The sequence below is a fragment of the Ursus arctos genome, unplaced genomic scaffold, assembly GCF_023065955.2.
Source record: "Ursus arctos isolate Adak ecotype North America unplaced genomic scaffold, UrsArc2.0 scaffold_10, whole genome shotgun sequence".
In the NCBI taxonomy this organism is placed as follows: domain Eukaryota; kingdom Metazoa; phylum Chordata; class Mammalia; order Carnivora; family Ursidae; genus Ursus; species Ursus arctos.
The window spans coordinates 8,557,176-8,685,071 of NW_026622764.1; the positions used below are offsets into that span (position 1 = coordinate 8,557,176).

Below are 127,896 nucleotides of genomic sequence, written 5' to 3' on the forward strand. Positions count from 1 at the left end.
TATTAGAGATGTCCATCAACAGGCATCAGTTCGTACTGGTCAGTGTAAACATCAACCAGGAACACAGCCAACAGAAGGACTACCAGAGACAAAAGTATCCTGCAATTCATCTTCCTCACTCATTTGAGGTCTGCTCCCTAGAGCTTCTGTTTCGAACGTCCTGCCTTTGAAGCTGTGACTGCCCAGGAAGCCACCTCCCACCAGAAGTTTCAGATACATCGTTTTCCCTCCTCTGGGCCCTGAAACATTCCGTGGCTACCCTGGCTCACATCACCCGTCAGTGGCAATGGGCACGGCCCTCTGAGCTTCACCCTCACATGACTGCCTCTGGGAGCGTGCCCTTGCCTCTGGCATCATGGAAGCACACACTGAACCATAGCAGCTTACGTCCTGCCACCTGTCCAGGCCTCCAGCCAGGGTTTGAGGCTTAGTCAGCGTTATCAACCTCCCAGAAATGAGGTGCCTGTCATCGGATGAACCTCGGGCCATTTCCACTGAGACAAGCACTTTGCCGTGGAGATGCTGGTAAACTTCCAGTCTCCCAGTCAGAGTGCCTTTGTCCTCTCTTTGGTTTCAAAAGGCCCCACTGCCTGAGTCAAGACTGCCCTCACCTTGAAAGATTGCTGAGAGGTGGTTTCTGGGAACTGGTGTGCTCGCATCACCCCAGGGCTTAGCTCTGTGCTGATGCAGTGAGCGTCACCACCTAGTAACAGGCCTGTAAACATCAGCATCACGGACAGACAGATCGGGTGATGTTTTAAAGTTCAGCCCCACCCCCTTGGCCTCTCCTGCTGAAAAGTCACCGGAGGGCATCCTACACTTCCTTCCCTTCATTCGGTCTGTGCCAGCTTTCAAGAAAAAGAACAGCTCTTGCTTCTCCCTCCAAGCCACCTTTTATACAAGAGGGTCTTTTCTGACCCCCAAACTGGCTGTTTGAAAATCACTACATACCTTCAGTTAATGTAATACTTGGTTCAATATTCCTTGAAAAGAAAAAATTAAGTATTTGCTGGATATATATATATATATATATATATATATATATATATATATACATACATTTATAAAATCATACTCTTCTTGATATATTGTGAAAGGGAGTTCATCTTGGTAGAGTTCCACTAAAGCTAATTTGTGCTCAGGAGGCAAAAAAAAGACAATATTCAGTACATTGGATTGCTCTGAATTAGCTAGAATAAAATTCAAATTTGGGATTTTCTTGCAGGGCTTGGAGTGGAAAGGGGGCACAAAGCAGTACCCTGAAAAGAGCACAAGTTTCGTGCTACAGGAACACAGGTATAACCTTGGAGAAGCTGCTAACCCCCACTGAGACTCAGTTTCTTCATATGTAAATTGGGCTAATAGCTCTAGGGTATTAAACGTATTCAGTAAGATGCCATATGTAAAATATCTAAAACAGAGCCAGAAACATAAATGGAGTTATCTCAGCAAGGGGCAAGAGAAGCTATGATTTTTCCAGTGAGTATTTCAAAGAGGCACTGTTGGCTGTCTCTAAGGCTTCCCATGTGATGCTCCTTCTGCCCAGAATGTGTCCCCTCTTCCTTCTCTCCATCTCCTTTGTCCAACTATTCAGTTTTCTTCTCCAGGAAGCCCTTGCTGACTCCCTGGTTGTGGATTAGGTCCTCTCCTGTCAGGATGGTCCGTTGCCCACTCCATGCACTGATTTCTCCGTCTGCCCATTCACACCTAACCTCAGGTCTCCAGGAGGAATGGCCCATCTACCTTATTTACCGTGTGTCTACAGCCCCTGCTTGGCATATTGTGGGCTTTCAATAAATACTGAATTGATGAGTGAATGAATGACAGCCATCAGATGCCTTCCTAGAGAAGAATAAAATCCAAAGAAAGTAAAAGTAGTTGCATTAGCTATTTTGCCTTCTTATAATTGCCTTTAACCTTCTTTCAAAAATACAGAATCTGTTCCCAACCCACAGTAGCAGTTTGTCCTCTCCTCCCCAAGAATGCTGTCCATTCTTATTATATGCATTATTATAATAATTGTATAATTAGGGGCACCTGGGTGGCTCAGTCGGTTAAGCATCTGACTCTTGGTTTTGGCTCAGGTCATGGTCTCATGGTTTGTGGGATAGAGCCCCTAGCTGGGCTCCACATTCAGTGAGAAGTCTTCTTGAGATTCTCTCCCTCTGCCCCTCCCCCGACTTGCATGTACTCTCTCTCTAAAACAAATAAATCTTTAAAAAATAATAATTGTATTATAAATAATTATAATCTTAATATAATTATTCCTCAATTCCTCTTTTTAATACATGATTATGAAATGTGTTTATCATGTTTGATATCCTTCTAATTCTTAAATCTTTTTAATACATGATTATGAAATGTGTTTATCATGTTTGATATCCTTCTAATTCTTAAATCTTTTTAATACATGATTATGAAATGTATTTATCATGTTTGATATCCTTCTAATTCTTAAATCGACTACCTTAAATTGACTACCACAGAGATCCTAAGGAAGGAGGAAATCCTTGGTTAGAAAAGTGTTAATAATTTACTAGATGCAAAGTGTACTTTTACCTCTGAACACCAGGTGGGTAGAAAACATTACTCATGTTTTTTAATCTAAGAATTTCTTACATTTTTATGGCCTGTTCTTTGGGCTTATTTATGATGGTTTGTGACAAAGAGACAACCTTTGCTATCATGATTTATACTCTTCCAACAAGGGAAACACAGAAAAAGATAAGAAACCCAAATTAAATCATGGCACTAGATAAGAAAACCCAAATGAAATCATGACACTAAAAAAAAAAAAAAAAAAAAAAAAAAATCCAGTGAAGGTAAGGGGCTCATAATTTAAAATTAAAACAAAGAAGAGTATATATTAACAGATTGTGGACAATGAAAATATGAAAATTCTCAAACCCTAAACTACAAAATGTAGCATTTACCAAATAAGTACTTTTCAGAAGCCTTGTGTCCTATATTTGTGGCATTACGAAATTACGTCTGGCTATTAAAACATTTTTTAAGGGACTGTTTTAATTTTATTTGGCTGTGCTTTTGTTTGGAAAACTGAACAATATTTTTTGGTATGGTAAAGTGTTAGTGCTTGACAGCAGATATCCCATGTTCTTCTATTTTTTTCTATTAGTGCCATTTATCACAAATCTGACCTGGACATCTGTTTTCAATTTAATGATGCTTTTAAATTCCTGGATGTTCGAGTGCCATTCTAAAACATGATTGGATTTCAGAGCAAGACAACTGCCTTAGAATCAAGGAAACTAGGAGAATTGAGAAGAAAAAAATCCTGCCTCTGAGCTGTGCCAATAAAAGCACTGTTCAAGACAGAGGCCAAAGGTTAGTTGGGGAGAATAGACAGCCAGTGGTGTACGCCCAGCAGTCTAAGTACTACAGCTATACACAATCTGAGTACACACCAGTGTCAGCCTGGGCACCCTTCAGAGAGGAATTAATAGGAACTAATTGATACTAACTAAGGCCACCGAGGACACAACTGCCCCACTAATATGGCCACATAAGAATACAGAACACCTTGTCTGATTTTGTGTGGGACTTGGAAGCAGAGCAGACATTGAAACTGGGCATGCAGGTAAATATACTAGACTGAATTTCACATCACAAACTCAAAAATACCAAAACCTGGATGTGGAAATCATTTGTGAACTATTTCCAGGCTTTATAAAGAAGCCCTAAAGATTTAGATACACATACTCACAAATGTCTATGGTTTTTACATTTACTTTGCCCCGATCCCCTACACTTTGTGAAATTCTTTATCTGTTCCAGGCCCAAATTTGTTTCTTATCGCCTTATATTTCAGTGGAGAAAGAAATACATATTTGGCAATTTTTTCCCTCTACATGCAGACTTCATTGAAAACTAAGTTAAAATGGAGTCGAAAGAGGAGGCAGGCACTGTATATTAATTTTCTTCCAAGCTTATCAACAAGTATCCTTAAGTAGATCAGATACTTTTATTTCCAGAACCCAAGGTTCCCAGTTTGCCTTCAAAATTAGTACATGTATATCTTTTCTTGTATGAAAATCCTACCCAGTGGACATGTTTTACTTCCAAGGGATATTCGGAAATGATTTATCTGCCTGTATACCAACGGCACTGTTTAAAACAAGGGGGAGGGTCGCCTGGGTGGCGCAGTCCTTAAGTGTCTGCCTTCGGCTCAGGGCATGATCCTGGCGTTATGGGATCGAGCCCCACATCAGGCTCCTCCGCTATGAGCCTGCTTCTTCCTCTCCCACTCCCCCTGCTAGTGTTCTCTCGCTGGCTGTCTCTCTCTGTCAAATAAATAAAATCTTTAAAAAAATAAATAAATAAATAAATAAAATAAAACAAGGGGGAGTTGGTCTCTGTCTCTAAAGACCCAGCATTTACAGAGAACACCATGCTCCTGGAACCCAAAGATTCAAAAAATAAAAGAATATTCTATTATGTTTCCTCTGTTTTTTTTTCCACAACAATGAATTTATATTATTGGTTCCAAATCTGTTAGGAAGTTACCCAATGTCACAATTCTTTACCCAAAAAAGAAACAGAATGTAAATATGGAATAAGAACCAATTTTTGAAAAATTCTGGTTGACAAAAATTGGCACAAATGAAATAGGATATATTAGTAAATTCTAAGATAGAAGATTTTAGTACAGTATTGAGTTTCCTAGAAGTGATTGATACAATCTGGGGCACAACAACTTGTGTGGTTACATGTGTGTAACATGGACATTTTAAGCTGCAGAGTATCACTAGCAAGTTGGTACATCTACTGTGAAACAAAAACTATTCTGTGATAACCTCTATTAAAACCTTGACAATAGGTGTATTGATTCTATTAGAAATCTGCAAAGTTACTGCAAGAATTGGACCATGTTCTCAGTAGCATAGTTTAACTTATCGAAAAAAGAACACACACACACACACACACCACACACACAACACACACACACACACACACACACACACACACACACACACACAGAAAGAGAAAAAAGTGGAGTAAAGGCAAAATTCACAGTAATCTCTCTTGGACTAAAGTTAGCAAATCAACTAGCCAGAAAACAAACTTTTAGGGTAGAAAAAGCCTGCTCAAATTACATCTTTTGAAATTAAATTATTATGAAATTGAATCTAGACAAGTGTGGAGAACCTACAGCAGAAAGATAAAAGTAGATGCGCACACAGTGTGTGGGGGTGGGTGTTAAAATCTGCAAGTGAACGCTATAAACAGAATAAAACAATGGCTGTAGAAACACTTGTGTTTGACAGATTGACACCTAGAGAAAGAGGAACCATATGGCTGGTTTGGTCCTAACACAGTCTTTGAAAAGAAGGACACTTTATCTATTCTACAATAGCTTAGTAGTGATATTCAAGCATCTAGCAGAGGAGCCATTGTATTCACTTGTTACCCCTACGACACTCCCAGAAGCCCCTGAGTCAGTGGTAAGGAAATTTAGAACTCTACTGACCAGTTCAAAAACCACTGTGTTAGTAAATTCAAATCTTTCAAAAGTCAACAGATTTTAATATAACTTGTGGGTGAGGGGCAGAACCTCAGAAAAAAAGTCTCAAACACACACCTCTGATCTTAATGTCGGCCAGCCTCTGGGCTCCATCTTTGTCCTAATTCTGCGTTCCTCTTGCTCCCCAAATGAGCTTTTACAAACCATCTCTAAACTGATGACTAACTTGACATCCAGGAGCTGGGATCAAACACTAATTCAGAGTCAGCCTTGACTCCTCAATATGGCGGGAAGGTCTGCTGGCTCTAGCTTCCAAATGTAGAAACGACCACTTCTCACCACCTCAGTGCTCATTCCCTGCTGCAGGCTCCTCCTCGCCCACCTGGACAGCTGCCACGACCTCCTAACTGGTCCCTTTGCCCCTTCATAGTATTTTCAAAACAGCAGCCAGAGTGGTCCTCACACAGAGTGATACTGTTTCACTAGACTCCAAATCCTATCCAGTGATTCTCCCCTTCACTAGAGAAAAAGCCAAAGTTCTTTCAATGGCCTTAGAGGCAGTGGTGCACACTGAGATGTGCTGCCCAGATCCCCTGGATCTTGGCTGCCGCAAGATGGCCCTCAGCTGAAGAGTCACCTCATGCAAGGTCACAGAGCCTTCCCCGGGCAGCCCACATCCAGGGACAGAGTGAAACGAGGTCATCAAGGCCCAGGAGGCTTAACCCAACACAGGAGCGCTCGGAAAGGCCACTCTCAGTTCAGGACCCCTTGTGGCTGGGCTTGCACTGCAGCTCGACCTCTGCCTCTGTCCCCCTCCTCCCAGAGTCTGCTTCCGAAGAAGCCAGATTGCAACGAAGATCGGACATGACCTGGCCCCCTTTGACCTCCCTGAGTTACCAGTGTCCCCTGCTCGCCCTGCTCCAAAGCACACTGGCCTTCAGTGTTTCTGCTAGACGACTGGCATGCTCCTGGAGCACGGCTGCGCCTTTTGCTTGGAACACAGTTCCCTAGATACACGTACTGCTTCTTCCCTCACCTCCTTCCTGCTTTGCTTAAATGTCACCTTCAAATGAGCCTGCCCTGACCACCCCATTAAGGCCAGAAACAAGAGGAAAAACATAAGAAAGGACAATTCTCACCTCTCCTAATGTATTTGCTTACCTTTCTGGGTACACCCCATTTTGAAGAGATGACTTCACTCGTTTACAAAAGAGCTTGAGAATTGCTGCTTTAAATGCATAAAAGTAGTGCAGTGGTAAGAACACAGGCCCCAGGCTCAGACAAGCCCTTTGCACTATGTGCCTGAGGCAAGTGACCACCCTCTCAGCCCCAACAACACTGGTTGCGAAACAGGGATAGTGATATTCCCTCAACTTCTTAGAAAGCTCATAGGATCACATGACTTTATGTAGTGATGGGCTATGAAAACTGGAAGAGACCCCGTAAATGCTGGAGTCACTGGGAGACAGCCCTACGGGCCGCTGTACAACCACAGACCCACTGGGAGTACATCTGCATCCTCCTCACACATCAGGACCCTAGAAAGTCATTTCGTCAGTTCTGCTGGACCCTGAGTGGCTGGGAACTTCCAGCAAAGCACAGGGCTGGGCTTAGGAGAATAGGCACCACCCCAGGGGCATTGTGACAGCCTAAGGAACATTGCAAGAGTAGACACCCACCAACAGAGCCCAAACTACTGGGACACAATCCTTATTTTTTACTCTCCTTGCACTGACTTTAATTACTTCAGTCTTTGTTCTAATCTCTAAGGTCCATGTGAGGGAAATCACATAGGATTTCAAATATCTAGGTCTAAATATATGCATCACAAAAGCTTTAAACTGTAAAACCAGTCCTACATCTGGTTATTTGAGATTAGAGGCCTAAATTTTTTCATGTGTATTTTCAACCCAAAGTTTTTATATTTATCTCTGTTTCTGTGATACAACATAACTGTACTTGGCTTAAAAATAAAACAATAACTCCTCCAAAATCTCAACTGTGTTTACGTTTGCTTCCATTCATTTTTCATTTACTAGAGTGAAACGTCCTTGCCCATAACCTCAAATCCACAAGCATGATTGATTTCAGAGGCTGCGCTCGAGGCCTACCCCACCAAGCAGAGACAACAGACCACCTATAAGCTACCGCTAATGAAAACCACAAAATATAATCTCACATTTACCATCACATTATGCATCTGCCTTTTCAGATTTACTTGCAGATCCCATTATAAGTTATTTACTTATTCCTAAAGAGAGAATCAGAGAAGCTTATGTTTAAAACAATAAGAATGCTCATTTTAGAGATATTATTAAAAAGTATCCTATAGTTATACATTAAAATAATAGTACCATTTATTAAAATGATAATAATAATAAATGGTGCTACAGAGGGATAAGGAAAGCAGACCTTGTCCTAACCAATGACCACACAGTATGACTGGGCCACCCTCCAGACCCAGGTGCTGTATCTGGGAAACTCCCTGTCTGCAGTGAGGCAAGTTCATGGGGGGGCGGGGGGTGGAGGCAGGGGGAGGGTTGAGAAACTTGGGAAAGTCAGTGCTACATCAGATCATCCTGGATCTTCTTTAAAGGAACACTTTACTAGAAACATCCTTTGCTTTCGAAGCCCTCCTTTGAGGGTATCACGCACTCCTCCGACTTTTCTTCATAGCTTTATACAACTTAATATTCAAGCTAGGGAAACTGGAAATCTCCTCCAGGTCAAACAACTCCTTAAATCTATCTACAAATTTATTTTCTTTCTCCAACCTGAATTTCATGACCCAGAGGATGATGGTAGTTTCTTTGCACAGATGGTCAAAGGTAATGAGGAGTTCTTCCAGGAAAGGGTGGGCGTAGACAACGTCAGCTGCCAGGATGTAGTCAAAATTGTTGGAAGACCTGGGGAAGTTCTCATCTAAAGCTATGCCCCAGGAGAGTTCTTTAACCTGAGGCAAATGCTTACATTTTGTTTTGGTATTTCGAGAAATATTATATTGCAGGTTTCCAAGTAATTCAGGTAAATCTGTGGCAGTCACGTGTGCACCTATGAAACAAAGAACAGTAGGAAAAGTAACCCTCGAGGGAGAAGGTAAAGCAATCAGGTTTCAAGCCAACATGCATTTGCAATTCTGCACAATTGCTAACCCCAAGGAAAGACTGGTCGGTACACACAGGAGGGAAATCCCTTCAAAACAGATGCTTAGGCAGCTTTAGGCCTCCTCTTAAAAAAAATTTAGATTCCCATGGCACTTTTTAACTCCCTTGCATTTTTCTGTTCTCCTGGGTTTTTTTGTTTGTTTTACTATTGTTGCTGTGGCTATTTGCTATTTATCTACTACATGCTAGGAGAAAAATAAGCTAGAGAAAGAGAAAAAGCAAAATATTTGGAACCTTCAGTGGAACAATCACAAGTCACTGTTGAAAGGCGCACCTGCTCTTCACTAAAAGAATTCTGAGCCCAAGTCATGTGAGGCCAAATGAGTGTATACCACGTCAGGCATCCCGTTGTTGAGCAGGAGGTGCCCGGGTGTGGAAAGAGGGCTTTTCAACAGAATTACATTGGAAGCGTCATGATATCCACATCTATGCCCATATCAGCTTGACCGCCTTACAAATATGAATCTTCCCATCAAAAAATGTTTAAAACCTAGCTACAACATGCACATAGTGTTCCTACAGACAAAGACCATAGATGCAGGACAGAATACTCAGATGAAGAAGATATGAACAATCTCGAGGTAAAAGTGAAGAGTAGAAGGAAGAAATTGGAAAAGGCAAAATTGTAGAAACCAATAATCAATAAAATTTGGTCCTTAAAGTAAACTGTGAGCTGTGGCAGAGCCTGAAAATAATGTGTAAATGAATCTAGGATTGGCCAATTCCATGTCATCGGACAAGAACAGACCGGGGTAAGAAACAGGAAAGCAGAACTGGGAGAGAAGTCTAGTGCAGCCCAGACAAAAACCCATTCCTTAGTCATGATGACAAGTTTCTCTTGCCATTGGGATTGTATTTTTTGGGGAATATTAAAGTGGGAGGGCAATATGCATATCATTGGCAGAATCACAGAAATATGTTGGCACATTCTAGTGTGGGTGGGTCTACCATTTTCAACAAATCCTCTTAAAATCCCAAGATAAGGAAGATCCCCCCTGTCCACAATGAATATAAACTATCTGACTATTAACATCTTTGTGTCTAGAGAGGTAAACACCACCAGTCTTAGAACACTAACTAAACAGAGCCTCCATCTTTCATTATTTGTGTCAAGTTATACAAGCAGTCTAAAAGGATCAATTTTTTTTAGTGAAACAAATGACTTCCCAAAGCACAAATGTGTTTCCGATCAGGAAGCCTTCAGGTATAAATCCAGTAGTGCCAATGACTACCCTTATTAAATGGAATGGTGATTTTAGAAAGCAATATCAGGAAGGAGCAATTTTTTAAAAAAATATTTGGGGAGGACATCAAGGGCCCTGTATTTCCTCAGTGTTTAGAAAGTTGTAAATTGCTAAATCTTCAATTCCTCTCAAGATTTTAGAGTGGCAGGTGTGCACTTCTACAGATCAAGGAAATCAAGACAGATGGGTAGCACACATCAGAGAAGGCAGCTAAACTAAGGCGATGAAACAGGTAACAACAACGGAGACCGAAAGGAAGCAGGCTCAGGCATGCGTAGAGACTGTCACACATGTCATGAGAAAAGGAAATGCTGGTGAGAAAAGAAAGGGGTCCCCAAAGAAGAATGGAGATGAGCTGAGAAATGGAGATGAGCTGGGATCAAGTCCTGTATCAGGCTCCCTGCTCAGCGGGCAGCCTGCTTCTCCTCTCCTTCTGCCTGTGCTCCCCCTGCTTGTGCTCTCTCTCTCTCTGTCAAACAAATATATGAAATATATAATATCTTTTTTAAAACAAATATATAAAATATATAAAATCTTTTTTAAAAAAATGAAATGAAATAAATTTTTTAAATAAAGAAAAGAAATAAAAGGGAAAATACCTAAAAGTAGAAGCAGACATGATTGATAATACTCCTTCTCTCTTCTAACAGGTGCTTTTTCATGAAAGCATAGGACTTCAAAACCTACAAGGAATGTACAGCTACCTGGGAATGTTGAAATATGGCTAATATCTAAATAAAGACCACCAGATTCAGCAGTGGATTCTGCCTGGGCCTCGTGTCCCACACGCCTCCTCCAGCAGCCAGGAGGCCTGAGCGCACCTCCCAATTAGAATACACTTGTGACGTGGTGCTCCATGAGCAAATTAATACAATTTGATGGAAAATTCTGAAACAAACCAGCAAGGTGACTTTAAAATTGGTAGTGTTTCTTGATGAAGCCCATTCAAACAATCAAGAGTTAAAAATAGGCCTAGGTCAGAGTAAACTGGATAGTAAAAGCAGCTAATGACATCTGATCATTAAATTCTCTGACCCTGTTCAATCAAAAATGCCTACTTATGGGCACCTGGGTGGCCCAGTCGTTAAGCATCTGCCTTCGGCTCAGGTCATGATCCCAGGATCCTGGGATCGAGCCCCGAGTCAGGCTCCCTGCTCAGCGGGAAGCCTGCTTCTTCCTCTCCCACTCCCCCTGCTTGTGTTCCCTCTCTCGCTGTGTCTCTGTCAAATAAATAAAACCTTTAAAAAAAAAAATGCCTACTTACCCAGTAAACTTGCCACGATGGAGACTAGCCCTGTTCCAGCTCCGATTTCAATCACATTTTTGTCAGCCATATTATAGTGCTTTACATTTGTTTCCAGAAAATAGCATAGAACAAGGGCCTATGAAAGTTTTAAAAAAAGAAAAAAGAAGTGGTTGGCAAGTAATAACAGAAAATAAAATTAAGGTCTATTAGATAAATATATATACTAATGCTATAACATGTGTACACATGTGAATATAGGTGTGACTATGTACACGTCACTACAGAAAGTTATCAACAGAAATACATCCTCCAACAGGTTCAACATTTAGACTAGAAAAAGTCCTTGGGGATTGTTGGGGAGATAAGAGAACTGAAATTATGGAACTCAGTTGCTTGGGTATGATGATCTTTAAAGAAAGCAACTTCTAATGATATAGTCATTTTAAAGAAGTATGTGGGATTGGGGGAGACAGTGGAGGGAAGGTGGGGGTCTGCACCCTTCATGGACAACTGATAAAGGATTGGTGACCTTGCAGAACATTCTGCATGTTGAGACTGATAGATTTCGTTATGATTACGTAACACAAATGGAGCCAGTTGAACAGGAAATAAAAATGTTTGCTATTCTAAACTTCCATAGTCACAAAACACTGAAGGTGTAAACAGCATTCTCTATTAACCCTACAAGTGAAAAATAGAATTAACTGGTGGGAAGCATTTTCCCAATTTTGTGATTTCTTAGTTTTAGTGTTGTTTGAAGTCACAAAATAGAACTATGGAACCTATTTTTTCCTTCCAAATAGTACACAATAAGGAACAAAACTGGCTGAAAAACCATTGAAATGCGGCAAATTTTGTGTGAAATTATACCGATGGCCAAACAACAGCACCATAACAATCCATGGCTTCAGTAATCCGAATTTCATGACCGACAAAATGAAATCCCTCCCAGGAGGTGGTGGTTATTAGACTTGGAACAAAACATCTTGCCATGATCTCTGCCACCACCTTGTCATCATCTCTCTTCCCTGAAACGAAAGGAAAAAGTCAACGGTTGTGGTTGTGCTAGTAAGAACCAGGAAAAAGAGGGGCGCCTGGGTGGCTCAGTGGTTAAGCATCTGCCTTCGGCTCAGGGCGTGATCCTGGCGTTATGGGATTGAGCCCCACATTGGGCTCCTCCGCTGAGAGCCTGCTTCTTCCTCTCCCACTCCCCCTGCTTGTGTTCCCTCTCTCACTGGCTGTCTCTATCTCTGTCAAATGAATAAATAAAATCTTAAAAAAAAAAAAAAAAAAAGAACCAGGAAAAAGAGCCTGATGGAAATGTAGTATTTCTACTTATTCTAAGTTACTTTTGAATATTTATTGACTTTAAGTTCAGTGTAAGAGTTAACTATTTTAAAATAACTCAGAAGCTAACATTTCATACATCCACAGCTTTATTCATTTATGCAAATCCACATGAAACAAATAATAACTGATATAATTTTTAAAAAGCAATATATTTCAAGGGCTACCAATCTATTCATCTAGAACAAGAGAAAGATTGGTGATGGAACATAAGATCTTGACTATTCGTATTGGCCATATAGTGTAATTCCAGCGATGTCAACAACGTATAGTAGTATATCCTTTATGACCTGCCTTTACCCAGGCAAAAGATATTTAATACCATCCAACAATATACCTTTGTATTATTTTATTATTACTTATTTATATATTACTACTTTGGGACAACTCAGGGCATCTTAACATCCGCGACATTGGATAAAGTTCATGAGCAACATTATCAATTACTGAGCACATAGTTAACACGTCAGACCATGTTAAATATATTGTAGATGATATTTCATGTAATTTTGTTTTATTTCATGTATTTTTTGCAACAATTTTGTGAGGTAGGCATTATTATTTGTGCTTTTGCAGGTAACAAAACTAAGATTCAGACAGCCTTATTAACGTGACCAAACTCGTGCAACTTGTAAATGAAGGAGCCAAAATATGAGTTCTTTTTTTTTGACTGTTCCAAAGCCCCCTCCCTCTCTACTCCTAAAAAGCTAGAATGTAATTTTAAAATACTAGTTGTCTCTAAGAATTTACAAATTAGTTATGCAGCAAGACACACATCTTTCTCTAAGTCTCTATTTCCTCCTTTGTAAAATGTGAAAGATAGAAGAACCTCTACCAAAGAGGGCTGAGAGATTGAAACATGATGCTGTATGTAAAGTGCTTAGCACCTTGGCTATTACACGGAACTCAATAAATCATTATCATTATTATAACTTATTATAACTTGGTCATGAAAATAATAATATAACAAGATCACCATATAAACAAAAATATTGAATTGTGAGGTACCAGATTGAAAATTCTATACTTACTCATAGAAGCAGAGAGTAGAATGGTGGTTGCCAGGGGCAGGGGTGGGGGAAATGGGGAGATATTGGTCAAAGGGTGCAAAGTTTCATTCATGCAAGATTAATAAGTTCTGGAGATCCAATGCATAGCATGGTGACTATAGTTAATAATAATGTATACTTGAAATTTGCTAAGAGAGTAGATCTTAAGTGTTCTCATCACAAAAACAAGAAAACAGTAACTATGTGAAGTGATGGTTACGTCAATTAGCTTGAATGCAGAGTTCACTTCTATATATCTATACATCTATTGATATATATCAAAACATAATTCACACATCTTAAATATACACAATTCTTACTAGTTGATTATGCCTCAATAATTCTCACTAGTCGCTTATGCCTCTAGAATAAAAGAAAATTCTAGAGTTAAATAAGGAAGGGGGAATGCATTGTGGTGAAGGTCACTAAGGAATGGCTTCAGGAAGGAAATATGGCTTAAGTTTAGCCTTTGATCTATGATTTGCATTAATAGAGAAGCTATGTATTTCTTAAACCAATCCTTAAAACCCACCGACTTTTCAAGTCTTGTTTCTGTTCTCTGAGTCTGGCTAGAATCCTGCTGGCCACTTCGCCCACCCCAGCACTAAATTCAGGCCTAGTTCTCTTCAGCATAGTTCTTAATGCTTTAAAGGGGAAGTAGGGAAGGAGAGGGAAGGGAAGGGAAAGGGAGGTGGGAGCGGCAAGGGGGGAGGGGAGAGGAGGAGAGGGGAGAGGGGGGAGGAAGGAAGGAACATATAGACAGATATACATACAACAGTGGAGTCTTGCCTGATGGGAGTGCATCATGACCTGATGGGGATGATTAACTCACACCTCAGTCCTGAGATCCCAAAATAAGCAAGTAAATAAACAAATAACAAATACAAGTATTTCCAAGAAATTTGGGAGCGATACAAAAAGTTCTCATTCTGGTCTTCATAGAAGATAAGCTCCTCCTAGAAAACCTATTTCCCAAATCTCAAAAATTAAAAATTTCCACAATTTCCAACATTGCAATTATTCACAGTTTTAAAACAGATGCACCACTCGAAAATAAAATGCCACGGAATCCTAGAATGTCAAGATGGACAACACTTGAGATAGCCTTCTAGTCTACCCTTCCATCTCATGCTCAGGTTGGATATAAACTACGTATCCAGCTTGTTCAGCCTCTTTGAATATTTCCAATGAGGGTAAATATGTTATTCCACAAGGTACATTTAGAAAATATGATTATTGAAAATTCTTCTCAATACTAAGCCAAAGTCTGATACCACTAATTTTTTTGTCTATTACTCCTAAAAGTAAGCTCCAAGGAGAGCAAACTTTTATTTTTCAAACATGTTCCAAAATTTTAGGGAAGAGGAAAATAGGCACACACACAAAAAAATGTGTTTGTGTGTGTGTGTGTGTATCTCCAGTGCCAGTCTTAAAAATTCTGGACTCGAGAGTATGTGAAAGCCTCAAGAGACTTTCAAACTTCTCCACTGCACTGAGGCAAGAATAAGTAGAAGTGACAGTCTTGAGTCCCGAAGTCCTAAGAGATGTTATTTCCAACTCTGTCCTAGGAGCTCCGATAACATCATTCTCCAATATTCAGGGAGCAGAATGGCTAGATGGAGGTAGATCAAGTTTGACATTGTTGAAAATTTCCCTCAGAGGCCACAGTCCCAGGGGGGGACTTCCTGTCGACATGATTTCCTGTCCTAAATTCTGTGATCCTTTGATAGAGTCCTTCTAAGGATCCACTCAGAACCAGGAACTCCTCAAAATAACTCTAACTTAACTTCATGCCACAGGAAGGGCCCAGTCTACACCCATTCCACCACCAGCACAAACATTGATCCCTGGCAGAGATACAGGAAAACAGAGATGAAAAATCAATATTCTTCAGCAAGAGCCACTTCTTCAAATCCATTTCACAGTACATCTTCAACTGTGGCGTGCATTCACATGCAAGAAGAGCTCTAAGAACCAAGTAATATTGGTAATATGTTCCACTGGAACTTGAACTTTCATTTCATTATATTCACAGGCCTTGCTAAGACGGGGTGGGGGAGGTGGGCAGCATTTGCTGTGGAAGTTCTTTAGGGAAAAGCAGAAAACAGTAATTGCTTCCTTGACCTTTCGCTGAATGTGCCCTCTTGGGCCTCCTTGCACACTCTTTGTAAGTGGAGCACTTTTTGACAAGTCACCCAAGGAATCAGGGATTAATAGATGTCAGAGTACACTAAATCCCAGGAGCATCTCCTAAAGCTCTAATCTTTGATATAAAAACTTTGCCAGTGAATATTTACTGCTACAATCTGACGTCTCTGCCTTTGCAGTTTCTTTTAAAGGTTAGTGGACCAGATTAGTGCTATGGTCCTAACAATAGTATAATAACAAATGATTCCTGGTTTTTTACTGTCTTTCTAAATAAATAAAACCGGCCATTTTTTTAAAATGGCCACATCTTTAACTTTATAAGGAAGTGAGATTTAAAAACATATATGTGAACATATTATTATAATAAAAAATTACTTATACCTCCCAAAATAAAGGATCTTCAAAGAGATTTAATGAAACAACAATAGCCAGTGTTAACTGCATATACACTTAAAGGAGCACAACTCTATCCATCCATTTGTGGTCACTCAAAATTAATTATACACCTAGGATGACTATGTATCACACAGAAAATACTGTCAGGTGGAATAAAATTGAACTGATAATGTTTTATATTAATATTCTCTTTTGCATTTAAATACTATATAAACACTACAGGCATTTCTTAAGAAGTCAGTCCCAAAAAAGTTAGTATAATTTATAACAGGAATCCAAAATTACCAAACTTGGCTGCTTAAAATAATTTGTCTGGATGTAATATGTAGGATTTTAAAAGCAAATACACACGTGTGGCTATTTCTACCTTAAAACTCTGACTGCTGTTTTTCAGCATTAACTTTGATTTAAAGATTTTGAGGTAACAACTTTAAAAGTAGTTATTTAACAATTTTAACAGTAGTCATTTATTTAAATCAAAAGACATGTTTAATGTTAAGTTTTAGCAATATCACCACCTTGATGACAAGAGCCTCTGTGAACTGAAATCTAGTGGAAAGAGGGGCACTATATATCCTTCCATGAGCCTTGTAATAAAAAGCAGAAATCTATCCCCCAAATAATATTCAAAGAATATGTTCCTTAAAATACATGCTTAGTTATTTATTGAATATGGGACTGAATCTTGAGAAGATTAATGAATGAGTAGATATTCTTTGGCCTTCAGTTAAGATTTGAAGAACAATTTCCTCCAAAAATTAATGGCATTAACATACAATGGAATTCTAATTTACATTTCTGAAGACTATTTTTTCCACACATATTCTCTCCTTGTTACCTAGCACTTAGGCCCTGAGTCAAGTAACTAAAACTGAGTAATGTTACGCAAAATGTTGAATCTTGAATTTCCTCTACAAAAAGCAGAAAGCTGATACCTGTATCTTTAGATAAAAGCTACCTACTACAATCTTAGAGTATTATTTTATTAACGAGTTTAAAATTAAAACACAAATATCAAAACAAACTGTAAATAAAACATAATCAAGACAATATTACAATGATGTTGCTATTTTCAGCTTATCTTATTTTAATGTTCTTTGATACAAAAAAGACTTAACACCATTTTCCTGCTATTAAGTCTTTGCTGATAGTGAATAAAATCTACCAGGTGCTCTTCTTCTCCCGAGAATTAACAATTTCAAGTATGAAGTGAAAATTAGCAGGATTCTGCTGCATTATGATGATGCTTTTCTTAGAAGAAAAACCTAACAGTGAATTCACTTCAGAGGCTAGATTGCAGCAAGCCTTCAAAAACAGAAGCACTGTCTATATTCTTCTCTTTTATACTTTTAAGGTCAATAACAACAATAATAAATGGAAGGGTCAGATCACAGAAATATACTAAAAAAACAATGTCTTTAATAGCTATGACAGGTGAATTTAAGCTTCTATTTGAGGGCTGTCATGAAAACCTGTCAGCAAAATTTAACGTAAAATCCCCTCTACTAAGTGAAAGAGACTTGTCATTCAACTGAATCTTCTATTCAAAGATGAATGTCATGTGCTTCTTAGAAATAGCTAGAGATTTAAAAAGAAAAATGTTAAAGATATTTTCCGATTAGTAAATGGTCACAGGCTAACCGGAAAGATAGAATTCTGAATGCCTCAGCAATGTCAAGGTCCTGGGCCTAATGTTAAAACAAATTCCTGAAAGAGTTCACAAATATTTTTTGTCTGGAGGTCTGCTTAGTTTCAAGAATATACAGAGGCTGTCTCTTTGATCAAGTGGATCAAACGATGCTACATTTACAGAAGAAAGACAATTCACCTTTTATCGGGCTGCTCAGGATGCAGGTGGGAAAGAAAAAAACAAAATTAGTTGTACTCAAAGTCTGCTGCTGGGATTGTTGTGGGGACAGACGCCTAAACAATAGTGAATGAAGTATGATAAGGGCGATAAAAGAAGTATTTCTAAAGTGCTTTGGGAAGCACCACTGGTTGGTGAATCGGGAGAAGCATTCTCAAGGAGGAGACATTTGAGCACGTGGAGGGAAGAGGAAGCCTGCCAGGCCGAGAAGGGAGACGAACCGCCTACCACTATGGGAGACAGGCCCAGGGAGTGGTCAAAAGACCCGTGGAGCCCGTGTACAAGGTACCTGTTGGGGTGTTGTAGAAAATAAGCTTAAGGAAGCAGGTTGGGATTGCACTTGTGGGAACAAATAGAACAAATGTGGACCTTTGTTCTCTAAGGTGGGGAGCTGGGGCAGGAACTGACATGAGCAGATTTGTCATTGAGGCACTCACCTCTGGCAGCAGCAGCTGAAGGCCACGTTAGAAGCTCTTGGAAGACTATTGCGATAATCCAGGCACAAGATGCCAGAGCTGAACTAAGGCAGCAGCACTGGGTCTAGGAGCTAAGCATGAATTCCTGAACCTCTGAAGTAGGGGTAGACCTTCCCTCCAGGGCAACAATTGACATGCAAACCTGACACTCAGACTTGTGTTCTGAAAACATGTGAGGCAGACTGATATATTTAAGAGTGATTTTCATTCAATACGTGGAAAATGTATTAGTGTTAGCAGATAGTTGTTCAGGTTACTTTTTAAACACGTACCATGTGTTGATGAATGATTGTCACATTAGTAATTATATGTGCTGTAGTCCTTCAACCACTACGTTAAAATTACTGCCTCAAACCATAGTTTGATACATCCCTTAAACAGAAATAGAATTACTCAGATAAACTGGCTTCTTCATAACCCAACTCTGTGAAGATTTATAAAGATGCTTGTGAAAGGTTTTCACCTGATATCCCTAAATAATACATTATACTCAGTTCTGAGAAGAGCCAACAACTGGAGACCAGAAACACAAGATCATTACCAATGAGCAAATTGCAAGTTCAGCCAGCAGGCCTCAGTTATAGCTAATTCATTCATTCAGTCATTTTATTCAGTACCTGAGCACTATGAATATAAAGATAGAGCAACATTTAAGTGTTAAAATTGAGAGTTAACTAGTTAACTCAAAACTTGAAAGAGAAAGCTCCACATCTTGGAGAGCTCAGAAAAGAATGACCTCAGTCCTGATGATGATGAGTCTGCGAGACAAATGAAAGGACAAGACGCAGCGTGCAAAGAAAACAGCACGTGCAAAAGCCCACCGGCAAAAAGATTCTTGACCAGTTTTCCAGTTTGGGGAACTCAGAACTAAAATGTAGGATGAGTGGGGGGGTTGTAGCATGAGATAAAATACTTAAGTCACGCTAAGAAGTTTTGATTTCATCCTATTGGAAATAATGAGGCACCAAAGAATTTTAGGAAGGAGGTGAATGTGACAGGATTTGAATTTTTGAAAAGATCATGCAGCTATAGAGAAAACTATAGAGAGAGACGTAGAGGGGATAAAGTGTGCTAGCCCACAGTAGGGGCAGCCAGGTAGGTAGAAGGTACTTACAACAGTCACAAGAAGAAATAATAAAGACCTGAATCAAGGTAAGTGGTGCTGCCAGAGGGCATGAGGAGTCAGGAAATGTGAGTTGGTAAAATTGGTGGGATGGAATGATGAATGGGATGAGGAAGAGGGACTAGGAGGCTTCTAGATTTCTGGGCAGCCAGGGAAATGAAGTTGCCATAAACTGAGACAGAAAATATAGGTTGGGCAGGGGTGTAAATCTGCAAAGGGAAATTATTTTCTTAACGTGCATTACTCTGTGGTATGACACACTGGCCACAGAGGTGTGGCGTTCAGATTAAGGGAGGGTGCCGCGGGGAGCACAGCTGCCCAACAGCTCCAGCTCTGTCCCTTTGGCTCCTCGGAGGCCATGCCTCCCCTGGAGCTGCCCGTTAGCGCCACTTCCTTCCTGTTCCACAGACAACACACATCTAGTGGGCGACTCGGTCCCTCTCCTCTCGCACGTGTCAGACCTGCACCGTGATCTGATGGCTCTACCCGCCCACTTCTGTCCCTTCTTTCTTTATAGTCCACAAACATTTCCCCCAGTAAATCTCCTGCACATTTAATCCCATTTGGGCATCTGCTTCTGGAGGGCTCTGAACGGACACAAAGTAGAAGGCCATCAAGCAAGCGGTTAGAGGGGCAGACTTGGGAGTCATGCACAGAAATCACTGAGCCTTGGGTTAGGATGAACCTGCCCCAAGGCCACAGACCCTGTGGAGCTATTCTGTAACACATCGCTGTGTGTGTTAACAGCTGGAGAGTAGCTGTCGGCAAGAGGTAGGCAACACAAGATATTGGGAATAGTTAATGTGGATAAGGTTTTAGATAGCTTAGACTCTTAATGCAGCATTAGAAACTATACACAGAGGACTATTTGGTATGTACCGTGGTCCTAACTTTAATCTGTATATAACTTAGTGACATCCTATAATTCTTGGACCCTCAGGCCTGCGCTGAAATAGAACTGGGCTAAAGGTTTGCTCCATCTTTTTCAAGCATGAGATACTAAGTATGAGAGTTAGCACAGGTAAAGTCAGTATCCTTCAGCACCAAAGAACTGAGTGTTCCTTGGGTTAGTGGAAGTCTTTCCAACAAAAAGCCACCTGACTCTGCCCCAACAGCACACACTTAATCTGCCTGTGAACATATTTTTAAAGCTTTAATTGGCTATCTAGATGATTATGGGGTGTGTTTTCTCATGTTATAAAATATTTTAATACTAGTTCTGTCTCAACCTTACCTTGAACTTCTCGCATTTCCTTTGTAACTTGCCAAATTATCGTATGCACAGTTGAAACCAAGCATTGTTACTAATGCTAATGATAATGATGAAATTTTATTCACAAACTGCACAGAAATTGCATCTTCATTCAAATCATCTAAACGGCTGGATTCTCTAAGTGATTACAACTTTAAATGTTTAGGTTTGCAAAAATCACTAGAGTAAAACCATTGTGTGGAAGCCATGTAAGCTGCCAACACTGGGCACACTCCCAGCTCTCTTGGCCTAAAGATATGCTCACCTAGGTAGAGGCCACCTGGTATGCCTAAAAAAGGAAAGAAAAAAAAAAAAGAAAGAAAGAAAAAAAAAACAGGACCACATTTCTTAGAAAACATCCATGTGTACATAAAGGAGAGAGAAGAAGGAAGCCAAGATAATTAAATTTGTACGACAAATGTTCTACAAAAACATAGTACTAGCTCTTCAGGTCTACATCAATAGTGTCTGTCTGCACTTTTTATTTCAAGACAATGGGGATAGTTACATTACATAATCCATGCAAAGTCACTCTTGATATTTAAAATGATGTAAAAATGGAAGGTCAGTTTCAAATAACTACAATTATAGCAGAATTCAAACTTAAATTCTCCTTATACTGAAAGGTCAAATCACATTATATATTTGTCTCCATTAATAGATCAGAGGAACCATAAACACAGGCTAAAAAATCTTTTTATACTCTAAAATCATCTTTCATGCAGGCATTCATAAAAACTTGTAGCCTTACACAAAACTATTTTTATCTTTCTTCCTATCCAAAAAGAAATATCTTAGAAATCACAATCATGTATGTAGTGTATAGCACTTGGGAAAAAAATTCATTCTTCTTTTTCATACCAAAAAAAAATTCTAACTACTTAGGAAGTCTATATATTTAATTTGTCTCTCAAAATTTTCTCTAACATATCATCAGGACCATAGGTATCGCAGTAGACATTATGCATTATTATAGATATTTTCAGGTTAGCAAACACGAGCCAAGATACAATATGCAATTGGTAAATCCTAGCTCTCTTTAAGACATTAGGGAACACTGAGAAGGTAAGCATTTAAATTCTATTAGTTGTTTGTCTAGAATGGGTCAAATTATATAAAGAAACATAAAACAATTTACCTTTTTCAGCTCCTGGATCAATTAAGCGATGAACTAATGGATGGCTATATATTGATGTTTTCTTGATCATTTCTTGAAAATTAGACAAATAATACATGATCAAATGGTAATAATTAATTCAAAAGTGTGTTAAGTGTTTTTATATTTACCTTATAAAGCTTAAGTAACATCAAACATAGCATAGAAAATTCTATTAAAATTTTGCATATTAATAAATCACGATTTAAGATAGACCCCCAAAACACAATCTATACAGTATAAATCAAAATTTGGACAAAGGCTTCAGAGTCAGAAGTTTTAAAAGCTACTGGAAGAAGAAAAGACATTACTTCACTAGAGACTACCTCAGCTATCACCAAGAAAGTCACCATCTTTATATTGACTGGTCAGATAGCAATCTTCACATTTAAGAGGTGATTAAAACATTGGGAGAAAATGAATTTCATTCAGTGTAGTGAAAACCACAGCATTAATCTAAAATAGCAATAGATGCAAAGTTCACTCGTTTCCATCAGCACATCATTATTAGTAAGTACCCAATGTCTAAAGCCCAACTACCAAATGGTTTTTTGATTAGCTTTCATTCTACAGAACCCATACCATCTTAGCAAATATATTTAAAATTGAAGAAATTAAAGTATTTTGTGCCTCTCAAATAGAGCATTTCATGTGAATAAGTTTAAATGAGCTGTTATTCCAACTTTGGGAAAAAAAGATTTGATGTTTTCCATCTCAGTTTTGGTTAATATTATAATTACCATACTACCGTGAATTTATATAGCACTCCTTTCTTCCAAGGATCCCAGAACACTATTCACAGCCATCATCACATTTTTCTTTGCAGTATATCTCAATAAGTTAGAAGACAAATCATTTTCCCCTGCAGCGTACGAATGAAGAACGCGTGAAGTTAAATAACGTCCCTGAGGTCACTGGCTAAACAACAGCAAACGTGGTCACGCATTTTGTTCCCAACTTAGTTCCTCTTCCATTTAAAAAAAAAAAAAGTAGTCTTTATTACACGTGTCTGCCTGAAAGTCAACATTTATTAAATGTTAAGTCCAAACATACCTAAACGGGCTAGCTGAGTTTCTAGAAGTTTAAAAAGTATCCACAACTTTTGTTTTGCTGGAGAGACCTCTGAGGGTGCTTGAAAGGCTAGCCCCGAAGCATGCCTGCAGTTTACTACTGTACACACTGGCAGTGAGTCCTCGCAGGAGGGATTAGGATCCTGACAGCTGTGGCTTCTGAGCCTCTGGGCATACAAGCAATGAAGCTGGAATGCCCATAAATAAGGGGGCTGAAGAAGAATAGGAATATTCCATGTGAGCATCTCATGAATAGAGGTGGAGCCAGTAAGTAAATATAAACCACTCCTACAAGCGAGTGAAGACTATTTGAGCAAAGTGACCCTTTTCGAACTCTGATGCCAAGAGTTATTTAGGACTCCACAGCTATGACGTCCAGTGAGGCAGAGGCCACGCACTTTTTATATCACCTATCTGGGTATAAACAGAATTTTTAGAATCAGACAGCCACACCAGAAAGTTAGAGAATGTGTGCAGTAGTGCTCTGGGCACAGGCATCATATTATAATTCCTTCCTACTAGGACTGAAGAGGAAGGCCGAGGGTGTCTGTTACCCGTGCACCTGCACGTGTACACGCAGGGCTGCATCTCAGAGCACGTATAAATCTCCCTGGTCACTGAGAATGTCCTTAATAAGAAGTTACTGTAGGTAACAAAATTGAGCGATACCGTAAAGTTGAATAAACTTAGAGGGGTATAGGTACAGCTTCTAAGAAATACTTCATACAAAGTTGACTCGAGGTCACGTTAATATATTGGATGGGACTAGCAGTCCAGGAGCCTAATTTTAAATTTGCTTGTGATTTTAGGCATTCACTTAATGTGTTTCTTGGCTTCCCCATCTATAAAACAGGGATATAAAAGGTACTCAATATATAATGTGGGAGGAGGAATATGGTAGGCAAAAAAAAAAATATTCTGCAAACTGCAAAATCCTAAACAATGAAAACTATTATTCATAGGCAGTTAATTCTGGGCAAAGGACATTCTCTCTTTTTTGGCTTTCTTTAAAACAAGAATAAAGACTCGTTTGGTGAATAAAAATTACCTGTCTTTTTCAAGGAGTTATTTTTTAAATATTTTTAATGTTTTTTTTAAATATTTTAAATATTTTTAAATGATCTTTTAGATCACGAAACCTCAGTGATAGATTTCTTAAGAGGCAGAATCCCTCGGGACGCCTGGGTGGCACAGCGGTTAATCGTCTGCCTTCAGCTCAGGGCGTGATCCCGGCGTTCCGGGATCGAGTCCCACATCAGGCTCTTCCGCTATGAGCCTGCTTCTTCCTCTCCCACTCCCCCTGCTTGTGTTCCCTCTCTCGCTGGCTGTCTCTCTCTGTCGAATAAATAAATAAAAATCTTTAAAAAAAAAAAAAAAAAAAAAAAGAGGCAGAATCCCTCAATCGATCATTTAAACTGACATGATGACAATGATTATATCAGTTACACTGAACTGTTTGAAAAGTAGAGACCTCTGCCTCCACCTGTAAGTAGCTTATAGCACACGTCTGCTTCTGAGAACTAGAAAAGCAGATTACACACACACACACACACACACACACACACACACACACACGAGGTCAGGAGAGAGCTGCCAAGGCAGCCAAGAATTCCATGTTTTTGCTGATTATTGATAATAGAGAGGCTGAAAAGCCAAAGGGAAGACAACAAGAAAGGATGCCAGCAGAACTTCAGGTGATCGCACAGAACTGGGAAGACAAAGAATAGTGTTTGGAGCTGGCAAGGCAGCCAGGAATTGGGAGGCCAAGATCCCAGAAAGCACAAAGAAATAAACCCCACACTCAGCACTGACTCTTCACTCAAGGCATTTACTCAATAAGAAGATGTTAGGGCAAAAGGCTACTTCTTCAAGCAAAGAGTAGCTGAAAGCAGAGCAAAGCTCACACTAAGAAACACCCTAGCTGTCAGCTGGTACCCCTGAAAAACCGCTTTTTTAGTAATGGGGAGAAACTGGAAGATGGAGTCTTACAAAGACTGCAAGCCAGCCTTGAATTCACTTGGTCCTAGATTATAGTCAGGTGATCTTCCCCTCTGCTGCCTGCCAGAATACCTTCTGGAATCCTCTGCAGAGGAAGAGCCCACAACATCTATAATTTTTTATACACAATGTCCAGCATTCACTCAAAGTTTACTAATCATACCAAGAAACAGACAATAGAAACAAACCCACAGGTAACCCAGATATTGGAATTGTTTAACACAGACTTTAAAGTAACTGTGATGAAGATATTCAAAGAATAGATGACAAGAATTACACCAAAGAACTAGAATCTATAAAAAAATTAGTTAAGAGAACAGAACTGAAAATACAATACATGAAATAAAGAACTCAACAGACGAGTTCAACAGCAAAGGTGGAGAAAGACAAAGATTAGTAAGCTGAAAGATAATTTTATAGAAAAGTATAAGATGGTCATCATCCTTCATACCCATATATACCAATTCACTTTGAATAGTGATAAATTTCCTTTGCTGCTGATGGTTTTAAACAGGCAAACTAGTTTATAGGTAAAACTGCACCCTGAATTTCACAAGAAGATTTGGGGGAAAGATTTGGGTTCAGGTCACATTTTCCTACTAGATGGGTGAATTTGGTAAAGTCGGTTAGTAACTCCAAGCTTGTTTCTTCACTTGTAAAAGGATATGCCTTGGTCAGAGGGTTAAGAAAAAGAAGGGTAAATATCAAAATGTTCTATAAATACCATATTCCAAGCATACGCTATCTACCCATTTTTCCTTTTCCTGGGTACATAGCCCAGGTAGAGATCACATTTCTGAGTATTTCTAGTATACTCTGGAGAATATGCTCAGTTCAGTTCAATAGGATAAGAGAAGTGATTTTTAACAAAGGACATTCTGCTTGCCAGGGCTTTGGTTCTTTCCTCTTCCAGCAGGTTGAAATGCAGATACAGCAGTGACCTAGACCATTCAAGCAAGACAGCAGCCCAGGAGATGGCTGAACCTGTGACCCTGAATGACCTCATGGTGGACAGCTGCCTAACCAGCTCAGCTTGGCCAGCCTGTTGAGTAGCAGATAAATAATGGGCCAGCTTATGTAACCCATTGGATATGAACCTCTCTTTGCTACAGCAGCTTAGCCTTTACCCCAACTAGTGCGGTGCAAAACAAATGTAAATTAGCTGTGAAACTAAATTTTAACAAAAGTACTACTTGCAAACAAATATGCAGAAAACTCCCAATTATAAGTAGCTTGAGAAATGAGAATAATATGAAAAAGTTCATGTCTCCATACACCATCCCCCCAAGAAAAGTGTTCTGCTTCAAATACCTCCAGAGAGAAGCAGCATTTAAAAAAGATCTGAGTTTATTTACATGGAAGTCATTGTCAACTCTAGAAGAAAGCTGCTAGAGAAGATTGGCAGAAACAGAGGAGATCTTTCACATTAGGAAAGAATACATAAAAAGCAAGGAAAAGCGCAGCTGTAGAGCAAGTATCTGAGAAGTTGGGCTGGAAGTGAATACAAGTGAAAGACTTAAAAAAACCATCCAGCAGTCAGTAAAAGGTTATTGAAAGGTATCCGTATTTAGTATTCATTGGGGTGAAGATTTTCAATTCAGAGGGAAGAAAATCAGTAAAGATGGAAATATCAAAGATGACAAAACAGACACAAACTTGGGTAGACCATACCTCTGAAGGCCAAAGAACACAAGCTCAAGTAATGGGCGATGCTCTCCTCCGACTGCTCGTAACTGTCAGCAATCAGAACTTTGGGAGCAGCTGTTGGGAGAGTGGCGGCCACTCAGGAGGAACATCTCTGTGAACAATAACCAACCTCTGGAAGCCGCTCCTGACAGTGGCCTGCCTACACCAGTTCAAACACAGTCCCGAGCCCCCACAGCCATTCACACAGAAGTCAGCTCGTGACAACCAGAGAATTTTAAAAGACAAACATTACGGTACAGAGGTTCTGTATTTAGTTAATGCTCACAGGGGAAATCACGCACCCCATCTAGGTTTCCTAATTATCTTGCTATAACCGCGGCAAACACACTCTTCAAAGTATGTTGCAGCAGCGAGGTTCCCTCCTGCTATCCTTTCAAGTGGACCCTGAGGAAAAACGGGAAGCAGCAGGGGGCGGGACTTCACGTAGTTCTGGGAAACGACCACAGTATGGAATAAGAAATAAGAATATACTTCTTCTCATCCGGATCAGAAAGTCAGAGGGAATGCTGATTGACAGTGACTATTGATCAACAGAAATCCTTCTTCCTTTTTGTTAATGCTGTCAGAAAGCATCAGACATTGTACGATAATGGAAACATGAGCAAAGACTTGTGAATACAAGGAAATAGTCAATGACGTGTAAAACACTAGAAAAATGTAACATATTGGAAAAATAAATGTCAAGTTTTGTGTCCATATTTTTAAAAACCACACAATACAAAAATTGTACAAATGCTTTTAATTGTATTATTTCCTCACAACAAATTCATTATGAAATGTTAAGTTGCACCCGATGATGGAGAACACAGGGGTTTAAATTAATTAGCTTTTTCTCTTTCTTCCTCTTGTACCTCTCCCCTTCCCCTTTCTCCTCCCAAACACAGATCTGGCGGTCACCAGCACTGGTGCGGGCCCCCCTCCGTCATCATCACTAGAGCTGCTGCTGGTGGCACCTTGGTCCCTGGCAGGAGCAGGGTTCGCTGCACTCTGCAAACCTGGGCGGCTGGCGGGTGACTCTGGGGCTGCTCTCTCCTGCTGCACGTTCACTGAAGACACACACTCAGCGTCCTCACCTGAAGAGGTCCCGGATGACGGCAAGAGGCAGGCCCCCCCCAAAAACCCGCCACATTTACTCTCTTGCTTAGAATCTGAAAGCCTCTTTCTTTTCAGGCTTGATGACTCTTCCCATTTATTTGCTATGCTCCTCTTCTGGGTTTTTCCTTTTGCCTTATCAGGGAACTCAAAATCGTTCTCCATGGCAACAGACACTGCTTCTATTTCGCTGGCTGCTGCTTCTCTCTCTTTTCTCAGCATACATGTCACAGCTCTGTTAAGTCTCTGGCTCCTAATACCCTTAGCATCTTGTCTCTCCTGTTGAGCTAATCTAAAGAAAGAATCAATTCGGAGCTGCGTCTAAAAAAATGAAATGAAATAATAAAAAAAAAAAAATCAGGCGAGTCAGTCAACTTTCTGAAGCAAATCAAAGAGCTCCACCTCGGTCACTAGCCTTGGATGACTCTTTCAGAGAATGTGAACTGCTTATCTCTCAAAGCCAAATCTGTCCCCCAGGATTTACTGAGAGTACATTTTATTTTCTAGATCACACCTGAAGCAGTATTGCACCCCCCGTCACCTAAGCCCTCCGTCCACATCTCCGAGAGAACCCCTTCCCAGGCACTCGAAGAGAGTGAGGTGTTTCTCAGTAGCCAACTACGCCATCTTCTTTTAGAGCGGCACAGTTTCGTGGGGTCTGTTTCTAAATTCCACTCTTCCCTTCTCTTAAAAACATGTCATCGTGCGGAACGTTGAGGAGGCCACCACACTGCACACTGGGAGGCGTGGGAAACCGTCATGCCCTTTGTTTAGCAAATCCACTTTTAACAAGACGTTATTAAAATAATAGTTCCATGTGGGGAAAGTTTTATGCCTAATGTTCATCACAGCATTATTTATGAAAACCTGAAAATCAAGTGTCCACTAAGTGAACTGAACCTATAAGTGAAATCTCTTTGACGCAATGTAATCTGGTCATTTGGAATTATGAAAACCAAGCAATATACAGAAAAAAAGTCTCATGTTAATAAGTACGAGGGGGAATTAGATCAAACTGCATTTATATATGATAATAAATATATGTGCAAAGGAGGGGGGAATGAAAGAAAATAAACCTAAATGTTAATATCTGTGTAACAGAAAATAAGTAATGGCTTATTTCAGCTCACTTTTTTCACTTTCTAATTTTGGGGAAATAAATTTATATTAGCTTCTATAATGTAAAGAAAGAAACATACTACAACAAAATTTATCTGAAATTAAGGAGTAATCAGTCATGAAGCCGATAAGCTTTCCTTGGCTGTTGGCATACAATGTCTGCATTATAGAAAGTCATCAAATAAGCAAAAGAGACTTTTTTTGGAAAGGCCGTCCACCTAATGACAATAGATTTAAACATATGTACTTTATAAGATACGGTCTCATTTCTACTAAGTGGTTTACCTGTACATATATTTTGGAGGTTGTTCCTAGGATAGGAACAGTTTTCTCTATGCATAGGAATATACTCACAGGTAAAGTGAGACACGATTACCTACACCCACCCCACAGGAGAACTGAGAGCCACAGAAAGGCATCATCATCTCTCCTCAAAAATCTCTCCTGCCAACGTGCCATAGTGATGATGATTCATTTATAGAATTAAGGAGCATTTGTACTTGAAGAGAATTTAATGATCAGGATTGCTTTGGACTGGACACTTCCCAGACTTTATTTAAATGAAAATAGCTCTGAAAAAGTAAAATATTCAACCATAAACATCTCAGTTTGCAATCCATTATTAGCCTGGTTTTTTCAAAGTCAGAATGAACACTAAGACACCAAAGTCCAGCTCTAAGAGTGAAATTGAGAAATGAAGACAAAGTGCAGTTTTCCCTTTTTCTGTTTTCCTCTGTTCTTTTATCTGAAGTGTAATAATTTTAAAATTATGTCATATGCTCTAAAATAAAAGAGTAACGGGTCTTTACTGGCTGCCACTGACAGCCTTTCTTCATTCACTCCTCACCCTGAACTTAGGAAAAGAGCTGCCATGATTACCTGCTGGGCGTTCAGTTGCTTTAATACGGGAAACAGAGACTCATCTGTCTTCGTCCTGTTCCACCCAAAATAACGCTGACAAAATATGCAGGCAGTTAAGGCTTCTACATGTTTTTAAAGATATTTAAACAAGTGATAAATAAAAAGGTGCAAAGAACTCACCCATAATTCCATTCCCCATATCTCTAAAAATTTTCATATTTATAAAGAATAAAGTGGTAAGAGAACAGGATGACAAAACAAATTACTGTAACATAATCATGTGGCACTGTCTCCTGTTCAATGTCCTCTAAGATAAAATACATCCAACTCTCATTTTAGAACATCAAAGACTCGTTACTATGAGAAAAGGGTAACCTAGAATAAAAACAAGTTTCAGATATCTACATATTTCTTTGAGAGATAAAAACTGTAGTTAGACTAATACTATTGGAAACATTTAAACATCTATCCAAATGATGGTTTAAATATGCAGAAAGGAACATATAAATAATAATAAAGAATAAAACTAACAAACTATGATTGCTTATCACTACCTATTTCAAATAAAGACCCTCTTTAAGTCTAAAGAGATTATTCATAACAGCTAAAACATGGAAACAACCCAAGTATCCACTAAGAGATGAACGGATAAGCAAAATGTGGCCTATCCACACAGTGGAATGTTATTCAGCCTTAAAAAGGAAGGACATTCTGAAACGTGCTACACAGCATGGAGGAACCTTGAGGACACTGTGCTCAGTGAAATAAGCCAGACACAAAAGCACCAATACTCAATGATTCTACTTGTGTGAGGTACTCGAGTCCTCAAAACCCTGAAGACAGAAAGCAAACTTGTGGTCACCAGGGGCTGAGGGGAGGAGACGGGGAGCTGCTGTTAATGGGTCTAGTTCAGATGAAAAGAATAGGGATGGATGTGGTGGCAGGTGTTTGTTGCCCAACAGTTATGAACGTATTTAATGCCCCTGAATGGTATGCTTAAAATGTTAAGATGATAAATTTTGTTATGTGTATTTTACCACCAAAAAAAAAACAAAAACAAAAACAAAACAAAACCTAAGGAGAAAAAGAAGCATCTTGAACAGAGTATTAAGAAAAAGCTGATCTAAGCGTTCTCTATGATTCAAACGAAAACACCTATTTGGCTCAGTACTCCTCTATGTTTTAAGGAGTAAAAGGATACTCTCTAATTTTGTCCAGATCCGGCTTCCCCCATAGAAACGACCCCCTGGAGTCATCCACCACAGGTTTGAGGTACGCATCGGCAACAGCTGGGTTGGGAAAGCCAGGCGTGAGCTGCAGCTTGCGCAATTTTTTTTTCACTTTGGTGTCATATGGGTTAGGTCTTATCTTCTTATTTTTTTGAGCTTCATGCCACCACTCTCTACGAGGCAAAGGAGACAGGATTTCATGACACTACAGTGGATGCACTGCAGATAAAGGGCTATGCTGAGAAGACATAAACTCAAGCCTCAGAACAAATCGCACGAGCCGAGGAGGAACCATGGCCAACGCTGACTGTAAGGTTACTCTGCGCCTGGCACCGTGCCAGCCGTTGCACGCTGATCATCACCCGAGCACATCCTACCACTGTCCTCACCCCACAGAGGAAGAAACTGACCGCAAGCACAAGTCACTACCTGCTCAAGATTTCACGGCTGGCACTTGTGCGGTCAGACCCTGAGAATCGCCCATCAGAGCCCACAATTTCTCTTGGGGCTCTTTCTCAGGAGGAAAATGAGGTCACATATCTGTATCATTTACCTCAAATCAACTACAATAATAGACCCAAGAATATTTAATGATACGTAAAAATGCCAAGAACATGTTACATCTTAAAAATGCAGAACACGACTCTATAGAAAGTAGAACCTCAATTTTAGAGAAAATGCATATATGCGAAGAAAAAAAACATAGACAAGGCAATTTAAAATAATAAAAGCAATGACAACTATTATTTCACTGTGTTAGGCAATGTTCTAAGCAAGGAAAGAGCTGTTCATTTTCTTCTTTATATTTTATCCCTTTTTCAGTTTTCCCATTGTGAGTAGAAATTACTATGGCAAGTCAAAGACAGCCGCACATTCTTTGCATCTGCTCCCATCCAGAAGGGGGGGCCCATGTCCCCTCCCTTGAGCCAGGTGGGCTCTGTGCCAGGTCTTCAGAGCCTGCCGTTTCCACATCTGGGCCCTTCGAATATCTGCCTCGGAAGCAGCTGATGTGCTGTGAGGAAGCTCCAGCTGGTGAGAAGGTCCAGATGGAGGGGTCCGAGGCCCCATCCACAGTTCTGGCTGGGCTCCTGGCTGACGTCAGCACCACTGACCAGACACATGGCTCCATCACCCATGGACCCTGTAGCCCAGCTGAGCTTCCCCCGACACACACATGCCCACGCAGCCTCACCAAACCGCAGATTCATGAGCAAAATCAGTGACTGAAGCCACTGAGGTTTGAAGTATTTTATAATGTGGCAAGAGATGACCAGAAAAATTTATATAAGTAGGAAGAATGAATGGCATAAAGTTAAAAACAAAGAAAACCCTCACCAATCTACGCATCCATTGAAACGTTAAAAAGAACAAAACCCTCTCTCGTGCGCTGTTTCACATACTTGCTGGTGTCAAACCGGACTCCGGTTTGCTCCAGGGCAGTGTCTCCCCTCACCAGTGCAGGAGTGCCACCTAGCACCACAAAAGACTAACTGCGGTCTTCACTGTAGCACCAAAGACAACACCAGCAATTCTCGCCTACTCTCTTCTGAATGATAGTCTTTGAGATAAGCAATCCGGGTTGTCAGCTAGGACGATCAGCACGACATGCGGACACTGAAAGAATCTCCCCCTCCTTAAAGCAGGAGGGCCGGGCACTGACATAAAGATGAAAGATGGCACCTGCCAATCCTCTGAGCTGTGGGGGACAGGACAGGGCATGGGAGCGACTGTGCTGAGACTGAAGATCTGTGCCCCGGCCAGGTTGGTGGGGTGACTGTGTTCCCTGTCCCTGCTTTCAGGGCATTTGGGCCCATTGTTTTCAGATCTCATATTCCCCCAAGAGAACCCAAAATGTTCTGTGAAATCTCCCCTAATTTAAATGTTGGTAGCCAATTCACAATGAAGGCTCCATAGAGGAGCACACTGTGTAGACCTAACCAAACGCAGGTGGGCTGAATTCAGTGGGCAGACCCAGAGTAGCTCCACCTTAAAGGGGGGGTGACAAGCCAGAGTCTGGTTAGGGGAAAGGAAAAGCAGAAAAGAAAGCAAGGCAACATTCTCAATTTCACTGCTCCTCCACCTCTCTTCCCGCTCTCTAACTCTGCATCTGTCTTCACAGTCTGAGCCAGGCACGGCTCCGGCTGCTCCTATCTGCCATCCACCAGCTGGACAACCAGAGCAGAAAAGGCTAAAATGTAAACCACTCAACTAACGACAAACGAGCAAAAACTGTTGAGAGAAAAGATATATGGCATAAACAGTCATTCACTCCATCAGAAATGCAAATTTTCAACAAATAAAAAAACCTAGGATATCACACCAACTGAAAATCTAAATACCATTTTTACTTATCCTAAAATAATAATCAGATAAGAACCCAAAGATATGTCTCTGAAGACACTCAAATCACGTTTGTTCAGACTTTAAAAAAATAGAAATAACAACAGGCATGTGATTAATCATGATACATCAACGACTACTATGGAGCCATTAAGAACTGTTACTCATCTATACACTGTTGGTAGTATGCCTTGCTCTATCACCAAATGAGTTACAGGTAACATAAAAAGCATATGGCATCATCCCATTCTTATAAAAAGAAACAATACACACTTGTATGAGTACACATGTATATATATGTTTATATATATATATAATGTATGAGTGTGCATAGAAAAGTCTAAAATTATATAAACCAAAATGTTAACTGTAACCATCTTTTTAATTCATATTTCATAATTTTTCTATTATTATTTATACAATAAAGTTATTTGTAGTTTTTTAAGTTATTTAAATACCATGACCGATGAGCTACCCAATAACTTAGTGCCAGTATATTATTTCCTCAATAATATGAAAATCATGAGGAGAGAGATAAAGAAAGCATAAAATAAACACATTGGTATGTGTGCCTGGAGAACAGCAAAACATTAAAACCACTTCTGCATTTAAGTTTTAATTTTAATCACTGATTCTTAGCCCAGAACATCTGAGAATTTTTCAGACACAGGAGATAAAACTGGAAAGAACTCCAAAGAATCATTAAATCAACTACTACCAAATAGTATTTCATGACAAGTTAGAAAATGCCATCACAACCTTGTGAATAAACGAAAAGCTGCTGAACTACAAAATGTATGATATGTGACTTACACTCCAATTTTTTTAAATGCCATCAAGGACCAACCTTAAGAAAGAACTCCTTTCACAGACATCCTCCTAAAAACCACTGTAGCAACCTCCATAATTGACGTGTACCCCAAGGGCGGCACAACGGTGGGTTCTGGGTGGAATGCATCACCGCCACCAAACACATCAGAGTACACACAGCAAGAAACTGGACAGCAGGGCCCGAGGTAAAATTCTCAACATTCTATTTCCATGTTCCCGCTGGCCCCTCTCTCAGAACACTCGACACATGGAAGTACAGGGACCTGTTTGCTTCTCTGTCTCCCCAAGAGCGTGGAGCTCCTTGAGAGCTCAGCCTACGGCTTAGTCAACTTTCCTACCCCAGCCTAGCAGGGTGTCTAACACACAGCAGCAACTCAGTCAATATTTGAATGAATGTAATGGGAATTTCTGTTTGCCTATAAAATCCCACAGAGCTGGCTATGTACCCCCTTGAACTGGGATAAGCCTGGTGCCTCAAAAAATTGTCTCTGATTTCACTGAAGTCTGGAAAAGGGAAAACAGATTTGGTAACCAATCAATTCTGGTGATTTGTGACAGTTCATGATGCAAATAATAGTTCTGTTTGTTAAATTGGGTTTTTTTTTTTTTTAAGATTTATTTGTTGATTTGAGAGAGACAGAGAGCAATAGAGAGCATGTGCATGCCCATGCAGGGGAGAGGAGCAGAGGGAGAGGAGAATCCCAAGGGGACTCCATGCTGAGCACTGAGTGCGAAGCCCAACGCAGACTTGATCCCACAACCCCAAGACCATGACCTGAGTCAAAACCAAGAGTCAGACGCTTAACTGACTGCGCCATCCAGGCACCCTAAATTGGGTATTTACATAAACATTTGAATTAGAGAAATTAAGAAAGAACTTACGAGAATTTTAGGAGAGGTTCCAGGCCATGTCCAGGGAATTCATTGAGAATTTCCATGGCTGTAACACAACCTACAGTTGGTATTCCTTCTGTATAATCACTTCCAAGCAAATAGGCTAAATTTATTAATTTGTTCCGGTCTAATCCTATAAAAGTAAAAACATTTTATATTTTTTAAATTTTTATTAGAACACATCAAGCAAGATTCTGCCTCCTGGGCTTTACACTCTCTAGGCCCTTTGTCTGACGTGCTCATCCCTGGTATGTACAACACTCACTACCTCTCTTCTTTAGGCCCTAGCCCAAAAGTGACCTACTAGTAAAGCCTTTCGTGACCACAGCTCCATATACAACTGCACATGCCCTTCCTGGGACTGCAGGTCATCCTCTCCTCTTTTAGAGCTTTATTTTTCTACATGGATTATGTTTATTGTCCATTCCTACTAGACTTGTATTCTCCACTGTTTCCCCATGGCCAAGAACAAGAATTGGCATACAGGAGTCACTGAATATGTACTTGTTAGGTGACTGGGAAAATGAAGAATCACTGCCAGAAACACCAACACGGGGCCACGGGGCTCCTGACTCCAGCAGGAGTGACTCCACCTGCCTCCCCTTCTCTACCACCTTTGATTTACTCCGGAAATCTCGGGTAACTGGTCAAAATCTAAGCAGGTCAGGTAATTAAAACTGCAGAAAATGCCTAAACATGACCAGGGTTTTAATGTCTTAATTCTAATTTAAAAATCCTGTTCCTCTCTAGAAGCAAAAGATCACGTACATGAAAACTTGTAGAGACCTACCATTTCCTAATTAATACATCAAATTAGTTCCCTGGAAAGGAAAAAATTCATAATACAAATTCTAAAGGTAAATCTCAAAAAGTACTCATACCCTGAAGTCTTACCAAGTTGGTTGTGAAAGTCCACATACTGGTAATATTCTACAAACTTGTTTTTATTGAAAAAGTTTTTATAGACGTGCCGTGCTCCAAACAGCCAAATATCACTATCATCAGTGATTGTTCCAGAAGTCTGATCGGTTAGATCCAGGATGGCGCACTGTGCCTCTGCTTCCATGGGAGCCTCGATGTAGGGAATGCCGAACAGGCGAAGAAGTTCCTGGAGTGTTAGAGACACGCCATGACCCCCAGGAAACGCGGGACCCGGTCTTGACCAGAAATGGGAGCAGTGGGCATACATTTCATTGAAGGCATCCCCTTGGGGAATCGGATTAAGTAAAACCAGCGGTAGGTATCGCTAAAAGAGGCCAGCTTTGCACACCTACCTGGCTTTCCAGGAACATCTGTCCTGTCACGGTAGCAGCAATCCGTTCTTGCTGCTGTTTTTGTGCTTTCAATGAATTCTGCTGCGCTAACAGGCTGTTCTCCAGAGTTTCCAGCTCCTCCTACAAAATAATTTCATCTGTAGATAATTATATTAATGATCCAATTAAACTTATTTGTTACAAAAAGCCTGCATTTAGTCTGACTAAATTACCAAATAAGTGTTCCTCCTCATGAAGTTTCCCACTTGGATTTCTGAGCAAGTGTGTAACATCTTTAGAGTTCCCTCACTGAATCACCCATGCTTGAGTTTAAACAAGTTGAATTTTAAAAAATACAGAGTGAGGGGCACCTGGGTGGCTCAGTCCGTTAAGCATCTGCCTTCGGCTCAGGTCATGATCCCAGAGTCCTGGGATCGAGCCCCATGTTGGGCTCCCCATTCAGTGGGGAGCCTGCTTCTCCCTCTGCCTGCCGCTCCCCCTGCTTGTGTTCTCTTTCTCTCTCTCAAATAAATAAAATCTTTAAAAAAACAAAGAAACAGAGTGAGATACCACTTCCCACCCACTAAGATGACTAGAATCAAAAGGACATATTGATAAGTATTGACGAGAATATGGAAAAATTGGAACCCTTATATACTGTTGGTGGGAATGGTGCAGCCACTTTGGAAAACAGTCTGACAGGGAATCAAAAGGTTAAACACAGCTACCTGTGACCCAGCAATTCTACTCCTAGGTGTACACCAAAGAGAAATGAAGATATATTTCCATCCCCACAAAAACTTGTACATAGATGTTAATAGCAGTGTTATTCATCATAGCCAAAAAGTGTAAACAGCCCAAATGTCCATCAAATGATGAATGAATAAAATGTGGTACATATCCATACAATGGAATACTATTTGGCAATAAAAAGAAATAAAGTACTAACACATGCTACAACATGGATGGACTTTGAAAAAATTCTGCTAAGTGAAAGGAGCCAGAAACAAAAGGCCACAGGTTGTATGATCCCATTTATATGAAATGTCCAGAAAAGAAAAATCCATAGAGGGGCGCCTGGGTGGCTCAGTCATTAAGCATCTGCCTTTGGCTCAGGGCATGATCCCGGTGTCCTGGGATCAAGCCCCGCATCGGGCTCCCTGCTGGAAGCCTGCTTCCTCCTCTCCCACAACCCCTGCTTGTGTTCCCTCTCTCACTGGCTGTCTCTCTCTGTCAAATAAATAAATAAAATCTTAAAAAAAAAAAAATCCATAGAGACAGAAAGTAGATGAGTGTTCCCAGAGGTGGAGAGGAAGGTATAGGGAGTGACTGCTAATGGGTACAGGGCTTCTTTTTGAGGTGATGGAAATGTTCTAAAATTGTGACAGTTGTATAACTCTGTGAATTACACTAAGAGCTATAAATTATAAAAAATGTCAATTACTATAGCCTTGAAAATATGAAAAACTTGGCGATAAATCTGACAAAGGATGTGTAAGATTTGCACACTGAAAACTGCAAAACACTGCTGAGAAAATTTTAATAGATCTGAATAAATCAAGATATATCCTGCGTTCACGGATCCGAAGATAGAGTGTTGCTAAGATTTAATTCTCCCCAAATCGATCTGTATATTCAATACAATCTCATCAAAACCTTAGGCATTTTTCATACAAATTGAGAAGCTAATTCTAAAATTCATACGGAAATACACAGGATTTATGAAAGTGAAACAACTTGAAAAAAACAAAGTTGGAAGACTCACACTCACATTGCCTCATTTCAAGTGACTGTAAAACTACAATTTGTGATGTGTTTTGAGTTGATTTTGGTATATCATACACGGTACCAAAGTTGTTTTTTTTTCCTAGCACCACTGCAAAGACTCTCCTTTCTCCATCCAACTGCCTTTGTAGCATTGTTGAAAATTTGTTCTCCATATATGCATGGATCCATTTCTGTACTTTCTATTATGTTCTATCGATCTATTTTTCTATCTTTATGCCAAGAGCAAACTGTGTTGATTACTGCTGTTTGCTTCTGTTGCAGGACTCCATTTTGTTCCAGTGATCTATGTGTCTACCCTTTAGCCAATATCACACTCTCCTGGTTACTGTAGCTTTATAGTAAATCTCGATATCAAGTAGTGTAAGTCCTCCAAATTTTTTCTTTTTCAAAATTGTTTTGACTACTCTAGCTTCCTTGCTTTTCCAAGTCAATTTTAGAATCACCTTGTTAATTACCCATCATTGGGTTTTTATTGGAATTCCATGAAGTCTATGGATCAGCTTGGGGAGAACTGAAGATATAATATTGGGGCTTTCCATCCAAAACCACATCTATTTAGGTCTTCCCTGATTTTGATCATCAGTGTTTTGTAGTTTTGAAATACGTATCTTTCACATACGTTGTAAGCTTTACACGTAAGTATTTTATGCTTTTAGGTGTTATTGTATCTGGTTCTTGCTGTGGGCTGAATTGTGTTCCCCCAAAGTTCACATGTTAAAGCCCTAACCCCAAATGTGATTGCAGCTGGAGATGTTGTCTTTAGGAGGTAATTAAGGTTAAATGAGGTCATAAGGGTGGGGCCCTAATCTGAAAGGACTGTAGCTTTATAAAAGAAAGATATCTCCTTCCCACCCTTTCTACCCTCTCCCTCTCTCCCCCTTCCCCAGCCTCCTACCCCACCCCTCCCCACCACGTGAGGACATGGCAAGAAGGCAGCCATCTACAAGCCAGAGAGCTCTCACCAGGAACCAAATTAGCCTGCACCTTGATCTTAGACTTCCCAATCCCCAGAACTATGAGAAAATAGTTATTTAAGGGGGAAAAAAAAAGCACATAAATAGCTAATAAATGTTCACCCAGTAACTCCTTAAAGCTCAAAAGCTATTTAACTTGGCTCTTTCTTGGCAGTTAAGTTAAAACTCGATGTGGTATTATTACCAAATTAATATCTTGCCATTCATTGAGTGAACTGTCTGCATCTTTTTCAGCTTCTTCATGTGGCTCAGTGTCCAAAGCCTCACTTCCAGAGTCGTGTGTTAGGAGGCCCTCAGAGTCACCAGTGGCTTCTTCCTTCCTAGTTCCTATCAGTTCTTCTTCATCTTGTCCGGAGGGAGATTCGGAAGCTTCATGTAATTCAGCTTGAAGTTCATCATTACTAATTATACTCTGTACTTCAATGAAACTTCCTGTACCAAAATAACAAGGTCACTTTATTTACAAGTGAAACACTAAAATTATCCCAAAATCATTGACAACATTCCAAAGTATCCTGAAAAAATGTTTTACCCTGCAAAGATTTGAATTTACTAGAAAACATGTAAGGGTAATATATTACTCTTAAATAAATTTAATACAAATGCCTATAACTTCAAAGTAAGTCTTTTCCATTAGATAAACTGGCACTATCTTTGAAATTATGAACCAAGCTTTCAAAGATTTGCATATAAGCTTTTTACAAATATGCTAAGTTAACTAATACTGTTTCAGAGTTCAAAAAGGAGAATTATCAGAGGGTGTAAACAGTCATGTAGGTTGTTATATGTTCACTATGAACATAGCAAAGAATAAAGCTGTGAATTAGTGGAAAGAATTCTGGATAAGTACTCAGGAGAAATAGCTCTTCTTTTCCACCTTCCTTCCCTCTTCTCCTGTGTCTTGTCTCGTCTTTAATAAAATAAAATAAAATAAAAATAAATTTATTTCCTTCTTTTCCTTCTGGTGGAGGGGGCTTTAAAAAATTTTGATTCTCTTCTTTGGCTTCGGGTGGAGGGGCATGGATTTCAGGATGCAATCAGGACAGAGTGGGCTGGAGATCTCAGAGTGGGGACTGGGGCCAAGGAGACCGCCAGGACCAAGGAGAACACCAATGGGACCAGGAGATGGTTATAAATTAAGAAAGAATAAGCAATAAGTCAATATATTAAGGACAATGGGAGTCAGGTTTCTCACTGTTAGAAAGGAAAAGTATAACAAAAGTAGAAGCTAAAATGAAATCTGTGATGTTGGATTGGAATGCAGGTATCAGTATGAACTCATAGATTTCCATATATGAAAAATTTTTATATATTTACACATAAATATGTATTCATAGAGAAGTAAGTACAGATGGGTGTGTGCACATGTTTGTGTATGTATACATAAATATACTTCCCAGTTCTGTTCCTGAGAGGGCCTGAAGCAATGATACCCCAGGACCAGTGAGCACACATTCAGGGTCCAGATCTTGATTTCTAAACATCACACTCTATTACAAGGAACTAGGGCTCTCTGTTGAACTGGCTGGATCCAGGGACAGGGCAGGGCCGGGAAAGTATAAGATAAATATGGAACATCTTGACCAGAAAGTAAAGAAATGCTCAAAATATAAGGGAGAATTGTCAAAAGTCACAGAAGCCAGCCTGAAGGGGGCCCCCACTGGCGAAAGCCAGGACCATTCCAACCATAAAGTATGATAAAATCATAAATCACTAAATAAAGTAGGAATTCTTGAGTCCACACTGATACCAAAAAAAACAGTAAATGGGGAAGAGGGGAAGATCTTCCTTATAAAAGGATGTAAACTGAAAAATGTATAAGGAACGATGGACCTAGAAAACTGCCATTTGGCAACCATCACAGTAATCATTTACTTAGGTAAAAATCACCAATGAATGCTAAAATGAGTGGGCAAACATCTGTTTAGGAACAACATGTTTACACAGCCTTTCCATAAGATACTAATTTCAAAGGAGAAACAGTAACTTTAGAATGGAGAAACTCAGCAGATACCGGGAAAGAAGTTAGCTTGTGTGTGTACAACCAATTCTTGTTATTCACAGCAGTATGTTCTATAAAGTCACTGTGAACACTGAATCCACAAATACGTCCTTGTCCTTAGAGTAAATATATTTATAATTGCAAATCCTAAAAACGACCCATCTTGGTAAATTCTAATTTATCTTAACAGAAAAGAAAACAAAGTTTAGGAGTGTTAAGAGACGTGCCTGAGGCTGCCCCACTAACAGGTGCCAGAATTGGGATTCAAACCCTATCCAGCTAACCAAGCCAGAGCTTCTTGGGTCTACACTGCTCTGCTCTCTCCCACATTCACCTTCTGGTCACCTTTGTGGAAGAGCTAAGACATGAAGGCAGAGTGACACCTTGTTCAACCTCAGCTGGGAGCGGTATGGCAATTCAAACTTCTAGCCCCTTTACTCAGGTCCATGAATGACCACAAAGATACTACTGCTGAGTACTGATTCTGGCATTACAAATAAATTTTAGTAAGTAAGCAATTTCACAAGTAAGAAATCTGTGAATAATGAGGATCGACCATGTGGAAGTCTGTATAGATATAAATATATAATAAACATGTATGTGTATATAAATATACATAAAGAGATATGATAAAGCAAATGTGGTAAAATGCTAGCCAGTGAGGTACTGGGTGAAGGAACCAGAATGTTCTGTAATATTCTTTCAACTTTATTAAGTTTGTAATTATTCCAAAACAAAAAGTTTAAAAAACATGAAAAGACTCATTTTTACCTTTTCCAACTAGGATACTCCCTCCTTTTAAAAACAACAACAAAAAAGAACCAGCTGTGTGTCCTTGGGAAAGTCATTTCACCTTCCTGGGCTCCTAGTTGGTCATCTGAACGAAGTGGGAACTAGACTACACTGCAGGCTCTCTCCGTTCCTGGAGATGGGAAACCCCACAGGAAGTTCTGTATCTCTGGAAGAGCACAAGCACCTACCATCAGATTCACTTTCTTCAGAGTCCATTTCCACTGGCTCCACGGACTTCAGAACTGAAATTAGGTCCTGGTCTGCAGATACCACTGTCTCATGTTCTTGGATGGTTTTCAGGAAATTCTTGTGCTCTTCAGAATGAAAGGATCCTGCATTTTCCAAGTTACTTATTGCCTCTGAAGGGACACTCTGTGTATTACTCGTTTCTTGCAAACTGATAGTGGCAACAATTTCAGAAACGGGATTTTTTTCACATTCTGTTTCATCATCACTTGAAAGAACAGAGGAATCGTATTTGCTGCCTGATGGACAAAGGTCTGGTTGTAGCCCAGGCTCTTTGGTGTGTGTTTCATTCCTTGGTACAGAACTCAAACTCATTGGAGGTCCTGGTGTTAGCTGCCTCCCACCCTGGGGCCCAGGAGCATCTCCACGCATCACCACTGTGCTCTCTGGAGGAACCAGGTCTTTCCCACCCTTAACTGAGGACTCATCGCTTGTCTGAAAGGCTTCGCTCACCACATGAGTAAGTGACATTTCTTCTGTTGGAACACTAGATTCTCTGCCTGGACAGAAGACGGGACGGGACAAAAGAGCTGAGTCTGCCAGTCTCCTGCTGCTGTCAGGGCTAGGCTCATGTGCACAGTCCACACGGGTTAGATGGGGTCCTGCTGGCAGCAGCATTCCTTCTCCATCTCCCTCTTCAAGGCCTTCAGGAGCTTCTTCACGGCAAGTGTTCTCGACCAGCGTTTCCACTCCTGACCCTCCTGTCTGCACATCATTTCCAGCATGTGTTTCCATGTCTTCATCATCGTCAAGAACCTTCTGAATAGCTAAGAGAGTACGCGGTGACACGGGTGCATTCTTCATGTCCAACTGCTTTTGATTCTCACTCTCCCTCTCCTCCTCTGAGCTGCTTCCCCGCATGGCAGCCTGCACGGCCAGGGACGTTCTTGGAGAAGGAGGGGTAGCAGCAGCCTCTTTCTCTGGCTTCAGGTTCTCACATGGAGAGGACTTCGTGTCAAAAGACCGGCTGTGCATGTCACCGGAAGAAGGAAGAGCCTCTGAACCTACCTCTGCAACTTTCTTAGCTTGAATACCTTAAGAAAAATTAAAACATTTCTCATTATGTAGTTTTACAGTGAGACAATATACATGAGAATCCTGGTTCTCATGAATGAAGTTATAAATTTTCATTTAAACAGCACTAAGAGTTAATTTGCTATTTAATTTTATTTTATTTTTTATTTTTTTAAAGATTTTTTATTTATTTATTCGGCAGAGATAGAGACAGCCAGCGAGAGAGGGAACACAAGCAGGGGGAGTGGGAGAGGAAGAAGCAGGCTCATAATGGAAGAGCCTGATGTGGGGCTCGATCCCATAACGCCGGGATCACGCCCTGAGCCAAAGGCAGACGCTTAACCGCTGTGCCACCCAGGCGCCCCGCTATTTAATTTTAAAGTGGGTTTGTACATGAGCACTGAATAATGTACAGAACTGTTGAATCATTATATTGTAAACCTGAAACTAATATATAACACTATACATTAATCATACTGGGAGTAAATAAATAAATGAATTTTAAGTAAATAATAAAAATAAAGATCAAGGTTGGTACAACAGTAGGTAATCCATTAACAGTTACATATATTTATTATTACATAAGTAGGGTGGTAGTTCCTAGAATTCAGAGACACAACGTATTTTTGGTTTTTAACCATCAGGTAAGTGATGGTACCGAATACCTCTTATTAAGATGTAATGTGAAGTGTCTTCAGAGACCACTCTTCTTGACTCTACCTCCTTCAAAAAGCCCCCTTCATCTTCATATTGTCTTTGGATTTGTCCTGACTGTTGCTGATTCATTTCCTTTCGGACGTTTTCTATGTGTTGGTTTAGGTAGTTTTTTTTAAGCAAGCCTTTGAGCTGATACTGTGAAAAGTCATTAGACTCCTAAAATAAAATAAATAAAATTATGTTTTTGTATTAAATACAGATAATATTCCAACATTTCCATCCTTTTCCCCACAGAGGGACAAAGAGCAATTGATTTTTTCCATTGGTGACATTTTCATATCATAACAGTAAAATCTGAATACTAGGAAAAAACTGTAACCACCTTATGAAAAAAGTCTTTAAAACAAAAAGATTTAGGCAAAAGAAAAGAAATCATGCATACTGTTTGTGACTTCATCATCCACTCAAAAAACATTTATTAAGCAGTAATGCATGCCAAGCACTGTGACATTTTGATTACGGCTTAATGAACAGACAACCTTCTGGAATGCAAGTAAATATGCAAGTAAAGTGGGGCAGCTGGTGGCTCAGTCACCTGAGTGTCCAACTCCTGGTTTCAGCTCAGGTCATGATCTCACAGGTTGTGAAATCTAGACAGGCTCCACACTCACGGGTGGGGGGGTGGGGGGGGGAGAGTCTGCTTGAGGATTCTCTGCCCCTTCCCTGACTCATGCTCTGTCGTGCGCAATCTCTAATAAGTAAATAAATCTTACAAAAAAATATGCAAGTGCCCAGCACAGTCCCTGACCCATAAAAGACACCTAATAATTCATAGCAGTCAGTTATTAATGATAATAGTCAACATTTATCAAGCATTTTCTATGAAGGAATTCATCTAGGAGCTTTTATGTGTATTATCCCATTTTATTTTCAACCACCCCATGAGACATACATCATTATCTCTAGTCTACAAATGAAGAAGCTGAGACAAACAGGTTAAGTAACCTCCCTAGAGCTGCAAGGCTAGTAAGTGGTAGATGTGGGATCAAAAACAGGCTGGGGCACCTGGGTGGCTCAGTCGTTAAGCGCTGCCTTCGGCTCAGGGCGTGATCCTGGCGTTCTGGGATCGAGCCCCATGTCAGGCTCTTCTACTGGGAGCCTGCTTCTTCCTCTCCCACTCCCCCTGCTTGTGTTCCCTCTCTCGCTGGCTGTCTCTCTGTCAAATAAATAAATAAAATCTTAAAAAAAAAAAAAAAAAAACAGGCTGCCAACCCTACACTGCTTTTATTGCTATTATGTTATTACTTACCATCATTACTATTCTCAATATTGCATCTGCCCAATGTACAGATGATACAAAGGTCCAACCTGGATGACTCAGACCCTCCCTTCCCTATCAGAATTACAGGTCCCATGGGCTGTAGCCCACGGGCTATAGCCACACTACCCTCTACCCTACCATCTACCGATCCCAGGCTCCATGGTGATGGGAAGAGAACAAAAGGGAGCAAATCATTAGGGACCATCTCCCTTCTTCCCATGCCTTCCCAATGTTGTTTACATAACCCAATTTCTACTTCCTCAAAGGCCAACCAGAGATCCTTTCACACTTAAGAAATAAAGTGCTTGATACATAGCCTAAGCCTGGATTTTTCCCCTGAAATGAAATGAAATGAAATAAAAATAAATTTACCTCTGTCCTTCCCATATCATTTCTGTGCACCTTAGCATTTTCCTATGTTCACACTGTTCGTGGAAAAAAAAGGTCTGATAAGGAAAGAAATACCTGCCTTTTTCATATTTTGGTACCAAATTAAGAAATGTTCAAAAGTTTGTACAAAAAAACCCACTACATCCATTCATTAGGAATAATGCTGCTGCAAAATGTATATTCTGTCCTACAGTGAGTTAGAGAATGATGTGAGAAATAACAGGTGGTAGCAGTAGAAAGGAAAACAAAGCTCATTCACCCACTAAAAGCAGTAGTAATTACTGCTGTAGCATGATCAGGAGACAAGCTTGACCCCAACTCTGCACATCACCTGCTCCAAGTTTCTGTGGCTGTGGAGCCACCAGCAGATGCTCCAAGTTGAAGAATTTACCACTGAATTCCCTATTACCACTGTCCAGAAAGAGGAAGAGTGAAAGTAAAGGTTCAACTGCATTTCTAGGCCTGCAGCCAAAGAAGAGACACCTGGAATTTCAAGTTAGATTAGATTCCATATTACTATTAGTATTCTACAATGTATATTATGAGTTAAAATAACTTTTATGAACTAACCTAAGAATTGAGCCACTAAGCATATGCTGAACACATACTATGTGAAAGATGCTGAAAATACAGAAGTGAGCAAAACAGGCACATTTGGATGCTAAGAACCATAAAGAGACATTACTCAGTGTTACGAGAACACACAGCAGGAGATAAGTCCTGGTGTTTATTTTATTTTTTTACAGACTTATTTATTTGAGAGAGAGAGAGCACACAAGTGAGGGGAGGGGGAGAGAAAGAATCTCAAGCAGACTCCGCGCTGAGCATGGAGCCTAATGCAGGGGCTCGATCCCACAATCCCAATATCATGACCCAAGCTGAAATCAAGAGTCAGAACCTTAACTGAATGAGCCACCCAGGTTTCGCAAGACCTGGTCTTAAGTGGAAAGTCAAAAGGCTTCTTTGAAGAAATATGTATAAGTTCAAACTTATAAATATATGATGCTTCATAGACTCTCTGAGACACAAATGCTGTTTACTGGAAACAGATATTCTATATGTAATACTTATCAATTTCCTCTTTTTTCTAATAAAAAATTTTGCTGAAGCTCTAAGCATTAGAGCATTCTAAGCATTAATGTGCTGTTGTATATTTCACCTCTGGCATTGCTTCAAATAAGGTTCTTCTTCGCTTGGTAAATTCTTTCATATCAGTCAAGATTTCATGCTTTACTTCAAGAGGCAGGCTGCTGAAGTCTTCAGACTCAATATCTATGGCGTGAGGATTATGAAAGAACTCTTCCTGTAAAGAGTAAAAACGTAACCATGAAATTTACATTTTGTACACTTAATTCTATTTATCCTGATATTTACTGCACTTACGATAAATAGTTCTACAAAATCTACAATAGACTAAACACAGTCGTACATAATCTGCAATAGGCATCAGCAAATAGGCAGATTAGGGAATACAGCCATTCACTCACTGATTCACTCAAAAGAAAAAATACTTACCAGACACCCCTAATGTGCCAGGCACTGTTCTAGGTGCTAGGGTGCTGTGAAGATCATGCCAGATAAGGTCCCTACTCTTAGGGTAGAGTAAGACATAGAATAACCAAACAAAGAAATACATGAACAAGAAAATAAAGCAGGTTAATCTGATAAGAGAGTTGATTAGGAAAACAGGAAGAGAGAAAACATTTACTTGATAGATAAAGAAGACCTCATTAAAAAATGACATGTGAGCAGGGACTTGAAAGATACCAACAAGACTGATCAGGACGTCCCAGGCTGTAGGAACAGCAAGTACAAAGACCCTAAGGCAGGGATGAGCCTTACGAATTTGAAAAATATCTGTAATGCCCCTAATTAGATTACTTCTGTTTTGCTCTTAACCTATAATCAAAAGTGAAGACAAGTGAGAAATTTGCGGGCATGAAAAAGCATAAAACTTCTCTAAATTTTAACTAATTACCAAAAACTCTTCATTAGTAAAGAAAATAAAATAATACAATTTGCTTTCCTGTAGGTAGGTATGTTGTACGTGTGTGTGCAAACCAGCCAGCACTTAGGACAGGCCAGTCACGCTCAGAACACCCCATGCTTTCCCCATACGAAGGGAAAACCTTAATGTTCCCATCAGCCCTCTGAGGAAGGCATAATTATTACTTTTGTTTTACAAAAAAAGGGGGGGGAGCCTTGGAGAAGTTAATTTGTCTAAGATCACATGGCGAGTGCACAGGAGAGCCTGGACTTAACACTGGTCTTTCTGACCACAGTGGTCGTGGTCTTCACCAAGACGGCTGTCATTTGCTGTATTGATGACGCAGAACCTCTACAAGTTGAAGGAACCTGAGGTTGTAGCTCAAAAGTCCTTCTCCAGATGCACCAAAATAACAGGAACATACAAAAACCAATTAACTTGGGAATCAAAGAATGTTATCCACTATTCAAGAAACTTGAAAAATCTCTAAAAGCTTGTATATTACAGTACAACCTCAAGTTGTAAAAATGTCATTCATTAAAATATGTGTGGTGGTGGTTTTATTTTTTTATTTATTTTTTATTTTTTTTAAAGGTTTTATTTATTTATTTGGCAGAGACAGCCAGCGAGGAAGGGAACACAAGCAGGGGGAGTGGGAAAGGAAGAAGCAGGCTTCCCAGCGGAGCAGGGAGCCTGATACAGGGCTCAATCCCAGGACACCGGGATCACGCCCTGAGCTGAAGGCAGACGCTTACCGACTGAGCCACCCAGGCGCCCCGTGGTGGTGGTATTAAAACATGACCACGGGTTCTCTGACACCTCTTTTCATCTAATCCCTTCCCCTAAAATAAGGGCTGGCCTCACTGACCGGCTTCTCACAGACCGAATGCGTAGGAAGGGAGGCTGCGCTCCGTCCAAAACTGACTAGAAAAGGCCACAGGGTCCCTCCCACCAGGCACCTGCTTTTGGGATGCCTGCCCTTGGAACACATGTGAGTAAGGAAGCCTCGGAGGGGACTCCAGCCCCAGCTATGGTCAGCCTGCATTTACACAGGAGCCGTGCAGACAGGACTGCCTCCCTGAGCTCAGCGAGAGCATGATAATAAACAACCATTTTCAAGCCACCAAGTTACACAGCAATGGATAACTGGAACAGAAGCACAGGCATACACTTACATATATGTACACACATGCACACCTGACATGCATACACATACCCAAATACACACACAGATATTCCACCATAAGGAGAGGGGCAGGAGAATGGGCTTATACCAAAATGTTACTTGAAGTTATTTGTGGGTGGTACGTTTTCTATATTTTTATGCAAGTATGTATTACTATTTATACTTATTATTTAGTTGGTTGGTTGTAAAAGAAAGATGGCTTATTTTGGATATCCAGACAGGCATAATGGTAAATGCCATACAAATGTGTATGGTGCCTACGTATTTGTACATTTATACATATGCACGCACGTAAACACACACACACAATAAAGAAGGTATGTGTCTATTTTTTATCAGGAACGTCCATAAATCCATACTACCTCATTATTCATTTTCATGTCATTCATTTCAAATAACAGAATATACTCTGAATTCAAAAATTACATAAGTACCTGTAATGCTTGTTTTTGACTCATTCTTTCTTGCCATTCTCTTTCATCTTCTTCTTCTGAACTGAAAGTCAAGCATACATTTACAGTATCTATGATTTAATGATTATAAAAATATCTCTGGAGGCAAGGGGCCACGAGTTCTAGGGGCTACAATGGTGAATCAGACAGCATGACACACGCTGTCACTGTTCCCGCAGTCGGGAGGGGACATGTTCCAGGGAGCAATTACAATATGATCTGAGGACATCCATCGCAAGGGAGGAGCAGGTTGCTAAAGATACAATAAGGGGAGTCACCTCTCTCCAATGGGGGGGCGTCCCTAAAGTTTCCTGGAATCTCTGGCAATTGCACTGCTTGGACTTAGCCACAAATAAGAGAGAGATCTAGTTGTAGGGTCTGGGGAAAGTTCATGGAGACAAGTGTTCCAGGCAGAAACACTATGTTCTATAAACATCTGGACACAAGGGAAAGCAAGCCTGCCTGGAGACAATACAAAGAGGGCCTGGTGAGGTTGGAGAAGCATGTGATTAAGGCGTTGAAGTTTTATCCCAAAGAAATGAGATGCTAGGAAGTGTTTCAAGCTCTGAAATGACATTATCAGGTTTGGGTTTTAACAGATTCTACACCACAAAGCAGACTGAACTTGGTGGGTAGGGGTTCCAGCGAAAGGCAAAGATCAAAGACAAAGACAAAGAAGTGTGGAAGCCTTTACGGTACTTCGAGCAAGGAGGATGGTGGCATTGATGAAGAGAAACAGAACTGGCCTGCTTCAAAAGCCACTTGGTGTCTCAGGAACCCCTGGGACACACTGCTGGGCCCTCCACCTGCACTTCAGCCACAGAAGCAGCTGACCATGAACAGCGAGCCAGAGAGAGGAGCCTGAGAAGGAGTGGCCGGAGAGGTTCCCAGACAGCAGGACGGCAGAGATGCCGAGTCACGTGCAGCTAAAAAGTACAGTAAGCTAACACCTGCAAAGTGTCAGTGGATTTAGCAAGGAGGACGCTGTGTGTGGACTGGCAGCATGGTGGTGAGAGACAGAAGACACAGGATGAGAAACAGAGACAGCACGTATAAGCAGAGGGTAGGAAATGTGAAAATCCACATCTTCAGGAATTACACACGAACAGTGCTAACACCAGATCTGCAGAATGAAGAGAGACACACCAGCACAAACCACCAAAACACAAGGACAAGTTAATCACTAAAAAATTTAGTCTTTGAAACATTCTAAAAGGTGTCAAGAATGCATTTGTAGATGCATTAATTCCCACGTGCCTTACATGTAGATAAAAACACAAAGGTTTGAAATCTGTCTGAATATACACACAATTACTATTTTTAAATAGTTAAACATTTACCTATTTTTTTCTTCCTTCTGTAAAGGTGGCAAAACATAGATGTCATCTTCTCTTTGAACTTGAGTAAGACTGGGGAGGGCTTCATCTCTGAAAAGCACACACAGACGTTAAGCAGAGGTAATGGGAAAGAGGACTGAGTCAGGAAGACTCCCCCACTGATTACACAAGCCCTGCTGAGGGGGGAGAAGTAGAAAAACACGGGGCTGTAACAGGCTTCTTTCTGCTGTCCCGCCTGCCCAGGCTGCTGCTGTGGGAAGCAAGCGTGGCCTCAAGAGAAAGGGGAAGCTCACTGTGGCTCCCAGCACCTCGGCCAGGGCCTCAACTACAGGCACAGAGACCCACCTTATAAAAGTACAAAGTGCAGGCAACACAATACTATGGCTTTTCTCTCTCCATATTCAAGCTGACTCTCACCGAACAGGGAATTTTCACAACTTCCAATTACTGGGTTAAATGGGCCCACTTATCCCTCTGACTTCATCATCTGTTATCTGCCAAGTTAAAATCAGGGAAAGGGAACCACAGGAATCCAAGGCGACAATTAAAAGCTTTTAATCCTTAATATTAATGTAATTTGCCTCTTGCCTTTTGCTTTTTAAGGCAGTTTTGATAGCTTGTCTTTTCAAAAATGTTTTCAAAAGCTTCTCTGTAGTTTTTCTGGAGTCAGTGGTTGCCAAATCCTTTCTGTGCCTTCTCTTAGCCTGTGAAAACAAAGGACACAGGATTCTGTTTCAGGGTATTAGTATATTAAAAACATTTCTGTGACTTTTTTCCACAGAATTTGGTTTACCTGAGTTTTCAGACTATGACTACTTTAGTATTTCCTCCAAACTGTCATATCAGTGGGTATGTTCACATTTCTGGTACATAAAGGACACTGAGTCTCCATCTACCTACTACTAAATGGACTGGCTAGGATACAGTATTTGGGAAACTATTAATTTACTTTCAGTTTCTTTTAGATAGCCTTCAATGTCCCCAAGAGGCCTACAACTTAATAATATCTAATTAAATAAATGTTTCTCAAAAGGGATTATTATATTAATGTACTCTTTTAAGATGTCACTGTTATGCCAAAACAAATTTCTGATATTGGTCTTTATAAAAAATACATTACTTGGAACACCTGGGTGGCTCAGTCAGTTAAGCGTCTGACTCTTGACTTTGACTCAGATCATTATTTCATGGGTCGTGGGATCAAGCCCTATGTCGGGCTCTATGCTCAGCAGGAAGTCTGCTTGAGATTCTCTTTCCCTCTGCTTTTGTCCCTCACCCTGCTCTTTCTCTTTTCTCTCTCTCTCTCTCAAAAAACATAAAAATAAAAATAAAAAAATAAGTTACTTACATGCCACTCTGTCCCTTAACATTCAAGACTATATCATAAGAAATCCTAAAATGTACAGACATATCTTATAAGAAATGTCCACGTAGGAAAAAATGGAATACTCTCCATGCTTATGGTGGAATATAAGGGGGAAATACCAAAACATTCTTTTCCTTTTTTTTTAATTTTTAATTTTAATTTTTATTTTTATTTTTTTTAAAGATTTTATTTATTTATTCAACAGAGATAGAGACAGCCAGCGAGAGAGGGAACACAAGCAGGGGGAGTGGGAGAGGAAGAAGCAGGCTCATAGCGGAGGAGCCTGATGTGGGGCTCGATCCCATCACGCCAGGATCACGCCCTGAGCCGAAGGCAGACGCTTAAACGCTGTGCCACCCAGGCGCCTCCTTTTTTTTTTTTAAATTAAGATATAACTGACCTATAACACTGTAGAAGTTTAAGGTGTACAATGTGTCGATTTGGTACATTTATATATTACAAAATGATTACTACAGTAGTGTTAGCTAACATCGTTATCATGGGGCTGGGAAACTGGGGAGATGTTGTTTACTAATAGATAAATAAATTCTGGAGTTCCTTTTTCCTGCCTAATCCTTCCAAGGAGTACCTGACAGAATGTGCCTTGGATAATTTAAAACTGCAACACACAAGTCTAGACCTTTTCCTGAGGGAACAAATGTCCCCAAGCATTTATCAATCCTAACATTTCTCCTACATTCTCACTTAATTAGACAATGTCTGTCTGGTGTGAGTATGAAGTGATGAGCTGGCATTTTCAACACGTGAAAGTCTTATTACAAATGGGTGCTACCATGGGGGAGGGGTACACAATTACTCCAAAGTTCACAACTTTGTTCCAACATTGTTTTAAACTACTTTCAGAATAAAGAAACTCAATGTCATTCTTTTATATCCTGGCCAATTTCCTTCCTCATCAATCCACTTTTGTCACACCTGGCACGACATAAAATCCAATTACTCTTTAAACACTGAGGACCCAGGATCTCAGATTCAGGGACGCATTTCCCCACAAGCTCTCTATCACACTCATGCTCGGGAGCATAGCTGAAACCCAAGCACACCTAAGGTAGGACACCTAAGAAGATACTCTAAAAGGAAAACTCTCGATTGTAAGAATTTAAGTAGTTCTATTAAAAGTTGAAATTCATCATTGCACCCAGGACGTAGTCTCACAAATAATCCTTTTTTAAAGGAAAAAGTGTTGACTGTTCAAGATAAACTTAAAGAAAGTTGAAATTAAGTTGGATATACGTCAAAATAAGTCTTGGCTTCCAAAATTCTAAAGAGAAGATTAAAATTCTACATGAACTTTTCTTTCCTTCTAATAATGCAGAAAGGAAAAAAACGAAAACAAAAAACAGATGACTCTTACCAAAGTCTGTTTCTTCAACAGTGGAGCATCCCCATCAAACACAAAAATAGGACGAATTCGAAAAAATAAGAGTTTGCAGAGCCGATGAAACAAAGTGAGAAGATGGGCGTTTTCTATTGAGTTCCCATGGCAATCCCGGACTCCTCTTAGCGCCTGGTTTAACCAAATGCTGATATCTGGTAGAATTGTTAAAGGAAAGTATTTTGGAATTTCTTCCCTCATCCCCAAGATTTTAACTTCCCAATAACTATCATCATCTAAACATTAAAACTAGGCCATCACAGTTCATGTGAAATTGAAAAAAATGTTTAGCCCTGATGGAATCTGCCTAAAATCCATTAACTTTATTTGAGCCCTTGTTACTACTGTTTGCAGGCTGAATTTTAAAACATTACATTGACAGATGTGTCCTTTAAAAAATCAAATTGCAAACACTTGCTTCTTTAAAAAAAACCTAATACTCTCTACAGAATTTTAGTAAATTAGCACAACCCTTTTGGAGAACAATTTGGTAATTAATAGCAAAAAATATAAAAACTGGCATTCTGTTTTAGTACTTCTATTTCCAGACATTTATTCTCAGAATATCATCATAGATTCACAGTAAGAGTTACTTCTAAGAATGTCTGCAGTGATGAAAATATGAAAAACAATGTAAAAGTTTTTCAACAGATCTTTACTTAAACTAAATTGTGATATACCAATTTGCTGGAATATCAAATAGCCCTCAAAAAAGGAAGCTACAGAAGCATCTATAGTGATAAGAAAGACAGTCACAAAATATTAAAGGACACAAAACAGGTTACAAAACTATGGAATGTATAACTTACATTTTATAACATAGGTGCTATGTTAAATATAGAAAACTAGAAGTTCAGATGCCAAAATATTAACAATACTTACGTCTTCTATAATTAGAAGTAATTTATGTTTTCTTGGGAGTTTTCTTATATTTAACTTTTGTAAAAACTGCTTCTTACCAAATTACTTCCTATTTGTCCATAAGACAAGGGATGTGGAGCTGCTGGTTTTCCTGCTGTCAGTCTCTCTGCTCGCTCCTCTAACTCACCACTCAAGCAGGACAACTTCAGCAGAGCTCTCCTGCGGGCCCCTCCCCTCCTCCCGCTGCATGGGCTACCTTAGCAACCCCCCACCACACCCTCTCCATGTGCTCAGGCTGCCCCAGGCCCTGTCCTCACTCCCAGACTAGATGGCCTAGTCAACATCTCTACCTGATGCCTTGCAGACATTCCCAACTTGACATGATCAAAACTGAACTCCACGTATTTTATTTTTTTCTTATTTAGATTCAATTTAGTTAAGATACAGTGCACTATTAGTTTCAGGGGTAGAATTAGTGATTCATCAGTTGCATATAACACCCAGTGCTCATTACATCAGGTGCCCTCCTTAATGCCCATCACCTACTTACCCCATCCCCCGCCCCCCAGCAACCCATAGCTTGTTCCCTGGAGTTAAGAGTCTCTTATGGTTTGCCCCCTCTCCATGTCTTTTCTACCAGGCTGCTTATGCCCCCATTGCAGTGAATGTCAACCCCCCTCACCGAAGCCAGAAAGCTGAACGTCATCCCCTACGCTCCCCTCATCCAAAAACAACCAGGTTTTATCAAATCCACCTTTTAATTTACCTTGAAGGTAGACCCTTCCTGCCTCCAGGGTCTTCTCACAGGCTCCTTCCTCTGCCTGAGTTTCTCCCTCTCTTAGCTTAGTTATCTCTGACTCATAAGTCTCAGTCTATGGGTCACTTCCTCAGCCCAGATAAGCATCTCCACTTATACACTCCTATTCAAAAATGTATTGCTTACTATGTGGCAGAAATTCCACTGGGGATACAGCCGTGAACAAAACAAAGGGTTTGCTCTTGCGGAGTTTACAATCTAACGGAGGCAAAAACCAAACCACGAGCTCCATGCCTTGTCTGGCCCACACTTCTGTGCACTACTCTCCCTTTCACAGGACATATAGGAGGCAACAAATACTTGCTATTAATGGGCTGAACAGTTAAGTATTTAAATGAATGTACATTACCTAATTTATAACCATAAAACAAATTAGGCCCATCAACACTTAACTCAGTAAACACTGTTACAAAATAACTAGTGGAAAGCAAGCTATTATTATATTCATTCCAATATTTGAGTGCTACTATATGCCAGCATATCCAAGATCCCAAGGTCTTGGGATAGTACAGCAAACAACATACCCCTGAACAAAACAGATAGGGTGTCCATCTCCAAGAAACTTGCACTCTAATGGGGAAGACTAACAATAAAAAAGAAAAAAATGAAGTAATAGATACATAATCTATGTATTATAGATATACTATAATACATATGGTTATATAATACAAAAAAGTAAATAGAGCAGAGTAAAAGGACAAGACTGGGGGGTCAGTGCAGAGCTAAGTCAACACCAAATCCTACTTCCAAGGTAGATCCTTTATCCTACCACTTCTCATTGTCTTACCTTTTACTAGGGCTATTATAACTAGTTTTAAAACTAGTTTCCTAAAGGACTTAGGTCTGCACTGTATTGGATAAATATTTCTGTTTGGCTTTTTTCTTGTTGCTACACTGTTGTACAGGATTAAGTTTCCACTTAAACCAGTACTTTAAATGTTATAATCAATGAGAAAATCAAATTTCAGATCAGGGGCTCTCAACTTCTGCTATCCTTTTGAACTGGATATAAAGCTTTTAAAACACAGATTGCTAACATACATATGCCTAAAATTCTAAATACTAGAGACTATAATGGGTCTTCTTTTATTATTATTATTAATCATAGGTAGTCTCAACCAGGGTTGAAAGTTCCAGCTTGAAATTATTTTTTAAAATATATGTAACACTAGCCATTCTGAAAATATTTGCATAATTTGACTTGTCTAATTTCAGTAAGTTTATTTTTTTAAAAAAAAGGAACATTAAATTTGTCCCAGGGCTGGAAAAAAGTTAAATCCACAGCAAAGCTAGATCATTTTATAGAAAAAACCCAAAGGATCAATAACATTTTGAAATGAAAGATAAATTACTTTAGTTCTATTGTTAGGTGCCTTACAATTTAATATTCGTTAGTTTACATAGCCTAAAGAAAGTGTAATATTTTGCTAATCAACTTAAATGCATTTCACAAATGTTAAGGTCCATAAGAGACAAAAGTTCAACTGTTAATTATTATTGGACACATTTAGATTGTATAAATAACAAAGGCACTCACCTACAGATGGTTTAAAAACTGTATTTTAGGGATTCAAGAGTAAATTATGAACCTAGTATGTCATAGATAATTTCTTAACAAGTAAGACAAAAAATGGAATATAGGTCAGATATTTGAATTCAAATTCCCATGAAAATGAAACAAAGCAAAATCAATTATAAAACAGTAATCAAATATTCTCTTTTTACATATATATATTTATACACATACATATGTATAAGATTATAACTGGAGATCTTTGACAGTCCTCTTTAAATGATTTGTTCTTTGAGAAAAACTTAATAACCTCATGAAAATTACTTCATGTCCCAAAAGAGCTCCTGAATCATCTAAAAATAGATCATCTAAATTCTAAATTAAATGCTTTAACTTCCTTACTTCGGACAACTTCCTAAAAAATTAGAATGCTGAGCTTCATGCGTCATCTTAATGATTTTACAAATTATTAATTCTTCATAGGGGCTACAACATAAAATGCCTAAGTCTTTGCTGCAATTTGAAGGGTTCCTGTCACTGAAAACTGTGCTTTCCTTCACATACAGGTCTATGAAGAAAATCTTTAGAAATCAGTGATTTGAGGAACCACTAGAGGGCAGCAATAGCACATGCGCTACACACACACACACACACACACACACACACACACACACACACACACACCACCCCCACCCCCACCCCCTCTTTCCCTTTCCCCTACGCAAGGTATCGCGCATAAAAACTTTAAAGCAAGCCCAAACCCATTACGGATGTATTTCAAGATTATTCACACTGCAGAAAATATCATCTTAACTTTATTTGAAAAATTACCAGTGTCCCATTACGTATAAGTTGTCTCCATACTAAATAATTGCTCCTCTCTCAGTGGCTCCTTCCGCAGAATTCCCCTCTATTCTTAAACTTCATTTACCACCGACAGCAATTATTTACATGACTCTCTCCTCACCTCGTTTATGAACTAGGCTCACAGGTTCCCACATAGGGAATTGGCCTAAGGTACCACCAGCTTGCAGAACAGAATAGCCACTCAAAAAAGGAGGAGGAGGAGGAAGAGGAGAATGCTTAACGTATAAAAAGACCAAAATTTCAGAAACAGTATTCACATGTTTTGATAAAAAAGAAAAACATTTAATTACAAAGACACCAAACCAGCCAGACATATACACAAACGACAGTCCTTTCAAAGTCCATCAAAGAGCCTGGGAGGAAAAAAAACAGAACAAAACAAAACCCTGTGTACATTTTTATATCTTTCCAGTGTTGTACCCCATCAATTTCCTATTCCAAAACTCATAATAAAAGTTACCTTTAAAAAAGAAAAAAGGTCAAACACCTGTCCATACGATCCTTCTTCTAACAAACCTAAGTGGAGCAGGACCCAGGACAGCAGGCAAACCACCGGCGGGAAGTCCACTTCATTTTCTCCACGCTGACCTCCCAGCAGGGATACTTTTAGGCTAGCTCCTTTTACTTATATAGCCCCTTTATTTCTCATACCAACCCTGTGTAGATACTATTATCACCTCCACTTTCCAGATGAGAGAACGAAAGCAAAGAGCGGCGTAAAGTACTGCCTGTAAGTGATGAAAACTGAAGACTCCAACCCCGCGTGGCGTGACTGCAAAGCAGGGACGAGCAGACATTCAGAGAAAGAAAACGTCGTGAAGGAGATGTTACTGCCACCCCGAGTAGGACTGTCATCCTACCAACACCATTCTGCGCTCAGGGGGGGAAGCCCAGAGTGAGCCAACACCTGACGCGAATCTCTGCACCCAAGAACACGTTAAGGATACCCACGGCGAGGATCTTCCCTTCCAGCGTCTCCGGGCTGACCTGCCGCCCGGAGCACTCCAGCAGCTTCCAGAGCCCGTGGACTCCCATGTGGCCCCCAGCGACAGTCGGGGGCGGGGTCGCGGGAGGCCTTCTATTCCAATTCTACCACAGCCTGCACCGCCGCCGGGGCCAGGCAAAGCTCCCCCTGCTCCCACCCACAGAAGATGGAAAATAATTCAGAGCATGCGGTTTCCCAGGGCGAACCGGCACAGGCGAGAACGGTACTTCCTGGCGGCTGACACTGCCTCACGGAAGAAAGGCAGGACCAGAGAATGGCCGGCGTCGGGAAGGAGCAGGTCCTCCTCTCGCCCAAGGTTTGGACCAAATGTAAGCACTCTTAACGGAAGAGCAGCGTGAGAGGACAGCGCAAGTGAGGTAAACAGCCAGAAGCTGGTCCCCCGACACAACCTGTCTTCTTGAGTTAGTGCGTAAACCCACGCGAAATGGGGCCTCTCGGCTTCCGTCTAATACGATGCTCAAGCCGGAAGCCCCGCCTCCCGGCACTACGTATATTTGCTGCGCCTTTTCATTCCTGAAGGGAGGGGGCGGTTCGGTCCCAGCGTTTGTGTTGTGTTATTCCCGAGCTTGCGTTCCCGAGCTTGTTATTCCACGTTGGCATTCTGTCGCAGCAAACGTTAAAACTATGCGCAGGGTATCTACTTGCTGAGATGACAGTTTTCTGCGTCTCCTCTGCGTATCAGTTTTTCCCCACCAGCCGCCAGTTCTGCAGACTCTAAATACCAAGTACTGTTTTACCCGAGAGGCGACAACAGAAAGGTGGTTGCTTTGCTGGAGTTGTTAAACTAATAAGTGTTTTGTCTGGTAACTTGTAGTAGCTAGATATAATAGGGTATCATTTTAAGTTAAGCACCTTTTAAAAGTCTTAACCCTTGAAATATAGTTTGGTTTTCTCTGGCGTTTAAATTTAGGATTTCACGGCTTGCAGGTCAGAAATGACGAGAAACTTAATTATCGGAGTAGCTCTTGGAAAGGCGGTGGCTCTGGAACCCTCAGGCCCAGAGTCAGATCCCGACCACACCACCACGTCTTAGTGTTCAGCATTGTTCAAGTAACGTTTGTTAAGAACTTGTTTCTTCCTTTGCAAACTGAGTATAAAACCAATCTTTGCAGGCTGTGTTACCTAGGATCAGAGGTGATGTATATAGACTACTTACCACTACTCTTCAATAAATGATAACCTTATCATACATACTGGTTCTAATTTGAAGTATTGAAACGAAATTCAAGCTCAATGGAAAGGTTGATTTAAATGAGGAGGTGATTTTGTTAAAAGGAACCCTTTATGACAGAGCTATCAAAAATTAATTTTTAGCAAAGCCATTGTATGAAGTGCCTTTTTGCATTTCCTTCATCTGTGGAGTAATTTCCAGAATTAGTTCCTAGTTGTATTTTACAGAGGTTAACATAATTGCCTATTCAATTTTTGCCCCCCCCCCCCCAACACACACACTCCAGACGCTTAGCAGGTGTTCCATAAATACTGCCTAAATGACCTCTTTCAGCCTCTAGTCTTAAAGCTGTCTGGTGTATCTTGCACCCTCCTGAAAGAATTTCCTCCCAAGTCAGGCAGCCTTTGGTCCAAATCCTCTCTGAGCCATATAATAACCCTGTGTTAGTGGGCTCGGTTGTGTTCACCTCCTAAATTTGTATGTTAAAGTCCTAAACCCCAGCACCTCAGGATGTGACTGTATTTGGAGATAGGGCCTTTTAAAGGTGACTAAGTTAAAATGAGGCTCTGAGGGTGAACCTACAGGGATGTGTGCACAGAGGAAAGACCCCATGAGGACATAGCTAGAAGGTGGCCACCTGGAAGCCAAGGAGAAAGGAAAAACCAAACCTGTCAACATCCTGATCTCAGACTTCCAGCCTCCAGAAGTATGAGAAAATAAATTTCTGTTGTTTAAGCCACCCCACCCCCCGGTCAGTGGTGTTTTGTTATGGTAGCACTAATAGACTAAGACACCCTATGATCCTAAGCAAGTTTCTTCACCAATGAGAGACTGTGAGAAGAAATGGAGACAGTATCTTCTTCTTGGGGTTATTCTGAGATCAGTGATTTAATATGAAACACCTACTGGGTAATGGTGCTCAAATTAGTTTGCTGAGTGAATGACCGAGGGAGAAAATGCTATGGGTAAAACTGTTATACAAACTGATGGATCCTAGAGCAACTTGCATGAGCCCCTTTAGTTTCTGGGAGAAGGCAAGTTTGGATGTGTTTTAGCTGCTGCACCAGGCTGGCCTAATGATAGGCCAACATAGTAGTGGGGAAAGGAGCAGCTTGAGGATTTGATCTAAATGAACTTTTGTTATGCCTACGAGCTGGATAAAAGCAAATAGCCAATGTAGGCATTTGAGTATTGTAAGTCGTCTTAAATCCAGAACAACATTTCTTGAATACAATATATTTTTTGAAGGAACAGTAACTAAGTGGTATATATTTGACTTACAGCCTCCTTTAGATGCTGCTTAAAGAGCTCTCAAGATTCTGAACAGTAATACACATCTTTTGGAGTAATAATGGCAAGCACTATCTGCAAAGCACTGTTCTAAACACTGTATATGCATTAACTTATTTATTCTTCAAAACAATTTATAAAGTATATGCTATTATCCCCACCTTATCAATGAGGAAATAAGCACAGAAACATTAATCTTAACTTGCCCAAGATGATACAGCTAGCAAGTACAGAACCAGTATTTTGAACCTTCAGTGCTTCTATGGAGACTCATAAGAAGAGTGACCAAGAAATATTGACAGGAGTGTTACTAATTTTGAAAGAGAAGTGTGCAGTAACTTGCGCATAGTTTTTGGAAAATTAGTCTCTATAAACTTCAATGTGCTCTTAATAACTGATGACCTTATATATCAAGTTATTCAGTGATCATATATATCAAGACTTTTATAAAAATTGTTTTCAGCCAATAGGCAATCTGTATAAACTCACCCTCCTTCTTAGGTGTCACTGTATTCTTTATGTTGCATTTGTCTCCTTTCCTCTTGGGTCTTTCTATCTACCTCTTCTCTGAAATGTTTCATTGAACTCTATGAAATTGCTGATATTCAACCATGTTGGACCTACAAAAATGACTTCTTTTGGTTCAAGCTAATATAATTTAATTTTCTATTTCCTATTTTAAAGTCTCATAGGAATCTAAAATTATAGTCATAATGTATATTGTTTCATTGATTATAAAAGTCTGATACAAGATAGTTTCTTGTCACATACTTCAGAATTCCAAGGGTACTCCCTACCTAAAACAAAGGTTCAAAACATTCACATTATTAAAAGTAGAAAACAAAACTTTATTTGATGAAAACTTCTTAAAAGTTCCAGTGTGAAGTAACAAAATCAATAACCTACAAATCTCTTTCAGTCCTTTGCATTTCACGCAAAATATTCTCTTCAGAAAAAATGACCATTTCATAATATATATCCCTGTCTGTAGGCTAGGCATGTCTGAGTGGATAAATGGATATAAAATTCAAAAACGAAAATGAAAATATTTTAAAAATAAATCTGAACCCTCTCCTTGAGGTGTATTGCAATATGGTTACCAACATATTCAGCACCTTGTAATAATCAAGTTACTGATTTGAGTCAAGGAACAGCCCCTGAAATGAAAGAACAAGTCACAGGTTGGCAGCAGAAGAAAAACTGATATCAACTAGAGAGGAGCTCAAACATATGAAATCCACTCTTTCTGAACTATTTAACACTCACATCAAACAGCTAATTGTACAGATTTTAAAAAGAAGCAGCTCAGAGTTGGGAATATAGATATTTGTCCTCTGAGTGACATAACATTCCTAATGCATCTTTTAATGCTGTTAACGACATAGGACTCCACGCTGAGGGACGAATTAAATATCAGAAGATTTCATTTCACAGATTACCTTGGATATAGAAACTTTGGACCCCACTCGTTCTTTTATTCTATTCCAAAACAAGTTTCATTAGATGGTAAGATACTAAGTCAAAAAAGTCAAGAATATCCTGAATCAATGCACCAATAGAAAAGATGAGTTTCTTGAGTCTTCTCTTTTGCCTCTTTATTGAGGATCCTGAGAAAGTTAGTCAGGAAACAAATGAGGCAGGCAAGATACTGCTTACAAGTAAAAGAATTCTGGATTCACTAAATAATTTTAAATGAGCTTTAACCATGAGAGGAAACTAGAAATCAACAGCCCCAATTTTGTTTAAAAGGGCAGATGGTGCCTTACATTTTGAGTTTAGGAATAAAACTATCTGCAACAAATGTCTGGTGATTAAGTCATAAGAAATAATTTCATGCTTAAGTATTGCAAATCATGATGCTATTAAGTGAATTTGTGTTTGATTTGTTTTTATGCGATTTATTGGATTTTGTGAAATTGTCCATAATGTTTTCAAACTCTTCACTTTAAAAGGATAGTAATCTGTGCTTATCTGCTTATATATCTGAAATCACCCATCATAATCATATACAAGCTTATTTACTGGAGAACTACAAGGTTACGTCTTGTACCACAAGGTCTGTTCCTATTTAGTGTCGACTTAATGAAATCTTCCACTGTCTTACTGCAGTCTTGTACAGACCAGTAGTGTGTGTAACACAAGATGTTCAGTACCCAGCATGGTCAATCATTCCCGTCATAATCACTGTAACCCTGGTAGCCACTGTTCCTTCTCTCATGGATACTGGACATCTTTTTCCATGCCGAGTCCTGATGGAAACTAGCACTGAAAGACCGGCCCAGACGCCCATGCTGCTTCTTGGAGATGTTATCTTCACTCTCTGATTTGGCAATTCCCTGGGCATGTGTTGGAGGTTGTGATTCTTGTCGAACAGTTCCAAATGGAAAGTTCCAAAGGCCAAATCTTTGCCAGTTAAGTCTCTGGAATGCTATGATGCAATGCAGATTTCCCCCAACCTGAGAAGAAAAAAAGTTGGGTTAAGAAAATAAAAGGAATTGTGTTAATAATGTGGGTTCCTATGAATTCCCTTATTTTTCTCCTTCACCTGCATCAAAACAGACATCATCAGATTGCCTTATCCTGCATCTTTCTTGACCAGCTGCCTTTACAAAAATATAACAATGCCCACAGGAGCCAAAACACCTTCCCCCCCATATGCCTCTCCACCAGTCACACACACTATAACCTCCCCAATTGCCTAATCCAAACTCCAAGATTTGGGGCACTTGGATGGCTCAATCAGTCAAGCAGCCAACTCTTGATTTCGACTCGGGTCATGATCTCAGGGTTGTGAGATCAAGCCCTGCATCTGGCACTGCACTCAGTGCAGCTTACTTGGGATTCTCTCTCTCTCTCTCTTCCTCTGCCCCTCCCCCCACACTCACTCGCTCACTCTCTCTCAGATAAATAAATAAATAAGATCTTCAAACACCAAGATCATTCCTCTTTTTATCTCCTACACATTCTTGATGTTAGTAGCATCATGTCAGTGGGATGTCAATCCACAGACTCTACCTATCCCTGAGAACGTCCCCCAGTCCCCTAGTGTACACATGGCTCTGCTTCATGGCCACAGTTCATTTGGCTCAGGAGTGAACACCTGACCCAAGCTGGGCCAAAACTATGGAACTGGGCCAGAGGCAGGTGGGTCTAGACTGCTTATCTCAAAGGGAGATATAAGTTGAAGTTCCTGATCTATAGGAACTAAATAATCAGATAAGAATAGCATACAACTCCCAAAAGAATGAGACAGATTAACTACTTGGCCCCTACTGACATTCTTTTAGCTGATACCAGTCCCTTATGAATCCAGGCTAGAGTTTTGCCTTTTCGTTCTAAAGATACCCCTGTGTCCTGAAAGTAATTTTCACTTTTCTATCTAAGAATCTGAAGTGGATTACTATTATTTACAACCTGAAGAGTGCTGAGTAGAATACTGCATTTTGGCTGGTCGGGAAATATCTTCAAATACTATTGTGTTCTTACCTTCTTTGTTTTTCGATACTGCAGCCCCCTCTCCAAGTGTCGGATATCTAGATATTCTGGATTTTGAGTGTTGAGATCAATAACAATATCTGCCCACCTATAGTGAAAAAGGAAAGATAAAGCACACCTTTCTCTAAGTACAAAATACCATTGTAACGGAATCTTTTTAAAAGATGTTATTTATTTACTTATTTATTTATTTGAGAAAGAGGGAGCACATGAGCAGGGGGAGGGACAAGCAGACTCTGCGCTGAGTACAGAGCCCAATGCAGGGCTCAGTCTCACAACCCCAAGATCACGGCCTGAGCTGAAATCAAGAGTTGGATGCTCAACCCGCTGAGCCACACAGGCGTCCTGTAATGGAACACTTCACATGAGCAACTTGCTACAATATTACCATGACGCTAATTCTCTTATATCAAGATTGTTCCACCTACCAAGCTTTAATTCTTTTTTTATGACTTTTCTGTTTAACCAACTATTGCCAAGATTCTCAGTTTTAAAATGGTTACTTTCACAAAGAAATACATATGTATCAAGCTGCTACATGACATCCTGCAGGCTAGAGTAGAAACAATCCATATTTGCTTTTTAATTAAGGTCAAGTTTTCAAAAGATTTAAAAGTTACATGAGCGTGCCTGGGTGGCTCAGTCAGTTGGGTGTTCGACTCTTAGTTTCAGCTCAGGTCATGATCTCCTGGTTGGGAGATGGAGTCCCGCCTCTAGGTTCACACTCAGCTCAGAGGGAAGTGGTCCACTTCCCACCTCCCTCTCCCTCCACCCCTCTCTCCCACCTCCACATGCTCCCGCCGCTTTCTCCTTCTCTCTCCCTCTCTGAAATAAATAAATCTTTAAAAAAAAAAAAAAAGTTGGCATGCATTTATTCACAGACAACATGACTGATTGTATAGAAAATCCAAAGCAATTACAAATTACTTTGGATTATAAAACTACTACTGAAATTAATGTGTTTGATAAAGATGCAGTATTCAAGGCCTATATATATAAATAAGTTGTATTTTTGTACACTACCAGAAAATAATTAGGAAGTGAAATTTTTTTAAGGGAAGTGCCAAAAGGTGCAAACTTCCAGTTATAAGATAGGTAAGTACTAGGTTTTATAATGTACAACATGGTGACTATAGCAAACCCTGCTCCATGATATATAGAGAAGTTGGTGAGAGAGTAGATCCTAAGCGCTGTCATCTCAAGGAGGATTTTTTTGTTAACTAAACCTGTTGTGGTCATCATTCCACAATATATGTAAATCAAACCATCATGCTGTACACCGTTAACTTATATAGTGATATGTACCAGTTATTTCTCAATAAAACTAGAAAATAGACAATTTTTTTAAGTAAAATTTATTTTTTTTAATGTTTTTTTATTATATTACGTTAGTCACCATACAGTACATCTCTGGTTTCTGATGTAAAGTTCGATGATTCATTAGTTGCGTATAACACCCAGTGCACCATGCAATACGTGCCCTCCTTACTACCCATCACCAGTTCATCCCGTTCCCCCACCTCCCTCTCCTCTGAAGCCCTCAGTTTGTTTCTCAGAGTCCATAGTCTCTGATGCTTCATTCCCCCTTCTGATTACCCCCGTTTCTTTATCCCAATTTTTTAAAAGCCAATTTAAAATACCATTAAAACACTGTATTGTATGCTTGCAATTTGCTAAAAGAGTAGATCTTAAGTGTTCTCACCACACACACAGAAAAGGTAACTATGTGAGCTGATGGATATGTTAATTAACACCTGATTGTGGCAATCATTTCACACAGTATATATCAAATCCGTACATTATACATTTTAAATATATATAGTTGTATTTGTGTATTATGCCTCAATAAAGCTAGGAAAATAAAAAATTTTAAGTAAAAAAAGGAATAACAGTATCAAATACTGGTGAAGATATGAAGAACAACTGGGCTCTCCATACAATGATGGTGTGAGTGTAAAATGGTACAACCCCACAAAAGAACATTCTCCCAGTTTCTTAAATACACATCTATCCTATAATCAGCAATTCCACTCCTAGGTATCTACCCAAGAGAAACAAAACATGTCCACATGTCCTCAAAAAACTTGCACAAGAAAATGTGGCATATCCATACAACAGAAAATTATTTGGCCATATCAAGGAATGTAGTTCAGGTCCATGCTACAACACAGATGAACGTTGAAAACATTATTCTAAGTGGAAAAAAAAAAACAGACACAAAAGGCCACACATTTTATGATTCCGTTTATATGAAATGTCCATATTAGGCAAATGCACAGAGACAGAAAATAGATCAGTGTTGCCAGGGCCTGGGGGGGAGGGGACTGGGGAGTGACTGCTAATGGGTATGGGGTTTCTTTTGAGGGTAACAAAAATGTCCTAGAATTAGGTCATGGTGACTGATGCTCAACTCTAAATACACTAAAATCCATTGAACTGTACATTTTTAAAGAGTGCACTTCATGGTATGTGAATTTTATTTCAATGAAGCTGTTACTTAAAAAATTTTTAAAGACATGTACATTAATGTTCCTAACAGTTTGACCCACAATAGACCACATTCAAAACAATCCAAATATGTCATCAACAGGAAAACAGATGGCAAATTGCGGTATACTTACAGTACCGAATACCACTCAGCAATGAAAAAGAAGCATGACATGCATGACAAAGTGGATGAATCTCACAAGCTTACTTAAATGATAGAGGCCAGAGAAGAAAGAATATTGTATGACTCCACTGACATGAATTTCAAGGACATGCAAAGTAATTCCACAGTGAAAGAAAAGAGGTTGTCTCTGGAGACCATCAGGAAAAGAGAATGAGGGTACTTTCAATGCAATGAAAATCCTTCATATCATGATTGGGGTGGTGATTACACAGGTGTATTCAGTTACCAAAATCCACCTAATTATACAATTAAGATCTGTGCATTTCACTACATGTAAATTTTACCTAAATTAAAGAGAAAAGGGGAAATTAACATACTTTTTACAGTGAATAGCGGGATGTTTTCTACTTGATTCTCCAATTAAGATCCAATATTCTACTTCTTGTGGTGAGAGGGGACCCCTGCTAAATATAAAATACATTCATAGTAAGCTTATTAAGGCCATTCACTCCTTTGAAAATATTGCTTCAACTATGTTAATAAAAGATATACTAAAGTTTATTCAAACATGACATTCATTAATGCTAGAATAGATACTGGAGTTTAGGCTTGAACAAATTTCTTAAGGCCATTAAAGAGAAAGCATAAATTAAACTTAGCTCTTGATCCCTATTATAAAATACAGGACTGAAAAAAAATGAAATATACCACCTCTCAGCATCAAAAAAGAAGAAAAACATCATGGGATGCTACCAGCATACTCCAGCTACTCCTCTCCTTTCACTGTGCATTTAAAAAGTTTCAAAAGGCATCCTAAAAATAAAACCCTAAAGTATACCGATGCCCTAATCCCACCTTTGGAAACTAATTCCAGTCAGTCTGGAGTAGAGCACAGGGAGGGATTTGCCCAGTTGCAGAGGCATCTCAGGTGATTGTTAGGTACAGGCAGAGGTGGAAAACTCTCCCCTAATGGGTACAAAGTAGGAGGACCTACAGTTTCACGTTTTATATTTGATAGATGTCTGCAGTAAGGTGAAGTTGCAGAATGAAACCGTAGAAGAAACAACATACCTCTCCTCCAAAGCCAAGAATAAGACATTTCAGGATTTGGAGAGATCAAGTAGTTTCCCCCTTGCTCCTCATTCACAAAAAAGACAATGTCCTGCTTCCTGGTTTCCCAGGTCTCAGGATCCTGTCCCAGGACCCCGACACCCCACAGTGCCTTCAGAGGGACTCAGCCTCAAAGAACCCATTCTACCCCCAGATGACCGAGCCATGTGCTCCCTGCCTGACCCTCAAGTTTCACTGAAAGAGCAGTGCTGGCCCTTCGTCCTCTCAAGTACCGATGCCCCCCCACCCGAGACAAAGGGGGAACACTGATAAATTCCACATTTTTCACCATGAGAAAAGAAGATGCTGCTTCATGTACTCAGGTGGGACAACTTTTTGATACAAGATTCCACAACTCATTTTCCATGTGGATGAAAACACCATGACGTAATATGGGACGTCCTATGCAACTGTTTCATAACAAACGTAAAAGTGATTTTTCAGACGTCCTTCTCTTCATGAGTCTGAACGACAGTATCTAAGTGAATAATGTAAAAGCACAACTAACCAAATGCAATTCTACAAAAGAATTAGCAAAAATATTGAAGAATAGTCTAACTTTAAAAAAAAAAAAGAATAGTCTAACTTGATGTAAAGAAAGCAAATTACCAAATCATCCAATTTCTAAGCGGCTAAATATCTCTTAAATGCTTTCTACCACACATTTTCTTGGTGAATTACCCACATAAAATATGTAAATGCTTACCTGAATGCTTTATTAGCTTTAACAGGGGTTGCTTCAAAGCCAATTGGACAAAAATAATGATTTTGGCAATGATAGATATAAGCCAGCGATTCATCTTTCAACCCATGAGTTAACTTCGACAAGGCCCCGGAAGCTACAGAAAACAAAAGCAGACAAACTGAGGGACCATAAAGCACTGTCCATCCTTTACACAAACAACTAGTTAAGGACCAAAAGACATTACTTGGAACACAATGACATTGATAAGGAAAAATGAGAAACTATTGACAGATACAAAAAATATTAACACATTCACTTTCAGTTTTACCCTTTCGACTGAAATTCAGATAAACTGAACAGATAAACTAAAGACCTAAGTGATACCCTTGCTTATCAAACCTTCTAATAGCACATACTTGTCTACAAAATGTAATTACCACATAAAACCCAATACCTAGCGTATATAACAATGGTCTCAACTTTTCTGGCTGTGCACATCTGTCACTGGAAATTTCTGAATAGACATGCCCATTAGAAGTATTTTTGTTTACAGACGATATGGACTACTGCACTAATATGACTTTATAAAAGATATACAAAAAGTAAGAATTTTTAAATTAAATTAAAATACTGGCATTCTAGTGTGTTCTTCCCATTCCACAGTGGTCGTCTCACACAAGCCTCAGTGGTATGAACACTGATGTTGATGGGTAAATGTAAACTCCAGATAAGACACAAACCCCCAACAGGCAAACTTTTCCCCACAACACACACTTTAGTCTTTCTACAAAAGCCACCCAGACTAGAGGAACAACTTTCATAAGCCAAGTGAGGAGATAAGAACATCTCTGACAGGCTGGTCATACCACAGAATCCTCTTATAACTGTTCCTCCTTTTATATTTCCCACAGCTCTATTAGTTGTGAAGTCATTTCAAAAGTATTACCATAAGCAATAAGTTTTTACCAGCATTCAATACTTCAAGCCATTAACTGAGGTTTCATTACCTTGCATCTCCTGGAAGAAACTAAAATATTCATGAACAAATAGCCCGTTAAAACTGGAAACCCTAAAAATAGGTGAAGTCAATGAAAGCCGGCAACTTATGGTTTCCCCCGATTGACTTTCTGGCCACTGACATAGCGAAGAGCACTAAGAACCGCAGGTCAATGGCTGCAGCAAAGCTAACGCAGCGGGACGCCACCGACCCCTGCAGACACACACAATCTGTGAGCTGCGTGGGGACAATAACATTTCTGGCTTCAATTCCTTCTCCAAGGCTTCATCTAGGTCTTTCCCATAGATTTTTTTACTTCATGGATGCCACCAGGGCAAATCTGCATGGCAAGGTAATCTTTTCTACTAAAATTTCTATCTCACGATGACACATGATAAATCTTTCTGCAGCTTTTGGTTGACTTCCCTTGGCAATTTAAAAACTAACATCCAAGGGCAGTTCTAAATGAATGCCCATCAGAACTAAAATTCAGAAGAGGGCCATTATGTCATTACCATAGCTGAACGTCATTATAGATCTAGGTTCCAGGATCGTGAGCAAATGTAAATGTAACCATTTGGACTCCTGACAAATTCAATCATTACAAAAGATGGTTATACACATAACTGGCTTAGAAAAAACTCTTAAAATCTTTTTTCAAATTGTGAAAATGTCATGTAGAAGGTTTTCCCAAAAAACTAAAACTTTTCCCCAATAACTAAAACCTTTAATAAATAACTAAAACTCATAATAAAAAGAATTTTTATTATAGCTTTTTAATGGACATCTTTAAGTATTTCACATTTTCCTTCTTTAAAGTCAAACGTAATATAAAACACCTGATTTCATTAGGGTGCCTGTGAAGAGTAATGACTCTAATGTCCTGGAATATATTCAAGATTTCAGGAGCAAATGAGATAGGTAAGAGCATTTGCTCTCATTAACCTTCATCTTTTTATCTGCTGCAAACACTCTTTGACCATGTCCTCATTTTCTGGAAGACATGAGGTGGAGGGGGCGGTTTCTATAGAATAATAATTATGGGCTTAGTGCTAGTCAGGGATATTCTTGCTCCTCACTTCAAGGTTCTGATAGATTTAGATTAGGGATTAGCAAACTTTTCCTTGAGGGGCCAGAGAGTAAATATTTGAGGTTTGTGGGTCACGAGCCCTCCTCCTTCTAGTCACCTCTGCTATTGTAGCATGGAAGCAGCCATAGGCAATGTGTAGGCAAATGGTTATGGCTGTGTTCCAATCAAACTTTGTTTACAAAAAGGACTATAATTTGATGACCTCTAATTTAATAATAATCTTCAAACTTTTTTGGACATGGAACCCTTCTGCAAGGAAAGTTGACATGGAAGGCTAGTGCATTAAAAGGCCAAAAGCAGAGTTGCCGTGGCCAAAAAGGAAGTAGGGAATCTGGATGCCCAGTCCTCTCCCCTCTCAGCACCAAGGCACTGCCATAGAATTCCCATGGCTCAACTGAGCACAATTTGAAAATCACTGAATTTTCTATCAATGGAAGACCCAGCTCTTGATAGAAAGAATATAGCAGTAGTTCTCAAGCTTGACACACAGGGCTTATTAAACAACTGATTGCTGGTACCCAACCCCAGAGTGCCTGACCCAGTAGGTCGAGAGGGGGAACCAAGAATTTGCATGTGTAACAAGTTAGCAGGTGATGCTCACATTGGTCCAAGGGTCACATTTTGAGACTTGGTCTAGAGCTAAAGGAAAATTCCATTTAACTCAATGCAATAAGCAATTTGTGAACACCTACTAACTATAACAGGAACTGCAGGAAAACAAGAGGCAAGTATTCACAGTACCTCGACCTGCCCTCCTAGGGAAGATAAACCAAGTAACTTTACTATAGAGTGGAATAAGACAGTGCCACAGAAAAGGGATATAATTCAAAGGAGGAAGAGCACATCAGGTTTGAAGAATCAAGAAGGGTGGCATTCAGGACAGAATTTAACGAAGTGGTAGGATTCCAACAATCCAGACAGAGGACAGGCCAGGAGGAGAAAACGAAATCATTGCAGGGGAGGGATGTAGTCAGGGAACAGCAAGTGGTCTAGTTTAGAATATAGGGTACGATAGCATAGCGAGTCCTACCGTAGGGCACCCCCAGAATTTCAGGACAAGGTCAGAAAAAGATCACCCTCTGAAATAAAAGACAGTAAATACAGTATTTAATACATTAAGATAGTCATCCAAGGAAGTACTTCTAGGCAGGAGAAGACACAAAAATGTGTTACTGATGGAAACGGAATTCAGAACAACGCTCAGCCTAGACCAGAGTATTTCTTAAAAATCCGAAACCCACGTGACAAAGCAACCACTTCCAACTGCAGGGCCTGATCTGTATGGTGCACAAGAAGGAGAAAAGAACTACTAGAATCAGCTGGGCTGCTATACAGTGAGGAGGAGCATACTTCCTGAGTGGCCAACAAGAGAATTCTGGTCCCTTTGGTTATATATTTCTCACTCTAAGTTAACACATAAACATTCTGGTGTTCTTTGACTCTGTTTAGTGCAGGTTGGTTCTATGGAGTCTGATCATCTATAGGAAAACTAGAGAGAATTCTGGAAGAATTTGTCACAATGTTATTTTACACCTTCAAAGACGAGAACCAGATTCTTTAATCCAGAAACATAGTATTATCCTGAAGGCTCTTCCTTCCTTGACATCTTTTAAATACAACTGGTCCGTGTAGGACAGCAGAAGGCCAATCTGCATTGGCTTTGAATGATACTAAGGATTTTATGATTTAAGAAAGCACTAGAGAGTTCCTGAAGTAGAAGATCTATTAGCACTGCACATTGAAAAGTGCTGTCGTGTCTAACAAGGGGATGAGGAAAACAGAATATTAATGCGTAGTCCACTTGAGACGTGCTAAGGCACTGTGGTAAGCTTGAAACAGTGGCCGCAGTGAGATTACATATGTGTCACAATGGAATAGGGTAACTATTCTCGGTTAAGCAAAACTAAGGAGTTATAATACATACTAGAATAAAAATGAAATACATGAACATTAGTATAATTGTTAAGCTAGCTGATTTTAAAGAAATGAATCTAGGGGCACCTGGGTCACTCAGTCAGTTAAGCATCTGCCTTCGGCTCAGGTCATGATCCCAGGGTCCTGGGACTAAGCCCCGTGTCTGGCTCCCTGGGGAGTCTGCTTGTCCCTCTCCCTTTGCCCCTCCCCCCACTCCCACTGGTGAACTCTCTCTCGCTCTCAAATAAATAAATAAAATCTTTTAAAATTTTTTTAAAAATTAATCTAGACTTCCTTGGCACAAATATTGGTGGCTGGGTGAACCAACAGTTTTAAGTTACCTGCATAATAATCATAGTAATATAAGTGAACCAACAGTTTGAACTAATTGTTGACCACTCATGGCACAAACTTTTATTTTGTGTAATTACATCTCTGAAAAAAAATACTTCTACTCATATTAACAGTTAATCTGTTAACTTCATCGAAACCCCTGTATTTTGTTTCTATTCCGTGAGTGAGCTTGATTTCCATTTACTGAGGGACCCCTGGAAATGAGCATGTCAGCAAGCACTGGGGAGTTACAAAGTCGAAGAAGCCTAGTACCCAGGAGAACAGGCCTAATGATTCTTTACAAATAATTGAAACAAAAAGAGAATATACATCTCGAAGTGTTTTTCAAATGAACAGCAGCAAGTGATCATGGTTTTCACTACCGAACATCCCAGAGACATGAGAAAAGCCTATTTCTCAACCCTTTCTTCCACAGAGGGAGAACAGAAAGGTCTTTTGGTTGACACAAGCACCGCCCGTCCCTCTGAATATGGTCAGAAGTTCGAGGACAACCCCAGCGAGGTCCTGGGTCGCCATATATGGACTCAGTGCTATTGAAAGCTACGGTTAAGGAGCTGGACGGGCACACTGAAAACATGAAGCATAAGGCTGCACAAGCCAAGTGCCAAAGGACAGATGCAAATAATCAGTCTTGCAGGAAGAGGAACGGGCACCTGAGTGACAGGGAGAGCTTCAGCCATAAAGCAGGGTTTGCACAGGACAACTGATTAGTGAGGAGGAAGACAAGAAAATTCCAAGATGGGAAGCAGATCGATTACCCTTCAGGAAATACACATAGAAAAAGACAAAGTCAGGAGTCAAGTATTGTAATAGGGAAAATGAAAACAGAAAGAAAACTGTGAAAATATATTATTAAAATGCATCTGAAGAAATGGCAGCAACTCTGCTCCCCCTACCAAGAAAAGGGGATTGGGGCAGGGGAAATAGGTGAATGGTAGTTTATTCCATTCCTCGGTGACGGATATGGGAGGAAATGTGAACATACGGGTAAAAAAAGTCCGTATGGCCCAGGGCCACACAGCCTAGATTATTAGGGGCACTGGTGAATCTACACATCAAATTATTCAGTTAACAAAGTCATGAAGGACTCAAGTGGATTTTTTATTCCAGAACAGTGGTTCCCAAATCAACTGTCTCCAGGGCCCCATTAGTATTCTCCTACATTCCATTAATAAGTAACTACATTTTTCTACTTTGGGAATTTGCTTAAATTTATATAACTGATGCTTCTGCTATACTCAGATTTTCTTTGATACCATATTCTTTCTGATATCATATTTTCTTTCATATTATAATTTCTGAGTCTTGGTGATTCCCCTGATTTCCTTGAATTTTACTGACCCTTCTCTGCATAGGTCCTGCCCCTCTGTCTAGATGCTGCTGATAGTAATTCAACAAAAATCCATGAACTTCTCTGATGAAATCCTCTTCTGATTGGTAGGCGATAAGAGAAGCAAGTAAAGGACTCATGAGTCCTAGGCTGGTGTCTCCTGAGGCCCTCCTCGTAATGCACCCTTGGGACAGCAGCCCAAGTACTGTATCACAGTACTTTTCCATTGTCTCAGACACATGTGTGACATCCTCCCCATCGATTAGGGCATTATTTATAGAAAAGGTCTGCCAATCGCTGCTCTAGGTTAATGATTCTCAGTGTGGACACAAGACTCCTTGGGGCACAGAAACGAAATATTAAAACATTTACTTTTCTTTATTGTCACACTAAAAAAAAATTAAGCTTTACTAATATTTATTCTATGGATTGAGCACGCATGTATGAGAGGTCACATGTCACACGCACAGTCGCCAGAGAAGGGTGGGAGTCCTGCAGGGGAGGTGCTGGCTTACATCATTGATTACTGTGCCGTGACACCTTGCTCATTCACTCGCTTCCAGCAAACTTCTGTGTTCAGTGTAAATTTTATAAGGCCTTTGATGAACAGAATCATTATTATACTTTGTAATAACTGGAGAATGTTTCTAAATCTTTGGGACCAGAATCTTGTGAAAATAAATGTGAAAATCTTATAATAAAATCAAGGTCTGGTGCCTGGGTGGCTCAGTCGGTTAGGCATCTGACTTCAGCTCTGGTCATGATCTCAGGGTCCTGAGATCAAGCCCCGCGTTGGGCTCGCCACTCAGTAGGGAGTCTGCTTGTCCCTCTCCCTCTCCCTCTGTCTCTCCCCCTGCTCATGCTGTCCCTTTGTCTCTCTCTCAAATAAGTAAAATCTTTTAAAAAAATAAAATAAAATAAAATTTAAAAAGGTCTTCTAAAAATTATCCATTTTCTTTCACAAAAAGTGCCCCAAACCCACTGACTGGATAATGACATTCCAGTAACACTGATGCCAACAACAGTCATCCTGGCAGATATTTTTTTTCACAAGAAAAATATGTGGGGCACCTGAGCGGCTCAGTCAGTTGAGCATCTGCCTTTGGCTCAGGTCATGATCTTGGGGTCCTGGGATCGAGCCCTGCAGGCTCAGCAGCGAGCCTGCTTCTCGCTTTCTCTCACTATCTCTGTTGTTATCTCTGTCTCTCTAATAAATAAATAAAATCTTTTAAAAAATCTGAAAATCAAACAAAACCCTTGTGCTAAGGAAAGATAGATCATTTTGGGGGGAAAATATTAAGTAACATTTCTATCAGTCTATAATTTTGTTGCTGAAAATAATGTATGTTAATTATAAAAAATATTAACCACATAATAGCTCTGAAATGCACTAGGATCATTAAAAGAAGCCAACACTGGGACTCACAGAACAACAAGTGGCTAGGTTTGAGATCTGAAATCAGGCAGACCAGGTCTGACTCCCAAATGTACGACTCACGAGCTGTGCAACCCCGTTGAGCTTACTGAACTTTCCATGTCTGTTTCCTCATCAGGGAAGGGGGAACGGTACATCTGTATAGGATCGCTACAGAATTAAAGCCAGGAAGTCAGCACAGTGCCTAGCACACACGAAACTCCCACTTAAAGATGGTTTTACTACCATAAAATTAATTCTTAAAAACTGAGAAGAAGGAATGTATAGTAAAACGTATCAAAATGCCCTTACATTTAAATAAAATCACCCGGGGCACCGGGGTGGCTCAGTCAGTTAAACCTCCAACTCTATTTCAGCTCAGGTCATGATCTCAGGGTCCCAAAATCATGCTCAGCAGGAGTCTGCTTGTCCCTCTTCCCCTGCTTCTCCCCCTGCTCGCAAGTTCACGCGCTCTCTCTTTCTCTCTCTCTCTCTCAAATAAATAAATAAGTAATCTTTAAAAAATGTAAAAATAAATGAAATTACCCTCAAAAGTTAATATCCTATAAGCAAGATGACAGTAGTCAATATGATATATAATACGGTCATGGTCATGAAGAGCGTCTGGGTTTACGGACTGATGTTATAAGCTACTATCACCATAAACGAAAATACAGACCTGGCCAGGATAAAAATCTACAACCAACATAATTAATATTATTTTCCTTTAATTTGAAGAAATAAAGCATAAGATGCCTCTTTCCTAGAACAAATATACATACACTCTTAGGAAATGTGTGATGGGGCTAACAGGCAGAAATTATTAAACATTAGTAGAAAGTACACTAAGGAATCACCAGGGTTACCAAAGATGCTCCTTACTTGTCAGTGTTAATTTAAAAAAAAAAAAAAGAAAGAAAGAAAAAAGATCAAAGACTTTAAAGCTCCAGAACTGTATAAAACATTCAGGATTAAAGCAGAAATAATATACCAAATGAAAGTCGAGCCACTAATCTGATACAGTACACAGAAAACTCTCTCTCTATACATATATTTCCATAACTGGTACTGATGTGGGAAACGGGAAAAAGAAATGTAACTTAAATGAAAATCTCCTTACAGCTTGCAGCCTACCGACATACGCTTGAAACATACAGAGCGTGACCTTCCTCAAGGAACCCGTGGCTGCCTTAGTGCCTTCAAGTTTAAAAGGAACCTTATCTTGGCAGCCGCTGGCCCCTCAAGGTCCTGAAAGCCTTGCTTCCCGATTCCCTGGAGACTGGCACTACCCCAATCCCCATTAAAAAGTATACAATCAGTCACTCCTCACAATCCCAGTATAGCTCTTTCTGCCCACAGGTCCTGTCCCATGAATAGGGAAGGGGTGAAGGTCTAGGCAGGAGAGATAGGAGCCCCTGACTAGGCTCCCGAACTATTCCCGGCAGGTGGAGACGCTGAGACAGAGGGGAATGAGAGATAAGGGAACAAACCAAGATTGCAGAAGAATCTCAAGGCCACAAGTTTCCCAGTCAGTTCTCAATAGATTGCCAGTAAAAGCCCACGGTGACAACCCATTCAGGGCCCCTCTCACTCTACAGAGTTGTTTTCTTTCCTTTCTGCTCTCATCTTCACTTACTAAACTTTCACTTGACTTCACCCTTTTATGTCCGTGAGATTCATTCTTCCACTGCGTGAGACAAGAACCCTGAAGCCCTGCAACAGGACCACTGCTAACTAAACTGTGCTTGCTGTAGTCCCTATATGCACAGCTACAAATAACCCTGGTTTACAGAAAGAGTCATCCACGGGGCGCCTGGGTGGCACAGCGGTTAAGCGACTGCCTTCGGCTCAGGGCGTGATCCCGGTGTTATGGGATCGAGCCCCACATCAGGCTCCTCCGCTGGGAGCCTGCTTCTTCCTCTCCCACTCCCCCTGCTTGTGTTCCCTCTCTCGCTGGCTGTCTCTATCTCTGTGGAATAAATAAATAAAATCTTAAAAAAAAAAAAAAAAAAAGAAAGAGTTGTCGATCATAACACACAAGTTAATCACGGAAATCAGGTAATATTCATGTTGTCTAAAGTGTAGGACTGTTTCATACAACAGAACACAGACATGAAAATAAACACAAATACATAAAACATAAAGTTTTTAAACTGATGCGTCCGTTTTTCTTCCTTGGGATACAGAGACCCTGAATAGCCCTGCCAACGACATAACAAAAGTACTGGATAAAATATTAAAAAGATCTGTTAAAATACGTAACTGAAGAATTTCCGGAGACTAAAAAAGAAATAAAAGTAGAGGTCCTACGAAGGCCTTTGTCCTGAGGGTTTCTGCTAAACCCCATAAAAGGTAAGGTTCTACTCAGATGGCTGCAGGAGGTATGCAGGAAACAAGGCTGGGGGTGCCCAGGATGGAGAGGGAAGAAAACCAAAATAGGCCTGTCACCCAAAATATGCCTCTTTGACACAAAAATTATTTTGAGCTGAAGGCAATTAAGAAGCCGCAAATGCAGGAAAAGCTCTCTCAACCCTCCCCTTCCCTACCTTAAGGCAGGACGTAAATTCTCCCTTTACTGGAGACAGACTCTCAGCCCAGGGATGCCACCAGACGAATCTGCAAACAAACCTTACTCCATTAGTTCCCTCCCTTATAAGTACCTTCCCTGGGACGCCCTGGGCTCCAAAAATAGCCTCCCTCTGTCCCGTCACTTCTCTACAAATGTATTGCTCTTTGTTGTAGATGCTAAGTAAGCCGTTCTTTTTTTTTTTTTAATAATTTTATATTATGTTATGTTAGTCACCATCCTTAGTTTTTGATGTAGTGTTCCATGATTCATTACTTGCGTATAACGCCCAGTGCACCATGCAATACGTGCTCTCCTTACTACCCATCACCAGCCTAGTCCAGTCCCCCACGCCCCTCCCCTCTGAAACCCTCAGTTTGTTTCCCAAAGTCCATAGTCTCTCATGCTTCATTCCCCCTTCTGATTACCCCCCTTCATTCTTCCCTTCCTTCTCCTACCGATCTTCCTGCTATTTCTTATGATCCATAAATGAGTGAAACCATATGATAATTGTCTTTCTTTGCTTGACTTATTTCACTTAGCATTATCTCCTCCAGTCCCGTCCATGTTGCTGCAAACGTTGGGTAATCGTTCTTTCTGATGGCTGAGTAGTATTCCGTTGTATATATGGACCGCATCAAGTAAGCCGTTCTAAGCCACTACGCTGACTTACTTTTCATTGAGGATTCTCCCACCTGAACTGTGCCGTACATGTTAATAAACTTGTCCATCTGTCTTTCTGTTACGGGTCCCAGCTGAAAACCTAAGATGGGCAGAGGTAAGGTTTTGCCTTCCCTTGCAAGAGGACAAGAGGAGAGAACCCATGCAAAGCTAAAAACATGAGGCAGTGTGAAGGGGAACCAGAAATAAACCGACCACACAGAACAGAGACCAAAGAAATGTGCCTGTGGAAATTTTGGATTGATAGTGCAGCCAAGATTTCCTCTAAGAATTCAAAGTCATAAACCAGTTCGAAATGATGCCACCTGTGTAGTCAAAACAAAAATCCTGAATTAGAGAATTTAAATAAAAATGGTCCCAGTTCTCCAGGAAATGGGCAAAACTAAATGCAAATCTTCTCTCCTGATTCTTAAATTCAAACCAGGCCCCAAAGCCCTGCCACAGAAGTAGGTCCAACTAAACAGATGACAACTTTGGAAAATTAAACACACAAGGAAACACAACATCTCAAGGGAAATCTAAAAGAAACGAGAAAGTAGAATCAGACCATTTTTTTTAAAGATTTTATTTATTTATTTATTTGAGAGAGAGCGAGCATGAGCAGGGGGAAGGGCAGAGGGAGAAGCAGGCCCCGGCTGAGCAGGGAGCCCGATGCAGGACTCGATTCCAGGACCCTGAGATCACGACCCAAGCCAAAGGCAGACTCAACCCACTGAGCCACCCGGGCGTCCCAACCAATTTTAGGTATTAGACCAAATACAGGGAAAAAAAGATTTAATGTATTTGAAAAAAAATAAAGGGGGCTTGAAAATATAAGAAACAGGAGACTTTCAAAAATAACCTGGGGAGGGTGAAATGTGTGAAGGTGGTTACAGGTACAAACTTCCGGTTCTAAAATAAGTCAAGGGACCTCGGGGGGCTCAGTCGGGTAAGCGTCTGCCTTCGGCTCCAGTCATGATCCCGGGGTTCTGGGACTGAGGCCCACCTCCAGCTCCTTGCTCAGCAGGGAGCCTGCTTCTCCCTCTGCCTGCAGCTCCCCCTACTTGTGCTCTCTCAATCTGACAGATAAATTAGTTAATTAGTTAATTAAGTCAGAATTGGGGATGTAATGTACAGCATGGACACTATGGTTAACGATGCTGCATTGTACACTTGAAAGTTGTAAAGAAAATAAAGCTTGAAAGTCCCCATCACGAGAAAAGAAATCCGTGACTACGTGTGGTGACAGAAGCAAGCTACCCCATGTGGTGGTCATTTGGAAACATACACAAATAGCAAATCAGTATCATGTTATCTAGCTGAAATTAATATCATGTTATATGCCAACTATACGTCAATTAAAACAAACATTTTTAAGCAGATTTGAAAAAGAACTAGATATTTCTGGAATGAAAAACATGATTGAATTTTTTTTAAACTGAAATTCAATGGACAACTAAAAAAAAAAGCAAACTAGACACATTGGAAGAGAAAATTAGCAACCTGGAAAGTATATCCTTTCTTAGTTTTTAATTGTCTGACCAATTCCAGAGGGAGGTGTGTTGACAGTTTCACTAGAAACAGGAAAAAAAAAAAAAACAGAAAAAGAAAAAGAAAAGCACGCCATTCATTTAAAGCTGCTTTTCCACAGGGACAGGCTCTCTGCAAATGCACAGAATCCAGGGAGTAAGAATAAAGGTTAACATTTACTGAGTCCTTACCCTGTGTCACACAAGGGGCTAGGTACATTACAAATGTGTCTCTTTTTAACTTCATGGTGACCCTATGGGATGGCTACAAATATGGAAAGACAAAGGCCTACACTGGACTCAGTAAGTCATCTTAAATGCCTTGTTCAAGGTCACAGAACCAGTATGTGTAGAAACCAACATGTCAACTCCAAGTGTGCCTGACTCATAGCTAACTTGATATTCCTGCTACAGGTCAACAGAATATAACCTACTCTCTGTTCAGTCCTTCACCTTCGTAAACCAGGTACTCTCTCTCTTTAACCAGACTGGTTAGGTTCCTCGGAGCCCTCTTCTCTACTAGGCCTCCACCACAGGCTTCTGTGTCCATCCTTGACTAGTCCAGTAGCAAGAATCCTGCTAAGCCAGTTTGGAGAGACTCTCTCACCCTTAATATCTGATCAGTTTCCTCATGTCCCACTCTCAATGTCTAAGCCTGTAACAGGCCCTTGGCCTGCCTACCATAAGAATCCTCTTAGACCAGTTCTAACCCTTCATGTCCCCTTATAGTAACCTCCCATTCACTGACCTTTATCACTTTGCTAATTGGCTATAAATTCCCAGCAGTCTTTGTTGTACTTGGGGTTGATTCCCATCTCTGCCCCCATGGTAATAATCCATTACAACAGTCTTGAATAAAGCCTTCCTTACTATTTTAACAAGTGTCAGAATAATTTTTTCTTTGACTATATTATAATTTCCTACTTAGTTAAGTCAAAAGGCTATGATGAAATGTGAAAGATGAAAATTGTCAAATATGACTAAAACCATCCTGAAAATCAATTCCATTACTCTCTGTTATAGCCAAGACTATTCTGTAATAGAACTTCGTCACTTTCAAAGTCCATCGTCCTCTTGTTAGATGTTACTATGCAGGCCTAACATCAAATATTCTAAAATCCTGGCATTCGCTTTTAGGAAGAGAAACTGCAAATTCCATGTTGCTTCCTGAAAGTTTTACTAGTGCACATCCGTGCACACATACGTGCACACACACACACACACACACACACGCATGCACACACACACACACCACAGGCCCAAACAATACAAGCAACGCATTAAAGCAGTGTTTAGGACATACTCTAAAATTCTAAAAGTTCTACATACAAAGATGAGAAGAGCTAAAAATATTCACCCATGTAAAGAAAAGTACCTAAGGATTTCTATTATGATTTCCCCCTTGGATAAAGACATATAAAAGTAACAGACTGTGTTTAGGGTTTGCATAATGCCCCATGAACCAAATTAGCCAATCGTTGAGACGGATCCTGAAGTGTGTGTGTGTGTGTGTGTGTGTGTGTGTGTGTGTGTGTGTAAAATTCTTCTATATGCTTACTTACCAGTTTCTCCAGCTGTTTTATTCTTCCCATGAGGCTTATACAGAACATACGAACATCCTTTTACATGGAAGTGGTCATTAATTTGTCTAAACCATCTGAAAATGACAAGAGAATTTGCTCATAGTAACAGTCCCATAGCACAGACGGCACTATTCCAATTCCAGAGAAATCCGGGCAGCACCAAGTTTGGCATATCTACCAGAGGTTGGCGCCCAGCAGCTGGAAACATGGTTTTACTATCAATACATATCTACAGCATTGTTACTGTGAGGAACTAAAAATAAGGTATTGTCTCTAAGCGAGGACTTCATACCTCATAAGCGTTGTATTTCCAGTGAAAGGGCCGAACCTAATATCTTCAAAGGGGGGTTGAAAGCCCAAAATATGTAAAGCTTCTTCTTGGGTAATGGGTGGAAGACTACAAAAGAAACAATGTCTTTCATTTTACAATTCCAATCATATGCAAATATAACCTGTCTCAATGTCCAGATGTCCATCTGATTTGCAAACAATTTTAGTAATACAGTTGACCCTTGAACAACATGGGTTTAAACCCCATGGATACACTTATATGCAGATTTTTTATATAAATACAATGCAGTACTTTAAATGCATTTCTCTTCCTTATGATATTCTTTTTTTTTTTTAAGATTTTATTTATTCATTTGACAGAGAGACAGCCAGCGAGAGAGGGAACACAAGCAGGGGGAGTGGGCAAGGAAGAAGCAGGCTTCCAGCAGAGCAGGGAGCCCTATGCGGGGCTCAATCCCAGAACCCTGGGATCAGGCCCTGAGCTGAAGGCAGATGCTTAACGACTGAGCCACCCAGGCGCCCCTCTTCCTTATGATATTCTTAACAACATTTTCTCTAGCTTACTTTATTGTAAGAATTCAGTATATAATACATACAGCACACAAGATATGTGTTCATCTACTGTTTATGTTATTGCTAAGGCTTGTGGCCAATAGTATGCCATGAGTCATTAAGTTTTGGGGGAGTCAAAAGTTATATGTGGATTTTAGACTGCCCTAACCCCTGTGTTGTTCAAAGATCAACTATATTTTTAATATTTATTTTGTCATAAATAATGCATGCTTATTATTTTTAGCTAAAGGCTTTTAATAAAATATAGCAATATTTTTCTCAATTTATGAAAAACTTATTCTTAAAAATCTTCGATTACAGAAAAGCAATACCAAATAACTTCTGAATTTGGAATTTAAGGATACCAATAAATTAACATACTTACCTTCCAGCTCCCATTGTGCTATATAAAAAATTCCAACACGAAATTAATGAGGAGATACCACAAGAAGTCTTATATTGTGGTCGGCTTATGCAGTACCTGAGAAAACAAAAGACTGTTTTCTTCACTTGAATGAACACAAAATATACATATAGAAATATAATACTCATGGCAACTAAATGTTTAGTGTAATGAAAACTTCACTCATCTAAGCCAATGTAAAATCTTTACTCACTTAAAATATTTTTATATTTATTAAATGTATCATAAAGGCATAACAATAAACCATCCAGTTTAATAAAGTTAGCTAAGTTTAACTAACCACTAGTTAAAGTAGATGTTATCTAAACCAACGGAAAAAAAAATAATGATTTCTAAACGTAGACACCAACTACTAAAATCTCAGTGTAAGCTCCTAATTCAGCTGCTTACATGATTATCTGCAACTTCAAAAATAGTGGAGAAACAAAGCAGTGTCCCCAGGTATCAATTTTTCAGATTCTTAACTCAGACTGAAAAACATCCATTTATCACCACTATGTCCAACTAAAACCCCTGGGTGAGAAGCAATGATTTCATTGTCCCAGAGAATTTTAAAGCGTAACACAGAATCCTTCCATAGCACAATTTCGTTGCACTGAGTAATCCAGACAATTTTCCAAATTGTCACGTGTCAAGAGAAGTGACTGCAGCTAATGTGAACAGAGGAGAAAAATAAGCAGACTATTAAATCAGAAAAAAAAAAAAAGAAAGAAACAAAGAAACAGTATTGGCTTTCAAATTACCTCTTCCCAACTGCTTTCTTTTTTTTTTTGATTTTTTTTTTTTTTTTATAAGGAATCTCTACACCCACCGTGGGGCCCAAACCCACAACCCCGAGATGAAGAGTCACACACTCTATGGACTGAGCCAGCCACGTGCACTTCCCAACTGCTTTCTAATAAAGATGCTAACAGTGGCCAAAACAAAAAGGAGAAATAAGCCTTAACACTAAACACAGTTTTAGTCTTACCTTAAAATTAATTACAAAAAGAAAAATTACAGATACACGTATGTATATTTGTATAGGTACATATAATATGCCTAATAGTGCATATACAAATCAGCGACCCTTGTGTCTACAGGCTGAACTAAGACCTTTAAGACAAAGATACAAAAGATGATTATCTTAACTATATGGTCACTTAATTTAACTTCTGGTCACTTAACTATATGGTTATTATGTAGCCACATAATACATGAATTATTATGGATTGAACTACATCTCCCTTAAAAAAATGTTGAAGTCCTAACTACAGGTACCTATGAATACAACCTTATTTGGAAACAGGGTCTTTGCAGATGGAATCAAGTTAAGATGAGGTCACACTGGAGTAGGGGTGGGCCCTTAATCCAAGATGACTGGTGTCCTTATAAAAAGAGAGAAAGGACACACAGAGAGGAGAATGCCTGCCAAGCGACGTCCCAGACACATGGGTGGGCGGGGGAACGCAAACAGAGGCCAAAGTGTCGCAGCAGCAAGCCTAGGGATGCCAAGAACTGCCAACAAAGCACTGGGAGATAGGATGACGCAAAAAATTCTACCCCATGCATTTCAAAGGGAACCTGGCCTTGCCAGAGCCTTGACTGCAGACTTCCAACCTCCAGAACTATGAGACAGTTTCTGTTGTTTTAATCTACCCAGTTGACGGCACTTTGTTCTAGTAGCCCTGGGAAACTCATATACTCATCATCCTCCACCAAAGACTACAAACTGGTTTACATCCACAAAAGAAAAAACCAGGGAACATATTATGAATGATTTTGTTTATATCTATTTGCAAGGCTGTTTAAAAAAGAACTCCTACCCACAGAAATGATCCTGGCTTGAGAAAGCGTTGGCATTACAGAGCTCTCATTTGGAACTCAAAGCTAACTTCCGTAAGTGCTCAGGTATTCATAGTTCCCACCAACGTTCTGTTCTGCAACTATATTTCCTACAGATGGACTTAGCAGTCAACATGACTCGTTTCCTACTGCTTTCCCTTCCTCTTGTCCCCTCCAGTATCTTGGGTGGTTTACATTCCTTGTTGAAGGCTAAGAGCCATGAGTGTTATAGTCACTGAATTCTCACATGATTGGGAGTCTTGCTTCCCCACTCGAATGACAATGTGAATGTGACATTTGGGTGACTTTTTCTCTCCTGAGAAACATGACTCCACTGTAGCTTGGCAGCCAGTGCTGCCATGGTGAAGACCGAGACCAAAGGGATAATTTCCCCTCGTACAACTGGTTTTGCACCGGGGCGCCCAGTACTCCTTGAACTTCAGTAACCCCGCTAGAACATGCCTTGGTGTTCATCAATCTGTATCGATTTTCCTTTCCTGGGACACAATTTGCCCTTTCAAATCTGCAGACTCTAGCCTTTCCTTATTTTGGGAACATTCCTTCCAGTTGTGTCTTCAAATTATTTTTTTGTTCTATTTGTTCTGATCTCTTCCTCGAGAATACCAGTTGATGCTATTAGGAGCCTCTGTCTGTTATCCTTACTTAGCTGTTCTTTTTTTTTTTTTTTTTTAAGATTTTAAAGTAATCTCTACACCCATTGTGGGACTCAAACTCACAACCCCAAGATCAAGAGTCACACACTCCACTGACTGAGCCAGCCAGGCGCCCCAATACTTATCTGTTCTTTAATCATTTTTATGTCTTTGTTCTTTTCCATGTGAGTTTTGTGCGATTTCCTCACACTGGCTCACCACTGACTTCATTATGTTTTTCACTGGGTTGGGTTTTTTTTCCTTGCTCCTAATGTGGTTTTCACCTCTACGATGACTTTTTTTCTTTTTCCCTCCACTTCTTTCCAAGGGCATGTCAATTATTTCCTTCTGTTGTCATATAATCTCTTCTTTGACTTCATTTTGAGAAATTGTGTAAATAACAACTTTTTTGATATAAAGGGCTTATTCTGAATTTTAACTTTACTTCCTAGACTAACTCTCCCAAAGATGTATATGCCTTCCGCAGCTGTCCCTGTTTTTTGCAACTTTTATATACATATATCAAGTTGCTTTCGCTATGATTTTTACTCATCCTTGAATAGAGCCCATTATCACTGAAGAGTTGTCTGCTGTCTTCGACTCCCCATCATCAAATCTGCCCCCCATTTTTGTTTTTTTTTATAATTTTGGTAGAAACACAATATAAAATTTACCATCTCAACCACTTTTCAGGGTACAGCTGAGTAATGTTAGCTATATTCATATTGTTGTGGAAGAGATCTCTAGAACTTTTTCATCTTTCAAGATTGAAAATCTACACCCACTGGACAACACCCTTTATCCCCTCCTCGCAGCCTCTGACAACCACTGTTCTACTTTCCATTTTTATGAGTTTGACTACTTTACACTTCATAAAAATAGAATCTACAGTACTGATCTTTCTGTCACTGGCAACCATCATTCTACATTCTGTCTTTATGACTTTGACGACTCTTAAGTACCTTTTAAAGTGAATCACACATTATTGGTCTATTGTGTCTGGCTTACTTCATTTAGCATAATGTCCTCAGTGTTCATCTATGTTGTAGCATGTGTCAGAATTCCTTCTATTTTAAGGCTGAATAACATTCCATTGTAGGTATACAGCACATTTTCTTTATTCCTTTATCGATGAGCACTTGGGCTGCTTCCCCTCTCAGCTGTTGTGAATAATGCTGCAATGAACATAGTATGCAAATATCTCTTCAGGATCCTGCTTTCAATTCTTCTGGGTATATACCCAGAATTGGGATTACTGGATCATACCGTGCCTTAGCGCAGGCAGCTATAACAAATTACGACAGACCTGGTAGCCTCAACAACACTTATTTCTCACAGTTTTGGAGGCTGAGAAGTCCAAGATCGAGGTGCCAGCAAATCCAGTGTCTGGTGAGAAACTGCCTCCTGCTTAGCATATGACCATCCTCTCGTTGTATCCTCACATCATGGAGCAGAGACAGAGAGGAGGAAGCAAGCTCCCTCTTCCTGTCTCTTCTTAGAGGGCACTAATCCCATTCGCGGGGGCTCCACTCATGACCTAATTACTTTCCAAAGGCCCCACCTCCTAATACCATCACCTTGGGGGTTAGGATTTCAATGTATGAATTGTGGGGAGACACAAACATTCGGCTCATAACATACATTCTATTTTTAACTCTTTGAGAAACTTCCATACTTTTCCATAGGGGCTGTAGCATTTTATAATTTTATATTCCTACCAACAGCGCACGAAAGCTCCAATTTCTCCACATCATTGCCAATAATTATTATTTTCTGCATTTTTGATAGTGGCCATCCTAATGGGTATGAGGTAATAACACATTGCAATTTTGATCTGTATTTCTCTGATGATTAATGATATTGAACATCTTTTTGTATGCTTGTTGGCCATTTGCATATTCTTTGGAGAAATGTCAAATCAAGGCTTTGCCCATTTTTTAATCAGGTTCTTTGATATTTTTGTTGTTGTTGAATTGTAGGAGTTCTTACATATTCTGGATATTAGCCCCTTATCAGATATATGATCTGCAAATATTTCTCCCATTCTATAGGAAGCCTTTTCATTGCATTGACTGTTTCCTTTGATGCACAGAAGTTTTAAGGCTTGGCATAATTCCATTTGTCTATTTTTGCTTTTATTACCTGCGCTTTCGGTGTCATATCTCAGATATCGTTGTCAAATCCAATGTCATGAAATTTCCCCCTATGTTTTCTCTAGGAGTTTTATAGTTTTAGATCTTTGCACTTATGTCTTTAATCTATCTTGAGTTCATTTTTGTGTATGGTGAAGAGTAAGGGTCAAGTTCATTCTTTTGCAGGTGGATATCCACTTTTCCCAGCACCATTTGCTGAAGACACTGTCTTTCCTCTATTCTGTGGTCTTGGCACCCTTACTGAAGACTGCCCATTTGCATGAGTGTTTATTTCTGGACTTTCTATTTTGACCCATTTGTCTACATATCTGTCTTTATGCCAGGACCACACTGTTTTGATTACGTAGCTCTGTAATGTTTTGAAATCAGGAAATGTGTGGCCTCAGTTCCACTCTTGCCATCACTCCATTCCCAGCAATTCACTAGAGGCACTGTCCTTGGCTGGAAATGAGGGGGTAAGATAACGGAGTGGCAATCAGCTCAGCAAGGAGGTCTCCTTCCACAGCCCCTACCTGCATTTCTGTAGTGCTGGACTGGATGTCCACCAAGGACTCCAATGTTTCTCCACCGATGCAGCTGCTCACACCCCTGGATCTAACCAAAGGGTCACCAGACGGTTTCAGGACTGCCACACAAACATTAGGAACTGCGCTGTCTGAGGCCCACAGTAGTCTGTGCAGCCCTTAGTGTCCTCTCTCTCTTGGTCCAGATGCACAGGATTTGAGAAGCTTGAATTAAAACCTATGGTTTAGGGATGTTGCTATTTCTTTGTTTGAGGGAAGATGGTTTTTCCCTATTTTTTAAAATTTTCTTCTTATTATTTCCATGGGTTTGAGGTGTAGGGGCCAAGGGCAGGCCACCCCAAGATGGGCCACTTTGGCATGAATATTATTTTGAGTTAAAAGCAATCCAAACCCAGCAGATTCGAAAAAAGCTCTTTACCTCCCCCTCAACTGCCTGCTTTACCAGGAAGAGAGCTACTGACAGAGACTCCGCTTTACCTAAGAAACTTATCTGCATAATGGGGCAAACTTTGTTTTTCAAAACATCTCCTTTCACCTTCCTGCTAATGGCCTTCCTCCCCTTTGTATCCTCAGACTCCTATCCCTCTCCCTAGCTCACATAAGCTTCATGTTACCTCATTGTCTTTGGAACTTCCATGTCTTTGTGGATTCCCTAAATGTACGTTATTAAATTTTATTTTCTCCTGTTAATCTGTCTCATGTCAATTTGATTCTAAGTCCAGCTAGAAGAACCTTGAAGGGCAGGGGAGATCTACCTCCCCGACAGAGAGAAGGAATGGAGTAAAAAGACCTTATTCTGTCATATTTAAATCTCTCCCTTCCATCTTAAACACCTCTTCACAAAGCCTTAAGTCAACCCTAGGCACCCTTCAGATTGTCCCTATTTCTTCATCAATCCAAACTTGTTTTACAGGTCTTGCTCGTGACCAGCCTACAACTTTAACTGACTTTCTACTATTTCTTATGGATGTTTCCACTCCAGCCCTAATCTTGTAATATTCTCAGTGGGAAATGAACTTGTCATCCTGGTAATTTTTCCCCTCAGGTTATTTCTCCCGTCTATCTTTCTTCATCCAGGCCTTTATAGCTTCACCTGTTATACTATTAAAATACAATTATCCAAATTTGTTGTTAAAACATATCTTAAATCTAAGGGATTAGAAGCAAAAATGGGCAAAGGCTTTCTCCAAACTAACATCACTGTTTTTGATTCTAGGGTCTTTCTCTAACACACTCTATATACTTATTACTATCAGTTTATCTTTGTAAAACACTCTTTTGTTAAGAAATCATCAATGACTTCTTTCTACGTCAGAAGAAAAAAAAAGCTGAATCCCTAGCCTTGTATCCAAGATACAGATCATGACAGGTGTTACAAAGAAAGAATACAAACTTTGGAGTCTGGCTCTCTTCAGTTTCAATACAAAATCTACTTACTCAGCATGTGCTGTTGGGCAAGTTTCTTAGCTTCTCTGAGCTTCCCTCCAGACAAGCTTGTCTAATCTTCATTACCAACAAGCAAGACACTCTCCTACCACCCATTCAAAGACCTCTGGACCCTCCATCCCCTCGGATTTCTTCTCTTAAGACCTAGCTCCTCAGGGAAGCCTCTCATAACACTGAGCTCCTCATTACCTCCTCTCATGTTGGCAGTTTATTCATATCCATCATCTGACAGCTTGCCTGAGATATTTTATATTTTTCTGCTTAGTTCCCATTTCTCACCTAGGTTTTAAACCTTGAGAAAACAAAGACCATGTTTTATGCATCTCTATATTCTCAATCCATAGTAAAGGGTCCAATCTTTATTAAATAAGTGATAAAATCTAGGGGTGCCTGGGTGGCACAGCGGTTAAGCGTCTGCCTTCGGCTCAGGGCATGATCCCAGCATTCTGGGATCGAGCCCCACATCAGGCTCCTCCGCTGGGAGCCTGCTTCTTCCTCTCCCACACCCCCTGCTTGTGTTCCCTCTCTCGCTGGCTGTCTCTCTGTCGAATAAATAAATAAAATCTTTAAAAATAAATAAATAAATAAATAAATAAATAAATAAGTGATAAAATCTAACATTTTTTAAGCGTCATACAAATAATTTCTAAAACCTCAAATCGTAGACTAGTAATATTTAAAAGCCGTCATTAATTAAACATTTTTTTCTTTAGAATAAGAACTGTATTCTAAGGAAACCAAATAGCCCCAGCTGATGAGTGAAATTTCTTCTTATTAGAACAATATCACCTAATAAAAGGAGAAGAAATGATAGCCAACAAGGATTCAGACAACAATTATCAATAGGTTTGGCTAAAACCAGCAGGCGAAAAGTTGATGGAGACAGGATATTAGCCTGATGCCACTGATTACATGATGGTTGCAGAAGGGGAACAAAAAAACCTTGGCAATGTGGGCTAGGCTGTCACCACCGAAATCCAGTGATCACTTAAAATCTAATACTGGATGACCAGACGCTATGTACCTTCTGATGTGATGCGATACAGAGGACACGGGAGCACGGTTAGGCAGTATTCTTGCCTAAAATGTTCAACCAGAATCTAAACCAAGTCTTTATGTCTAATTTCCAGCTTTCAGGAAATAGTGAGGTTATAGAAATAATTTAGACAACTAGCAAAGGAAAAAATTAGACAAATCCAAAAGGTACTACCCTCTACAAGATATCTGGCCAAGTCTCTTTAAGAAGTCAATCTCCTAGAATTAAAAAAACAAAACAAAAGAAAAAAAACGGTGAGAGAAGTGAGGTAAAGACTGTTCTAGATTAAGAGAGGCATATAGGCCACAACAAGCAAACGCAAGCTGTGGCTCATGGATGGGTCCCACTATGAACAACCAAGCATGAAGACACTTCAGAAAAATCTGGGAAATCTAAATTTAGCCTGGCAATCAGATACTATGGAAATACTGTTAATTTTATTCAGTACGACAATGGTATTGTGTGATTAAGGAAAAAAGTCAATTTTAAGAGATTACCATCTTCTGAGATCTAATACTTTCCGCTGCTTAATATCTTCAAGAGGGGAATACTGAGGCCACTCCCTTTGATGTCTTCCTTTTTTATCTGAAGTTTTTTTCTTGGAAATTTGCTTCTTTACATTGCCTAGAACACAAGAATACAAAATAAGCAAAATGCTCAAGATGAAACAAACTACCATGGCAATACAACTAATTATGTAACAAAACTAAAAAGCAATGCCACTAGTTCTCAAAATACTTGCAAACATATTGAGGAATACATGTATCTTCAAGAATACTTCCCTGGCTTAAAGAGAGAGAATAAAAACAAGTTTAAGCAACCACGAGTGTTAGTTCATATCAGATTCTCATATTCCAATTCCTGATCTAGTTGCTTAGCTAGTAAAAGACTCAATCACAAAATCTTTGATTTAGAAAATCAAATTACCAACAGTAAAATATTTAACAAGGCCACTTTCCAAAAATGAATCCTTTCTACAAAACAATAAAAGCACATTAATGCAACTCGGTTAGGAAAGTAAAAGCACTAGATCCAATAACGCAATGATGTGACATTTAAAAATATCTGCAGGCCTTGCAGAGGCCACAAAATGAATTAAGAATGATGAGCACACGTACATTATTAAAATGCAACTTTAGCACCAGAAACTGGAATGGAAAACAAAGTCTCCTTTCTGTGTGTGTGTGTGTGTGTGTGTGTGTGCACGCACACACACATGCACTTACGGGTAAATGCACACACACACACACACACACACACACACACCAATCTCTCCAAAGACACATAAGGCAAATAATAGTAGCTACCTAAGGGGGAGGGGAATTGGAAACTAGACAAAAAGAAGACAAAAATGAAATGAGACCTTGCACTGTTTAATTTTTACACTTTTTATTTCTGAATAATGCTAATGGATTACTCAGGTGAAAATTATTTAATTAAAATCTTAACGACAGAGAACAAACTGATGGTCACCAGAAGGGATGGGTGAGTTAGGTGATGGGGATGAAGGAGGGCACTTGTGGTGCGCACCGGGTGAGGTATGGAAGTACTGAATCACTATATTGTACACCTGAAACTAATATAACACTGTAGGTTAACTAACAAATCTAAATAAAAACCTTAAAATACATGTTAATAAATACCATTCAAGTTTCATGTTACTGAAATAGCATTAACATTTCAGACAGCGTGCGCAAATACTTAGGACTTCTCACACCTACTAGATTTTCAATGAAATGATCAAATCAGTTATAAAAGTCAAATAAAAGCTAATGTTTATTTTTATGAGTTATGCATAATTATAAAACATAGATTATATAGATATATGCCTAGAAAACAGACATGGAAAAGGGCTTGTTTCATTCATTCAAAATGCTCTATAATAAAACCCAAACCAACCGGAACTCAGGAACTTGTGACACAGGGGATTTCTCTGATTTTTGTAAGATGTCATAAGGACATCTGGGAAACAAACTGAGGGTTTCAGAGGGGAGGGGGGTGGAGGATTGGGATAGGCCGGTGATGGGTATTAAGGAGGGCACGTATTGCATGGAGCACTGGCTGTTATACGCAAACAATGAATCATGGAACATTCCATCAAAAACTAGGGATGTACTGTATGGTGACTAACAAAACATAATAAAAAATTATTATTAAAAAAATGAATTTAAGTAAACTAAAAAAAAAAAAGATGTCATAATGACAAACACTGCAATATCCAGAAACAAGCTTTTCTCTTTAAGTCTTCACAGAGAACACAAAATTTCTACAGAGCTGAAAAACCACTGGCAAACATGAGTTAAGTCTCATTCTGAAAAGTTTCTTTTCACTGATAAAATAGATCTTAGAGAGTAAGAAGATGGGAAAACTACTTTCCAATGTTTTTTCCCATGTCTTCATTGCCCAATAATGTTTTAATGCCCTACCTAGTTTTCCCAGCCACTTAAAATCTTAGAGGCAAATGAAGCATGGTAATCTGTGACCCCAGCAGCCCCCAGAGTGGTCTGGACCCGCATACTTCCTCTAAGGCTTACCTGAGCCTGCCCTCAGTCCCCTTCTACTTTACTCCCAGGACCCCCTGGGCTAAATAAGTGTGCGTTCCAAATGTGCACCCTTCATGAAATCCCCACACAAGAAGAGCCGGTCCCACAGGCAAAATTCCATTCAGTTCAAGAGAGGAAAGCTCTGGCAAAGTGGAAACTAAGTTTGAGAGGGGAACATAACAGATCAACACCTAAACCCTCTGTCTCCCCATCTCATCAACTCCAGGAACCTTTGCCCACCTTCCCTTGTCATTGTCATATTCCTTCTTCCATTCCTCACCTTACCCCTAACACACCCATCTAGCCCCTATACCAAAGAAATATACATACATACACGCCTACCTCTACTCACCACACTGTCTTTTAGAGAAAGGTCTGAGGATGGCAAATACAAGTAGAATATCTGCCATCTTTTTGACTTGAGGAACCATGGGACAGAGTTTTGGGTAATCATTGTCACTGGAAAGTGAGGTGGGTGGGCAACCCAGAAATAAGACAGCCAGAAAAGGGGAGACTCAAATTTTATGTATATATTTGACCCAAATCTTAGGCTGATCCTTGAACCATGCATGCACAGAGCCGACCCCAAAGAGCACAGCTAAGGCTTAAAAAATTGGACAGATATTTGAAATGTCCTCCAGAGACAAAATTTGCAATTTTAGTCAAACCAAATTCATTGCCGCTAAAATTAAAAACAAACAAATGAAAAACTTAAAATAAAACACTCTTTGGAGGAATACACCAGAATCCAAAATCACCACAACATTTCCAATACCTCAGATACAACCCCAAATTACTGAACATGTAAAGAAACTGAAAAATGTGACACCTTCTCCAGGAAAAAAAAAAAAATAAGACCAACTCTGAGATGACCCAGCTCTTAAAACCAGCAGATAAGGATTTTAAAGTGGATATTATAACTACGATTTATGAGATAGATACAACCTTTCAGGAATGAATGAAAAGATAGCAAATCCAAGATAGGAAACAAAAACTATCTTAAAAGTGTAAATTTCAGAACCAAAAGATACAATACCTGAAACGAGTAATTCATTGAATATGCTTAAAAGCGATCTTTAAGAGATGTACTCTATTTTTTTTTTTTCAGTTATAAAATTTTCATCAAGATGAAGACGAATCATGTCTTTTCCTTTTGGAGTGTAGTTGACACATAATGGTACATTAGTTTCGGGTGCACAACATAGTGATACCACAAATTTAGATGTTATACTCATCTCAAAACTAGCTACCATCTGTCCCTATACAACACAATTACAGAATCTCTGGCTATATTCCCTGTGCTGTATCTTTTATTCCCGTGAGGTTTCATTCCATAACTGGAAACTGTATCTCTCACTCCCCTTCAGACCCATGTTGCCCGTCCCCTCACCCCCACCCCAGGCAACCATCAGTTTGTTCTCTGTATATATAGGTCTGATTCTCTTTTTGTTTGTTTGTTTATTCATTAGTTTGGGATTTTAGATTCCACGTATAAGTGAAATCATATGGTATTTGGCTATCCCTGTCTGACTTATTTCACTTAGTACGATGCCCTCTAAATCCATCCATGTTGTGCCAAATGGCGAAATCTCATCATTTTTTATGGTTCAGTAGGAGAGATGGACTTTAAATATAAAAAGATACAAGTTGAAAATAAATGGATAGAAAAGGACATACCACGCAAACACTAGTCGAAAGCACACTGTAGCTAGATTAACATCAAAGTCGCATTCAGAACAAGAAATATTACAAGGAATAATGAGGGACATTTCATAAGGATAAAAAGGTCAATGCAACAAGAGGAAATTAATATCATAATTGTGTGTGCACCTAATAATAGCGTTTCAAATTGCATAGAAGCAAAAATAAACAATTAAATTCAGAAAAGAGAACAATCATAGTTGATTTTTAACACCCCATTTTCAGCAATGGATAGAGCAAGACAAAAATTAAGTAGCAACACAGAAGATGTGACCAACACTCTCCAACACTTTGACCCAATAAATATTTATAGGACACTACAGCCAACAACAACAGAACGGGCAGGCATTCTTTCCAAATGCACATGGTACATTCACCAACGTGGACTGTATGATGGGTTCCAGAACAAGTCTCAGCCCATTCTAAAAGACTGAGATCATTGTGCTCTGTCCACAATGGAATGAAATTCAAAATCAACATTTAGCAAAAGCCCCATAAAATTTGGAAATGAAGCAGCACAGTTCTAAACAGTAACGCATATATCAAAGAAGAAATCACAAGGGAAATTAGAAAATACTTCACATTAAATGATAATAAAAATAAAGTGTATCAACAGTCGTGGGCTGTGGCCAAAACAGAACTCAGAGAGCAATTTAAAGCACTAAATGCTCATAGGAGAAGTCTTGAATCAAAAAGTTGAAGCACAAAGTAAACCCAAAGTAAGTAGAAGGAAGAAAATAATAAGCAAAATTCAGCAGAATAGCAAACAAACAATTGAGAAAATTAACAAAGCTAAAAGTTGGTTATTTGAAAAGATGAACAAAACTGATAGCACCCTGGCCAGAAAAAAAGAGAGAGAGAGAGAGAGAGAGAGAGAGAACATACATGACCAGTATCAGGAATGAAAGAGGAGTTATTACTGAAGACCCTGTAGGTATTAGAAGGATAAAGAGGCAACAACTTTATGGCAACAAAACCGACCACTTAGATAAAATGGACACACTAAAATTTGACAGAATTAATGGGAATCAAGACAACTCCATAATCACCATTAGAGATTTTTAATACCCCTCTGAAAAGCCCTCAGAAAACAGGAGAGATCACTTCCCAACCTGCCTTAGGAGACCGGCACAGCCCTAATGCCAACATGTGAAAAAGATACTACCAAAAATTTACAGACCAGTCACCCATAAAAAACAGACACAGAGTCAAACCTCCCAACATGCCGAGAATTACAAATTTACATGTTCTGTGAAGCAAGTTGAACTCGCAAATGCACAAGTATGGCGGTCGTACAGAACGGTCCAAGACGCCCAGATCCGAGCTCTACCTCTTACTAGCTATCAACTTGCCACAAGCAACTTATCCCCTCGGAGCCTCAATTTCTTTACCTATAAAATGAGGATAAGAATACCTACCACATAAAAATCCTGTATTACTTTGCGTTCAAAAGAAGTGAAAAGCAGTAGCTTGCGACAGGGGGCCAGCGCACTGCAATTGTGAGGCTGTGTTCTGCACCCGAGGTGAACAGCACCCTCTTAAATTGTGCAGGACACGACCTACTCAGTGGTACCTGGAGACCCTTTGGCTGCTCAAACATTTTAACAAGAAAAAGCCACAATGTTATATGATAGAAAAGAAAACCAAACATTTAATTGGAAAGATGAATTCATGTCTCTGCAAAACTACAGAACAGTGGTATATTATTCTAGCAACCTCATTAACCATTTCTAAGCTACCATATACGTATCTGCAATACCTGTATTTTACAGCATTCTTAGATTTTTCAAAGCTCTCAAAATGCACAGGCTATGTGTGAAGTTTCCAATGGTAACGCATTCATGAACTAAATGTCCTCTGCCCAAAGTTATTTTTTAACTACAGTGACAGACAACACGACAGCAATGTTCCTTGTTCATCATTATAAAAGGAAACCGTGTTTAATGGCAAGCTTAAACAAGATATATTGTTTTCTGATTATTTTCACATGTGAAATTCAAGCCTCCTTCCTTACCTGATTTGTGTTTCAAATTTGTGGTCACCCCATCAAATTCAGATTTATCGATTTCCCATGCAAGAGGTAGCTTGCCCAGGCTATTGGATAAGTTTTCCAAGCTGTTTTCTTCATTGTAAATGATTTCTGATGTACTCGTTGGGATGCCAATGTATCTTGATGGATTATTTCCAGCAGATGAAGTACTATCAGGGAGGCAAGAAGAGCGGGTTGAATTTGGAGTTTTATAGATTGAGGTTGCCTGGTTGAGAAAGGCATAGTCTGAACAGATGGCATAAATTTTCTCCCGAGTGTGGGTCACCGGACAGCTCCACGGATAATGACCATCTCCTTTGGGACCCAAAGGTGCCCCCGAGGCACGAGTGCAGAAAGACTGGACAGCACCTTGTAGATTCTCTTCAGGAGACTTTCTCTCGGATTTGTGCTCACCATTTCCAGAATCATTTGCCCTTTCTGCTTCTGCAATGTTAGGCATTGAATGCAACTATAAAAGTTCTGTTAGAAGGAGAAGTTGCAACTCTTTCTATGACTTGAAAAGCAACTGTGACAATTGTTCACAGCATTCTACAGAAACTTGAGAGCTGCAGGATGGGCTCCTAAGAAAAGAGGGAGGAGAAAGAAACATCAACAATCCACCAGACACTACAAAGGCACTAAAAAAGGAATCAAGCATTTCACGTGCCTTCATTCAATAAATATTTATTTTACAACTACTACAGACCTACAGCCACAATCATTGGCCATGTGTCTTATTAAAAAATTGTTTTACAATAATGCTTTATAGTAACAAAAAAGAATTCAATTAAAAAAATGGGCAAAATATCTGAATAGTCACTTCCCCAAAGACAGTGTAGAAATGGCCAATAAACACACGAAAAGATGCTCAACGTCATTAATCATCATGGAAATGCAAATTAAAACCACAACAAGATACTATGTCACACCCAGCAGGATGGTTCTAATCAAAAATACAGATAATAAAAAGGATCGTTGAGGATGTGGAGAAACTGGAACCCTCATACCCTTCTGATGGAAATGCAAAATGGTCCAGTCACTTTGGAAAACAGTTCCTCAAACATGCACAGTTGCCATATAATCAAGCAATTTCACTCAAGGTATACATCTAAGAGGAATGAAGCATATATCCACACAAATGTTCATAGCAGCATTATTTATAATAGCCAAAAAGGAGAAACAATCCATTAGTTGATGAATGGATAAATAAAATAAATAAAATGCGGTATATCCATTCAATGGGATATTTTGGGGCAATGATAATAAATGAAGCCCTGACCCATGCTACAACATGAACGAGCCTTGAAAGCGTTATGCTAAATGAATAAAGCCAGTCATGACAGAGCCTAATAGTCTATGATTCCATTTATATGAAATGTAAAATAGTCAAGTCTCTAGTGACAGAAATTAGATTAATGGGTTACCTAAGGCTGGGAGGGAGGAGGAGGTTGGGGATAACGGCGTTTCTTTTTGGAGTAGTAAACATACTCTGTAATTGAGTGAGGTGATGAACGCACAACTTTGTGAATATACTAAAAGCTACTGAATTGGAGATTTTAAACAGGTGAATTGTATGGTGTGTGAATTTCATCTCAACAAAGCTGTGCAGTCATCACCACAATCAATTATAGTTAGTAGTCACTAACTTCTGATCAGTCTCAGGAAAAACCGATTTTCAAGTCTACACCAATTCCTTTGGGGAAGAACACAGAGAACAGCTCAAAAAGCAACCAAGGGCATTTGAGGAAGCTGAAGATTTAGACAAAAGCAAGACCTTGGGGCGCCTGGGTAGCGCAGTCGTTGGGCGTCTGCCTTTGTCTCAGGGCATGATCCCGGAGTTATGGGATCGAGCCCCACGTCAGGCTCCTCCGCTGGAAGCCTGCTTCTTCCTCTCCCACTCCCCCTGCTTGTGTTCCCTCTCTCGCTGTCTCTCTCTGTCAAATAAAGAAATAAAATCTTTAAAAAAAAAAAGCAAGACCTTGATGAGTCAGCCCACTACAGGTGGTAGAGGAGGGTCCTCGTTGCAGGTGCCAGGGTGAGTGTGTCCACTTCTCAGGGGTCTAGCGATGTGGCTCGAGAGACAGAACCCACCCCGGGTGACCAGTTTGACCTTCACTAGTTAATATCTCTGCCCATTCACTTATTTAAAAAACTAGAAACGAGAATAATTTTCATAAGTTACCGAAAAATGATTCTACAAAACCCATCATACAAATACTGAATGACAAAAACCACTAAGGCAATAAGAAATAACAGAAGACTGATGGCCACAAGAGCCATGATCGCTCAAGTCTGTGAGGAGAAACCAGTAAAGGTAATGCCTGTCCTTCGTGTAATTTCAGGCAACAGAGCTCACTACAAGGAGGACTCCACATATCCTAGAAAAGATTCCACTTTCTTCATTTTTAAGGAATGCTTTCCCTCTATTCAAACCTTCAGGTAGTAATTTTTCTAGTAATTGGTGCAGAATTTATAGTTCTTTGCAGGAAGGTCGGTTTGGCTGGAGCTTCACCACGGAAGACGGAAACTCCCAATGGTATTATTTCGGAATCTTTTTTCAAGAAATCCTAGGACTGCTTGGGGGTGCCTGGGTGGCACAGCAGTTAAGCGTCTGCCTTTGGCTCAGGGCCTGATCCCGGGGTACCGGGATCAAGCCCCACATCAGGTTCCTCCACTATGAGCCTGCTTCTTCCTCTCCCACTCCCCCTGCTTGTGTTCCCTCTCTCGCTGGCTGTCTCTATCTCTGTCGAATAAATAAATAAAATCTTTAAAAAAAAAGAAAAAGAAAGAAAAGAAAAGAAATCCTAGGACTGCTTGTAACGGATCTCTAGACCAGAAGCTTTTCTGCCTTCTCCTTCTTCCTCATCTCCTGGCGTCATGGTGACATTGGAGGAAGATGCAAAGAGGTCAGTGCGTCAGGTCGCACAGACCAAACTGGGCTTTTCTGAGGAGTCAGTTTCTCTGATTCTTAGCAGAGGAACTTCACAGAGAATTTTCTACTGATCTGTGACCCTCGTGTCTTTCTCTAAGAGTCAGCATGGTGGGCAGGGGTAGGTGTTATTTGTGGCGTTGGGGCTGTATGGGTGGGTTGTGGTAGGTGAGGCGTGAAAAAGAGCATAGGTCCCGGTAAGGGGTGGTGACCCAAGGGTGCTGGAGTCAGTCTAGGGGTGGGGGAGGGGAGGGGGTAGAGGAGGGAGAGAGAAATGCTCCAGGCACTACCCTTATCTCTACAGCTCCAGCTTAGCTTCTACTTCGCCAGAGCTTCCCTCTCAGATTTAATGGAATTGTGCCCGTGGCCCAACTTCTGTGTGGCAGTGTAGGGATGAAGGATGCTTGACTTGGAACATAGATAGAATATGCTTATCAAAAACAAAGACAAAAGGAAATGAGTGCATTTGAGCAAAAAAAAGGGTGGGGCTGAGCTTTCTGGAAGCTAAAGACAAGAAAGAACATAGCACTTGGTTAATAAAAAGTTTAACAACCTCGTTTTGTTTGTGTTTGGAGTTTGTTTGCTTTTAAATAACGGTCACTGAACAAGAAGGATCTCTTTGGTTGCACTTCTACAAAAAAAAAGTGAAGATCGTCAACGGAAGGACATATTTTATATTGATTGTCAATAAAAGCCAACAGTGGTCTAAAAACGTCCTCATTTGAACCTTGTTTATGGAATTTCTCTTTCAAAAATAGTGTGATATTTCTAGATTTTTATCATAGAAGTAAAACAAATGATAGAAAAATATTGTGAAATACCAAGATATTATACAGAAAATGACAATTATCCAAATCCCGTGACCCAAACACTGCTGGAGTTTCTTTCCTTCTCTGTCAGATGCATGTCTGTTCTCCCCGCGTCAATGGGAGCCCTTGGGGCTAAGGGTGCTAGTTACTATCACGTCCCCAGGCTTTCCCACAAGTGTACTGAGCGCAAGTTATTACTGATAACAGAATCATTAGAGACAGCAATTACTGTATTATGTTGTAATTGTAGCCTCAAGAAATACTGAGATACAGAGGGGCAGTTTGTCCCCCCACTAAACAGCCTGCAGCTCCCACGTTTTGTCCTATCTTGTATCTCCTTTTGTTCCTATTTTTGCAAACCATTCCCAATTCCATCCCCACTCCTAGCACTGGGACCACCACCAACACCAGCCGGGCCCTGGGGTTGACATTTCAAATCTGGCCTGTGCAGAGATATTAGGAAATAAAGCTTGGACACATGAATGATAATATAACTCCCCTTCCTAAAACCTTCTGCTCTTAGAAAAAAGCCAACTCCTTGTCTGGCCCCATGATCTACTTCTTTATCTCCACCTCATCCCTCTTCCCCCTTCCTACTCACCCTCCTGTATTTGGTTAATTCCCATTTGTACTGCCCATATCCTTCAATGTCACTTTTGGGGGATTCTTTCTTTGCTCCCCAAACGAGGCTAGGTCACACTGTACATACTCAGTACCTTTCTTTCACAAGGCTTGCGGGGATTATCCTCACAGATGGGCATTTGTGAAAGTCTCATGAACAAATGGTTACTTTTAAGTGCCTACATCATTCCAGGCATTATTTTAAGCCCCGGATTAGAAGCCTAGATTCCAGGAGGATTTACTAGGAGAGGCCTTAGGAATCAGGATCTGGACTTTTAGCCAAGAGGGCTCTTTTTCTCCTCCCCGGTTCTCATCTGTGAGAACTGAATTTCCAGAGAGGCGATGCTGTATTAAGACTTTACAAAGATTGATTGCAGGACCTAAGGCTCAATTTAAGGATGTATTCTTACGACCACGGCACAAGCAACAGAAGTACTGTTTAACTGTGAGTGAACAAAATTATATAAAATGCGCCACTAGAGTAACGATTTTTAAAAGTCACTAGAACGAATTGTTCTATAAAATAAACGTTCCATTTTTTAAGGTCAATATTCATCGCCTAGCCTACATCCTTTTTGCGTTGTATTTCAATCCGTATTTTTAAATACCAAGTTTGCTTAGGGAACGAAGATCTTAAGAAGTGTCTTCAGCAAAGGCTCCCCCATAGGACAACGATTATGATCTCTATTCTGTATGGAAGGCCACGGAGACGCAGGAGCCTGGAAGCGGCTTACTGACGGTGAAATACGCGCCCTAGGGCTGGGCCAGACCCGCTAAGCCTCAGCGGGTCAGCTCTCGGTCCTTCTCCCGGGTGTCCGCCCCCCGCGCTCCGGGCCCCTTGCCGGGTCAGACCCGAGCCCCTCCCCCGGCTGAGGCCGCCGGCCTACGAAGGATACCCGGTTCTCCCGCGCGCCGCGGCAGCGTTCAACCCAGGCTCCCGGGCGGGCGAGCGGAGCTCCCCCCGTCCTACTCTGCGAAGCTCGCGGCGCCGCGGGGCTCAGAAGCCGCCGGGACCGAGGCGACGGTCTCGCAGGCGGATCCCCGCCGCGCCGAGCCGATGTGTGGTGAGGAGCGGAGGAGCGAGGCCGCGCTCTCTGCCTGCGTGGCTCCGGCGGCCTCCACGACCCAGGAGCGCTCCCCGGGGCCGGGCGTCCCCCGGTCCCAGTCCCCCGCAGCGAGGCCTCCGGGCCCCTCCGTCCCCCTCCCTCCCAGGCCGGAAGCCAGAGTTGGCCGCTAGAGGGAGCGGGCGGAGGCTGGTGGAGTGACCACCTCCAACCAGCCCGGGGGCTGGGGGACGCTCCCTGCGCCCGAGGCTCGAGGGCGGGTGGGACGCGGGCAGTTACTGCCCCCGGGCCAAGGAGGAGCGGCCGATTAGAGCTTTGAATGCACCAGTTGAGGTCATACTCACGACACTTGCAAAAAATAGAAAACAGAAAAGCCCCTCCTGGGCCTCCACCCAGGGCCGTTTTGGCCGGCGGAGCCACCCGGCCCCTCTAGGTTTTCGGGGCAGCTGGCAAGGGTCCAGAGATTAAAGGGAGAGAGAGCAGGAGGCTCTAGGTCCAATTCCGGAGCTGACCGTGACCCCTCCTGGCGACCCTCTGGCCGCGGAGCGGGCATACGGGGAAGAAGGGACGGCCACCGCACGCTCCGGGCCAGGCCCTGCCTTGCGTGGCGCGGAAACCCGCGCCGGGCAGGAGCCACCGGTATCCACGCGGGCATCTCCAAATCAGGCTTTGTTCCCGAGAGCACTCGTGCCTTATCTTCCTAACACTTCCTCCATCGTGCGGACCAGCTCTTCACCCCACTTTTTCCCGGGAGGAGGACGGGTACGGATGCGGCGGCCTCCACTCAGACGGCCCCGGGGCTCGGGAGAGGTGGTGGCCCCTGGCCACCCAGGCAGCATAGGCAGCGTCCCTAGCGGGCGGGCGGCAGCAGGCCCGGCCGGCGGCGCGCGGATACCAGGTGGAGGGACCCGCGCACTGGGCGCAGCTTGGCGGGCCGCCACCCCCCCCCACACCCACATCCTCACCTCCCCACAGCCTCGGATACCTCTGGCCTGTCCGGCTGGGTCGATTCGCTGCGGCCGCCGCAGAACGGGCACCGGATCCGGATCACAGCTTCCCGCGCGCGGCCGGCGTCTCTCGTCCCATTGGAGCGCGCGGGGACAGCGCCCTGGACGGCTGTGCCCGGCGACCAGTTGTCAGATACCATTGACAACACCTTCCTTTCAACGTTTTATACCTGCCCTCTGCACGTGCGGAGGATATGGTGACAATTTTTTTTTTTTAATCTTAGCTCTGTCCCCGCGTGCCACTCTATTTGGGCATCTAGTATATAACTGTTCTCTCAGAGCGGTGACCGCAAAGTAAATAAATGAGTGAGAGGTGGTAAAACCCGGCAGGATTTCCGCTAGTCCTGTCGCGAACTACAAGTCCCAGGAAGCCTTTGAGCACGGACGCCACGGCGCTATCCACTCGGAAAAGGCCTTACTCAGCCCGGCCGCCACCCGGGCCAATCCCCTCGCCCAGCACCTTGGGCTGGAACCTGAGACCGATTCGCCCCCAATGATGCTCCAGTTGCAGGAGCAACATAAGTTTATCTTTGTCCCGAGAAAGAGGAGTAGCGTGGTTCCTGCTCGACTGAGCGAAACGACTGGCATCCTTCAGCTGGAAAAGCCAGCGCTCCGCCTGTGATTTTCCTGGGGGAAAAGTGGAGACCCGCGCGCCTGCCCTGCACAGCAAGGGACACCTTTTGGAGTCGTGTTTGCTGCTGTGATCCGCCAACTTGCCCTGGCCCAAGGCGCGGCTGGTTCCGACCACCTCTTACACTTCATTTATCCGTGGATCATTTTGAGAGTCGGTCTTGTAAATGTTCAGCATTTTGTTGCTTTACTGCTTCTTTCTGGGGACAGTGCCAGCACTTGCCGAGACCGGCGGAGAGAGGCAACTGAGTCCAGAGAAGAGCGAAGTATGGGGACCCGGGCTAAAGGCAGCTGTTGTCCTTCCCGCACGCTATTTCTACATTCAGGCGGTGGATACATCAGGAAATAAGTAAGTCGAGAAACGGCTCCCTAATTCTTTTGGAATGCAGTTAAAATGTACTCTGTTTCTCCCTTTAAGTTTTATCCGCCCAAGAACTCGTTTTTTCCACAGCAGTTGAAATTCCAGGATATTTGGATGCTATCCACATCTGGTTTTAACAGTCTTTCCCCATTCCAATCAATTTTTCTCTTTAGAAATAATTCCAGACTAGCTCTTCTTCTGGCTATTTTTTTAAAAGATTTTATTTATTTGACAGAGATAGAGACAGCCAGAGAGAGAGGGAACACAAGCAGGGGGAGTGGGGGAGGAAGAAACGGTCTTCCAGCGGAGGAGCCTGATGTGGGGCTCGAACCGAGAATGCCGGGATCACGCCCTGAGCCGAAGGCAGACGCTTAACGACTGAGCCACTCAGGCGCCCCTCTTCTGGCTATTTTGATAGGAACTCAACACAGGACTGGAGAGACAAAGCCCCTGCACTTTGCTGGAAGTACTATTTCCGCCTACTTTTGCATAAGCTGTTGTAAGGAATGTAGACCCAGTTATTAAAAACTTGGCTGGTTCATCTTTCTCTGGTGTTGCTCTCTGTTTTCAGGGAGACATCTGCAGGTAAGCATGTTTTGAAACTCAGAAAGAAAAATGAAGCACTATTTGAAACTTTACAGTTGAGAGGGAAAGTATCAAAGTGTGAATCTCCTAAGGGTTTGTAACGAACATTATTTCATTCCATTGAATTCCAACAATTAAAATGGTAACTTAAAACTTAGTTTAAGAATTAATAATCCTGAAATGATTGTCTTTTTTTATTGGTAGATGCTGACCATGTATATTTTGTAGGGGAAAAAAAATCTTGGGTATTTTAAGAAAAACTTCCAAGAAGTTTTCCGAAGTGGGGGGGGGGGTGTTATCAATCTTGTCACTTGGTTATAACAATTGGGGGAACTAAATACCATCTTAAAAATCTTCATAGCAGGGTGCCTGGCTGGCTCAGTTGGTTAAGTGTCCCAGAGTCCTGGGATCGAGCCCCGCATCAGGCTCCGTGCTCAGCTTCTCCCACTCCTGCTCCCATTGATTGCACTCTCTCTTTCTCTGTTAAATAAATAAAATCTTTAAAAAAAAGTGTCTGCCTTCAGCTCAGGTCATGATGCTGTCCTGAAATCAAGTACCAACATCGGGCTCCCTGCTCAGTGGGGAGTCTGCTTCTCCCTCTGCCTGCCACTCCCCCTGCTTGTGTTCTCTCTGACAAATAAAATCTTAAAAAAAAAAAATCTTTATAGAGAGAGCAGTCATTTAAAAAAGACTTTTATACATTGTCACTTAGATGATACACAACCTACTGGCTTTTGCCCACGCTGAACATGATTTATAATACTGCTCTTTAAAGAATCATTGAAATTTTTCAAAAGGTCATTATCTTTAGAGGCAAATTTCTAGGTGCATGAAATAAATAGTAGGTTGATAAGAATATTTTTATATATAGAATGCATAAGTGGGTTCTATGTTTATGTAAATATGTAGTCTTTACATATTCCCTTGCAATTTTCTAATGAAATGTTTATGTTATTGTGGAGATTTGTCATCCTCTGTTTCTTTTTTTAAATCTCTGATCTATCACATTCATTCTGGTACTATGAGCATATGAGAGAAGCAGCAACCATGTATGTTAGGGGGAGAGTATGGAGGAAAACAGTAAGGCTCACAGACTGAAGAGCATAATCTTTGTGCATTTGTGCCTTGAAATAATCTTTATGTCCCGCTGTTCTTCCCATGGCAGGTTCACATCTTCTCCAGGTGAAAACGTGTTCCAAATTAAAATCTCGGCACCGGAAGAGCAGTTCACTAGAGTTGGAGTCCAGGTTTTAGACAGAAAGGATGGGTCCTTCATTGTAAGATACAGAATGTATGCAAGCTACAAAAATCTGAAGGTAGAAGTTAAATTCCAAGGTCAACATGTTGCCAAATCTCCATATATTTTAAAAGGTAATTTGTAACATACTTTTAAAACAACGGTATTTATAAAGCCATATAATGGATATTTCTTAGGTGTTTTGAACACTGAGTGAAATTGTTACTGTGATATTTTGTTACTTGTATGTAATTAGGGCCGGTTTACCATGAAAACTGTGACTGTCCTTTGGAAGATAGTGCAGCCTGGTTACGGGAAATGAACTGTCCAGCAACCATTACCCAGATTCAGAGAGATCTGGCACATTTCCCTGCTGTTGATCCAGAAAAGATTTCAGAAGAAATCCCAAAAAGATTTGGACAAAGACAAAGCTTATGTCATTACACCTTGAAGGATAACAAGGTACAATTTGTGATGGTTTGCTTGTTTGCCTTAGTGATTTTGTTTGTTTGTTCTGACCGTTTGGCTCTAAGTAGCTACAGAGTTTTATTAAAAATCATTCTTTAGGGGCGCCTGGGTGGCACAGCGGTTAGGCGTCTGCCTTCTGCTCAGGGCGTGATCCCGACGTTATGGGATTGAGCCCCACATCAGGCTCCTCCACTATGAGCCTGCTTCTTCCTCTCCCACTCCCCCTGCTTGTGTTCCCTCTCTCGCTGGCTGTCTCTATCTCTGTCAAATAAATAAAAATAAAATCTTTAAAAAAAAATAAAATAAAATAAAATAAAATAAAAAATAAAAATCATTCTTTGGAATGCCTGGCTGGTTCAGTCCATGGAGCATGTGACTCTTGGTCTTGGGGTTGTGGGTTCAAGCCCCACATTGGGTGTAGGGATTACTTAGAAAAAAAAAAAAAAAAAAAAAATATATATATATATATATATATATATATATATATATATATCATTCTGAGGATCATTGTGATAAGCTTTACCTCAATGAAATCTGCCAGTACTTTTAGATTAACATAATAAACAAAATGGAAATAAAGTTGACAGAAAAACAGTTTCTGGATTAACTGCATAAATTTTCAATTCTCTTGCAGGTTTATATCAAGACTCATGGTGAACATGTAGGTTTTCGAATTTTCATGGATGCCATACTACTTTCTTTGACTAGAAAAGTAAGTATTTCTTTTCTCTTAGGTGTAATAGACAGTTTCAGCCCAGGTTTTACTATATAATTTTTAAAAATAACAGCATCAGTGGTGTTCTATTCTGGAACCTTCGTATAATACCATTCTGAAGTTTTATGTCACATAGGATAACTGCGTGCATTTCCTACAAATTTGGTGGCATAAAGCAACAGAAATGTTTGTTCGCTCATAGTTCTGGAGGCTACAAGTCTGAGAGCAAGGTGTCAGCAGGGCCATATGCCCCCGCCCCCAACCCCCAGAGACCCGTAGGGGAGGACCCTTCCTTCCTCTCCCTGTTTCTGGTGGCCTGCTGGTCATCCTTGGTGCTCCTTGGCTTGCAGCCACCTCACTCCAGCCTCTGCCCCTCATCACATGGCTCCCCCTGTGTGTCTCTCTCGCTTCTGTTCTGGTAAAGACACAAGTCATATTGGACCAGGGCCCGCCCTACTCCAGTATGACCTCAGCTTAACTAATTATATCTGCAACCCTATTTCCAAATAAGGTCATTCTGAGACACAAGGGTTTTGTACTTCAGCTTATCTTTTGGGGGGACAGATTTCAACCCACAACAATACCCTAGAAGGGAAAATGTCTTAGAATAAAATTGTTTCAGCACGAAACCTACTTTGAGCCCAGAGAAGGCTTGCTGTATGCTGAATCCTGTTCCTCAGTGTAATGTGCTTTTCGCCTGGTTAGAGTGGAGTACCTCACAGTGACAGTAAACTGGCTGATAGGAAAAACTATACCCACATTGTTACCGATTGCTTAATAATAATTTATTGGATAATCTGTGTCTATATCTTGATTGAATTGCTCATGGAAAATCACAGTACCTTCTCCAGCTTGCAGAGCACTTATAGTGAGTTTATTCGGGACATAGGCAGCTACAAAGCATCTGTATTCTGCCTCCTTCAGCTAAGACATCAGATGCTGGCAAGTTTTCCTTGCTCATCTGTGTCATTCCTTGGAACAATAAGACTGCTCTTCAGGACTCCAGTTTCTCAAGATGTTTCAAAGACTGACCAAAACAGTTCTTGCCTTAAAAAAATATGTCTTGTTTTATAATATCCCAAACATTTACCTGTGGCTCGATTAAAAAAAAACGAAGAAGAAAAGAAAAAAACAGGTTCTTTGAACACATTTGTGCCACTTGTCAGTAGAGGTGGTCTAGCTTGGAAATCCCTAGTGCTGGCTTTGGTATTGGGCTTCCAGAGTTCAGATTCTGGTCCCCCTAGTATCTGGATGGGGGGGGCATATTTCTTAAATGGGCACATCTGGCTCAATAACCGGGAACTAGGGTTAGAGTCCCAGTGCTTTGTGCTGTAATTGTGCTCCAGCAATTCCCTTTCTATCTCTGACCATCCTAGAGTCTCTTGGCAGCATTAGAGCTGAGATTACCTTTGTCATTTCATCTCTTTTTGAAGCTAGTCTATTGGCCAATTTGCACGTTACGGAAAGGAAACCTGGTATGCTTATATATGACAATATTCTGAAAAATTATCCACTATTCAAATTAGTGTAATTATCATCACCTGAAGCTTGTAAAGTTGGTATTTCATTTGGTACAATTTCTAATCTTTTTTAAGACATTTATTTATTTGAGAGAGAGAAAGATCACAAGCAGGGGGAAGGGTAGAGGGAGAAGCAGACTCCCCACTGAGCAGGGAGCCTGACATGGGACTCAATCCCAGGACCCTGGGATCATGATCTAAGCCAAAGGCAGACGCTTAACCGACTGAGCCACCCAGGCGCCCTACAATTTCTAATTTTTATTGTGTTTCACCACTCACTGGGTGGTCTGGCTGTGCTGCAGGATAGGATATCATGTGCATCTGGCCAAAGTGAAAAAGCAGGTAAATGCCACCCAAGGAAGAAAACTGAGCGGGATTCGAGGTTGCTGAGGGCAGACAGCACGCATACCAGCCTCAAGGGCTGTAGCGCCTACTTACAGCAGAGGACAGGGAACAAGATCCAGTCCCTTGCTGTGTGGCGGTCCCTCTGGGCCTGCAGATCTGCTCCCCCCGCCGCACCCCCGGACCTCCCTTACCCTGTGGCTGCAAGCACCTCACTTCCTGCTTCAGTAGAAGCTCCCTGACCCCTCCCTGTGAGGTCTGAAATACAGCAAGCCGGGCAGCCTGAGGGCGGTGGACTCCGGCGCTTAAGCAGAACAAGAAGTACATCCGCTCACGAGGAGGTGAGCCCAGCCCAGACTGCGAGGGCTCTATGCCTTGGTAAAGAAGTGTTCCAGACCCGAGACCCGTTCTTATGTGGCCAAGCTGGGGTGGAAAGACTGCGTGCACGGGGCTGCCTCTCCCCACACATTGATGCACATGAGGGATTACCCACTGCAGCTAATATAAATTAGCTCTTGACTGTCTGTTTCCAGGTGAAAATGCCAGATGTGGAGTTTTTTGTTAATTTGGGAGACTGGCCTTTGGAAAAAAAGAAATCCAGCTCACACATCCATCCGATCTTTTCCTGGTGCGGCTCCACGGATTCCAAGGATATCGTGATGCCTACGTACGACTTGACGGACTCTGTTCTAGAAACCATGGGCCGGTGAGAGACGGGTCTAAGATGACCCAGAGCCTTGGTTTTCTTTCCTTGCTGAGTTCTTTCTCAGCCACCTTTGTGCTGTGATGGTTTGGGAGGAAAATCTGTGGTACTTTCTGTCTTCCAGAGTAAGTCTGGACATGATGTCTGTGCAAGCTAACACGGGTCCTCCCTGGGAAAGCAAGAACTCCACCGCAGTCTGGAGAGGGCGTGACAGCCGCAGAGAGAGGCTGGAGCTGGTTCAGCTCAGCAGGAAACACCCAGAACTCATAGACGCTGCCTTCACCAACTTCTTCTTCTTTAAACATGATGAAAGCCTGTATGGTCCTATTGTGAAACACATTTCATTTTTTGATTTCTTCAAGGTATGACATCAGTTTTGTCCAATCCTTTTTGTTTTCCCAAATGTCTTCATTTGGGGGAGGGAAACTAAGGCCTATAAACTATAGGGGGGTGAGAGAGGTGGGCACAAAATTTAGTGAACATCAAGGCATGAGGCCCCAGGAACTGCTTTGGCAATGTGGTTTGTACAAATAATGCATCAAGGGAACTTGGGGCCTGGGTAGAGCTAGAAGTTTTTCCCCAACTGACCCTCAAGGTAAGCACATTTCAGCTCCAAATCCTTCTTATTATTAAATATATGTATGTGATTTTACAAATACTTCTCCCAGAGCATCGCAACAGACTAAAGAAGATATAAACCAGGTGTCTCTTATCAGAGTCTCTGATGGGGAAATGTCTTGAAACCCATCCGAATGATTGCCTGGGAATTCTGAGGATTAGGGAGATGCGGATCACTCATGTTTCCTGGGGATGGATCCTTTTCCTAACTCCTTCTTCTGGGCAGTGGGACACTGTCCTGTTCTCCAAACCACTAAGTGGTTTCTGAAGACCCATGTCATGGAATGAAAGGTGGACAAAAGGTAGTCACCTGTCCTCTGTATGTGGGAAGGCAAGTGGTTAGCAAGCTCTCTCTGTGCTGTAGATAGCCAAGTTTTCTTTTGGTTCTTTTGATGGGTTCCGTGGCAGCAGGTAGACCTCCATAATGCCTAAGTTGAAATGTCAGTGTTTCCTCCATATGCATATCACAAAGACCTTTGAAAGAAATGGTTACAGAACAAGGAGAGCTCTTATCAGCCATCCCTCCTTAGAGGGTGTTCTGTCATGCCTTTGCTTTATTCCTACCTGTTGAATTTGCTACAACTAAAGACGAAGTGATTATCACAGCTCTGTGAATATTTTTATTCATAAATGCTCTTGCCCCAGAGCTTGTTAATTTCGTCTCAAGACTTGTGTAGCCATCTGGTGTTTAAAAGGTATGGTTAACGTGGCATAGGCCGCCATCGTTAGGTGCTCACATGTGATCAGTAAAGCAGTAGAGAGATTACAAAGTCACAATAAATCTACCTTTCCTAGGACAGCAGTCTTGTTCTTTTACTGTCTGCTGTAACGTTAGACTCGTGGACCCTTTGTGAAATTTAGGAGAGCATGGCAATAAGCCTTCAGCGCTAGGTCAGGTGTTCTAGGATAGCATTTACTCCATGGCAGAGGCAGAGGGCAAAATCTGGCCAGTTTGCACCCGATAATGATGAGGCTTTCAGTGCGGAAGGACGAGGAGAATAAAGAGTGGAGAAAGGCCATTTAATGACGGCTTTTATTTTACCGCTGTCTTGCAGCATAAGTATCAAATAAACATTGATGGCACTGTCGCCGCGTATCGCCTGCCGTACCTCCTAGTCGGTGACAGTGTTGTGCTAAAGCAGGACTCCATCTACTACGAGCACTTTTACAATGAGCTGCAGCCCTGGAAACACTACATTCCCGTCAAAAGCAACCTGAGTGATCTCCTAGAAAAACTCAAATGGGCAAAAGATCATGATGAAGAGGTAAGGACCCCAATAGCAGAGGTTCATTGTAAATGTCGTGTCCCTGAAAAGCATTCAGGATGCTCAGAGAGAGACCCTTACCTGTAAGTGGGACACCAAGTCCCCATGGCAGCACATCAGCCCCCCTCGAGGTGAACACAGGTGTCTGGGCTTGGAGTCACTGTCCATTCCACATGTGAAACAAAAAGCTAAAGGCTGGCCTCGAGTATGCTGTCCCTTTTGGTCAGGTTGATCAGAGCCCCAAGCACTGCCTCATCTCTGCTAGCACCATGGAAATTGAGATGGCAGGTCCGGCAGGAAGAAAAACTAATTGCTGTAGATTAAAAGGAGGGATTGCATGAAGTAAACTTCAAACGAATTGCTGAGAATTGTTAAGGCAGTGCATCAAGCTTTGTCTTGCATTAACTTTACAGAGTCATTGTTACTCCATTTAACCTGTGCCCTCTCTCTGCAAGAGAGAGGCTTAATTCTAGAAAGTCCAGTATGATTCCTCAAACTTTCAAGTCTAAAAAAAAAAGACCTCCCTTTCATCTGAGCATACCCCCTTAAATGTTCCCTTTACCACATAAGACTACTCTCAAAGATATTCCTTCTGCCATTGTCCCACTATCCATGCGCTCTGAAGATCAGTTTGCATATGTCTGCATGGGAAAAAAATATGTTCCATTAAAGGCTTCTGTTGTCATTGTTCCCACAGGCAAAGAAGATAGCAAAAGCAGGACAGGAATTTGCAAGAAATAATCTCATGGGTGATGACATATTCTGTTATTATTTTAAACTTTTCCAGGTCAGTATTTTCTAAGAGAATAGACATACAATTTGTAATTGGACATGTTAGCAGCAAATAATATTTCACTTAATAATTTCTTAAAGTATATTAATATAAGGAGATATATATATACTTCTATGGGCAAAAACCAGGGACCAACATCAAAGAGTAATGAAAATAGTACAAAACCAAAGATTAGCTAGAGAAGAATGCTACAACATGATGGGAAAGTATTTATGTTCGCACTCTGTGCTGTATGGTTAGGAAATTGGCCTCTGATCCTGCAAAGTTACTGTGTTACTGTGCGTGGTTCTGTATCTTCTTTTTGTACAGTCTTGCTGCTGCCTTACCAGTTCTTTGTCTAAACATGCACAGTGTCTTCAGACCTATAATGCTGACCCCATTGGGCCATGACGTCTCTTGGAAAGTGTTTACATGGGCCTAAGCATTTAGGAATTATAATCAAAGTATATCTGATCATTTAAAAGGATGTTTTAAAAAATATATAGTAGTAAACACGTAATTTGCTAATAATACGAGTAGATCTAAATTAAGATTTTTGTTTTAATCTCAGAAATCCGGGTAGTGAGCCCCAAATCTTAGACTCTGCTACAGAACAAAGTCGGTCTGTTTCTGGTGTGCACCGGCTCCTCCCCCTTTGTCACCTTCCCAGGGGATGGTGCAGGGCTGGGGAAGGTGAAGTGTGCACACTGAAGGATCACGGGATTTACTGTCTGAATTCCTAAAGCTCCACGGGTTGTGTTCAAACAATTCATTCATTCAGATTGCATTTGCTGGAGCATCGCCGCCCAGCCCAGAGCCTAACCAAGGCAACACATTATAAATGAAGACGGTGGCCCAGGCTGCGCGGGCCATGGTGGGGATCTGCTCTGTCCTCAAACTCCCAGGCTAGGGGAGATCGTGTGCACCATTATTTTCACTTCAAGGCAGACGGTGGTAAAACCAAAACCCTACAAGTCACATAAATAAAGGATAGAATCAGGAGAGGTCCACTAGCAATAGGCAGCCAGTGTCTAAAGGACAGCCACCTCTCAGAAGCTCTGTTGTTGTGTGTTTAAGGGGAGTATGAAGAATTTTGCTTATCACAACTTGTCACATATGGGCTAAAAGGACCATATTCTAGCAAATTCTAGCGTATCTAATTTGGTAAATGTACTTTAAGTGACATAAGGCACACTTTTGAATTGTTGCTCACACAGGAATATGCCAGTCTGCAAGTGAGTGAGCCCCAAATCCGAGAGGGCATGAAGAGGGTGGAACCACAGACTGAGGATGACCTCTTTCCTTGCACCTGCCACAGGAAAAAGGTAACCAGAACTGGCCAGCATCAGAGTAAGAACTAGTGCTGTTCCAAGTCCTCATTCGTTCCTTTAATCCTTCAGTCAGACAGCAAGAATTTGAGCTCCTCTGGGGTCCTCTATGCAATTCAGCCCACCAGAGAGGCGGATGCCATGGACAACCAGGCCGAAGAAAGGGCGTTGCTGACATGTAGATAAGAGAGAAGACCCAGGATCCCCACCTCTGCCCCCCCTCAACTCCAGCCAAGTGGAGGAAAGCCTTTTTTTAACATGAGAATTCAGATCCCATGGCATTTGAATAGATGTTTACAGTTTGAAAAGTATGTTCACATGCGTCTTGTGAGATAGGTTTGGCCAAGCTCATTACCTCAGTTTAGAGATGAAAAAAATATATAACCATGATTATTCATGTTATCAGATGATTCATTTAAGAAGCAATCTCTGTTGATACCAGCGTATACTGATTTTCATTTATAAAGGGCAGAGTCACATAGATTTGTAAGTCTAAAATGGACCTTAGGGGTCACTCAGTAAGTGCCTTCATTTTATGGTTAAAAAACTGAGCCTGGGAGCGCCTGGGTGGCTCAGTTCTTAGGCATCTGCCTTTGGCTCAGGGCACGTGATCCTGGAGTTAGGGGATGGAGCAGCATCGGGCTCCCTGCTGGGAGTCTGCTTCATCCTCTCTCACTGCCACACACACACACACAAACACACCCCCGCTTGTGTTCCCTCTCTTGATGGCTGTCTCTCTCTCTGTCAAATAAATTTTAAAAATCTTTAAAAAAAACAAACAAAAAACAAAACAAAAAAAAACAGCCTGAAGAAGAATTTAGCTCAGAATCATCTAGCTGGATTATAGCAAAGCTAGGACCAAAAACCAGTCTCCATCTTCAGACTGTGCGCCTGGTTGTGTATAAAGACATGATGTGGCAGGGGAGGGTGGTTTTGATTGAACTTGTCTTTTGCTTCAATAAACATACATTGTATAAAATTGTACATAGATATACATATATCTATGTATACGTATATATTCCATACATATACATATATGATATACAGGCTTGACGTTATTCCAAGCAATATCTTCATGTGTGTAAATGGACAAACTCAAAACTGTGGTATTGTGACCAAAGATGAGAAGGCAGATTTGGCAATTATTATGCCTGTCTCACAAGGAGGTTTTAAAAGGAATAAAGTGACCACTGTCCCCAGCGGTGTGATGGAACCAGTTTATACAGGCTCACTGACTGTGACATATTCAGGAATTTTGCACACCGGTTACTTTCGGGTAGCTTGGAATCCACCTGGTGGGACAGTCACCATGACAACAGCAGGTGCTACACATCAGAGTTTCGGTTATTTTGTTTTTATTTTGTTCTTTGGGAGTACTGGCTTGCTACTAAGTAACTAACCCCTAGAGAAGTGGCACTTCATCAGTGTTAACCCCTGTTGGTGCTGGAAATTCATAAAGTGAATTAAAGCCATTGAGCAAATAAAAATTGCTAGAATCAAGGGCACCTGGCTGGCTCAGTCAGTAGAGCATGTGACTCTTAATCTTGGGGTCGTAAGTTCGAGCCCCACATTGGGGGTAGAGATAAAAATAAAAATCGTAAAAAAAAAAAAAATTCCAGAATTGAAATGTACCCCCTCATGAGATTGGTGATTTCATATCATAACACTTGTTGGCTCCAGAGGAAACTGGGCAGCTCCTTTCTCCAGTAACCCCCCCCCCCCCCCGGCCTTTTTTAAATTTTTCCTCTTTGTCTAAGTGATTTTGAGGAGTGCCAAATCAGTATCTTCCCCTGAATGGCATACTGAGTGGCTTTGTTAATTTCCTCCTCACTGTCTGCTCTAGCCCTTCACTGTCGTGATTCACAGCACAGGCCCTTTACAGGAATGCAGACACTTAGATGTCTGTGTTGTTCATCGTAGTCCCAAAAACCACAATGTGACTTTCCCCCCGGGGCGATGCCAAGCATAGTCTAGGTCCTACACGCCTCCAGCACCAACTTGCCTTTTTCCTCCTCCCATCTTTAGGGGAAAATAATAGACTAACGTAAGTTTTCTTGACTCATCTAAGACTTCTTGATGGCACTAAATATTTTGCTTCTTAATTGCAGACCAAAGATGAACTCTGATATGCAAAATACCTTCCCTTCAAATAATGGTGCTCTGAAGACTCTTCTTAACTGAAAAGAAGAATGTTTTTTAAATATTAATTCCATGGACAGTATAAAATCCACTGTGTGATTGGATTATGAACATATGTTTCTTCTTATGATGCAGTATTCCCATAACGATCCTTTAAAGCATGGTTTTAAAATTTTATAATAAAACCACTTTTATTTTAAGGGCCTGTGTTGGGCTGATTATTAGCTGTGTTTGGACTGTGGAGCGGTGCCCAGAGGGGGGTCTGGGCCCTGGCCTCCGTGTGGAGCATCACGGCAGCCACCACTCACCCGGACACATGGTTTATGTGACAAAGCAGTGAACTGCGGTCTTTATGCCACTGTGACTTTGGATATTCAGTTTCATGGCCAAACATGATTCTAACTCCGGTACCTTACAAGGCCTTTCATAACCCGCTTCTGCCTGCATCTGTAATCCAGTTTCTCACCAACTCCTAACATGTACCCTGAAGTCCAGCAACACCAGTCCCTTACCGTTCTGTTGAGGCCTTGCTTCTTACCTTCCTTGGTTATGCTTTCTCTTCGTCTGGAATGCTAGGACTGTCTTCTTCTGGCTTGGATACCCTCCAGTGCACACCTCAGGAATCCCTCTTCCGAATCTCCCCATCTGCATACTTGTATTACTATTGTTACCCCGCGGTGTGGTAGCAATCGTGTCATTGCCAGATTTGAAGCAACTTGACTGCAGAGACCATGATCTTCCAAGTAATCCAGTAGGGGTGCCTGTAACTAGAAAGACTCAATATCGAATGGGTGGATATTGAAAAATCACCTTGAAATGTGATTAAGAGAATTAAAAAGGAGCTAGAAAGCTTAACAGTGAAACCATAATATAATGTCCTACAAATTCCTTTACCCAATAGTTTTCCCTTTCATCTACCCACTGGTTAAATAATCTATTGCAAATTTTTTTAATCGTGGGATGTATCCTATACACAGAAGAATATAAACATATCTGCATCTTGAAAGTAATTATAAGAAAACACCCGTGTAATTACTGACAAAGATTCTTTGCTTGACCAAGCTTCAGTCTAGCTCCTGAACCTTCAAGGGCTATCTGCACTTCCTTGTAATATCTGGTTTGCACAAGCACTCAGCTAAGTTGGTTTAGAAAGAATCCCATCCTCCATATCCCATCACTCTGTTATCTAGTAGGGTTCCTGGTCCTCCACTATCCCCCAGGTGATTAGATCACACTGGTATATTCTCAGCAAGAACCCTGTTAGGTCAGATTTGCGAGAATCCCCCCATAACCCCAACAATTCCTCAGTAATTTTCTATCCAATGACCTCCACCCTGTTCCTTGGCTGTATATTCCCACTTGCTCATGCTGTATTTGGAATTGAGCTGGTTTTATACTGAGATCTCCTTTCCCCATTGCAATAGTCCCGAGTAACAATTTTTTTTTTTTTGGTGCCACTTTACTGTTTAGCTCTGATTTGCTTTGATATTACCATTCGGGTTCAGAACGGAATGCTGCTGGTTCTTTAGAAGTGCCGTCTGTCTCTCACCCTATTATCTCCTGCTCACCTGCTCCCATGTGACCACTACTGTGATGGCTGTGACCACCTTTTCTTTGCACTTAATTTACAGTTCTACCACCTACATATACTTCCCTAAGCAATGTAGTTGAATCTTGCCTAATTTTAAATTGATATAAATGGAATCATACTGAACATATTTCTGTTGTTACTTGCCGGTTAATGCATATAGTGGCAGTACATTCATTTATACATGGACACAGGATTTCATCAGATGGATAGGATTGCTCTTTTACCCATTCTATTGTAGATGGACGTTTGGGTTGTTCCCATTTTTTGGCAATTCCAGTGAAAGCTACCATGAGCATTCCTTTTCATGTTTCCTGCTTCATGTTTGAAGATTTATCCTTTCCTTTCGCATTTTTTGGCTTCATTTCCAGTTTTGCAGGAGCAGGTTTGGCTAACAACCTCCCTCAGCCTTGGGCAGAGCCGACCTTCCTCTTGGGCATCCAGGCGGCAAGGCCAGTGCACAGAGAGCCTTCTCGAAGCCTGACTGCCTGGCCGGTGCCGCTCCTGCCCCAAATGATGATGATTTTAACATGGAGGAATACATCAATCTTTTCTTTTATGGCTAGTGCTTTTTGCAACTTGTTTAAAAGATCCTTCCTTATCCCCTGAATCATGGAGGGTTTCCTATGTTATCTCCTGTGTAAGTTTCCTAGGGCCGCCTCGGCAAATTATTATAAACTTGGTGACTTAAAACAGCAGAAATTTATTCTCTCAGCTTTCTGGAGGCCAGAAGTCTGAAATCCAAGGGGTTGGCAGTGGTGGTTCCTTCCAGAAGCTCTCTCCCTTCATGCCTCTCTTCTAGCTTCTGGTGGCTTCTGGCAATTCTGGGTGCTTCTTGGCTTGTAGACACATCACTCCAGTCTCTGCCTAGGTCTTCATAGTGGTCTTCCCCTCTGTGTGTCTCTGTATCTTTTCCTTCTCTTTTATAAAGACACTAGTTATCAGATTTAGGGCCCACCCTAAAAACAGGATGATCTCATGTTGAAAGTTTTAATTATATGTGTAAAGCCTTTATTTCTAAGTAAGTACATTTCACAGGTAGGCATGTTAGGACATATCTTTCTCAGGCCACTATTCTACCCGCTACGTCTGAAAACATTCCTTTTGAAATTAGGAACATGAGGATTCCCACCATCACACACTACTGTTCAACATATTGCTGGAGGGGGCGCCTGGGTGGCTCAGTCGTTGAGCATCTGCCTTCGGCTCAGGTCATGATCCCAGAGTCCTGGGATCGAGCCCTGCATTGGGCTCCCTGCTCTGCTGGGAGCCTGCCTCTTCCTCTCCCACTCCCCCTGCTTGTGTCCTCTTTCTTGCTGGCTGTCTCTCTCTCTCTGTCAAAAAAAACCTAAAAAACAAAAAACAAAAAAACATATTGCTGGAGGTCTGAGCAAGCACAGTAAATGTAGAAAAAAAAATAGAAAGTAGGATTGAAAAAATAATAAATAAAACTGTCATTAAAGGCAGATACCAGCTTCAGTACACAGAAAACCCGAATGAATCTACAGATAAATTGTTGGAATTAACAAGAGGATTTTGCATTTGCTAAATACAAAACCAACATACAAAGTTCAATTACATTTCAACATACCAGTTAGTAACAGCAAACGAAATAAAAATGTTTAAGATAGCAAGTAAAATAGCTTTGAAAACTATGAATAACATATTTGAGAAACTGACTAACAAAAATGGCAAGATCTTTACAGAGAAAATTATAAAAACTTAAAAAAACTAATTTAATTAAAAAATATTACATCAAAATCAGTATGAAAGATGTTATTTCTCCACCACATGGTGTATAGACTCAATGTAATCCCAACCAAAATACACCCTGACCCTATTTATGTGGAACTTTGTGAACTTTTTCTTTAAAAATGTACAGGCTTGTGAAGTACAGGAAAAATTAAATGCTCTTCAGGAAGGATGAATTGTGAGAACTTTCCCCACGATGCAGCAAGACTTTTATAATGCTATAGTATTTAAGACTGTGTGATATTGGTGCAGGGATACAAAATATACAACAATAACAGAATAGGGCTGCATAAACAGACGCAGACCCGCGTGTATGTGGAAACTCAACCTACAATCAAAACAGCAGGAAGGCTGGAGAAAGGTTGCACATTGCAGTGCAAGGAGCTGGGACACTTGGGTTTAATGATTCCAATGTGTGGGGGGTTCCCCACACTACCAAGCAATTCTCAGACACCAATTGGTTACAATTCAACTCCATCCTGACACTCTCTACCTAAAGATGCCATCAGATTCCACCGGTTAAGAGCTCAGTCCCACAAGACTGCCCTCCACTTCAGACTGCAATCTCAAATCCAGGTTGTTACCTGTACTTCTGACCGACTGGCTATAAATCACAGATTACCATGACCCCTTCTTTGGTTTCAATTAATTTGCAACAACGGTTCACAGAAATCAGGAAACCAGTTTACTCACTAGATTACTGGTTTGTTACAAAGGATATCAAAGGCTATGAATCAACAGCCAGATAAAGAAATACATAGGATGAGGTCCTCAACAAAGGTGTTCTTGGGCCCAGTGGCACATGGTTCAGGCTCATCAGTCTGGAAACTCTCTGACCCCCATCCTTTTGGGGTTTTACGGAGGTTTTATTGTGGAGACACGACTGATTTAATCACTGGCCGTTAGTGATTGACTCAACCTCAAACGCCTCTTCCCTCCTAGGGCGATTGGGGGGGGGGGGTGGAGCTAAAAGTTCCAACTCACTAATCACCCAGTTGGTTCTCTTGGCAGCCAGACCCCATCCCTAGCTACTCTACAAAAGTCGCCTCATTGCCGTCACAAAAGCCACACTGATCACTCTCTTTGAAAATTCCAAGGGTTTTAGGAGCTGAGTGCCAGAAATGGGGATAAACACCAAATATGTATTTCTTTTTCTTTTTTTTTTTTAAACATTTTATTTATTTATTTGACAGAGATAGAGACAGCCAGCGAGAGAGGGAACACAAGCAGGGGGAGTGGGAGAGGAAGAAGCAGGCTCATAGCGGAAGAGCCTGATGTGGGGCTCGATCCCAGAACGCCGGGATCACGCCCTGAGCCGAAGGCAGACGCTCAACCGCTGTGCCACCCAGGCGCCCCCAAATATGTATTTCTTATTATAAATCACAATATCACAGGTACCCATATAGGGAAGAAAAGCAGTTTGATCCCTAGCACACACTATATTCAAAGATCAATTCCAGCAAGATTAATGACAAAACACAGAACATAATATTTTTAATCAGCAAAGAGGTTGTCTCTACATTATGCTAGTAGTATAAACTTTAGTAACTGAAATGGCTGAAGAATTATTACTTCCTTCACTTTGTGGCTCTGCTAAATAAAGCCTTAGGAGTTTTTACCAAAAACTCTAGAAGTTTCCAGAACAGGTGTTTCTCATTGCACAAGTCTGTTTTCCCCTCAGCCTGAGAGGTTTGCCATTTCAATCCTTCACAATGACACTGCCACTGATGGCCTGTGTGTGTTCCCTGGGCCTCAAATGACACACCAGCATAGCAGGAATTCCTCTCCTGAACACCACATCTAGTTGGAAAAATAAGTGCAAAGTAGGTGCTGACAGGGTGGGATTCATAACACACCTCTGCTTGTCTTACAAATCTGTTGTTTAAGTGTAAATGAGGAGAGCGTTGAGATTCCGGTAAGGAAGTCAGGAGGAGTGACTTTGTTGAGCACGGAATGTGTGACCTGTTGATGGATGGTAACCTTGGCAAGTCTCAGGGGTCAGTGTCCTTCAAAGTCTGGGTTAGAGAACCAGAGAACATTTGAGTTAGGGTATGAGAAATTGACTTGAAACCTTCATATGCTCACATAAGTGTATATAAATTTTTCCCTCTCCAAAAAACATTTTCTGCAACTGTATCCCTTTTCTGCAATTTTTCCACTCAACAACACCTCAAGGATCATGGGAAGATATGCCTGCAGTTGTAATGCTCCTTGCGGTGTGAGAAGGGAGAAGACTGGCATGTCCCCAGATCTACCCTACCCATCAAGGGTTCATAGTAAAATAGTCCTGCCACTGATATCACAAAAAAAGAAAAACAAAAACAAATAAGAAAACCACAATACATCATGTATCTGTTTCTGAAAGAGGACTTTCTCTACCCCCATTTGGAATGCAAACCTAAGTAAGTTCTTTCCAGCTTTCTCTTAACTTAGGAAAAAGACCCTGAGGACAAAGTATCCCCTGCATGGAACCAAAATTACCCCCTCAGGCAATAAGAACTTCCCTGAGCCAAAGGACCCCCTGAGATTGAGTCCTCAACGATGATTGACCTGACCTTCAATGTCCACCTGTGTGTACCCACCAATCTTTCCTCACATTTTCCCTATGTAAACCTGGAAGTATTTTGACACTTGGGAGATAGTCTCTGAGATGCTAGTCTACTGTCTTCTGGGTGTTGGCTTCACTGAAATAAACTTTCTTGTGTCACCACCTCTCGTCTCTCTGCCTTTGGATTTTGTCAGTGGGAGCGGCTGAACCTGGTCTGTTTGGGACTCCAGGAGCCAGGTGCTCTTGCTCCCCTTCCCCCACAAGCTACCTTTCCATAGTCTTACATTATATTTTTCTTAAAAAGAGTATCTTGGATATGGAGAGAGAATACGGCTATAAAGGGTAGTATGAGGGATACTTTGGTGATGGATCAGCCCTTTATCTTGATCATAGCGCTGGTTAGCGGAATATAGCATGTGATAAAACTACATAGAACCACACACACGTGCGTGCACACATATGCACAAATGAGTGACAGGAAAGAGGGCAGTTACCACCTGTACTGGGCTTGGGATACTGATTTGCCGGGCATGATTCCACACACAGGAGGCTCAAGGTAAAACAACAACGACAAGCACCCTGCCTTCGTGGAGAGTTTGCAGTTCGGTGAGGGGACAGACGCGGTCACAGTATATTAGGGGACCGGGATAGAAGGATAGGAAGAGTGGGTGAGGTGATTAGGGAAGGCCGCACTGAGAAAATGACATGTAAGTGAGGACCCCAAGGAGATGCCACTGGAGGAGGAACAGCCAGCACAAAATTCCTGTACTGGGGGCATGTCTGGTGGGTTCGGGTGTGAGGATAGCAAAGAGGCCTGGGTGCCTAGAGCTGAAGGAGCCAGGCAAGATGACCAGTAGGAAACAAAAGGTAAGAGGTCACAGGACTGATCATATTAAAAAGAAAACCACAGACCCAGATGGAGTCACTTACAGTAAGACCCCACATCAGCAAACCAAGACTTACTACTAACTTGATTGCAATTTCAATCCCCACCAATGTAACCTTTAACCAGTCAACATGGAATTCCCCTGTCAGCACTGCTGACCTAGGGAATTTACTGACAGACCCCTTCGGCTCCTCTTAGGAGGAGGACCCTGCCTAAAACAACGCATTACTTGCTAACAACTTCCTTTCCCCCAACCCCCAACATTTAGAAATCTTTCTTCTTCCACAGCTTTTATTTGCTAATGGATTCTGCCCCATTCATGAATCATTCAATAAAGCCAATTTGATCTTGTAGGGCCCAAGGGTAGGTTGCCTTAAAATGTGCCATTTTGGCATATTGGTTATTTTAAATAAAAGTTACTTATGAGACAGCCCATGCAAGGACACTCAGACCCTCCTCTGTCCCCCTGAAAGCAGGAAATGAATCTCCCCTGTGAAAGGCACTCTCCCTGTACCAGGAGGTAAAGTGTCATCCTTATCACCAGAGATGGAAAATTTAGAGCTGAGAAAGCTATATAAACAACCTTTGTTACCTTTTACTAATTTGCTTCCATGACCCAAATTCTGTTTAGAATTCTTTACTGATCGAAGATCCCGGAGTTTTCTTTGTCCTGTCAATTCTTCACAGATTTATTGTCTTTGTCTAAAGAGTATAGTAATTGCCTGTCTTGATCATTTCTTTAGGTCTCAATTTCATAATTGGACCTCTGTGCACATGTAATAAAACGTTGGGTTTTTTTTCTCCTGTTAATTTGTCTCATGTAAATTTAATTCTTAGTCCACCTGGAAGATCTCAAAAGATAGAGAATTTTTTCTTCTTTTCAATCTGTTAAATTAGTCAGCTGAGTTTTTATTGTTTGACAATATAAAACCAAGGAGCTAAGATGGCAGAGTACGAGGAGGACCTTACGCTTGCCTCGTCCCTGGAGCACAGCTAGATACCAAATCATTCCGAATACCCGAGAAATCGATCTGAGGACTGGCAGGACGAACTGCACAACTAGAGGGAGAGAAGAGGCCACATTATGGAATGTAGGCAGTATGTAGACATGAACTGGGGGAGAAACGGGCCACAGGTGCTGCAGAAGGGAGGGAGCCCTGTCATGGAAAGAGAGAGAGGAGCACACAAGTGTAAGGAAAACACTTCCCCAAAGCCACTGATTGGGAAAACGAGAGGGGCTGATTTTTGTGAGTTTTTACAACCAGTGGGGCTCAAAGACTGGAGTTTTAGAGGTCTGCGGCCCGGATGGTGTGGAGCCCTGAGGGCTCTGCAGTGCTCCTGTGGAGAAGGAGGGCAGGTAGCCTGGGAGCAGACTGTGCAAGCTGAGGATCCCCTGGGATGCACTGGGGGAGATGGTTCCCCCTTCTTGGGGTGCATCTGAGAGAGGTGGCATTGCCTCTCTGGGACAAAGGAGCTGGAGGTTGCCATTACTCACCCCTGCCCCTCAACATAAGCACAGAGACAACTGCTGAGGGCTGCTAACCTGGACACTGGCTCTTTCCTGCACTTTACGCCAGACTCCACGTCCTTCAGCTTTGGGGCAACTGCCCTTCTGGGACAAACTGGCACCAGCCGCAGCATGGAACAACCTCCCCCGGAGGATTTGTGTGGGTCTGTGCTGCACTGGGTCCCTAAAGTTTGGAGTTTTAAAACTCAGTCAGCCTGCCAGGGATAGAACACGGGTGCACTGCACTGCACGGCCGGGTGGGCAGGGTGAAGGCAAGGATGTTAGGGCACCTGGGACCCACGAGGGGAGATTGTTCGCTCTTCTGGGAGGGCTTCCCAGATACCAGTGAGTATGAACTCCCCTCTCTGGGGACAAAGAAGAGGGCAGGTGCCATTTCTCTCCTCTGCCCCCAGCATAAACTAACTTTGGTAGGTAAGCAGCATAGTGCCAATTCCGGCGGCCTAAACTGCTTACACCAAACCCCACCCCCCTGAACTCTGCAGGTGCTGCTTTTCTCAGGCAACTTTGCCTGAGAACCAGTGCAGCGGACCCCTCTCCCAGAAGAGCAGCACAATCCCCCGCCCCATGCACCATGTCTACTGGCCATAGAGCTCTGCAAAGCTTCAGCTCTAGTGGAAATAGCATCAGGTCTCTCTCAAAAAACAGAGCAGGGCACACCGAGTTAAAACTTGTCACACTCTGGCCAAGGTCCTAACACTCCCCACTACAGGCAAGGAGAAACTCTGCAGAAGACTGACCCAAGGGAAACAGCAGCCAAAACCCAGCAGCAGAGTGCATACAGCACACACCAGAGACACTTCCTAACTAAGTGCCAGGCCCTGGACAGTATATGACGTCTTCTGTATTAAGCTATTACTCTCAGTAGCAGGAAACATACCAGGCTTTCCTAACACAGAAGAAGACCGAGACCTAGACAAAATGCCAAGATGGAGAATTTCACCTCAAATACTCTATCTAGCAAGGCTAGCATTCAGAACAGGAGGAGAGATAAAGAGTTTCCCAGACAAACAAAACTAAAGGAGTTCATAACCACTAAACCAGCCATGCAAGAAATATTAAAGGAAAATATTGAGTGGGAAAGAAAGACCAAAAATGACAAAGACTAGAAAAAAACAGAAAATCTCCAGAAACAACAACAAAAAAATAATAAAATGGCACTAAACTCGTATCTATCCATAATGACCCTGAATGTAAATGGAATAAATGCTCCAATTAAAAGACATAGGGTGTTAGAATGGATAAAAAAACAAGACCCATCTATATGCTGCCTACAAGAGACTCATTTTAGACCTAAAGACACCTGCAGATTGGAAGTGAGGGGATGTCCGTCTTTCATGCAAATGGACATCAAAAGAAAGCTGGGGAAGCAATACTTATACCAAACAAACTAGATTTTATTTATTTTATTTTTTAAAAAGATTTTATTTATTTATTTAACAGAGAGAGAGAGAGAGAAAGTACACACGCAAGGGGAAAGGTAGGCAGAGGGGGAAGGGGAGGGAGGCAGAGGGAGAGGGACAAGCAGGCTCCCCACTGAGCAAGAAGCCCCGATGATGGATGATGCGGAGTTAAATCCCAGGACCCGGGATCATGACCTGAGCCAAACGCAGACACTTAACCAATTGAGCCACCCAGGCACTCCCAGTAAAACTAGATTTTAAACCAAATACTGTAACAAGAGATGAAGCAAAGCACTATATCATAATAAAAGTGTCTATCCAATAAGAACATCTAACAATTGTAAATATCTATGCCCTCAACATGGGAGCACCCAAATATATAAAACAATTAATAATAAACATAAAGGAACTCATTGATAATAATATAATAGTAGGGTACTTTAATACCCCACTTACATCAGTGGACAGATCATCTAAGCAGAAAATCAACAAGGAAACAATGGCTTGGAATGACACACTGGACCAGATGGACTTAACAGATATATTCAGAACATTTCATCCTAAAGCAGCAGAATACACATTATTTTTGAGTGTACGTGGGATATTCTCTAGAATAGACCACATACTAGGTAACAAATCAGGCCTCAACAAATACAAAAACACTGAGATCATACCATGCATACTTTCCGACTACAATGCTATGAAACTTGAAGTCAACCACAAGAAAATAATTGGAAAGTCCACAAATACATGGAGGTTAAAGAACATCCTAGTAAAGAATGAATGGATCAACAAGGAAATTAAAGAAGAAATTTTAAAAATGCATGGAATAAAATGAAAATGAAAACACAGTGGTCCAAAACCTTTGGGATGCAGCAAAAGCAATCATAAGAGGGAAGTATATAGCAATACGGGCCTACCTCAAGAAGCAAGAAAAATCTCAAATACGCAACCTAACCTTACACCTAAAAGAGCTAGAAAAGAACAACAAATGAAGCCTAAAGCCAGCAGAAGAAGGGAAATAATAAAGTTTAGAGCAGAAATAAATGATATAGAAATAAAAAACCCAGCAGAACAGATCAATGAAACCAGGAGCTGGTTCTTTCAGTATTCTGAAAACTATAGAACGCTTATGAAAGAAATTGAAGATGACACAAAGAAATGAAAAGACAGTCCACGCTCATGGATTGGAAGAACAAATATTATTAAAATGTCTACACTATCCAAGCAAGCTACACATTTAATGTGATGCCTACCAAAACACCACCAGCATTTTTCATAGAGCTAGAATCCTAAAATATCTGTGGAACCACCAAAGACCCCAAATAGCCAAAGCAATCTTGAAAAAGAAAAGCAAGGCTGCAGTCATCACAATTCTGGACATCAAGGTATATTATAAAGCTGTAGTGATCAAGACAGTATTGTGCTGGCACAAAAACAGATCAATGGAACAGAATAGAAAACCCAGAAACGGGGGCGCCTGGGTGGCACAGCGGTTAAGCGTCTGCCTTCGGCTCAGGGCGTGATCCCGGCGTTATGGGATCGAGCCCCACATCAGGCTCCTCCGCTGTGAGCCTGCTTCTTCCTCTCCCACTCCCGCTCTTTGTGTTCCCTCTCTCGCTGGCTGTCTCTATCTCTGTCAAATAAATAAATAAAATCTTTAAAAAAAAAAAAAGAAAACCCAGAAACGGACGCATAACTATACGGTCAACTAATCTTCGACAATGCAAGAAAGAATATCCAATGGAAAAAAGGATAGTCACTTCAACAAATGGTGTTGGGGAAAGTGG

At 40.9% G+C, this 127,896-nt stretch overlaps 3 protein-coding genes across 9 annotated transcripts; 1 reads left to right on the forward strand and 2 right to left on the reverse strand.

The window, feature by feature from the left end:
* Positions 1-7,817: 7,817 nt before the first annotated feature.
* LOC113251521 (putative methyltransferase-like protein 21E) lies at positions 7,818-24,026 on the reverse strand. Its single transcript, XM_026493580.4, has 5 exons — positions 23,004-24,026; positions 21,933-22,004; positions 12,007-12,164; positions 11,155-11,272; positions 7,818-8,533 (listed from the first exon to the last, which is right to left on the reverse strand). Exons 1-5 carry the CDS (start codon positions 23,263-23,265, stop codon positions 8,130-8,132), a joined length of 1,014 nt encoding a protein of 337 aa, XP_026349365.1. The 5' UTR covers positions 23,266-24,026; the 3' UTR covers positions 7,818-8,129.
* A 3,400-nt stretch (positions 24,027-27,426) lies between these two features.
* BIVM (basic, immunoglobulin-like variable motif containing) lies at positions 27,427-104,077 on the reverse strand. 7 transcript variants are annotated; one of them, XM_048215495.2, is made up of 25 exons: positions 102,547-103,596; positions 99,066-99,225; positions 97,277-97,872; positions 91,516-91,642; positions 83,344-83,439; positions 82,408-82,512; positions 82,095-82,189; positions 68,700-68,832; positions 67,261-67,347; positions 64,264-64,360; positions 63,002-63,233; positions 53,232-53,407; positions 51,079-51,194; positions 50,494-50,580; positions 49,136-49,196; positions 46,688-46,831; positions 43,826-44,033; positions 42,089-43,180; positions 39,291-39,538; positions 36,366-36,485; positions 35,986-36,199; positions 35,080-35,224; positions 30,999-31,199; positions 29,816-29,900; positions 27,438-28,138 (listed from the first exon to the last, which is right to left on the reverse strand). In XM_048215495.2, the coding sequence occupies exons 3-25, from the start codon at positions 97,749-97,751 to the stop codon at positions 27,548-27,550; spliced, it is 4,935 nt and encodes a 1,644-aa protein (XP_048071452.2). In that variant the 5' UTR covers positions 97,752-97,872; positions 99,066-99,225; positions 102,547-103,596; the 3' UTR covers positions 27,438-27,547. The 7 variants fall into 7 exon arrangements, with proteins under 7 accessions (XP_026349358.1, XP_048071452.2, XP_057163254.1 ...); XM_026493573.4 differs by lacking the exons at positions 63,002-63,233; positions 64,264-64,360; positions 67,261-67,347; ... (6 more) ...; positions 99,066-99,225; positions 102,547-103,596 and adding an exon at positions 58,258-61,805 and having other exon boundaries at positions 27,427-28,138; XM_057307271.1 differs by lacking the exons at positions 27,438-28,138; positions 29,816-29,900; positions 30,999-31,199; ... (9 more) ...; positions 51,079-51,194; positions 53,232-53,407 and having other exon boundaries at positions 61,605-63,233; positions 102,621-102,841.
* POGLUT2 (protein O-glucosyltransferase 2) lies at positions 104,022-116,604 on the forward strand. The gene is made up of 10 exons (XM_026493577.4): positions 104,022-104,700; positions 106,463-106,668; positions 106,791-106,996; positions 107,637-107,714; positions 110,113-110,285; positions 110,407-110,644; positions 111,956-112,165; positions 112,863-112,952; positions 114,155-114,262; positions 116,374-116,604. The coding sequence occupies exons 1-10, from the start codon at positions 104,519-104,521 to the stop codon at positions 116,389-116,391; spliced, it is 1,509 nt and encodes a 502-aa protein (XP_026349362.1). The 5' UTR covers positions 104,022-104,518; the 3' UTR covers positions 116,392-116,604.
* The last annotated feature ends 11,292 nt before the right edge of the window (positions 116,605-127,896 follow it).

What these genes read in the sequence shown, in the direction of transcription:
- LOC113251521 (XM_026493580.4), bottom strand. Translation starts at nt 23,265, where the DNA reads ATGCTCACATGGAATATTCCTATTCTTCTTCAGCCCCCTTATTTATGG. An exon ending in GTGCTGTTGTTTGGCCATCG is followed by an intron (nt 11,273 to 12,006) that starts GTATAATTTCAC and finishes AAACTTTCATAG; the next exon opens with GCCCTTGTTCTATGCTATTT. An exon ending in CATCGTGGCAAGTTTACTGG is followed by an intron (nt 8,534 to 11,154) that starts GTAAGTAGGCAT and finishes TTTGTTTCATAG; the next exon opens with GTGCACACGTGACTGCCACA.
- POGLUT2 (XM_026493577.4), top strand. Translation starts at nt 104,519, where the DNA reads ATGTTCAGCATTTTGTTGCTTTACTGCTTCTTTCTGGGGACAGTGCCA. An exon ending in GTTCTAGAAACCATGGGCCG is followed by an intron (nt 110,286 to 110,406) that starts GTGAGAGACGGG and finishes TCTGTCTTCCAG; the next exon opens with AGTAAGTCTGGACATGATGT. An exon ending in ATTATTTTAAACTTTTCCAG is followed by an intron (nt 112,953 to 114,154) that starts GTCAGTATTTTC and finishes TTGCTCACACAG; the next exon opens with GAATATGCCAGTCTGCAAGT.
- BIVM (XM_048215495.2), bottom strand. Translation starts at nt 97,751, where the DNA reads ATGCCTAACATTGCAGAAGCAGAAAGGGCAAATGATTCTGGAAATGGT. An exon ending in AGTATCGAAAAACAAAGAAG is followed by an intron (nt 63,234 to 64,263) that starts GTAAGAACACAA and finishes TTTTCTTCTCAG; the next exon opens with GTTGGGGGAAATCTGCATTG. An exon ending in ACATTACATCTTAATAAGAG is followed by an intron (nt 43,181 to 43,825) that starts GTATTCGGTACC and finishes ATTTTTCTTAAG; the next exon opens with GTATTCAAGCTAAGAAAGTT.